General features: G+C 44.3%; 2 protein-coding genes across 4 annotated transcripts; both read right to left on the bottom strand.

Moving 5' to 3' along the window:
- Positions 1-62,424: 62,424 nt before the first annotated feature.
- Positions 62,425-109,297, bottom strand: LOC141100011 (uncharacterized). Of its 3 annotated transcripts, none has more exons than XM_073588187.1 (6): positions 109,162-109,297; positions 108,804-108,894; positions 91,648-91,688; positions 90,439-90,571; positions 88,648-88,818; positions 62,425-68,616 (listed from the first exon to the last, which is right to left on the bottom strand). In XM_073588187.1, exons 2-6 carry the CDS (start codon positions 108,870-108,872, stop codon positions 67,900-67,902), a joined length of 1,131 nt encoding a protein of 376 aa, XP_073444288.1. In that variant the 5' UTR covers positions 108,873-108,894; positions 109,162-109,297; the 3' UTR covers positions 62,425-67,899. The 3 variants fall into 3 exon arrangements, with proteins under 3 accessions (XP_073444288.1, XP_073444287.1, XP_073444289.1); XM_073588186.1 differs by having other exon boundaries at positions 109,196-109,296; XM_073588188.1 differs by having other exon boundaries at positions 91,648-91,685; positions 109,196-109,296.
- Positions 109,298-124,049: 14,752 nt separating this feature from the next.
- On the bottom strand, positions 124,050-142,186 carry LOC141100010 (uncharacterized). The gene is made up of 5 exons (XM_073588185.1): positions 141,966-142,186; positions 139,011-139,119; positions 133,819-134,000; positions 131,146-131,519; positions 124,050-129,755 (listed from the first exon to the last, which is right to left on the bottom strand). Exons 2-5 carry the CDS (start codon positions 139,076-139,078, stop codon positions 129,633-129,635), a joined length of 747 nt encoding a protein of 248 aa, XP_073444286.1. The 5' UTR covers positions 139,079-139,119; positions 141,966-142,186; the 3' UTR covers positions 124,050-129,632.
- Between the last annotated feature and the right edge of the window lie 1,993 nt (positions 142,187-144,179).

Below are 144,179 nucleotides of genomic sequence, written 5' to 3'. Positions count from 1 at the left end.
GTATAATACAGTGGGGCAAAAAAGTATTTAGTCAGTCAGCAATAGTGCAAGTTCCACCACTTAAAAAGATGAGAGGCGTCTGTAATTTACATCATAGGTAGACCTCAACTATGGGAGACAAACTGAGAAAAAAAAATCCAGAAAATCACATTGTCTGTTTTTTTTTCATTTTATTTGCATATTATGGTGGAAAATAAGTATTTGGTCAGAAACAAAATTTCATCTCAATACTTTGTGATATATCCTTTGTTGGCAATGACAGAGGTCAAACGTTTTCTGTAAGTCTTCACAAGGTTGCCACACACTGTTGTTGGTATGTTGGCCCATTCCTCCATGCAGATCTCCTCTAGAGCAGTGATGTTTTTGGCTTTTTCGCTTGGCAACACGGACTTTCAACTCCCTCCAAAGGTTTTCTATAGGGTTGAGATCTGGAGACTGGCTAGGCCACTCCAGGACCTTGAAATGCTTCTTACGAAGCCACTCCGTTGCCCTGGTGGTGTGCTTTGGATCATTGTCATGTTGAAAGACCCAGCCACGTTTCATCATCAATGCCCTTGCTGATGGAAGGAGGTTTGCACTCAAAATCTCACGATACATGGCCCCATTCATTCTTTCATGTACCCGGATCAGTCGTCCTGGCCCCTTTGCAGAGAAACAGCCCCAAAGCATGATGTTTCCACCACCATGCTTTACAGTAGGTATGGTGTTTGATGGATGCAACTCAGTATTCTTTTTCCTCCAAACACGACAAGTTGTGTTTCTACCAAACAGTTCCAGTTTGGTTTCATCAGACCATAGGACATTCTCCCAAAACTCCTCTGGATCATCCAAATGCTCTCTAGCAAACTTCAGACGGGCCCGGACATGTACAGGCTTAAGCAGTGGGACACGTCTGGCACTGCAGGATCTGAGTCCATGGTGGCGTAGTGTGTTACTTATGGTAGGCCTTGTTACATTGGTCCCAGCTCTCTGCAGTTCATTCACTAGGTCCCCCCGCGTGGTTCTGGGATTTTTGCTCACCGTTCTTGTGATCATTCTGACCCCACGGGGTGGGATTTTGCGTGGAGCACCAGATCGAGGGAGATTATCAGTGGTCTTGTATGTCTTCCATTTTCTAATTATTGCTCCCACAGTTGATTTCTTCACTCCAAGCTGGTTGGCTATTGCAGATTCAGTCTTCCCAGCCTGGTGCAGGGCTACAATTTTGTTTTTGGTGTCCTTTGACAGCTCTTTGGTCTTCACCATAGTGGAGTTTGGAGTCAGACTGTTTGAGTGTGTGCACAGGTGTCTTTTTATACTGATAACAAGTTTAAACAGGTGCCATTACTACAGGTAATGAGTGGGGGAAAGAGGAGACTCTTAAAGAAGAAGTTACAGGTCTGTGAGAGCCAGAAATCTTGATTGCTTGTTTCTGACCAAATACTTATTTTCCACCATAATATGCAAATAAAATGAAAAAAAAACAGACAATGTGATTTTCTGGATTTTTTTTTCTCAGTTTGTCTCCCATAGTTGAGGTCTACCTATGATGTAAATTACAGACGCCTCTCATCTTTTTAAGTGGTGGAACTTGCACTATTGCTGACTGACTAAATACTTTTTTGCCCCACTGTATATCCTGAAAATGGCGGTGTCCTCTAGTGGTCCTGACGATGGCGGCGGCGACTCCTAGGGATCATGATGCAGGTCTTGGGTCCAGAAGATGAAGCGATGAAGAGGGAAACGTCTTTTACCTCAGCGGTGAGTGTCCCAACAATATGGAGACTTGCAGCATTGCCCAAACACAGTTTACAATGGACAGCCCGGTTCGCTGTGTCGACACGACACACGCCTAAGTCCAGTTCACAGACCTTGCGTCTCACGGTCAGTGCTGTCAGCGGGGGCGGCTGTGGCAGAGTTCTCAGCTGTGTCAGCGGTCTCAATGAGGGCAGAGATGTCAGCGGAGACAGCAGTGTCTCAGCGATACTCAGTTGGTAGTCTCCTGTCGAAGCACTCTGCCGTCCCAGGCTCTGCTCTACTCTGCCCAGACGCCTCTCAGCTGATTTTACCTCACAGGTCTCTCACGCGCTCGAAGTTCCAGCCCAAGCTGTCTGGTCACTCGCACGCTGCAGCTCTGTCCGCTTAGCCATGCCCCTTTTCTCAAACACAGAGTACGGCGGTCTGGAGTCTCAAGCTTTCTACCCCGCAATATAGTATAGGCCAGACAGGATGGATTTTCCAACTCAGAAACAGGGCGGTCACACCCTTATATGCACAGAATGCACAATGAAACAAATGAGAAACTGGGTCTGAGCAGAAAAAGTAAATTAATGTGCATGCAAAATGTAATTGCATATGAACACATGACCTTTACACAGAGAAAACCAAAAGCAAAACACAAAACAAATATCCTGGAATAAAAAAGTAAAAAAATATATTGCAAAAATTGCATGAAGGTAGTAATAATAGTAATAATAAGGGTATTTAGTTAACATAATTTTGATCAAAATAATGTAGAAGCCATTCCGCCACGTCACGGCAACCCTTGTGGGACAGTCCTAACTCTTGTATTTAAAACCTTTCCACTTGTCAAGTGACGTAAATGTGAACAAGGACAGAGGGACTGAACCACCAGTAATAGTATAGGCCAGACAGGATGGATTTTCCAACTCAGAAACAGGGCGGTCACACCCTTATATGCACAGAATGCACAATGAAACAAATGAGAAACTGGGTCTGAGCAGAAAAAGTAAATTAATGTGCATGCAAAATGTAATTGCATATGAACACATGACCTTTACACAGAGAAAACCAAAAGCAAAGCACAAAACAAATATCCTGGAATAAAAAAGTAAAAAAATATATTGCAAAAATTGCATGAAGGTAGTAATAATAGTAATAATAGGGGTATTTAGTTAACATAATTTTGATCAAAATAATGTAGAAGCCATCCCGCCACGTCACGGCAACCCTTGTGGGACAGTCCTAACTCTTGTATTTAAAACCTTTCCACTTGTCAAGTGACGTAAATGTGAACAAGGACAGAGGGACTGAACCACCAGTAATAGTATAGGCCAGACTGGATGGATTTTCCAACTCAGAAACAGGGCGGTCACACCCTTATATGCACAGAATGCACAATGAAACAAATGAGAAACTGGGTCTGAGCAGAAAAAGTAAATTAATGTGCATGCAAAATGTAATTGCATATGAACACATGACCTTTACACAGAGAAAACCAAAAGCAAAACACAAAACAAATATCCTGGAATAAAAAAGTAAAAAAATATATTGCAAAAATTGCATGAAGGTAGTAATAATAGTAATAATAAGGGTATTTAGTTAACATAATTTTGATCAAAATAATGTAGAAGCCATCCCGCCACGTCACGGCAACCCTTGTGGGACAGTCCTAACTCTTGTATTTAAAACCTTTCCACTTGTCAAGTGACGTAAATGTGAACAAGGACAGAGGGACTGAACCACCAGTAATACCCCGCAATATAGGTGACAGCTTCGATGGTTCCGAACCCTTCACGGAGAAGACATGCCTAGTTAGTTCCTTCTCAGTGGCTCTACTAGTGGGTCATGGCACCCACAAACCATAACAGTAAAGTCTGCACTATAATATGGCGCTCCTTCCCTTCTGAGCTTTGCACTGTGCCTCAAAAGTAGTTCCTGATTACATGTAGGTTATTTTCGCAATCAGGTGAAACTGCTCAACAAACTGAGAGGTCCAGTTTTTCCTATTAGCCCTTATAAAAATTAGAAAATTAGGGCTAAAACATTTTAGCTGTACAAATGTAATTATTCTTTCTTCAACATTCTCACTGCACCCCAGATTAATTCATTGTGAGGTGTAGTTTGTAAAATGTCACTTGATTTGTACCAATGTGACATGGCACCCCCAAACCATTTCAGCAAAATCTGAGCTCTAATATGGAGCTTCTTCAATTCTGAGCTTTGCACTGTGCTTTAAAAGTCATTTTCGACCACATATAGGGCCCTTATCAGCGTACTCAGGGGAAATTGCACAAGAAATTGTATAGTGCATTGTCTGCTGTTACCCTTGTGAAAATATACACTCACTGGCCACTTTATTAGGTACACCTGTCCAACTGTGTGTTAAGACTTAATTTCTAATCAGCCAATCACATGGCGGCAACTCAGTGCATTTAGGCATGTAGACATGGTCAAGACAATCTCCTGCAGTTCAAACCGAGCATCAGTATGGGGAAGAAAGGTGATTTGAGTGCCTTTGAACGTGGCATGATTGTTGGTGCCAGAAGGGCTGGTCTGAGTATTTCAGAAACTGCTGATCTACTGGGATTTTCACGCACAACCATCTCTAGGGTTTACAGAGAATGGTCCGAAAAAGAAAAAAAAACCAGTGAGCGGCAGTTCTGTGGCCGGAAATGCCATGTTGATGCCAGAGGTCAGAGGAGAATGGGCAGACTGGTTCGAGCTGATAGAAAGGCAACAGTGACTCAAATTGCCACCCGTTACAACCAAGGTAGGCAGAAGAGCATCTCTGAACGCACAGAGCGTCGAACTTTGAGGCAGATGGGCTACAGCAGCAGAAGACCACACTGGGTACCACTCCTCTCAGCTAAGAACAGGAAATTGAGGCTACAATTTGCACAAGCTCATCGAAATTGGACAGTAGAAGATTGGAAAAACGTTGCCTGGTCTGATGAGTCTCGATTTCTGCTGCGACATTCGGATGGTAGGGTCAGAATTTGGCGTAAACAACATGAAAGCATGGATCCATCCTGCCTTGTATCAACGGTTCAGGCTGGTGGTGGTGGTGTCATGGTGTGGGGAATTTTTTCTGGGCACTCTTTGGGCCCCTTGGTACCAATTGAGCATCGTTGCAACGCCACAGCCTACCTGAGTATTGTTGCTGACCATGTCCATCCCTTTATGACCACAATGTACCCAACATCTGATGGCTACTTTCAGCAGGATAATGCGCCATGTCATAAAGCTCGAATCATCTCAGATTGGTTTCTTGAACATGACAATGAGTTTACTGTACTCAAATGGCCTCCTCAGTCACCAGATCTCAATCCAATAGAGCATCTTTGGGATGTGGTGGAACGGGAGATTCGCATCAGGGATGTGCAGCCGACAAATCTGCGCCAACTGTGTGATGCCATCATGTCAATATGGTCCAAAATCTCTGAGGAATGCTTCCAGCACCTTGTTGAATCTCTGCCACGAAGAATTGAGGCAGTTCTGAAGGCAAAAGGGGGTCCAACCCCTTACTAGCATGGTGTACCTAATAAAGTGGCCAGTGAGTGTATTTGGGGCTAAAAGAAAATTTTTGTGGGAAAATGGGAATCTTTATTTTCACAGCTCTATGTTATAAACTTCTGTGAAGTACCTGGAGGTCCAATATACAGATGTATATTACACTGCAGGTCTCCTCACAGTGGGAAATTCATCACTCCTCATATTACATATATAGAGCTCAAGCAGTGGGAGGTCTGCAGCATATATATCACATAGGGGACACCGAAACTGCTGTATATAAATCGGATAGGATGCACAGACTACTGTATACTGGGCATATATAACACAGGAAAGGCTGGGGGCATATACACCACAGGAGGTGTGGGAGAAAAATGGATGGCTATTTAACGGATCAGTTCTACATTGACTTCAGTGTTAAAAAAAACATCCAGTTGAAATCCGTTTTTTTAGCTGGACAAAAAAGTTGTGTCTGCATAACTTTTTTGTTAACATATTGCTGCTGGATCCATTCTAACTGATGATCACTAGACATGTGAACAGAGCCTTAGTCTTGTAATTTGGACCATTTTTAAAGTATTTTATGTGTTCGCTTCATTTTATGTTCGTGATTAGTGGTGGAGTTTAGGTTTAGATGATTTTGGCTGAATTATTATGTGCCACTTTTCTGAAAAGTTGCAATATTTGTCGCAAATGTACTCCAGTCTCCCTGTGTGTGTTCCAACTGTGTCTTGATTCTTGCCTTCTAAGCATTAGGCACTTAGGTGTCTACTTAGGGCTGTGTGCTGGCATGACTCTGACTACTTTGATTACTGGGGAGGTTGAGGGAGGCTTCCTTTGACAAGTGTGAAAGTTGAGGGGAACCTGCACCAACTGCAGATGAAATGTGGGGTGTTTACTTGAAACTTGGGGAACTTTATTAATGAGCTGTTCATTATAGCAGAATACCCAAGATTAGGATTAATATATAACCACTGTGCATATTGTCTATCAGCCCTGTAGATAAGACACCACTGTAGATAAAGGAATTTATATTTATAGCTGGGACACTGATCCTGTGACTCACTGTATCACTGGAGAAAGCCTCAGGGAGAAACGTACAGAGTCAGGTTACACTTATCCACAGTTCTACCACAATAATGTATATGCTTGTATATTTTTGCAGTGTTTGGATAATTGCAAAGTGATACAGTTCGTCAGTTAGAATCGAACAAGATCCATTGACCGATCAGTAATAAATCAGCTGTTTCAAATGAAACGCTTGTGTGAATGCTCCTGAAAAAATGTAAGATGAATTCTGGTGGCAATATTTTGTTAGTTTTTGATATATCAGGCCTAAAGTGTTTTCATTCCTTTTCAAGGTGTCTGCCTGCTGTGAGGGCATGGAAACAACTTGTTAATTCTGATACATTGTAACAAGTGAAGCATTGGTGTTAAGTAAACACTTCTCCTCCCATCAAAGTTTTCATCCTCTTAATACATTGCAATCATCATATTATGTAGCACTGTGTACTTACAATTGCTCATTTTGCCTTTCCACTCAGTTCATTCTTATCTTTTCCATTAGTTTAGAGCAGAGGAAAGAGAAGAATTAGCTTGGTAGAAAGACAAAAAGATCAATTGTAAGTGCACAGTGCTATATAATATGGTGATTGCAGTGTATTAAGAGGATGAAAACTTTGACTCATAGTTTTTTACTTCTTGAAGAAATTAATTACCCTTTGAAATGGGGCGTGGCTATGCCGTGAGAGAGGACGCTGGTAAGGAGAGCTCCTCATTTTCCTGGCAGATCCTGGACCCGGGACCCCCTTCCTGTGGCTTACCTACAGCTGGCTGGACCCTCTTGGATATCGGGGCCCCCCTGGGTACCCCGCGGCAGGTCGGTAGGCGGCTTATGAGAGCGGGCGGCGGGGGAGACAGGAGCGGGCGACCGGCTTCCCCACGAGGCGGCGGCCATCTTGGGCGCGCCGCTCAGCTACAGAGAGCTGCAGTGGCGGGCAGTGAAGAAACTCACAGGCAATCGGAGGAGACGCACGGTGAGTGCCCTGAAAAAGTGGGCCCTGCGCGGTACTCCTCTCCTATAACCTGCTCACTGCGCTGGCTGGCGCCATCACTAGAGGAGGCTCAGTACACCCTCCCCTACTGCAGCTGCTTTTGTGGGGCCCCCCTCTCCCTCCCCCGGCCATAAAGACTTGCACCATACTTAGTTGCCGTCCTCATAATCTCTGAGGCATCCTTCTGCAGCCTGATATATAATTGTTTCCAGCCCTGCTGCATTCTCCATCTCTGGTGGTGATACCTAGGCCACACATTTCAGCTGCTCCATCTGACCGCGCTGCAGATAATCATGATCCGACTAAAAGGGTCAGGAGCGGCAGCGAAGAAACTGAAGGAGTTTGCTAGACCGGACCCCGCTGAAAGTGCACGACATAATAGGAGCACTTCCTCTCAAGCACAGCGCAAAAATCGCCATTCTGGGGGTGAGGAGGAGATGGAACAGGAGGAACTGACCTTAAACAAGCATCTGAGCATTTGATGCAGGCTATCTCCTTGACCAGGACATCCCTGACGGAGAAATTTGAGGATGTTTATACGGAGGTGGGGAGACTTCGTCAGGACATGCAGGCCATGAGGGGACGCATTGCGGAGGTGGAGACGAGGGTGTCCAAGGTGGAGGATACCATTACACCCATGGAAGCTAAATTAACAAAGATGGCGGGCTCCATGAATGCTTGGAAGCAAAAGGCGGACGATTTGGAAAACAATGCGCCGGAATAATATCCGTATCATTGGTCTGCCTGAGCGCTCGGAGGGTCAGCATCCTGAGCAGCTTTTGGAGGATTGGTTTAAAACCTCTCCGGGGGATGAATTCTTCTCATTGTTCGCTGTTGAAAGAGCTCACAGGGTCCCTACAAGACCGCTGCCTTCGGGGGCCCCACCTCGACCTTTCCTGGCTTGCTTGCTTAATTGTAAGGACAGAGATACCATTCTGCGTCTGGCACGACTGAAAAGTCCTATTAAGTTCGACAATGCTGTCGTTTCCATCTCTCCGGATTTCTCCATGGAACTGCAGAAACAGCGGGCACAATTCACCGTGGTCAAGAAACGACTCAGGGACAGGAACATTGTATACTCGATGATGTATCCAGCTCGACTTCGGGTTGTTCATGAGGGTTCCTCCGTATTTTTTACAGATCCGGCAGAGGCGACTGAGTGGCTGCGGTCCCACAGGGGATCCCCTGCGAAAGAATCCTAATGTGGCGGCTGTTGCTTCAGATCCTCTTAATTAACAGTCTAATTGGAGCTCTCTCGGCGAGTTCCCAGAAACCAGCTATACCGGACGCTGTACCCAGTGATGGTATCCCCTTGTTTATCTTTTGATGGGGGCGTAAGACTGTACGCCTATGTTACTAGGTTCCTGTTTTGCTTTTTCTTTTTCAAAAGTTTTCACTTTTATAGTTGTTTAGATGGAGGCCGCAGCCGACGCCAAATTCTGCTGTGTGGGGTCTCTGCACCTGGATCGGGCACCATTATGCATCATATACAGATGCAGGGGAATGGGTTCTGAGCTGATTTGTATGACTTGGAATGTAAGAGGCATAAAAACCCCTCGAAAGAAAATTAAGGTGTTCTCACAAATTAGACATTATCGTCCTCACATTGTGGCTATGGTAGAGACGCACCTGACCAGAGATATGGTTCGATGGGTACAGAAACCGTGGGTGCAATGGTTTATACATGCTTTTCTCACCAGCTACTTAAGGGGGGTTGTTGATCCATAGGGATGTTCGGTGGGAGGCCCGGAAGGACCCCGAGGGATGATTTGTGTTCGTGCATGCGCTATTTAATTCTCAGAAATATGTCATTCTTTGTATTTATAATCCCCCTCCGGCCAATATATCAATTATTCAGAAGGCATCGAGCTTTGCTTTAAATTACCCAGACGCACATGTCATCTGCATGGGAGATTTTAATTTGGTCATGAATAGCCATCTTGATAAATTGAGACTGGGCGATGGAGTACAAGTTGGGGTCCCCCCTCCGGGCACATCCCAACTGTCACAATTCATGGCGGGTAGCGGGTGGCTGGATCTATGGAGAATGCGCCATCCAGAGACGAGGGAATACACTTGCCATTCCTCCACTAAACGCTCTCTGTCTCGCATAGACTACATTTTTGGGTCCAGCAGTCTGGCAGCATGGGTGGATGATATTAAACATGGAAGTAGAGGGATTTCGGATCATAGTCCAGTTATTCTCGAGCTTAAATATGGGCCATTGACTAATAGGATAACATAGAAGCTGAACCCTTTTTGGCTGAAGTTGATGATGTCCCTTGATAGAACGATAGATCAGTTACGTTGCTTCGTCTCGTCTCGTCCCACCCCGAACCCCGAAATATTAATGTATTTTGGGATGCTCTTAAAGCCTATTTACGGGGTTGTCTATCCTCTACGATTTCTCACATTAAGCGGGTGACATCGGAGGAGGATGGCGAGATGGAGCGACGTCTGAAAGACTCGGAGGCAGCCTATATATCGGATCAAACTAACAGTAATAGGGTAGAATGGCTGACCGCTCAAAGGTTATATGCTCAATACACTGACACCAAGACAAAATGTAAATTATTTTTTGCCCGGCAGTCTTATTTTGAAATGGGGAATCAGGCAAGTAGATTTCTGGCCTACTTAGTACGACAACATAGTGCAAATAACACAATTCTACAGATTTGTGATTCAGGTGGTACGTTGGTTTCCTCAACTGAGGAGATACTAAAATGCTTCTCTGACTATTATGGATCATTGTACAATTCTAAAACTAATGTGGATGGCCCAGAGTGTCTAAATTATTTGTCAGATATAGAGTTTCCTATGCTAAGTCCTTCCCAACAAGCCTTTATGGATGCAGAGTTTACTCTGGAGGAGGTAGAGGACGCCATAAAAGATATGGCCTCCGGGAAGGCCCCTGGGCCGGATGGATTTCCTGTGGCATTATATAGGAAATATCAAGATATACTGGCACCCCTTTTGCTGACGGTGTTTCGTTGGATTTGGGAGGGAGGATGCATGCCGGAGTCCTTTTATGAGGCCAATATAATAGTTCTTCAAAAGGAGGGGAAGGATCCTTTAGATTGTGGGTCTTACAGGCCTATCTCACTAGTAAATGTGGATTATAAAATTTTTACAAAAATCTTGTCCAAAAGAGTAAATTCAGTTATATTAGATTTTATACACCCTGATCAGACGGGTTTTATGCCGGGGAAGAGCACCTCCATAAATATCAGACGAGTCCAGTCAGTGGTTCAATATAGCGCTCTGGTACCAGATAATGAATGGGCACTGGCATCGCTGGATGCGGCTAAGGCCTTTGACTCGCTTGAATGGCCTTTCCTCCGTGCATATTTGCAGAGGTATGGATTTGGTGATAGATTCCAAAAATGGGTCAATGTTTTATACATGAAGCCCAAGGCCCAGGTCATCGTGAATAACTCCGTATCTGAATCATTTTCACTACATATGGGAACTCGTCAGGGGTGTCCCCTTTCCCCGGCCTTTTTTGCTCTTGCTTTTGAGGCGCTGGCAAAAGATCTCCTGATATTGCTAGTATAGAAATAGCAGGTTGGACGGATACCATAGGCCTATATGCTGACGATATGGTGATATTTATGGACAAAGCGGAGGAGACCCTGACAAGAGTGATCACTACCATAAATAAATTCAGTAGATACTCTGGCCTATACATAAACTGGGAGAAGTCTGCTTTGATGCCTCTTTCCCATGCTCCAATGCCGTGACTTGAGACTCTCTCCTTACTGCCCATTGTAACCAGTTTTAAATATCTGGGTGTTCATATTTCGCAGGGTAGTAAATTTGATCTGCAACTCAATATGCAACCATTGCTGGAGACGGTCAAAGGTAAATTCGCGATTTGGGGTAAGCTTCCACTGTCTGTAGCCGGACGTATTAATCTAATTAAAATTATATTACTCCCCAAGCTTAGCTACTTTCTTCAACATAGTGCGGTGGTGCCCAAATCCTTTTTTGCTAATCTGAATTCCCAAACCACATCCTTTAATTGGGGGAAAGCCAGGCATAAACTTTAACTACTTTACAGAGGCCCAAGGGGGGAGGAGGGGCAGCGTTACATGATTTCTTTCTATATTATATAGCTGAACAGGCCAAGGCCGTAAGTACTTAGATGCCTGCAGGTCATCTCCCGAATTCTGAGAGTCATCTACTTCATGCTACAGGGATTAGTTGCCCACTGGGTTTTTGGAAATGAGGAAAATAAATGTCCAGAAACTGCTACCTCTGCTTCGTCTGGCATGATCGATATGGAGACAGATTAAGGGGGTGGTTAGATTTGGGGATGTTATAGCTGAAATGCCCCTTTGGAATAATGACTACCTCCCGGTACTACTTGAACATCCATCCGCTGAGTTCTGGGTTCAGTATAGTGTCTCTACGATAGGTGACCTATATGATCATAGAACATTGGTATCCTTTGAGCAATTACAAGTTTATCGCAGTGTCCCGAGATCCCAGTTTTTCCGTTATTTACAGCTAAGATCAGCTTTTCAATCGCACATGAGATGTACGGGTATAGATAATGCCATTTCGTCTCTACCCCTGATAGGGATTCTCAAATCACAGGGCCCTCAGGGTCTCATCTCCTCTCTATATACAAATATGTTGTCAGTGGGGACAGAATGTGCTTTAGATTCCATTAAGAAGAAATGGGAGAGGCTCATCCCAGATACACAGGATGAAGAATGGGAAGAAATCCTGGAATCACCAATCTGGGTGTCTCTGTCGGCCAACAACAGGATGATACAATTGTATATTATTAATCAATCATATTTGACTCCAATCCGACTCTTTAAGATGGGCCGATATCCGTCATTGGAATGTTTGAGATGTCATTCAATAGATGCAGATTTTATCCATATGATCTGGTGCTGTCCTGTTGTTGCGCAATACTGGAGAGGGGTGATGTCATTATTAACATCCTTGGTACAAACCCCTGTTCCCCCTGAGCCACTGATTTGTTTGTTTGGAGTGTGGAATGAGGAAACATGGGGTCATTATGTTGGGACACTGTTCATGGCACGGAAGATACTAGCATTACGGTGGATGGGGAATTCACTCCCTTCTCTTGGGTCTTGGATCACTCTGGTAAATTCGATTATCCCATATGACCGTACACTGTATCAGAATACAGGATGCCCGGGCAAATTCAGGAAGATTTGGGAGAGGTGGAACTCCTCTCACCTCACTTTGCAGAGCGGAGGCGCCGCACAGTAAACTGCTCATTATATAGACGTTGGCTGCGGAATAGTTTGTTTTGGTAGATGTAGGTAGGGTTTAGAAGCTAGTCAGGTTTTATTACTGGTATAATAACATAACACAACATTACTGTGATTCAATTGATATTATGTCTGCTTTATTTACACACAACTGATGTATATATTATGCTTCACGTTTTCATGTTATCTGAGCATGTATATACTGTGTATCAAGCTTAACATCTAGTACTAAATGTGTGTTTTATATAACTGCTTACGGTTTAATAAATGAATTTAAAAAAAAAATTACCCTTTGAAATGCCTAGAAAAATAAAAGAAACCGTTATTTTCTCTAATCCTCTCCACGACAGCACACAAGAGGTTCCCTATCCTAATTAGGGAAAAGAAACAAGTGGTTTAAATAGACCTCCCCTTCCCTCAATCCCCCAGTGTTTTCCTGTCCCTAAGGGATGAAGAGATTTTACATGTTCCTGAGGGTGGGCCGGCGACACTCTCGGGGGTGTACCTTTAAGCCGGGCAGCCTGGGTCGATTTTCCTGGACCTTTCTCCCTCTGCTGCTCCCGCCGCTGGCGGGACCACACCATCCTCAGGGCGCTGCTGGCAAAGCCGGATGGTGAAGATGTGGCTGGGAGCCTTCCGTTGCCCCCCAGCCTCGTAGCTCTCCTCCTCGCGCCTGCATGTTGGTGGTGGCTTCCACACTCTCCAACAGTCCTTGGCATGCACAGGAAGTGACGTACACCGCCAGGAGAGAAGGCGTGATGTCACTTCCGCCCTGCGTTCCACGGTGGAACGCACCGCCACTTTGGCGGGAAATTTTGAAATTTTTCAAATTGGGAAGGCGTCAGAAGCAGGACCTATCACGGAGGGGGAGAGATCTCATCCTATTGGATGAGAAGAAGCGCTGGATCTCGGGTCCTGTATAAAAGGATCCTGATGGAAGACTTCATAAGGTAGGACTGAGGTTCTGAATGATGGATGTGCCTTCCCTTAGAGCTGCATCTGCAGAGCCCAGCGCAAACCCTGGCCCAGTGAGTATATCTTATAAGGGGTAACACCTTTGGTACAGGATCCATCCTTATGGGAATCTCCCTTCTCCTCTCCTAGGAAGACAAGGATCCTGCACCAAGATCAAGGAAAAAAGCTGAAAATTGCAAATGTGCCATCTGCAGTAAAAAAAACTCACTTCCAGCTATAAAATACCTTTATGTTAGCTATGCACTGAGAAAATTGTCTGGGAAGAACAACCATCCCTGATGGATGAAGTAAGAGGGATGGTGCGACAGGAAATACAGTCATCCCTGGCTATCTTCTCCCAGTCCTTTACAAGGGACCCACAGTTTCCAAAAATAGAAAATATGCCCCCGAGGATAACTCTGACTCAAACTGAATTGTCAGGCCCTGAAGAATGGATGGAGGAAGGTGAACTTACTCCGAGTCATACGGAGGATAATAAAAAATTATTTTTTTCCTCAGAAGATATGGAGGAGCTTCTACTAGCAGTCAGGAATACCCCCAGGTTGAAGAGAAGCCATCCCGCTCAATCCAAGATGAATTGTTCGGTGTGCTAAAGTCAAAAAGGAAGATGGACTTTCCTATCGATGACAACGTCCAAAATTTAATCCTAGATGAATGGGAATTCCCCGAAAGGAAACTGAACATTCCAGGTGAGATGAAGGATCGATTTCCCCTAGATGAGGATGTCTCGAAGTGCTGGACTGAAATCCCTAAAGTGGATATTTGAATACTCCTCTCAACTTAAAGATCCACTTGACCGCAAGATGGACCGCTTACTGAGGAAGTCCTGGGAAGCATCAGCAACCTCCTTAAAGACTAATGTCGCATCCGCCTGCGTCACTAGAACCCTGTTTCTCTGGTTGCAACAACTGGAAGACCATATTAGGAGTGGTACCCTGAGAGAAGACCTTCTGGCCTCTTTACCTCTCCTACAAAAAGCAGCTGGTTTCCTTGCAGATGCCTCTGTTGGGTCAGTTCACATTGCTGCAAGGACGTCATTACTTTCCAACACCACCCGAAGGGTACTGTGATTAAGGATATGGAGCGGTGACATCCTATCCAAATCTAAACAATGCTTTATTCCCTTCAAAGGTGAATACGTGTTTGGTCCTGCACTGGACGAATTACTGGAGAAAGTAACCAAGAAGAAGAAAAATCTTCCTGAGCCAAAAACACTCAAGAAGCCATTTCGTCCACCTGAAACTCGGACCCCTCAATACAGAGGGAAAGGTAAAACCGGACGATGGAGCTACCCAAAAGGAGGTAAAGGAAGAAATATCTTTCAGAACCCCCGTTCAGAGGGGAAATGAAGCCAAACAAGTAGGGAGCAGGATTTCGAGCTACTTCTCAAGCTGGCAAGAGATATCAGACCAAAAAATCCTGGACTCGGTCAGAAGGGGAGTAAAAATAGAATTTTCCTCCACAAATACTAGAGGTCAAGACTTCAGAAAATTCTGTATACAGAACTCCAGCAAATGCCATCCTCTGCATTAATATCTCTGGTTCTGGAAGCAGAACAAGGCCAAGGCTATTACTCCTGGGTATTTCTTATAAAAAAAGCCGAGTGGGGATTACCGGGTCATCATCAACCTGAAGCGGCTAAACCAGTACATCATGTATCGACGATTCAAAATGGAGTCGGTAAAAACTACAATACTATTGATCAAGAAGAACTTTGCCATGGCCACCATAGACCTCCAGGACGCATACTACCATGTACCCATCCATCCAGTCTACCATCGATATCTGAGATTTGCAGTCACTCTAGGCCAGGAAGTACGTCACTTCCAGTTCAGGGTACTTCCCTTCGGCATATCATCAGCACCCCAAACATCTATAAAGATAGCGGAAGTAGCAGCCATCTTCATGAAGCAAGATATCTGCATCGTCCTGTACCTGGACGACCTTCTCATTATGGCTCCTTCCAGTACTACTCTAAGAGGGCATCTCCGCTCAGTCCTACATACCTTAGCACCTTTAGGCTGGATAATAAATCAGGGGAAATCAGACCTGAACCCATCAACCAAGAAAGTCTTTTTAGGAATCCTCCTAGATTTCCAAAACCAGAAATCCTTTCTTCCGGTCACCAAGCAATTATGCGTAAGATCAAGGGTTCGAACCCTAAAAACCCAGAAGAGGGTGACCTTAAGATTCGCAATGTCAGTACTGGGATCGATGAAATCATGTATTCAGGCAGTTCCTTGGGCCCAAGCTCACTCAAGAATACTCCAAAAGTTTATACTCTCCCGCTGGAATGGAACCCCAGAGACACTCTGTACAAGAATCTCTCTTCTTTCTCACCATGTAAAACTATCCCTCAACTGTTCGCTTAGCCAAGAAAATCTGCCAAAGGGAATTCCTTTGATCCAATCTAGTGTCGTCAATTACAACAGACACCAGCAAACGTGGTTGGGGAGCAATGACATCTCAGGGAGTCTTTCAGGGAATCTGTCCCAAAAAGATGAACGACCAATCCTCCAGTTTTAGAGAATTGAGAGCAGTAGAGGAGGCCCTGAGAGCAGCAAAACCAATAATCCAGGGAACTCATGTCCTCGTTTACTCTGACAACATGACCACCGTAGCCCATCTACGTCATCAGGGCAGCACAAAATTCGAGAGTCGGCAGCATATCTCAGGAAGATTTTTTTGTTGGGCAGAATATCACCTCCTGTCTTTATCGGCTCTTGACCTAAATGGATCCGACAACATCAAAGCAGACTTTCTGAGCAACACAGATATAGACCCAGGGGAATGAAGCCTCAATGTGAGAGTATTCCAGGATGTAACCAAAAAATGGGGTCTCCCGGAGGTGGACTTATTCACAAACCGAGAAAATGACAAAACAGAACATTATTTCTCCATAGGTCCAAACGAAAACCAATGAAGGATGGATGCCTTCGCTCACCAGTGGAGCTTCAAGCTAGCCTGTGCATTTCCTCCAATTCCGCTGTTACCAAAGACTCTGCAAAAGGTAAGAACAGACATGGTTAAAACCATTCTGATCGCCCCTCTCTGGCCAAAGAGGAGCTGGTTTGGAGCTCTGAAGCTGATGAGCTCAGAAGAACCTGTGACCCTGCCACTGGACCACGACCTTCTACGTTAGGGTTCCATTTTTCACCCGGCTCCCCACAGCCTACACTTGGCAGCCTGGCTTCTGAAACCACAATCCTGAGAGCCAGAGGCCACTCAAATGCAGTCATATCCACTTTACAAAAAAGTAGAAAACAGATCACAAATGCTATCTATTCCAAAGTATGGAAGACCTTCTCAAGGTGGTGTGAATCCACTCCCATCGATCCTTTTCATCAGGACATAGCAAAAATCCTAGTCTTTCTACAAGACGGCTTATCCAAAGGACTAAAACCAAGTACCTTGAAGGTCATCTGTCAAACGTGAGCTCCTACTTCAATCAAAACCTGGCAGACCATCGATGGATAAGGAGGTTCATGTCGGCTGCCTCCAGAATCCGTCCAAGGAAATCCAACATAGTTCCATCTTTGGATTTGAATGTAGTACTGAAAGGTCTGACTATTCCACCATTTGAACCTATAGACCAGATCCAGGTAGACAAACTATCCTGGAAAGCGGCACTACTTGTAGCCATTACAACGGCAAGAAGGGTTGGTGAGATTCAGGCCCTATCCATCAGGGAGCCTTATTTAAAAATTCTGGACTACAGAATAATATTCCGCCTAGATCTGTCTTTTTTGCCAAAAGTGTCATCTGACTTCCACAGGTCCCAAGAAATAATTCTACCCTCCTTCTGTGACAATCCAAAGGACGAGAGAGAAGCAGGATTCCATTCTCTGGATGTTTGATGGTCTGTTCTCTTCTACTTGAATCAAACAAAACCTTGGAGGAAAGATCAGAATCTTTTTGTCCAGTATAGTGGACAAAACAAGGGGAAGAAAGCCTCCAAGAACTCTTTGGCGAATTGGATCAAAAAAGCAATCATGGACAGTTATAGAAATCAAGATCTATCTCCTCCTGAATCACTAAAAGCCGATTCCACAAGAGCTGTCGCTGTCTCCTGGGCGGAAAGGGCCAATGTGTCCATCAATCAGATTTGCAGAGCTGTTACCTGGTCCTCAGTCCATACCTTCACTAAACACTGCAGATTAGATCTAATGTCTACAAGAGATCTAGCTTTTGGCAGAAAAGTCCTGCAGGCTGTTGTCCCTACCTAACCACTAGTCTTTGGTATTTCTCCTGTGTACTGTCGTGGAGGGGATTATAGAATTACACTTACCGGTAATTGAATTTCTAAGACCCTCCATGACAGCACGGGTAATCCCCCTCCCCTAATAAGTTATGTTCGATTGATTCCTTGGTGTAAATAAAAAACTCAAGCACTCATTCTGTGTGGTCCTTGGAAAACACTGGGGATTGAAGGAAGGGGAGGGCTATTTATCTCTTGTTTCCTGTCTCTATTTAGGATGGGGAGACAACCTCCTGTGTGCTGTCATGGAGGGTCTTAGAAGTCCATTTACCAGTAAGTGTAATTCTATTTTTATAATACCTCAGGCGTTTGACGTTGCTTCACAATCCAGCAGTGCGGCTATGGACCACAAACTTTATATGTTGGAATCACTGAAACTTGGTGGGACAATACACATGATTGGAATACAAGACTAGAAGGATACAACTTATTTGCAAGAAACAGACTTGATAAACGAGGAGGGGGTGTCGCATTGTATGTTCGAAACGCGTATATCTGCACAGAGATTGAAGCTTCAGAGACTGGGAGTTCTGTGGAAACTGTTTGGGTAAGAATACAAGGACAGAACAATGGAAAGGACACCATTGTAGGCATTTACTACAGGCCGCCTGTGCAAGCCGAAGATATAGATGAACTCTTTATGCATCAGATGGCCAAGTTCTCCAAAAAATATGACATAGTTGTCATGGGAGATTTCAACTATCCAGACATTTGTTGGGAATCTCTCTCAGGCAAAACTAACAGGTCAAGGAAATTCTTATCCTCTCTTGCTGACAACTTTATCTTCCAAAAGGTAAGGGAGAAAACAAGGGGAACTGCTACCTTGGATCTAATCCTTATAAACAGGGAGGAAATGGTTGAGGAGGTAAAAGTGGCTGGGACCCTAGGAGGTAGCGACCATGCTATTTTAGAATTTTGGATTACTAGAGGTGGAAGACCTGTGAAGACTCAGACGTCAAGGTTAGATTTCAGAAAGGCAGATTTTAAGGGATTCAGAAAGAGAATTGGAGGGATCCAATGGCTGGATATCCTTAAAGACAAAAATGTCCAGGAAGGATGGGAAATCTTGAAAAATGAAATTCTCAAAGCACAGTTGTTAACAATTCCGAAAAGAAACAATTCCGAAAAGAGGGAAGAATAGGAAGCATTTAAGGAAACCAGAATGGATGAACACAGAACTTAAGCACATGCTAAAAAGGAAGAAAAAAAGTTTATAAAATGGAAAGAGGGAGGCATATCTAAAGAACAATATAATGCTGTCTGCAGAACCTGCAGGGCACAAATCAGATTAGCTAAAGCTGAAAATGAACTGAGGCTTGCAAGAGATGTCAAAAGCAATAATAAAGGATTTTGGGGATATGTCAAAAGTAAAAGAAAAGTCAAAGATGCTATAGGATTTTTACAGGATGAAAATGATGAAATGGTAAGACAGGATGTTGAGAAGGCTGAACTTTTAAATTCCTATTTTGCATCTGTTTTCTCTCAGAAAGGAAATGCAACATCAACTGTTATTCACTGTCCTATTAAGGGAATAGAAGAATCCAGGATATCTATAAACAGAAAGATAGTGAGGAAACACTTAGCTAACCTAAATGAATTCAAGTCTCCAGGTCCAGATGAATTACACCCCAGAGTACTGAAGGAGATAGCAGAAGAAATTTTTGAACCCCTCTCCATAATCTTTGAAAATTCTTGGAGAACAGGAGTAGTGCCAGAAGACTGGAGAAGAGCAAATGTTGTTCCTATCTTCAAAAAGGGGAAGAAGGTGGACCCAGGCAACTATAGGCCGGTGAGTCTGACTTCTATACCAGGAAAGATCTTTGAACAAATTATTAAACAACATGTATGTCAATACCTGGATAAGAATGAAGTGATTAAACAGAGTCAGCATGGGTTTCTAACTAATAAGTCATGTCAGACTAACTTAATTTCCTTCTATGACGGTATCACTGATTGGGTGGATCAAGGAAATGCTGTAGATATAGTATATCTTGACTTCAGCAAAGCATTTGACAAAGTCTCTCATACAATCCTTATTGAAAAAATGACTAAGTATGGAATGGACAAGGCAACTGTTAGGTGGATTCATAACTGGCTTAGTGATCGGACCCAAAGAGTGGTCGTAAATGGCTGCACATCCAGTTGGAAGAATGTCTCAAGTGGGGTACCACAGGGCTCTGTCCTAGGCCCTGTATTGTTCAACATCTTTATCAACGATTTAGATGAAGGAATTGAGGGTAAACTGATTAAATTTGCTGATGACACAAAGCTAGGAGGGATAGCTAATACTAGAGAAGAGAGAGAGAGGATTCAAAAAGATTTAAATAAACTGGAGAAGTGGGCAGCAACTAACAGAATGGTTTTTAACAGGGAGAAATGCAAAGTACTACATCTGGGCAATAAAAATGAAAAAAGCATATATAGAATGGGAGGAATAGGGCTAAGTGACAGCACATGTGAAAAAGACTTGGGTATACTAATAGATCACAGACTGAATATGAGTCAACAGTGTGATGCAGCAGCAAAAAAGGCAAATGCAATTCTAGGATGTATTAACAGAAGCATACAGTCTAGATCACGTGAAGTCATTATTTCCCTCTACTCCTCTTTGGTCAGACCTCATCTGGAATATTGTGTCCAGTTTTGGGCACCACATTTTAAAAAAGACATCAACAAACTGGAGCAAGTTCAGAAAAGAGCGACCAGAATGGTGACCGGTCTGCAAACCCTGTCTTATGAGGAAAGGTTGCAGGATTTGGGAATGTTTAGTTTGCAAAAGAGAAGACTGAGAGGAGACTTAATAGCTGTCTACAAATATCTAAAGGGCTGTCACATTGTAGAAGGATCAACTTTATTCTCATTTGCACAAGGAAAGACTAGAAGCAATGGGATGAAACTGAATGGGAAGAGACACAGATTAGATATTAGAAAAAACTTTTTGACAGTTAGAGTGATCAATGAGTGGAACAGGCTGCCACGAGAAGTGGTGAGTTCTCCTTCAATGGAAGTCTTCAAACAGAGGCTGGACAGACATCTGACTGGGATGATTTAGCGAATCCTGCTTTGAGCAGGGGGTTGGACCAGATGGCCCAGGAGGTCCCTTCCAACTCTACGATTCTATGATTCTATGATTCTATTTGCTTTTTTGGTGAAATCACCCATGTATCCACAGCAGCCATACAATCCTGGATCAGGTCAGCATATATCAGTATGATTTCTGCCACTTATCAACCAGATAAGACCCTATTCTTGTGCTATCTTTTCTCTAGCTTTTTTTGTATTTGCTTTCATAGAAACCAGAGGCGTATCTAGGCTTTCTGGCACCCGGGGCAAGAATTTGGTCCGACGCCCCCCTCCCCAAGTACATATGCGACTTGCACACTTAGCCATGTACTCTCCCTAATGCTCTCAATGTTCAGTAAAAAATTGAAAGCAGGAAGAGAAGCTCCTTGTGACAAGACCATAACTATGAAAATCGCATATGAGTGAAGTGTCCATGTGATGACTACTGGAACCTGCAGAGCTGAATCCTGACATTGCAGCTTCTGAATTCTCATAACTAATGCACTGCACACTTTCAGGATTCTCCCTTGCCGATGTACAGTCATGTCAGCACAAGTATGTGATTTGTATACTTCTGGCCACGTTCCGACTAGACGTGCCCAGCCTCGCTCTGTTCATTTTCATTGAATGAGGCCACACATGTCTAGTCAGCATGTGACCGTATGTATGTAAATTACCGGCATGAGAGAATCCTAACAGCGTTCAGTGAGCACTGTGAGAATTCAGAAGTCTGCAGTCACATAGAATGTCTGCAGACTCAGAACAAACTTGGACAACCCCTTTAATGTTCCTATCTAATATATAAAGCTCAATGTGGGTGTGTATGTATGTGTGTGTATGTCCAGGATTGGCATCCGCACCGTCGCATCTACAGCCATAAAATTTGGCACAGTCACACGTCTGGACCCCGAGAGCGTCATAGGCTATGTTGTGAGGCGAAATTTTAATCCCGCGCCTTCCAATTCACCAAACAATTTTGCCCCTATCTACATAATGGGGAAAAAGTGTGTGTGTCAAGCCCCGCCCCTCATTATGATGTCATAATGGTTGCCATGGCGACGCTGATGTCATCATAGGTTGCAAGCCCTGCCCCTCATTATGATGTCAATGGTTGCCATGGTGACGATGATGTCTTAATAGGTTGCAGTGGTGACGGTTATGTCATAACGGTTGCCATGATGTTGATGTCATAATGGGGATATGGGCACGGGACTATGGGATGGAGGATATGTGATGGGTATATGGGCACTGGACTATGGGATGGAGGATATGTATGATGGGTATATGGGCACGGGACTATGAGATGGCGGATATGTATGATGGGTATATGGGCACGGGACTATGGGATGGAGGATATGTATGATGGGTATATGGGCATGGGACTATGAGATGAAGGATGTGTGATGGGTATATGGGCACTCGACTATGGGATGGCGAATATGTATGATGGGTATATGGGCATGGGACTATGGGATGGAGAATATGTATGATGGGTATATGGGACTATGGGATGGAGGATGTGTGATGGGTATATGGGCACTTGACTATGGGATGGAGGATATGTATGATGGGTATATGGGCACGGGACTATGGGATGGAGGATAATTATAATTTGTTACAACTAACCACAGTTAGTTACTATGCCCGGGCAGCGCCGGGCTCTTCAGCTAGTCATAAATAAAAACAAGAGAATTAGTCAGTATCACAAATAATATTTACATCCAGGTACCTTATCATCTCTGAAGTCATTCTCCTTTTCTTCTTCTTGTCCAGACCACATGATGAGTTTTCTCATCCACAGCCGTCTCTGCAGACTTCCATCTTCTCCGGTCTTCTGCAGCAAATCTCCACACGATGCCCTTAAAGATAGAAGTGTCATTATAATGCTAAATAAAAATTTCTGCAATATACTGTCGCCTCACACTATTCCCCTCCCTCCTCATACTGTCTCCTCTAACATCCCTCTGTTCACCATACTGTCTCCTCATATATTTACCCCCTCACTCTCTATACTGTCTGCTCACACATACCCGACCCCCCAAACTGTGCACACATCCCATCACCCTCACTCCCCATACTGTGTCCACATACATTCACCCGTTCGCACCCCATACTGTCTGCACTCACCCCCCATCATTTTCCTCATACATACTCTTCATTTTGTGTCCTCAAATCTCCCCACACACATTAAATCCCCAATCCCCCACACACCTTAAGTACCCCCCATCCCCACTCCAAATCCCCCCACACATTAAGTATCCCCCATCCCCACTCAATAATCCCCCGTCCCTACTCCCAAATCCCCCCACGCATTAACCCCCATTCCCACTCATTAACCCCCCACAGATTAACCCCTATCCCCACTCATTAACCCCCATCCCCACTCATTAACACCCCCCATCTCCCATCTTCGGTATTTTCTTCAGCTCCACAGTGGAGCACACTTACCACCACCAGCGTTCGCTCTGGGCGCCAGGGAGTGACGTTAGCAGTGTGATCATATGACCTGATCACGCTGCTGACGTCGCTCTGACCCGGCGGTCAGAGCTTCAATTGTACTGGTGTCTGTATAGATGCCAGTACAATTGCTCCCTGGGAGCCGGCGCGCGCACCTTCTCTGCGCCAGCTGTCAGCTTGACAGCCGTCACAGAACAGCCGACTCTCAGGCCGGGGGGCGGCAGAACGCAGCAGCCAGGGGGAGACACTGCGGACCGCCACATTAGGCGGCCCGACTGCACCCCCCCTGCCGTCTGCGCCCGGGGCAGGAGGGCGAAGACAAGGACGAGGTTATATGGTCTTAAGTTGGGACAGGCAGCACAGGTTCAGGATAAGTAGCCAAGGTCAGGAGCGGCTTGGTCAGACAGGACCGGGATTTGAGTTTCGTCAACAGCGGGAGAAAAAAACACACATGAACTAACAGGACACTAGCAGACCAAATTGACTAGGAACCAATGTTTTGCGCCAAGAATGGTGGGAGGAGCTGGCTAATATAAAGTCTGCTTGCATGGGATAGTTGTGCAGTCATTTTTGCACCCAGGCATCATTTCACACAGCATTCTGAAGATATGTGGCATGGGTTTACTGTGACAGGAGCCAGAAGAACGCAGACTGATTTCTCCTACTCACGCACTGATTAGAAGCACTTCACCTTCATATTAAACCGTGTTAGCTTCTTTTAGCAGTGCAGGGGTTAATCTGCTCAGTTGAGAGTTACTGGAAGCTTTTCTGTGTTAAGGCTCAGCTGTACACTTCCATCTTCTATATAATTTGGGCCCTGGCTAGCACTTATCCTAGATATAGCTTTTGCTGCATGGCTGGAGGTTGTTGGTGGTTATTATTGGAGAAGGTGTTTGGTGGATTTATCTGTGACTGTTGCTAGGTTTTGAATTTGTGATAATTCCCTTTCTTCTCCTACTTTGGTTTAACCCCATCTTCCACTCCCCGTTGCATACCTCTGTTGTTTATGTGTGTATATTTGTATGATTAGTATTTTCCTTTATCCCTGTTCATATTACCTTGTTAGTCTGGTTGGTGTATTACCGTACACTATTAAGGCGCTAAGGCAAGGTATGTGGCCCTGGCGTCTTCACCATCAGAAATAATCTGAGGAACAGTCAAGCTAGGGCGCCCCTAGCATTAGGAACAGGGAAGGAGACCCTAGTCCTGGGACACCCAACTACAGAGTCGTGACAATAGGTCTAAGGAATAAAGCGCCTGGTGGTATGAGTTAGGTATGTGCTATGGCAGAGGGCCCCTATGGTCTTCATCCCGGTAACCAATGCATGAGTTTTCCTATTTTGGACTTAAATTGGATGAATCAAATAAAGCCTGGAAGTTTTTCGTAGATTTCTGGAGCTGAAGAAACTTTATTAAAAAGTTCGACAATATAACTCGGGTGTCATGGGGCCAATGTCAATGTTTTCTATAGTTTGCAACTAAGTCCATGTCCTGAGGATGAAGATACAGGTAAAAGTTGAACATGTTAGCAATTCCATGTGTTGGTGCCATTCTGATCCACAGACAATGGAGCCCCTACTGCCACAATTTTTATATCACTATATAATTGTCACGCTTCAGCACTCCAGGTAGATGCAGAGTAATGCAAACTCCACTAGATGGCAGCTGAGTGGAGATTGAGCTGAAATCCTGCTGACCAGCAGCACTGCAGCGAGGCTACCACCAGGTGGCAGCTGAATAGTCAGAGAGCCAGGTCGATACCAGAGAGTTGCGTAGTACAAAGGGGAATACCAAACTCCGAGTCAGAGGAGCGCCAAAAGGTCAGTGCCAGCCAGTAGCAGAGGTATTAGAAGGAAGAGACAGAATCAGGTTAGAGCCAAAACCGAGTTAAGTATCGGGGAATCAAAACATACTGGGACACACAGAGTTGGGACGGAAGGGAGAGGGTACACAGGCAAGGTCAGCTAAACACAGCAGGACAAATTAGTGGTTCATTAGAGCCAGCTACAAATGCCGTAGGCAGGAAATATAACTGGTAAACACACAAACCTCAGTGACATTATCTAGATGTCAGCAAAAATGTAAGGCTGTACAAACAGCCCCCCTAAGGCAAGAAGCCGCAAAGCACCCACTCCAAGAGCAATCTGTTCATGCAAGGAGAAAAATAGAGCAGACGGGTGAATGAAGTAAAAAAGTAGTCATCTTTATTAGTTAAGTACAGACAAGTATAATACCAAATAGTAATAGATAAAATCGTGAAAATAGCAACAACGCAGGATAAGAGAACAGAAACCCCCGGGCAAAAAGACAGCCACCATGCATGTCGTGGCGTACAAATATATGTAGTTCAAAAAACATTATTGTTTTTATTTTTATTTCTCCTTCTCTAGTTTTCTTCTGGACCTTTCTGTGCCCCGTTGTACACTCATTGCATGGGAGATGGATTTGTCGTGTGTTCGTTGTTCCCCATATACATTATTGTATTGACATCATATCTTGCACATGGATACAAGAATTGCAGTCTGGAGGACATCGTATTTCCCTATATATATGTATTCTGCATTTTTTGCATGATTATCTGTATTCGGCTATTTTACAGTTTTATATATATATGTATATGTGGAGTGGGGAATCATGCCCCGCATACAGACAGGGGATCCGGTTCTTTTTGTATCCTCTACCCATTATGCATTTTTCTATTGTATGATCTCTGATTTTTTTGTTGTTTATTATGTTAACTTTATTCAGTGCTATTCTTTTGATGATTCATGTGTGCTTATGGTTTTTGTATATAACTAGCTCATGCCCATCTCTGTGTACTTTCTAATTGATATTGCCTGTCACTTTTGGGCTCTGGTTGTGCGCATGCCCGCTGTGCCTGCTTCCGTTCGGCTGTGGGGCGAGCGTCTCTACGCGTCTCTCCTGGCCTCTGGGAATTTCCCTCTCCCCCTGGCCTTGGGCGATGTGTGACGCTTTGTCCCTGCATTGCCGGCGTTTGCTGTGCCCATCGCGCATGCGCCGCTCTATACCATTCCCATTGGCTTACCGGCGGTCATGTGATCCGGCCACATGGTGCATAAGAAGGTCCTTCACCCTTCCCCGCGATATTTCCCTTGAGAAAGCGTGTGTTTAAACACGCGAAACGCGCGTCGGGCCTGCCCCTAACCTGGCCCCGGACTCATTCAGCCTCTGCCTCCACCTGTGGTAAGATATCGCTCTTTACATTTGGCGCACTTAGCGCCTCTGATATACCTCCATACTCACATATTGCGGTGTAGCACTGTCCAGGTGGATGCTGTGTGGTGATACTTACCATTGAACTACATATATTTGTACACCACGACATGCATGGTGGCTGTCTTTTTGCCCGGGGGTTTCTGTTCTCTTATCCTGCGGTGTTGCTATTTTCACGATTTTATCTATTACTATTTGGTATTATACTTGTCTGTACTTAACTAATAAAGATGACTACTTTTTTACTTCATTCACCCGTCTGCTCTATTTTTCTCCTTGCATGAAAAGGAAATATAACTGGCACTGTCTGCAGGATGCAGCGCAGAGACATAGCAGACCCTGACACAGGAATGAGGCAGAGAAAGTTAACCCCTGACATGACCAGGCCGGGAAAGGAGAGACAAGACCAAAACCAGGTCTGGATCATGACCGTACCCTCCTCTCAAGGGAGTGCCACCAGACCCCCAGGTTTCCCAGGAAAGCGTGCATGAAAAGCCCGAACCAACCGATCAGCATGGACTGCTCGTGCTGGGACCCAAGATTGATCCTCAGGACCATAACCCCTCCAATGTACTGAATCGAACTGCGATCCATCCGAGAGTAGACAATACGTTCAACCTCATACTCAGTTTGTCCATCCACAGAAGCAGGAGGCGAAGGAGGTGGAGACTCAGCAGAGGACGGTACAAATGGTTTAAGAAGATACTTATGGGACACATTGGGGATATGAAGCGACGGAGGTAAGCATAAACTAAAGGCTACAGGGTTGACAACCTCAATGATCTTGTAAGGACCAATAAACTTGGGACCCAGCTTAACGGAAGGATGTTTCAAACGTATGTTCTTGGTAGACAACCACACTTTATCTCCCACCTGAAACTTAGGTCCTACAGACCGTCACTTATTAGCAAAATGTTTCTGTTTGCCCTGAGCCACCCCAATGTTATTCTGGACCTCACTCCAAACCTCCCCCAACAGTTGGACCGTCAAATCAGCCCCTGTGCACCCCGAATCCAACATGTAAAATTCAGCAAAATGGGAGTGAAAACTGTAGTTACAGAAAATCGGAGAGGTGACAGTGGACTGATTAACCCGATTATTAAATGTGAACTCATCCACGGGCAACGAGGAACACCAATCATCCCGCTGGGATGTGGCAAGACACCGCAAAATCTGTTCTAGTGACTGGTCATCTCCATGTGACCGTTGGTCTCGGGATAGTAGGCAGAGGAGAAGGGCAAGCTAATACCCAATCTTTTGCAAAACGCCCTCCAAAATTTGGACACAACTTGCACCCCTCTGTCAGACACCAAATTCAGAGGCACGCCATGCAACCACACAACGTGCTCAATAAACAACTTAGATAATGTTTCAGCTTTAGGTAGTCCAGCCAAAGGAACAAAATGTGCATGTTTGCTAAATCTGTCAACCACCACCCAGACCACTGTTTTGCCATTGTAAGGAGGGAGATCAGTGATAAAATCCAAGGACAAATGAGACCAAGGTCTATCCGGAATTGGCAATGGCACCAATTCCCCGGCCGGCCGGTTATGGGAGACTTTAGCACAAGCACACGTATCACAAGCAGACACAAACACGGCGATGTCAGAAGACATGGAGGACCACCAAAACAGTCTAGCAATAGCTCTTCTGGTGGCCAAGACTCCTGGATGCCAACTGAGAGCAGATTCGTGGAACTCCTGGAGCACCCTCAACCGATACTGAATTGGGACGAAGAGCTTGTTATCGGACAATGACGGAGTGGCAAGAGACTGAGCCTTACAAATTTCAAGTTCCAATTCGGAGAAGATCCCAGCCACAACCACCCCGTGTTGAAGAATGGAGTAAGGAGGTTCTGGAGGTGATATCGGATCCGAGCTGGGAAATAAGGCATCGGCCTTGACATTCTGTGAACTAGGCTGAAAAGTGATAGAAAAATGAAAACGTGAAAAAAAAACCGACCACCTTGCCTGTCTAGGAGTCAAACGTTTAACAGACTCAATGTAAGACAGGTTCTTGTGGTCCGTAATCACCGTGATCCGATGAACAGCCCCATCCAAAAAATGCCTCCATTCTTCAAAAGCCAACTTTATGACCAATAACTCTCGATTACCGACATCGTAATTTCTCTCCACGGAGAAAATTTATTGGAGAAAAAGGTACAAGGTCTTAAGTTAGTCAAAGTGAGGGGTCCCGAGACAGCACAGCCCCCCCCACACCTCCGATGCATCAACCTCTACAATGAATGATTCAGACGGCTCAGGCTGGACCAACACAGGAGCAGACATAAAACATTTTTTCAATGTAGAAAAGGCTTCAACTGCTGGAGATGACCAGTTTTTAAGATCAGCCTCCTTACGAGTGAGATCAGTGAGAGGCTTGACCATCTGAGAAAACCCCTTAACAAATTTCCGATAATAATTAGTGAAACCCAAAAAACGCTGAAGACCCTTGAGGTCTCTGGGTTGCACCCAATCAACAATGACCTGTACCTTTCCCGAGTCCATACGAAACCCATTGGCAGAAAGGGTGAAACCCAGAAAGGACAGCTTTTGGACAAAAATGAACACTTCTCAGGTTTAGAGAATAGAGAGTTCTCCCGTAACCTATGGAGAACTGCATGTAAATGACCCATGTGAGATTCTTTGTCAGATGAAAATACAAGAATGTCATGCAGATATACCACCATAAAGCGCCCAATGAAATCAGAAAAAAACATTAATGAAATTTTGAAAGACTGCAGGTATGTTCATGAGACCAAAGGCCATGACTAAATTTTCAAACACCCTCAGAGGTGAGAAATGCCATTTTCCACTCACCCCCCTCCCAAATACGAATAAGATTATACACTCCCCTGAGATCCAACTTGGAAAACCACTTAGCCCCAGTCGTTGTTAAGATCTGGAATAAGGGGGAAAGTGTAGGTATTTCTCATCGTAATTTTATTTAGTTCCCTAAAATTAAGGCAAGGGGCGTAAACCACCATCTTTCTTTTTGACAAAAAAGAATCCAGCAGCCAAAGGAGAGACAGAGGGATGGATATGACTTTTGCGTAACCTTTCTGAGAGAGAATTTTTCATAGCGATACGTTCCAGGCCAGAAAGTTTGTGCAAATGGGCCTTGGGCAATTTAACACCCGGAATAAGTTTAATAGTACATTCATGGGGGCAATGTGGTGGCAAGACCTCAGCCTTTTTTATATAGCCCCCCCCAGCATGGTATGATACAGCCCAGCATGGTATATAGCCCCCCCAGCATGGCCCCACAGTCCAGCATGGTATATAGCCCCCCCAGCATGGTATGATACAGCCCAGCATGGTATATAGCCCCCCAGCATGCAATATACCCCCCCAGCATGGTATATAGCCCCCCCCAGCATGGTATGATACAGCCCAGCATGGTATATAGCCCCTCCAGCATGGTATGATACAGCCCAGCATGGTATATAGCCCCCCCAGCATGGTATACATCCCCCCCCAGCATGGCCCCACAGTCCAGCAGGGTATATAGCCCCCCCAGCATGGTATGATACAGCCCAGCATGGTATATAGCCCCCCAGCATGGTATGATACAGCCCAGCATGGTATATAGCCCCCCCAGCATGGTATGATACAGCCCAGCATGGTATATAGCCCCCTGTAATATCCACACGTTATGAAGAATTCAAGGTATTAAACTTTAGATATGTTTTATTCTTCGTCCTCCAGCACACAGCATAACAGTTGCATTCCCATGCTACCCAGAAGTGAAACTGAAACTTCCCTTCTCATCCCTCTTGTCTCCACCCCCCAAGTCCCATAAGTCTGGCTTGCTTAAAGAGACAGATCTAATTATTATACATTACATCATCCTTTTTTTTTTTTTTTTACTATAAATAACCCATATTACTGATAAATGCAACAACATGAAAACGTCCAAAGAAATCATATGTCCGTTTTGTCTTATTTGTTCAATTTCAAAACCAGAGAAACAAACAAAAAAACAAAACAAAACTGTAATTACACTTCTTCAATAAGCCTCGATGGAGCTCTTCTCTCTCGTGTAGGATAACGTCTGGGCTCATTGAGAGGGTTCATTATTGATGGACCAGCTACCTCTTGTTGGTCCTCTCCACCATCGGATACCAAATCTTCCACCAAAGAGAGTTCATTGTCATCATTCTGCGGTATGACTTTAAAATATGAAGAATTTCGCGTTATGGAGTGTCCATCTCGTTCAGCTGTGATCATGCTGCCTTTCCTTTTAGTAACATAATATTTTGCAGGACCATATACAGGTGAGGTCTTGTTGGTTGGTCTTTGACGTACCACCACGACATCCCCTCTTTCGATGACACTTGACTGTGTCCTTCGCCTTCTGTCTGCATAACGTTTCATGGCTTGTTTGTTGGAGAAATCTGTGGATCTCACTGAGGAGTCACTCGGTCGGGGATGGCTGGTCACATCAGGGAGACGTATACGCAGGGTTCTGCTGAACATTAAATGAGCTGGAGCAGCATTAGTAGTGGAGTGTGGCGTATTGCGGTAATTACGCATGAATTTGTATAATGACTGTTTCAGTGGGATGTGCTCCAGACTCGCTGCCTTGATACGTTTCCCCAGAGTGCGCATAAAACATTCCACAATTCCATTGGCTTGCGGCCAGCAAGGTGTGATTTTCCTGTGATTGAATCCCAAGTATTCAGAAAATTGTGTAAACACATGTCCATTGAATGGAGGTCCATTGTCTGTTTTAACCACTCTTGGAATACCATATGCCGAGAAAATGTCGTCCAGCTCTGGTATGACATTATTAGCAGATGTTGAAGAGAGAAATGAAATGACAGGGTATCGAGAATATTCATCAATTGTTACGAGAATGTATTGGCCATTTGGCAATGGTCCATATATATCGACTGCCACTTCCTCCCAGACAGCAGTGGGTAACGGAGACATTTGTAATGGCTCTAAGTTTGATGATGGAGTGATTAATTGACAAGTAGAACAGCGTCTAATCTTTTCTTCCACCAAGTGATCCATATTTGGGAACCACACTTTTTCTCTGAGTAATTTCTTTGTGCCAACAATTCCTAAATGACCTTCATGTGCTATCTGTATGACTAAGTTACGCAAAGTCTTAGGTACAACTAGTTTGGTACCTCGAAGAATGAGGTGTTCTTCAGTGACTGATAATTCCTCACGTACGTTTGAGAATAGTTTTAACTCTTTCAGATCAATCTCAGAATCAGGAAATTTTTCCTTTTGAATTTCATGCCACCTTCGATTTTGGATGATTTGTATTAGGGCACAGAGTGTCTTGTCTTTTGTTGTTTCATTTATAAATTGATCAAGAGAAAGTGCTTTTGGCACGGCATGATCTGTAACAAAACGTAGGTATTCTTCAATGGAGGAATGCACAGGTATATCATCATTAGTAGGATGTCTTGAAAGATAATCAGCCGGATTGCTGTATTTTCCAGGTTTGTGAACAATGTTATAGTTGTAGTCCTGTAGACGTAGGCCCCATCGTTCAATTCGTGCAGGCATTTTAGCTCTGGGATTTCCAAAAATTGTAAGAAGTGCTTGATGATCTGTGACAATGGTGAAGGGAGCTCCATAGAGAAATAAGTGAAAGTGTTCACATCCCCAGACAACTGCCAAGCTTTCTTTTTCAGGTTGAGAATATTTTCTTTCAGTGTTTGTTAAGCTCTTACTTGCATAAGAAATGATGTGAGGATTTTGATTGTTATCCTTGTACTGCGCTAGAATAGCACCCAGTCCCACGGGACTGGCGTCCACAATCAGTTCAGTTCGAAGGGCTGGATCAAAATAAGCCATAGTGGTTGTCGAGCAGAGTTCATTTTTAATTGTTTCAAAAGAGGCCTGACAGTCTTGAGACCATTGAAAAATACAACTTTGTTTTGTAAGTTCCCGTAGTGGATTGCTGATTGTTGAAAAATTCGGAATATATCTAGCACAGTAACTTGACATTCCAAGGAAAGAACGCACTTCACTGGCATCCTGTGGAATTGAGGCTGTTCTGATAGCTTCCACTTTCTTGGGGTCTGGTTGTACTCCTTTTGCCGAGAAGATGTGACCATAGAATTCTAATGAACCCTTGTCAAACTCGCACTTCTCTTTGTTTAAAGTGAGTCCAGCAGAAAGCAGACATTCGAAGATAGCATATAGAGCACGATTATGCTCAGCTTGAGTTTTACCAAAAACCAATATGTCATCACTGTAATTAAAGGCATTTGGGATGTGTTGAATGACACTCCTTATTGCATCCTGAAAAATTCTGCTGCTGAGCAGACTCCAAAAGTCAATCTTTTGTATCTTCTGAGGCCCACATGGGTGGAAAATGTGGTCAAGTATCGGGACTCTGGACTCAGTTCTAATTGATGATATCCCTTATTGAGGTCGAGCTTTGAGAAGACGGTGGCTCCATTTAATAAATGAATAATGTCATCAATCGTAGGTGAGATATGTCTTTCCCTCTGGATAGCGGTGTTGGGCAGGCGCATGTCAACACACAGTCTCACTTGATCAGGAGTCTTTGGTTTTGGAACTACCACAAGTGGAGAGACCCACGGAGTGGGACCAGTAACAGTTTCAATAACGTCCTCATCCATGAGCAATTGGAGTTCCTTTTCTACCTTCTGTCTCAGGTGAAATGGAATACGCCTGTGAGGCTGGGCTACTGGACGAACATTGTCATCCACATGAAGGTGTACTTGAGAGTCCTTTAGTTTTCCCAAACCACTAAATAGGGAGGGAAAGCTGTTCACCATAGTTTGTACATCCATATCCGCAGGGTCAGTTATGGTATGAATAATCTGGATGAGCCCTAGCTCCAAGGCAGTGTGATAGCTGAGAAGACAGCCTCCCGATCCTTGTAATGTGTGGAAAGTGGTTTTCTGCCTGTTTTCTTTATATCTAATTTCAGCATCAAATAGTCCCATTATGGCTAGAGGTGTTTTAGATCCATAAGGAAAGATTTTACTCTGCACTTGTTGTAAGACTGGCCTTGTTTTCAATTGTTCATATGTAGTGCCATCTATGATATCCACTGAAGCTCCTGTATCTATTGTAAAGGTAATGTCAGTGTTGCAGATTGAGAGTGTAACACAGGGAGACTGTACTGAACCAGTGACAGAGGTAGTGAACACATACAGTCATATGTAAAAGTTTGGGCACCCCTATTAATGTTAACCTTTTTTCTTTATAACAATTTTGGTTTTTGCAACAGGTATTTCAGTTTCATATGTCTAATAACTGATGGACTCAGTTATATTTCTGGATTCAAATGAGGTTTATTGTACTAACAGAAAATGTGCAATCTGCATTTAAACAAAATTTGACCGGTGCAAAAGTATGGGCACCCTTATCATTTTCTTGATTTGAACACTCCTAACTACTTTTTACTGACTTTCTGAAGCACTAAATTGGTTTTGTAACCTCATTCAGCTTTGAACTTCATAGCCAGCTGTATCAAATCATGAGAAAAGGTATTTAAAGTGGCCACTTGCAAGTAGTTCTCCTATTTGATTCTCCTATGAAGAGTGGCATCATGGGCTCCTCAAAACAACTCTCAAATGATCTGAAAACAAAGATTATTCAACATAGCTTTTCAGGGGAAGGATACAAAAAGTTGTCTCAGAGATTTAACCTGTCAGTTTCCACTGTGAGGAACATAGTAAGGAAATGGAAGAACACAGGTACAGTTCTTGTTAAGCCCAGAAGTGGCAGGCCAAGAAAAATATCAGAAAGGCAGAGAAGAAGAATGGTGAGAACAGTCAAGGACAATCCACAGACCACCTCCAAAGACCTGCAGCATCATCTTGCTGCAGATGGTGTCACTGTGCATCGGTCAACAATACAGCGCATGCATAACGCCTTTTTGTATGACCAAACAACTCAATCTTTGTTTCATCAGTCCACAGGACCTTCTTCCAAAATGTAACTGGCTTGTCCAAATGTGCTTTTGCATACCTCAGGTGACTCTGTGGCGTGCTTGCAGAAACGGCTTCTTTCGCATCACTCTCCCATACAGCTTCTCCTTGTGCAAAGTGCGCTGTATTGTTGACCGATGCACAGTGACACCATCTGCAGCAAGATGATGCTGCAGGTCTTTGGAGGTGGTCTGTGGATTGTCCTTGACTGTTCTCACCATTCTTCTTCTCTGCCTTTCTGATATTTTTCTTGGCCTGCCACTTCTGGGCTTAATGAGAACTGTACCTGTGTCCTTCCATTTCCTTACTATGCTCCTCACAGTGGAAACTGACTGGTTAAATCTCTGAGACAACTTTTTGTATCCTTCCCCTGAAAAGCTATGTTGAATAATCTTTGTTTTCAGATCATTTGAGAGTTGTTTTGAGGAGCCCATGATGCCACTCTTCATAGGAGAATCAAATAGGAGAACTACTTGCAAGTGGCCACCTTAAATACCTTTTCTCATGATTTGATACACCTTGCTATGAAGTTCAAAGCTCAATGAGGTTACAAAACCAATTTAGTGCTTCAGGAAGTCAGTAAAAAGTAGTTAGGAGTGTTCAAATCAAGAAAATGATAAGGGTGCCCATACTTTTGCACCGGTCAAATTTTGTTTAAATGCAGATTGCACATTTTCTGTTAGTACAATAAACCTCATTTGAATTCAGAAATATAACTGAGTCCATCAGTTATTAGATATATGAAACTGAAATACCTGTTGCAAAAACCAAAATTGTTATAAAGAAAAAAGGTTAACATTAATAGGGGTGCCCAAACTTTTACATATGACTGTAGTTCTCAGTCGCAGACATTTCTTCTGTGTCCTGATTTATCACTTTTACATCTGCAGATTTTGTCATAGGCAGCGGAGGCTTGTAGTGCGCTGATTTGCAAACAGCTGCAAAATGATTCCCTTTTCCACATTTACTGCAGGTTTGTCCCATAGCTGGACATTTGTTCTGGTAGTGAGGGAAATCCTGTCCACATCTATAACATTTCTTCTGTTTCTGGGCTTGTTTGTCTGGTAAATTTTTCTGTTTGAGATTATGCACATGTAATTTATCCCCATTCTCCATTACGGTAGCCTGATGATCTGCTATTTCTATAGCACGGGCCATTTTGAGCAAATCATGTAGAGAGATATCCTGCTGCAGAGCCTTACGCCTTAGGTTATTAGACGAGCAGGTGACAATTATTTGAGTTAGGATTTCATCATCTACATCTGTAAAGGCACATCCATGTGCTAACTCTTTCAGCCGTGTGACATAAGTGTCTATGGACTCTTCTGGAAGCTGCTTGGCAATCCTGAATTTATATCTTTCATATCTGATGTTCTGTTTGGGGTTGAAGTAACCAGTGAGAGCTTTAGTGCAGTTGCTGTATGTGTCTGTTTCTGCTGCAGGTAACGTACTGTATATGTCATAGACTCCTGTGCCTGCACAATGCAGGAGCAAAGCTCTCTTTCTTTTCTCCTCCTTTATGTCCATGGCTTCTAGGAAATTCTCAAATCTGTTTAGCCATTTTCTCCAGTTATGGGAGAGATTAATGACATCAGTCATATCAAATTGTGGGAATGTGTACAAGTAGTCAGCCATGATAGAGTCTCTCAGTGGTGCTGGCGTGTGAAGCGGTAAAATATATTCCGTACTCACAGCAGTAGGTGATTATATCCCATCCTCGTCGCCAGTTGTAATATCCACACGTTATGAAGAATTCAAGGTATTAAACTTTAGATATGTTTTATTCTTCGTCCTCCAGCACACAGCATAACAGTTGCATTCCCATGCTACACAGAAGTGAAACTGAAACTTCCCTTCTCATCCCTCTTGTCTCCACCCCCCAAGTCCCATAAGTCTGGCTTGCTTAAAGAGACAGATCTAATTATTATACATTACACCCCCCACAGCATGGTATGATACAGCCCAGCATGGTATATAGCCCCCCTAGCATGGTATAATACAGCCCAGCATGGTATACAGCCCCCCCATCATAGTATAATACAGCCCAGCATGGTATATAGCACCCCCCAGTATGGTATAATACAGCCCAGCATGGTATATAGCCCTCCAGCATGGTATAATACAGCCCAGCATGGTATATAGCCCCCCCAGCATGGTATACAGCCCAGCATGGTATATAGCACCCCCCAGTATGGTATAATACAGCCCAGCATGGTATATAGCCCCCCAGCATGGTATAATACAGCCCAGCATGGTATATAGCCCCAGCATGGCCCCACAGTCCAGTACTCACTGAGAAAGTCGTGGCAAAACGTGCGTCGGGGGTGAGTGAGGTGTCTCCCTTCTTCTGTAATCCTATTATGGGTGAGTGATATTGGCATTATGGGCTCTGGCTATGATCCCATTATGACTTAGCCTATGTTTTGGAGCCGCATTTTACATCTAAATTCTGGTATCCTTTTGCATGTTGCACCTGGTGTACTATGTAAAGACACAGTCTTGGTATATTAATATAGCACACTTTGGTTACTTATGTGCATCGATATTATCTTTATTTGCGGTTCTTTGGCCTTTTGTCATTTTTATTACTTGCAGGGGTGATCTCTTGCTCTGTATACTGGAATGCTTTTTCCTTTTCACCTCATAGATACTTATAAATGTTTGATACTCTTTTAAATGTGAGACAATAAAGATTTGTTTTTATCTTTTCTATACCATTTGTCTTGTGGTTTATGGTTACTCTAATCTTTTTCTAAATTTGCATGTTGTTGAGAGTACTCCACTATTATTGGTTTGTCCTTACTACTGGTGGGGGAACTATTACTGGTGTTTAACTGGTTCCTGGCCACTTATGACAACTATGTTAGTTTTGAATTTTTTTCTAGGATTTAGCAGGATGTATAGGAACATCTTGCTGAATTACTCCTCTCTCCCTCAACCTCCGATCCATACGAATGGCCTGAGTCATGGCCTCCTCCAAGGAGCTGGGTGGCGGAAGAAGAGCCAGAGCGTCCTTAAGATGATCCAACAGTCCTCTCCTGAACTGTCATCTTAACACAGAGTCGTTCCAGGACACTTCGGTGGACTACCATCTAAATGCTGAACAATACCATTCGGCAGTGAGTTTACCCTGGGAGAGATCCATGATCGTGTCCTCTGCACCCTGACTCGGTCTGGTTCATCATAAATAAGTCCTAAAGCATCAAAGAACCTATCCACAGACACGTTCAGGGGCAGTTACAGATAAAGAAAAAGCCCAAGTTTGAGGACCGTGCCGGAGTAAAGAAATAATTATCCCCACCTGTTGACTCTCATCTCCTGAGGATCTAGGTCTGAGGGAGAAAAGCAGCTTACGTCTCTCTCTCAATGTACGGAACTTCTCCTTTTCTCCAGAGAAAGTATCAGGGAGCTTGACCGTAGGTTCAGGAAAGTGTAAAGAGACATCCCTGGGGTCTGAGTGCTTACGGGCAGATTATGTCATAGAACCCTGAAATGACATAACCGTCTCAGTAAGTTCCCTCTGGAGTTGATTATGGGAAGTGGTCAGGGCCCTATGTTCCACAGACAACTCCTGCATCATTTGAGTCAAATTCGAGAGGAAAATAGAAAAAAAACTGTCTTTATAATGTCACGCTGCAGCACTACAGGTGCAAGCTCCACTAGATGGCAGCCGAGTGGAGAGTGAGCTGAAATCCTGCTCAGAGCAGACCAGCAGCACTGCAGCGATGCTACCACCAGGTGGCAGCAGGCTAGTCAGAGAGCCAGGTCGATACCAGAGAGTTGCATAGTACAAAGGGGAATTCCAAACACAGAGTCAGAAGAGTGCCAAAAGGTCAGTGCCGGTCAGTAGCAGAGGTATCAGAATGAAGAGACAGAATCAGGTCAGAGTCAAAGCCGAGTTTAGTACCAGGGAATCAAAACACACAGGGACACACAGAGTCAGGATGGGAAGGAGAGGGTACACAGACAGGCAAGGTCAGCTAAACGCAGCAGGACAAATCAGGGATTCACCAGAGCCAGCTACACACGCCGTAGGCAGGAAATATAACTGACGCTGCTTGCAGGATGCAGCGCAGAGATATAGCAGACCCTGACACAGGAACAAGGCAGAGAAAGTTAACCACTGACATGACCAGACCGGGAAAGGAGAGAGAAGATCAAAACAATGTCTTGATCATGACAATAAGCCCCAGTTTCCCATAATACACAAAATTTATACAACACTTCCCTACACAGAGTATATGAGAGATACCAGTCCTTCAGGGTGCAGTTGGGGTTAGAGGCCGCCTCTTCATCCAGCAGTGAGGATTAGGCTTCCAGTGGCGGCTACTACATCTACATGAGCACTTTACCTTCACGTTGATTTGCAGTGTTAGAAAAGGGACAGTATTTATTTTAAGAATGCACATTTCAAAGATATGTCATCATGTTTTTTCTTTTACCTTGATTTGTTAACTGAAATTAAAATAACTTTACTTTTTATTTGAGGTAGCTGGGTAAGCATTATTTGGTCACGATTACATCATTTTGCCATGGATTAAAAGAGGCAGAGGAACATAAAGTGTGCAAAATATCACAGATGATGATTAGTCCTTGTTAAGCATTAGAGGAAACTAGCTGAACAGCCCGGCGCTGCCCGGGCATAGTAACTAACTGTAGCAAATTATAATTATCCTCCATCCCATAGTCCCGTTCCCATATACCCATCATACATATCAACGATCCTATAGGCCCGTGCTCATATACCCATCATACATATCCTCCATCCCATAGTCGAGTGCCCATATACCCATCACACATCCTTCATCCCATAGTCCCATGCCCATATACCCATCATACATATTCTCCATCCTCCATCTATCACCAGGTTTTTTGCAACTTCGAGAGCAGCGTGATGTAGGGGCAAAGACCCTGATTCCTGTAATGTATCTCTTGCTTGCCACAGTTTCGATAAAATCCCTATTTTAACTGTTGGAGATCTAGCAGTTCTTTAATGCTGAGCGCTGTATAACACCGCCCACATCACTAATTGGCCTGCTTACTGTGTACATAAGCAGAAAGCAGCCAATCAGTGGTGGGGGCGGGATTATACAGAGCTCTTGAATATAGAGAAATTCATGACAGCAGATTTTCTAGTCCAGTAGTGATAATCTCCTGCTGATAAAACAGTAATTTTCTAAGAACTACAGCAAGCAGCCAAGCGAAACCTCACTGGAATCAGGGTCTCTCTCTACATGCAATGCTACTCTTGAATTAGGTGGAAAAAAACAATTTGCTGCCAAAGGACGATCAGGAAATCAGTGATTCTGTTCAGTTGTCTTTAGCACCAGCACAGAATGGATTTATTACACAGCGCTTATTTATATCCAGGGATTGTCAGTTACTGCAGGGCATAACAGCTGTCCAGAGGCAAGAGCAAGACATGTTCTCTGTAACCGCACTGACCACGAGGATCTCGGATAAAGGACACCCCTATATTCCCTAGTTTTCTTCAAGAGATGATATCAAAATATTTTGTTGGTTTTTTTCAGCTGGAGAACCCCCATAATTCAGACCACAAATTCTCTCCCTTTGTCAGCAGACATGTATGTAATCCTCCCGTCTCACAGTCAGCAGAATTACCCTTTAAGGCTGCATTTGGAGAGTTTGTGACTCTGCAGATTTTCTGTATTTCATGCTTCAATTAGCTCGATTAGCTTACTTGTGGGATTTTTTTGGCTGCATTTTTGAGCATTTATTTTGTGTTTTTATTGCTTTTTTTATCATTGTCACTTTTGTTTCTTTTTGTATATCGTGTTTTAACCCCTTAACGACTGCCGATATGCCTTTCAACGGCGGTAGTTAAGGGTACTTATTCCTCAGCGCTGCTTTTTAACGGCGCTGAGAAATATGTGTATAGTGCCCCCCAACATCAGAAAATCTCCAGGGTCTCGGCTACCGGGGGTAGCTGAGACCCTGGAGAACATGATTCAGGTCTGCATTTTTACTGTTCCCAGTCACGTGATCGCCGTTATTCAGAGATCACAAAAAAGTCAGATTTTCCATTAATTTCTCTCTCCTCTGATATGATGTCTATCACAGTGATCAAAATGAAAAAAGTAAATCAAACCCCCCTTTGTCACCACCTTAGTTAGATAAAAATAATAAAATAACTTTTCTTTATTTTTTTCCATTCTTTGTAGTTAGGGTTGGGCTAGGGTTAGGGTTGGGGCTGGGGTTAGGGTTGTGTTTGGGTTAGGGCTGTATTGGGGTTGTGGTTAGGGTTGGGATTAGTGTTAGGGTGTAAGGCTGCCAGGGTGGTAGTCGTGGCAACGAGCTGTAGTGTTCCCACACCCTGGTGCCCCACAGATAAAAGTCCTTTCTGCTGCATGTGCAGCATGTGCCACAGCACACTTACAGGCTCTGTCAGATTCCCCTCAGCTGCTGTCATTGTCGGCTCCGCATCCATGAGCTTCATAAATCACTTCAGAGACGAGGTCTTTTTCCAACAACTTAACTTTACTAGAAGCAGTATATTTATCACACGGGCAGCACAATTCACACAGAGCCATGTATTCTGCACTTTCCTTCTGGGCAGACTCTATTCTTTCTGTAATCTTTCTTTGCTCCCGGTATTCGCTGCCGTACCTCTAGTCAAACTCTGTTCTGTCTGTGCTTTCCTTTTCCCTGCCATCCGGGCGGTCTCTTTGGACAGTTCGTGTCCCATCTGTGCCTTCCATGTCACCAACTCCCTGTCAGCCCCTCGTCCAGTTCCAATTGGGAAAGGTGCCAGGAACTTCCGCCCTGGTCTTTGACCTCGGATCCTTCTTGGGGATGGTCCTGTAGAGCTGGTGCCCGACTGCACTATTTTCCACCTGCGGCCCTTTACTGTGGTCACAGCTTTATCCCCACAGCCAGCAATCAGTCTGGACTCGCAACCTGCCCTGGTCAAGGCTGACCGGACTTCTGCCACTAATCAGAAAGTGCCCGTCCTATACCTCCTTGCTCTGTGCTGCTCTGCTCTATGACCTCTCCCATTTGCTTAACCCCTATGCAGCCTGTATCTAATCAACACTCCTGTATATTCTAGACTAGATATCTCTTATGTGCCCCCCTCTATTCTAATCCTTTTACAGTCCTATACTATCTAAGGTCCTAAAATTTGTTGGGAAATTTCTCCTGAGTACACCGATACCTCATATGTAGTCATAAACCACTGTTTGGGCTCACGGCGGGGCTCAGAAGGGAAGGAGCGCCATTTGACTTTTTGAATGGAAACTATGCTGGAATATTTAGAGGTTGCCATGTCGCGTTTGGCGTGCCCCTGTGTGCCTAAACATTGGAGCTGCCCTACAAGTGACCCCATTTTGGAAACTAGACCCCCCCAAGAAACTTATCTAGATGCATAGTGAGCACTTTGAACCCCCAGGTGCTTCACAAATTGATCCGTAAAAAAAAGTACTTGTTTTGACAAACATTTTCTTTTAGCCTCAGTTTTTTCATTTTCACATGGGCAACAGGATAAAATGGATCGTACAATTTGTTGGGCAATTTCTCCTGAGTACACCGATACCTCATATGTGGTTATAAACCACTGTTTGGGCGCTCGGCAGGGCCCGGAAGGGAAGGAGCACCATTTGACTTTTTGAATGGAAAATTACCTCCAATCGTTAGTTGACACCATGTCGCGTTTGGAGAGCCCCTGTGTGCCTAAACAGTAAAAAAAAACACAAGTGATACCATTTTGGAAAATAGACCCCTTAAGGAACTTATCTAGATGTGTGGTGAGCATATTGAATCCCCAAGTGCTTCACAGAAGTTTATAACGCAGAGCAGTGAAAATAAAAAATCTTTTTTTGTCCTCAAAAATTATTTTTTAGCCTGCTATTTTTTATTTTCACAAGGCTAACAGGAGAAATTGGACCCCAAAAGTTGTTGTCCAATTTGTCCTGAGTACGCTGGTATCCCATATGTGGGGGTGAACCACTGTTTGGGCACACGGCAGGGCTCAGAAGGGAAGGCGCACCATTTGACTTTCTGAATGAAAAATTAGCTCCAATCGTTAGCTGACACCATGTCGTGTTTGGAGAGCCCCTGTGTGCCTAAACTTTGGAGGTCCCCTACAAATGACCCCATTTTGGAAACTAGACCCCCATAAGGAACTTATCTAGATGCATAGTGAGCACTTTGAACCCCCAGGTGCTTCACAGAAGTTTATAACACAGAGCAGTGAAAATAAAACTTTTTTTTTCCTCACAAAATGATTTTTTAGCCCACAATTTTTTATTTTCACAAGGGGAGCAGGATAAATTGGACCCCAAAAGTTGTTGTCCAGTTTGTCCTGAGTACGTTGGTAACCCATATGTGGGGGGGACCACTGTTTGGGCACATGTCGGGGCTCGGAAGGGAAGTAGTGATGTTTTGAAATGCCGACTTGATGGAATGGTCTGCGGGCATCATGTTATGTTTGCAGAGCCCCTGATGCACCTAAACAGTAGAAACTCCCCACAAGTGACCCCATTTTGAAAACTAGATCCCCCAAAGAACTTATCTAGATGTCTGGTGAGCATATTGAACCCCCAAGTGCTTCACAGAAGTTTATAACGCAGAGCCATGAAAATAAAAAATCTTTTTTTTTCCACAAAAATATTTTAGCTCCCAATTTATTTTCCCAAGGGTAACAGGAGAAATTAGACCCCCAAAGATGTTGTCCAATTTTTCCTGAGTACGCTGATACCCCATATGTTGGGGTAAACCACTATTTGGGCACACGTCGGGGCTTGGAAGGGAGGGAGCACCGTTTGACTTTTTGAACGCAAAATTGGCTGGAATCAATGGTGGCACCATGTCGCGTTTGGAGACCCCTTGATGTGCCTAAACAGTGGAAACCCCTCAATTCTAACTCCAACCCTAACCCCAACACACCCCTAACCACAACCCTAAACCCAACACATCCCTAATCCTAATCCCAACAATAACCCTAACCAACACACCCCTAACCCTAATCCCAACCTTAACCATAACCCTAACCACAAGCCTAACCCTAATCACAACCCTAACCCCAACACACCCCTAACCATAATCTTAACCCTAATTCCAACCCTAACCCTAAATCCAACCCTAACCCTAATTCCAACACTAACCCTAATTCCAACCCTGACCCTAATTCCAACCCTAACCCTAATTCTAACACCAACCCTAATAGATAAATAAAAATATTTTATTTATTTTATTATTTGTCCCGACCTATGGGGGTGATAAGGGAGGGGTGATTTACAATTTTTTTTTACTTTGATCACTGTAATAGATCCTATCACAGTGCTCAAAATGAATGAATGGAATCTGCCGTTTGGCAGATTCGACGGGCGCACTGTGCATGCGCCCGCCATTTTGGAAGATGGCGGCGCCCATGATCCGGGACGGTGGGACACCGGGAGCCACAGCGGGACTCGGAGGGTACCGGGGGGTGAATGGAAGGCGGGAGGGAGCGGAGGGGGGGGAGAAGATGACGGCGGCGGCAGATAGCCCCCGTCACTCGGTGGCAGGGCAGAGGCCGATCGCCCCCATCAGTTGTGGGGGGGTCGGATCGGTGTCTCCAGCCATGCCCGATGCTATTTCAGCATCGGCCATGGCTGGATTGTAATATTTCATTAAATTTAATTGATGAAATATTACTATCGCTCTGATTGGCTGTTTCACTTTCAACAGACAATCAGAGCGATCATAGCCACGGGGGGCAAAGCCTCCTGTGTGTGAGGGTCCTGTGACCTTTCAGTGACCCCGGCCACCCGACCCGCAGGGGGGCTATCAATGAACACAAGTCATATTGAAGAAATTTTACCACTAACGTGAAGTACACTATGTTATGGAATAAAACAGTCTCAGAATCAGTGGGATCCATGGAAGCGTTCCAGAGTTATTACCTCATAAAGTGACAGTGGTCAGAATTGTAAAATTTGGCTTGGTCATTAACATCAAAATTGGCTTAGTCACTAAGGGGTTAAATAAAACTACTTTGTTTTGTAAACTTCCTGTCTGCTGAGCTTTGATAAAGCTTTAGTGATAATGTTGTGTGGAATACATCCATTTTTCTGCTGAAACGCAATAGAAACATACATGTATTTTATATTTGGGTGCGACACGGTGGCTGAGTAGTTAGCACTGCAGCCTTGGGGTCCATGGGTTGAAATCCCACAAAGGACAATATCTGCATGGAGTTTGTATGTTCGCCCCGGTTTCCTCCCACATTCCAAAGACATACTGATAGGGAGTATAGATTGTGAGCCCCATCGGGGACAGTGATGATGGTAAAGTGCTGTGGAATTAATGGCACTATATAAATGAGTAAAACAACATAAATAAATTTGCTGATTTTCTGCATCTCATTAAAGGGAACCTGTCACCCCATTTTCAGCCTATAAGCTGCGGCCACCGCCATCAGGGGCTTATCTACTATGAAAAAATGTGTCGTGTTTTATTTAATTAAATCCTTTATTCTTATGTGTGTGGGGTTTTTTTACCCTTTATTACTTAGATTCAGGGGCGTAACTACCACGGTCGCAGAAGTCGCCACTGCGTCTGGGCCTGGGGGGAGTCAGTGGCCCAGCAGGCATATCTCCCAATAGATTCTCGCGGGACAGTCTCATTTTTGACCCCCCCTCACCCGTGTCCCGCACTGCACTGAGCCGCCACGCCCGCCATGCACCCCATCCTCGCCCTCTCGCAGACACCCACGGCACTGACAGAAGCTAGGCTGTTTTCTCCAATGTGCGCACAGGACCTGTGATGAGGTCACAGGAGGGGGAGGAGTCAGGGGTCAAACGATCAGGGGCTTCGTGTCTGCAGGACTCTGCTGTGCTGGTTGTCATGGTGCTGGATGAGATAGTTTATGTGTGGGTTCAGGAGGGGTTTACAGTGTGGATGTAGCAGAGCCGTGTGTGTAGGAGTTGTATGGAGCAGAGCCATGTGTGTAGGAGGTGTACGGAGAGGAGCCGCATGTGTACGAGGTGTACGGAGCAGAGCCGTTGTGTACAAGGTTTACCGAGCAGAGTCGCATGTGTAGGAGGTGTACGGAGAGGAGCCGCGTGTGTACGAGGTGTACGGAGCAGAGCCGTTGTGTACAAGGTGTACGGAGCAGAGTCGCATGTGTAGGAGGTGGACGGAGTCTAGCCGCGTGTGTATAAGGTGTTCAGAGCGGAGCCGTGTGTAGGAGGTGTACAGAGTAGAGCTGTGTGTGTACAAGGTGTACGGAGCAGAGATGTGTACGGAGCAGAGCCACTTGTGTAGGAGGTGTACAAAGCGTAGCCACATGTGTACAAGGTGTACGGAGTGGAGACGCGTGTGTACGAGGTGTACTTAGCGGAGCCGTGTGTGTACAAGGTGTACGGAGTGGAGCCGCGTGTGTACGAGGTGTACTGAGCGGAGCCATGTGTGTACAAGGTGTACGGAGTGGAGCCGCGTGTGTACGAGGTGTACTTAGCAGAGCCGTGTGTACAAGGTGTAAGGAGAAGAGATGTGTACGGAGCGGAGCCGCATGTGTACGAGGTGTACTGAGCGGAGCTGTGTGTGTACAAGGTGTACAGAGCGGAGCTGTGTGTGTACAAGGTGTACGGAGCGGAGCCGCATGTGTACCAGGTGTACGGAGCGGAGCCGCGTGTGTACGAGGTGTACTGAGCGGAGCCATGTGTGTACAAGGTTTACGGAGTGGAGCCGCGTGTGTACGAGGTGTACTGAGTGGAGCCATGTGTGTACAAGGTGTACAGAGTGGAGCTGCGTGTGTACGAGGTGTACTGAGCGGAGCCATGTGTGTACAAGGTGTACGGAGACGAGATGTGTACGGAGCAGAGCCGCATGTGTACGAGGTGTACTGAGCGGAGCTGTGTGTGTACGAGGTGTACGGAGCGGAGCTGTGTGTGTACGAGGTGTACGGAGCGGAGCCGCATGTGTACGAGGTGTACTGAGCGGAGCCATGTGTGTACAAGGTGTACGGAGACGAGATGTGTACGGAGCAGAGCCGCATGTGTACGAGGTGTACTGAGCGGAGCTGTGTGTGTACAAGGTGTACGGAGCGGAGCCGCATGTGTACGAGGTGTGCAGAGCAGAGCCGCTTGTGTACGAGGTGTACGGAGCAGAGCCACGTGTGTACGAGGTGTACGGAGCGGAGATGTGCATGTATTTTGGCATGGGGGGGCCCCATTTGAAAGTTCACACCGGGGCCCATAACTTTGTAGTTACGCCACTGCTTAGATTAATAATGGTAGGCATCTTATTGACACCTCTCCGTTATTAACTGGGCTAAATGTCACCTTACAATAGCAAGGTGACATTAACCCCTTATTACCCCATATGCCATCGCTATATGGCAGTGGGAAGAGAGGGGCTAAGTGCCAGAATTGGTGCATCGTGCAGATGCGACACTTCTGGAGCGGTTGCATGCTGGTATTTGTAGCCAGGGGGGGGGGCAATATCCATGGCCCCTTCCTAGGCTATGAATATCATCCCACATGTCTGCATGCAATATCATGTCTGCAGACAATATCATGTCTGCATAGCCTTTCTGGCTATAAAATATAGGGGGACCCCATGTCATTTCTTTGGGGGGTCCCCCTATTTTAATAGCCAGTAAAGGCTATGCAGACAGCTGCGGGCTGATATTCATAGGCTGGGAAGATCCATGGGTATTATCTCCTTCCCAGGCTACAAATATTGGCCCCCGGCCGTCGGATTTCCCCCTCTGGCACAGAAAATTGCACGGGAGCCCACGCCATTTTCTTTCCCGTTTTTTTTTTTAAATTAAACAAATTGTTCATTAATAAACATCGGCCTTGCTTTTATTTATCTATCTATCTCTATCCATAGATATATCAAAAGATAGATATATCTATGGATGTATCTTTCTTTTGATATATCTATGGCTATATGTATAGATACAGTCATATGTAAAAGTTTGGGCACCTCTATTAATGTTAACCTTTTTTCTTTATAACAATTTTGGTTTTTGCAACAGGTATTTCAGTTTCATATATCTAATAACTGATGGACTCAGTTATATTTCTGGATTCAAATGAGGTTTATTGTACTAACAGAAAATGTGCAATCTGTATTTAAACAAAATTTGACAGTTGCAAAAGTATGGGCACCCTTATCATTTTCTTGATTTGAACACTCCTAACTACTTTTTACTGACTTCCTGAAGCACTAAATTGGTTTTGTAACCTCATTGAGCTTTGAACTTCATAGCCAGGTGTATCAAATCATGAGAAAAGGTATTTAAAGTGGCCACTTGCAAGTAGTTCTCCTATTTGATTCTCCTATGAAGAGTGGCATCATGGGCTCCTCAAAACAACTCTCAAATGATCTGAAAACAAAGATTATTCAACATAGCTTTTCAGGGGAAGGATACAAAAAGTTGTCTCAGAGATTTAACCAGTCAGTTTCCACTGTGAGGAACATAGTAAGGAAATGGAAGAACACAGGTACAGTTCTTGTTAAGCCCAGAAGTGGCAGGCCAAGAAAAATATGAGAAAGGCAGAGAAGAATGGTGAGAACAGTCAAGGACAATCCACAGACCACCTCCAAAGACCTGCAGCATCATCTTGCTGCAGATGGTGTCACTGTGCATCGGTCAACAATACAGCGCATGCATAACGCCTTTTTGTATGACCAAACAACTCAATCTTTGTTTCATCAGTCCACAGGACCTTCTTCCAAAATGTAACTGGCTTGTCCAAATGTGCTTTTGCATACCTCAGGCGACTCTGTTTGTGGCGTGCTTGCAGAAACGGCTTCTTTCGCATCACTCTCCCATACAGCTTCTCCTTGTGCAAAGTGCGCTGTATTGTTGACCGATGCACAGTGACACCATCTGCAGCAAGATTATGCTGCAGGTCTTTGGAGGTGGTCTGTGGATTGTCCTTGACTGTTCTCACTAGAGTTGAGCGAAACGGGTCGAAAAAATTCAAAAGTCGCCGACTTTTGGCAAAGTCGGGTTTCATGAAACGAAACCCGACCCTAGGATGAGGTCGGCCACGAGGTCGGCGACTTACGCGCCAAAGTCACGTTTCAAAAGTTTGTTTTGCGCTCTTTTTCAGCCAATCAGGATCCACGGACACTGTGGGCAACGTGATGACATAGGCACGGGTCACCACCATCTTTCAGAAGGGCATGCAAGTGATTGGCTTGCTTTGGTGGGCGTCACAGGGGGTATAAAAGGGCGTGCACGCCGACCGCCATCTTACTTCTGCCGATCTTAGTATAGGGAGAGGTTGCTGCTGATTCTGTAGGGAGAGCGTTAGGCAGGGAAGAAGACAAAAAAACTGCTTCTGCTGCTAGCGATTTGGCCTGCACAACACACCAGTCACTGTGTGTGCAGTGCAAGGGGAGGCTATATAGTGGTGTATCAGTGGTGTTGGTTGTTGGGCTGCCTTCTAAGGCTTCCTGACATTCCTGCATTGCTGTTTACCCACTGCTCCGCAAACTGCTTTTTTAAAAGCAATCCCAATTTTTTTTTTGTCCTGCTGAGAAGAAAAAAAAACTGCTTCTGCTGCTAGCAATTTGGCCTGCACAACACACCAGTCACTGTGTGTGCAGTGCAAGGGGAGGCTATATAGTGGTGTATCAGTGGTGTTGGTTGTTGGGCTGCCTTCTAAGGCTTCCTGACATTCCTGCATTGCTGTTTGCCCACTGCTCCGCAAACTGCTTTTTTTAAAAGCAATCCAATCTCCCTTATCCTCTAGTCACTTTTGTCACAGCTGTGCCATCGAGCCTGTCACATAGCGCTCAGATATTCATTGGGCCTCACACAATCCAAAAGTGTCCAGTGTCCAAAAGTGTGTGCAGAGATTCAAAATCTCCCTTATCCTCTAGTCACTTTGGTCACAGCTGTGCCATCGAGCCTGTCACATAGCGCTCAGATATCAGTGGGCCTCACACAATCCAAAAGTGTCCATCCAGTGTCCAAAAGTGTGTGCAGAGATTCAAAATCTTCCTTATCCTCTAGTCACTTTGGTCACAGCTGTGCCATCGAGCCTGTCACATAGCGCTCAGATATCAGTGGGCCTCACACAATCCAAAAGTGTCCAGTGTCCAAAAGTGTGTGCAGAGATTCAAAATCTCCCTTATCCTCTAGTCACTTTGGTCACAGCTGTGCCATCGAGCCTGTCACATAGCGCTCAGATATCAGTGGGCCTCACACAATCCAAAAGTGTCCAGTGTCCAAAAGTGTGTGCAGAGATTCAAAATCTCCCTTATCCTCTAGTCACTTTGGTCACAGCTGTGCCATCAAGCCTGTCACATAGCGCTCAGATATCAGTGGGCCTCACACAATCCAAAAGTGTCCATCCAGTGTCCAAAAGTGTGTGCAGAGATTCAAAATCTCCCTTATCCTCTAGTCACTTTGGTCACAGCTGTGCCATCGAGCCTGTCACATAGCGCTCAGATATCAGTGGGCCTCACACAATCCAAAAGTGTCCAGTGTCCAAAAGTGTGTGCAGAGATTCAAAATCTCCCTTATCCTCTAGTCACTTTGGTCACAGCTGTGCCATCGAGCCTGTCACATAGCGCTCAGATATCAGTGGGCCTCACACAATCCAAAAGTGTCCAGTGTCCAAAAGTGTGTGCAGAGATTCAAAATCTCCCTTATCCTCTAGTCACTTTGGTCACAGCTGTGCCATCGAGCCTGTCACATAGCACTCAGATATCAGTGGGCCTCACACAATCCAAAAGTGTCCATCCAGTGTCCAAAAGTGTGTGCAGAGATTCAAAATCTCCCTTATCCTCTAGTCACTTTGGTCACAGCTGTGCCATCGAGCCTGTCACATAGCGCTCAGATATCAGTGGGCCTCACACAATCCAAAAGTGTCCATCCAGTGTCCAAAAGTGTGTGCAGAGATTCAAAATCTCCCTTATCCTCTAGTCACTTTGGTCACAGCTGTGCCATCGAGCCTGTCACATAGCGCTCAGATATCAGTGGGCCTCACACAATCCAAAAGTGTCCATCCAGTGTCCAAAAGTGTGTGCAGAGATTCAAAATCTCCCTTATCCTCTAGTCACTTTGGTCACAGCTGTGCCATCGAGCCTGTCACATAGCGCTCAGATATCAGTGGGCCTCACACAATCCAAAAGTGTCCAGTGTCCAAAAGTGTGTGCAGAGATTCAAAATCTCCCTTATCCTCTAGTCACTTTGGTCACAGCTGTGCCATCGAGCCTGTCACATAGCGCTCAGATATCAGTGGGCCTCACACAATCCAAAAGTGTCCATCCAGTGTCCAAAAGTGTGTGCAGAGATTCAAAATCTCCCTTATCCTCTAGTCACTTTGGTCACAGCTGTGCCATCGAGCCTGTCACATAGCGCTCAGATATCAGTGGGCCTCACACAATCCAAAAGTGTCCAGTGTCCAAAAGTGTGTGCAGAGATTCAAAATCTCCCTTATCCTCTAGTCACTTTGGTCACAGCTGTGCCATCGAGCCTGTCACATAGCGCTCAGATATCAGTGGGCCTCACACAATCCAAAAGTGTCCAGTGTCCACAAGTGTCTGCAGAAATTCAAAATCTCCCCTGTCCTATAGACACCTTGTACCTTGTTTTACATTACTATATAGTTTGTTGGATTTTGTCTACATTTCTACCAAAAATGAGGAAGGCTGGTGGAAGAGGCCGTGGAATTGGGCGGGGGTTGGCAGCTGGTAATGATGGTGTTGGTGGTGGATCTGATGGTAGTGGCAAGAGCAAAATAGGACCGAATGCAGGAGGTGCTGACCCTGCATCATCGTCTGGCTACATAAGGCCTCGAACGCTTAGTTTTCTAGGAGTTGGCAAACCGCTTTTAAAGCCAGAGCATCAGGAAAAAGTTTTGTCTTACATTGCTGACTCAGCCTCCAGCTCTATCGCCTCCTCTTCTTCAGTTGTAAAAAGTAAAAGCACTGAGTCGTCATTGGAGGCTCATGTTCATGAACCACACCTTTCCTTGTGTCCTTCACCCCAACCAAGATTGAAGGATGACGCAGGCCATACTACTGATTACTCCATGGAGCTGTTTTCACATACCATGCCTGGATTATCAAGTGAAATGGTGAATTACCCAGGCCAAGATGAATCTGACATGGAGTGCACTGATGCACAGCCGCTGATGGATGATTCTGCTGGTACATTCACTCAGAGCACTACATTGTCCTCGCAGTGTACAGAGCCAGATTCTGACCCTGATGAGACTCAGGTGCCCCTTCCCGCACACTATACCACCATACACGGTGACACAGAGGAAGGTGCACATGACATAGAAGAGGAGGTGATGGATGACCCAGTTGTTGACCCAGATTGGCATCCATTGGGGGAAGAGGGTGCTGCATCCAATAGCTCAGATGAGGAGCATCCACAGCAGACATCGACATCGCAACAACTGTTATCTGGCAGGCCCGGAGCACTCCAAAGACAGGTTCCAAACATCAAAAGAGTTGCTGGACAGCTTGTCCAGAGGGTCAAAAGATCACAGCGTGCTAGGCCGCAAAATGTCTGCCAAAGTAGGAAGAGTGCAGTGTGGCACTTTTTTGACCAAAATCCTCATGATCAGGCCAAGGTTATCTGTAAGAAGTGCGCAAAGACCTTTAGCCGAGGGAAAAATCTGAAAAATTTGAATACCAGTTGCATGCTTAGACATTTAACCAGCATGCACTTGCAAGCGTGGACACAACACCAAACCTCAAGTGCCACATGTGCAACTGATCACAACGAAGGTAGTCAGCAACGCTACATTGTTTCCCCCACTGTAAGCCCACCGGTTAGCACAGCAGCAAATGTTGAGGTGTCGTTGCAAGACCACAGCAGTCAGGGAATCCCAGTTATATCAACGAAAGACTGATTCTAGGCCATCAGAAAGAACACCAACTCCATCACCATCATCAACCCTCTCTCAGTCCGCCCTGTCCACCGCTACTTCCACCATATGCAGCTCTCAAGTCCAGCTCACCCTCCCAGACACTATGAGTAGGTCAAGAAAGTACTCAGTCTCTCATCCGCGTACACTGGGTTTGAACGCCCACATTGCCAAACTAATCTCGTTTGAGATGATGCCCTTTCGGTTGGTGGAAAGCACAGCTTTCCGCGAACTCATGGCCTATGCAGTACCACGCTATGACCTACCCAGTCGCCACTTCTTCTCTCGCAAAGCCATCCCAGCCCTCCACCATCATGTGAAAGACCGCATTGTCCATGCACTCAAGCAGTCAGTGAGCGGAAAGGTGCACCTCACAACTGATGCATGGTCCAGTCGGCATGGCCAGGGCCGTTACGTGTCCATCACTGCGCACTGGGTTAATGTGGTGGATGCAGGGTCCACAGGGGACAGCGGTGGTGGGACAGTGCTGCCTAGCCCACGGTATAGGAAACAGTTGGCTGTAGGCGTTCGACCCTCCTCCTCCTCCTCCTCCAGAAGCGAAAGCTCGTCCACAGAGCGCAGTCGTACGAGCACTCCATCTGCAGCTGCCACTGTTGCACACGATGTGTCCCCCTATCGAGCAGCTAGTGGAAAGCGTCAGCAGGCTGTGTTGCAGATGATGTGTTTGGGCGACAGACACACCGCCGAGGTGCTGGCCGATTACTTGAAGCGACAAACTGAGTCATGGCTGGGCAGTGTACATCTTGAGGCAGGCAAGGTAGTTATTAGTGATAACGGCCGTAATTTTGTGGCAGCCATAGCCCTTTCAAAACTCAGCCACATACCTTGCTTGGCTCACACCTTGAACCTGGTGGTGCAGTGCTTCCTCAAAAATTATCCGGAGTTAACAGCCCTGCTCCAGAAGGTGCGAAGACTGTGCGCGCACATCCGCCGGTCGCCTGTACACTCCGTTCGTATGCAGAAGCTGCAGCGATTGCTCCACCTTCCCAACCACCGCCTCATTATCGACATTGCAACAAGGTGGAACTCCACCCTGCACATGGTGGAGTGGCTGTGCGAGCAGAGGCAGGCCATAATGCATTTGTGGGAGGATACACGGCCAGGCACTTTGAGAGCAGACATGGAGTTGACAGGTGTGCAGTGGTCGAAGCTGAAAGACCTTTGTAAAGTCCTTCAGTGTTTTGAGGAATGCACACGGCTGGTAAGCGCAGACGACGCCATCCTAAGCATGAGCATCCCACTTATGCGTCTGCTCATGCAAACTTTGACGCACCTTAAGGAGCAGGCGTCTGCAGCCAATGTTGATGAGGAGGAAGAGGAGGAGGGAATCCTTGATGACATTCAGCCATTGTCTGCTCAGGGACCTCTCCTGGACGAGGTGGAGGAAGAAGAGGAGGAGGAGGATGATGATGGGGATGATTACTTAGGGGAGGAGGATGCATCTCGTGGGGCAAGTGAAAATGTTGGCGTGGCAAGGTCTGGTACAGGGTTTGTGCGTGACTGGAGGGATGTGGATTTGCCAGAAAGTGCTCCTCCACCCAGCACTCGCAGTGCATCATTGACACCGGGAACATTGGCCCACCTGTCAGATTATGCCTTGCGGATCCTAAAAAGGGACCCCCGCATTGCCAAAATGATGAACGATGACGACTACCGGTTGGCCAGCATCCTGGATCCACGCTATAAAGGCAAATTACAAAACATCATGCCACAGGAGAACCTTGACCTAATATTGGCTAATAAACAAGCAACTCTGGTAAATCGGTTGCTTGAGGCATTCCCAGCACACAGCAGCGGTGATGGTTCTCACACGAGCCGTACGGGCCGGGGGCAGCTTGGCAGAGGTGTTCGTGGTGCACACAGCAGAAGTGGCGTTGGAGACAGGGGTTTCATGACAATGTTGTGGACTGATTTTTCAAATACCGCTCACACAACTGGTAATACTGCATCGATGGAAAGTGACAGGAGACAGCAGTTGTCAACTATGGTTACAAACTACTTTTCCTCCCATATCGATGTTCTCCCACACAGGTCATTCCCCTTTGACTATTGGGCCGCTAAACTGGACACCTGGCCTGAATTGGCCCAATATGCCTTACAGGAGCTCGCTTGCCCAGCTGCAAGTGTGCTATCGGAAAGAGTCTTCAGTGCAGCTGGATCAATCCTGACAGAAAAAAGGACCCGTCTGTCAACCCAAAATGTGGATGATCTAACCTTCATTAAAATGAACCACGCATGGGTTTCCAAGGATTTTGTCCCACCTTCCCCTGATGACACATAGGGTGACAGTAAAATGGCTTGCTTTAGTCCACCTCTTCCTGGTACTTCACCTATTTCGCCTTTTGCATCAGCTGAATGTCCAACATCAACATATGCCACTTTCTAAAACTCCCTAACTGTGCTGCCTCCCCCCCCATGGCCGGGGTCACCACCTAGCGCACGACACCGTGCGAGTGCCGTTGCCCTGGACAGGTGGGTAGGCCGACTCTTGGGCGCGGGCACTGGCACAGGGTCCCTCATAGTGCAATCAAGTGTCTCTGACGGTGGTGGTGCACACCCGCCGTCAGACACACCGCTGTACTATGAGGGGCCCAGTGCCAGTACCGACGCCCACGAGTGGGCCCCCTTGCTTGGGCGGGGCCCCAGCATTTGCAATCTTTACCTCTCCCTGCTCCTCCGCTGTGTAATCTGGGCCGTCAAATCCATACTGTGCCTGACACCGTCTGAGCCTGCCTCCTGATGTATAGACATATATTTTGAATGTGTACGCTATCCATACATGTTATCCGGGGATACGGTACCCTTTCTAACCTTTGTGCAATCACGTGCAATCCATACTGGGCCTAACACCGTCTGAGCCTGCCTCCTGAGACATATATTTTGAATGTGTACGCTATCCATACATGTTATCTGGGGATACGGTACCCTTTCTAACCTTTGTGCAATCACTTGCAATCCATACTGGGCCTAACACCGTCTGAGCCTGCCTCCTGAGACATATATTTTGAATGTGTACGCTATCCATACATGTTATCTGGGGATACGGTACCCTTTCTAACCTTTGTGCAATCACGTGCAATCCATACTGGGCCTAACACCGTCTGAGCCTGCCTCCTGATGTATAGACATATATTTTGAATGTGTACACTATCCATACATGTTATCTGGGGATACGGTACCCTTTCTCACCTTTGTGCAATCACGTGCAATCCATACTGGGCCTAACACCGTCTGAGAATGATAGATGGGGCCCACCATACACTGGAACATTCCAAAGGTGGACATCAGACACTGGAGCAGCATTTACAGGGCCCATTATACACTAGAGCATTAGAAATGGGGCCCATTATGTTTGGAGCATTATTTGGGCCCATAAGACAGTAGAGCTTCATCCATGGGTACCAACATATACTGTAGCATTATGTGGAGCTCATCATATACTGTTTCAAACATTATATGGGACCAATGATTCTGTATGGAGAAATAGATGGGCCTCGTCATGAGATGTAAAAAGTGAGGTATTTTTCATTGTACTATACCGCTATTTCTCTGCCGTATCGGAGCATGATGAGTTGTGGTATGTGTTAAAGGGGCGCTCTTTCGCCCAGGGCACATGAAAACCTGGAGCCAGCCCTCCCCCCCACAGTCTGTAGCCAAATAACCCCCATTTTTCAGTGCGTAACTTGTATTATGAAGTTAATTAAGGTTGACAAGCTTAAGTAAGAAGAATTGATGCTTTTGGCATTCAAATGGGCACTGTTGGTGTGTTTCCTGTCCTCCTCTCACTGCCGACTTTTATTCCCCATTGACTTACATTGGGTTTCGTGTTTCGGGAAGACCCCGACTTTTCCCTATAATCGGACGATCTTGCTCGACCCGACTTTTGGAAAAGTCGGGTTTCACGAAACGAAACGCGACCCTAAAAAACCAAAAGTCGCTCAACTCTAGTTCTCACCATTCTTCTTCTCTGCCTTTCTGATATTTTTCTTGGCCTGCCACTTCTGGGCTTAACAAGAACTGTACCTGTGTTCTTCCATTTCCTTACTATGTTCCTCACAGTGGAAACTGACTGGTTAAATCTCTGAGACAACTTTTTGTATCCTTCCCCTGAAAAGCTATGTTGAATAATCTTTGTTTTCAGATCATTTGAGAGTTGTTTTGAGGAGCCCATGATGCCACTCTTCATAGGAGAATCAAATAGGAGAACTACTTGCAAGTGGCCACTTTAAATACCTTTTCTCATGATTTGATACACCTGGCTATGAAGTTCAAAGCTCAATGAGGTTACAAAACCAATTTAGTGCTTCAGGAAGTCAGTAAAAAGTAGTTAGGAGTGTTCAAATCAAGAAAATGATAAGGGTGCCCATACTTTTGCACCAGTCAAATTTTGTTTAAATGCAGATTGCACATTTTCTGTTAGTACAATAAACCTCATTTGAATCCAGAAATATAACTGAGTCCATCAGTTATTAGATATATGAAACTGAAATACCTGTTGCAAAAACCAAAATTGTTATAAAGAAAAAAGGTTAACATTAATAGGGGTGCCCAAACTTTTACATATGACTGTATATCTATGGATCTATCTATGTATATATCCATATATCTACAGTACAGACCAAAAGTTTGGACACACATCCATAGATATTTCCATAGATATATCCATAGATACAGTACAGACCAAAAGTTTGGACACACCTTCTCATTCAAAGAGTTTTCCTTATTTTCATGACTATGAAAATTGTAGATTCATTCTGAAGGCATCAAAACTATGAATTAACACATGTGGAATTATATTCTAGGTTCTTCAAAGTAGCCACCTTTTGCGTTGATTACTGCTTTGCACACTCTTGGCATTCTCTTGATGAGCTTCAAGAGGTAGTCACCGGAAATGGTCTTCCAACAGTTGAAGTTGAAGGAGTTCCCAGAGATGCTTAGCACTTGTTGGCCCTTTTGCCTTCACGCTGCGTTCCAGCTCACCCCAAACCATCTTGATTGGGTTCAGGTCTGGTGACTGTGGAGGCCAGGTCATCTGGCGTAGCACCCCATCACTCTCCTCCTTGGTCAAATAGCCCTTACACAGCCAGGAGGTGTGTTTGGGGTCATTGTCCTGTTGAAAAATAAATGATGGTCCAACTAAACGCAAACCGGATGGAATAGCATGACGCTGCAAGATGCTGTGGTAGCCATGCTGGTTCACTATGCCTTCAATTTTGAATAAATCCCCAACAGTGTCACCAACAAAGCACCATCACACCTCCTCCTCCATGCTTCACGGTGGAAACCAGGCATGTAGAGTCCATTCATTCACCTTTTCTGCATTGCACAAAGACACGGTGGTTGGAACCAAAGATCTCAAATTTGGACTCATCAGACCAAAGCACAGATTTCCACTGGTCTAATGTCCATTCCTTGTGTTCTTTAGCCCAAACAAGTCTCTTCTGCTTGTTGCCTGTCCTTAGCAGTGGTTTCCTAGCAGCTATTTTACCATGAAGGCCTGCTGCACAAAGTCTCCTCTTAACAGTTGTTGTAGAGATGTGCTGCTGCTAGAACTCTGTGTGGCATTGACCTGGTCTCTAATCTGAGCTGCTGTTAACCTGCGATTTCTGAGGCTGGTGACTCAGATGAACTTATCCTCCGCAGCAGAGGTGGCTCTTGGTCTTCCTTTCCTGGGGTGGTCCTCTTGTGAACCAGTTTCTTTGAGGCACTTGATGGTTTTTGCTACTGCACTTGGGGACACTTTCAAAGTTTTCCCAATTTTTCAGACTGACTGACCTTCATTTCTTAAAGTAATGATGGCCACTCGTTTTTCTTTACTTAGCTGCTTTTTTCTTGCCATAATACAAATTCTAACAGTCTATTTAGTAGGACTATCAGCTGTGTATCCACCAGACTTCTGCACAACACAACTGATGGTCACAACCCCATTTACAAGGCAAGAAATCCCACTTACTAAACCTGAGAGGGCACACCTGTGAAGTGAAAACCATTTCCGGTGACTACCTCTTGAAGCTCATCAAGAGAATGCCAAGAGTGTGCAAAGCAGTAATCAAAGCAAAAGGTGGCTACTTTGAAGAACCTAGAATATAAGACATATTTTCAGTTGTTTCACACTTTTTTGTCAATTATATAATTACACATGTGTTAATTCATAGTTTTTATGCCTTCAGAGTGAATCTACAATTTTCATAGTCATGAAAATAAAGAAAACTCTTTGAATGAGAAGGTGTGTCCAAACTTTTGATCTGTACTGTATATGGATATATCTATGGATATATCTATCCATATATCTAAAGATATATCTATGTATCTATCTATCCCATATCTATCTATAGATAGATATGATAGATATCTGCGGATTTTGTAAAATCCGTGCTGAAAATTCCACAGCAGAATCCTCAGTGTGTGCACACACCCTAAGGCTGCGGATTGTCCTGCGGATTTATCCGCTCGGATTTGTCAAAAACCGCAGGTAAATTCGCAGCTCAAAGACCTGCGGTTTATCTGCAGTTTTTCTGCGGTTTAGCTTACGGGTGCCAAACCGCAGTGGAATCCGCACAAAAAATTGACATGCTGCGGTTTTGATACCGCAGCAAATCCGTGCGGAAAAATCTGCACTGTCTGCACAGTGGTTTTAATTTTGCATTGGTTTTAATGGTACTGTACACCGCAGCAGAAACTGCTGTGGATCCGCAGGACCAAAACCGCTGCGGATCCGCAGCAGAATCCGCAGCGTGTGCACACACCCTAAGGCTATGTGCCCATGTATGCAGAAAATTTCTGCTTCAAAAACGGACTCCTTCCCAGAAAACACGCATTTTATTTCCGCACGTTTTTTGCTCAAAAAAAGCGCGTTTTTGATGCATTTTTTTCCGCGCGTCTTCTGACTCATAGTAAATAGCTTAAAATGCCTACTTTTCCCCAAAATTAATGAGCATGCTGCGTTTTTATCCGCTAAGCGTTTCCTTCGCGGAAAAAAAGCGCATCAATTGGCACAAAAAGGGCAAAATGCATTAAAATGAATGGGATGCTTATTTTAAGCGTTTGTGAAGCATTTTGACCAGGAGAAACGCTTCAAAAACGCTTAAAAAATGCTTATGTGGGCACACATGGTCAAAACGTTTCACAAACACTTAAAATAAGCATCCCATTCATTATAATGCATTTTACCCTTTTTATGCCAATTGATGCGTTTTTTTTCCGCAAAGGAAATGCTTAGCGGCTAAAAACGCAGCATGCTCATTAATTTTGCGGAAAAGTACGCGTTTTTAGCTATTTCCTATGAGTCAGATGACACGCGGAAATAAAACGTGCGGAAATAAAAGGCGCGTTTTCTGGGAAGGAGTCCATTTTTGAAGCAGAAATTTTCTGCATACATGGGCACATAGCCTAAAGCTTCCGTCTCTGTAAACAGCAGCAAGCACCCAGACATGTGACACATCATTGGTCATTACTCCATGCTAATTCTCTTGGATCTCTCTGCAGCATTCGACACTGTGGATCATCAGCTCCTCCTCACTATGCTCGGCTCCATCGGCATCAAGGACACCGTTCTCTCCTGGTTCTCCTCCTATCTCTCTGACCGCACCTTTACTGTATCTTTTGCTAGTTCCTCCTCCTCTCATCTTCCCCTTACTGTTGGGGTTCCTCAAGGATCAGTCCTAGGCCCCCTCCTCTTCTCCTTGTATACTGCCCCTATTGGTCGAACAATCAGTAGACTTGGTTTCCAGCACCATCTCTATGCTGATGACACCCAATTATACGCTTCTTCTCCTGACATCACGCCAGCCTTTCTAGAAAACACCGGCGATTGTCTAAACGCTGTGTCTAACATCATGTCCTCACTATATCTGAAACTGAACCTGTCAAAGACTGAACTTCTTGTGCTTCCTCCCTCTACTAATATACCTATACCCGACATTGCTATTTCTGTGTGTGGTTCCACTATTACTCCCCAGCAACAGGCCCATTGTCTTGGGGTCATACTTGACTCCGAGCTCTCCTTTGCCCCCACATACGTTCACTGCCTCGCTCTTGTCATCTGCACCTCAAAAACATTTCTAGAATTTGATCTTTTCTTACTTTTGACTCCGCAAAAACTCTTACTGTTTCTCTTATTCATTCTCGTCTGGACTACTGTAACTCTCTAATTGGTCATCCTCTAAGCAAACTCCCCTCTCCAATCTGTCTTGAATGCTGCAGCCAGGATCCTATTCCTCGCCAATCGTTACACCGACGCCTCTACCTTGTGCAAGTCATTACACTAGCTACCCATCCACTCCAGAATCCAGTACAAACTTATTACCCTCACCCACAAAGCCCTCCATGGCTCAGCACCACCCTACATCTCCTCCCTTGTTTCAGTATACCATCCTACCCGCGCCCTCCGTTCTGCTGATGACCTGAGGTTAGCATCCTCAATAGTCAGAACCCCCCACTCCCGTCTCCAAGACTTTACACGTGCTGCGCCAATTCTTTGGAATGCACTTCCCAGGTCAATACGAGTAGTCCCCAATCCCCACAATTTTAAGTGTGCCCTGAAAACGCATTTATTCAGACTGGCCTACCGCCTCAACACATTAACCTAATCTATCCCTGTGTGGCACAGCCAAAAGTTTTACCATAACCAGGTTCCCCGCATCATGTTCCCACATGCTTTATGCATCCATTAGCCCTCTGTGTCTGTACTGTTACACACTTAACATTATGGCTGGTCCATACAATCAGGGCAATTGTTACCACCCACCTTTCGTGTCTACCTGTTTCCTCATAGACTGTAAGCTTGCGAGCAGGGCCCTCATTCCTCTTGGTATCTGTTATAATCTATGTGATTATTGTTATGCTGTAATGTCTATTGTCTGTACAAATCCCCTCTGAAATGTAAAGTGCTGTGGAATATGTCGGCGCTATAGAAATAAAATGTATTATTATTATCATTGTGTTCAGTGTTTTAACCCCTACCCCATGGTGTCCTCAGATCACATAGCAAAAGCCTGCTGACAGATTTCCTTAATGCTTACAGCTCTGCCACTTGCTGCAGGTAAGCAAATATGAAGTAGATGATAATTACCTTCATAGAGGAGTTACGATCATCCATAAGTTGCTTTCATAGGTTTGATCTCATGGATTAGGAGGGATTGGGGGTGTAAATATAATAAACAATGAGTAAAAAAGAAAAGCAAACAGAAAACGGGTCTGTGACCCAAACTGGTAGCTGAGACCGGCGAGCCCCACCTTATTTTATCCCCCCATCAGCACAGCACCTCACCTCATTTTATTCCCCTATTAGCTCAGCGCCCCACCTAATTTTATTCCTTTCCATCAGCACAGCCTCTCCACTCATATATTATTCCCCAATCACTACAGCCCCTTCCCTAATTTTTGACCCCCCCTGCACAGTAATATAAGGATTAAAAAAAAAAAAACGCTCATACTCACCAACCAGCCATCCACCGTCTGCTCTGTGCAGCAGTGAATGCTGGATGGCGTGCTGACGTAACTGCACTGCGCCATCCAATGTCCCCTGCGTGCGCCTTCTCCAACAAGGCGCAGGCAGGAAGTGGCCTGTATCTTGCTGGAGATCCCAGAGGAACAGGGGAGATGACAGCTCCACTACTCCTGTGCCGGGGGATCAAACAGCAGTTGCATTCCCGTCTGATAGTCATGAATACAGTTGATAGCAGGAAGGGAGCAACGTCCAGGGCGCAGGAAAAGAGAGGGGCGAGCCGTGCTAGTGACTGACATCTCTGACATCTGTGCCTGTGCCACCCTTGAGTAAGCAGGAGGTAGCGCCCTAGGCATGTGCCTCCCCCTCATCCCAAACCTGGGTGCCAGTAAAATATATTTAAAGAAATATTCCAGGTAAATGTCTACATTGTACTATGCTACGTGTAGAAGGGAATGAGGGTATTTCCTGTAATGGGGATTAAAAGATCACCTAACAGAGAATCTGTCATGAAAGCTTCTCTCTTAGGTTTTACGCTAGGCATTTTATCGCTGTCCATGGTGTGACCTTGTTACACAAATTTTGTTATGGTAGAAAAATTAAATTTGACAACTTGAATAAATACATGAAGCACAGAAAACAGTACAAGATACCTAAAATGCCTTTACGGTTTTATTTTATATTGTAGAAATACAGGATTTATTACAAAAGTGGAAAAATGAAACCCAGAAAAAAATCAATAGACTTGAGGTTACATTGTTTTAGATAGCTGTACGCAGCATAAAAATCTTCATTATAAAAAGTTGAATTTTAAAGATTGACTTTCATGGAAAGCATCTATAAAGGTCTATTCCCTTTATGGCACTTGTGATAAATGTCTGAAAGACACAGGTCCCACCTCTGATCCCTAAATGGGAGTTTCTCAACATTTCTAATGAGATAGTCATTGGCGGCAGTCCTATACCAGTGCATTCGCACAGCTTACTTTATTCATTTAATAATCAATATACACAAAAAAATTACCAGTGAACCTGAAAATAAAAGGTTGATCAGCTTGGACAGCAGTGTCCCCCATCAGCTCTTAACAACAGGAAAATCATATTGTCAAGTTGGTGCCACTTCATTGCAAGTTACATATTACCATCTACCCAAGAGGGGATCATCATCAGGAAGTCCCTTGTGTTATAAATAATGGCCATCCGAAGAGGGTCTGTCCAAAATCATACATCACCTTTTAGATTTAACCTCTATAGGAGAGGTCCTCAATTTATAGCTCAAGAGCCACATGTGGCTTGCGGTCCTGTGATGTGTGGCTTGCGGCTGTCCGCCAGCTTGGAGCTCTATAGTTTACTAATATTTTAGTGTTTGTTGCCTTTCGTGTGCATATTAAATGTGGTCTTCCTATCTACACAGGCTATTTAATGACTATCACCAAACAAGTAGTTACCAGTGGTTTAGTGCTACAAGTCAGGTGGTGTCTAGAGATTTGTACCATCCAACATTTAGGTTCTCCTTTGGCTTGCTAGAGATGAGCCTACACCATGAACGTATTGTTCCCTTTGTAGTCACAGTTTTTGGTCCGCTGTAATTATTTCTTTATTCTCGTCCAAAGGAAACAAAATATCAGGAGATCATAAATTGTTTTTTTTAATTAATGAACATTATTTAGCGTAATCATAATAATAATCTTTATTTATATAGCGCCAACATATTCCGCAGCGCTTTACAGTTTAACAGTTTCAAAACACAAGTCATAAGTAACAACGTTAACAATACAATAATTAAAGCAAAATAAGATGAAATAAGACGACCCTGCTCGTGAGAGCTTACAATCTACAATGAGGTGAGGGAGATACAAAGTACAGGTGTGTATTTACAATTGTATATTTACTATGAAGGTCCAGCCATCTTGAGGGAGTGAAGGATGGATGGAGATAGTGAATCGGCTATACACATAGAATGACTTTGATTAGTGAACGTGATAAGCCACTCTGAACAAATGTGTTTTGAGGGAGCTCCTAAAACTATGCAAATTGGGGTTAGTCCTAATTTCCTGGGGTAGAGCATTCCAGAGGATAGGAGCAGCACGGGAGAAGGTTTGGAGTCGGGAGTGGGAGGTACGGATTAGTGCAGAGGTTAGTCGTAAGTCGTTTGCAGAGCGCAGCGATCAGCTAGGCCGATAGACAGAAATGAGGGAGGAGATGTAGGGGGGTGCCGCACCGTGGAGAGCTTTGTGAGTGAGAACAAGTAATTTGAATTGGATCCTATAATGAATGGGCAGCCAGTGTAACGACTGGCGAAGAACAGACACGTCCGAGTACCGATTAGCCAGATGGACGATACCTATCACAAAACTCTCATGCACTTGTCATATTAGAAATGTATCAATAAGAGCAGGATCTTTGTAGTACTGTATTTACTGTATGTACAGAGATTTTCTCCAATACAAGCAATGTTTCCATGCAACACGCAAAAAATCATCATGAAATGGGGCCCTTGTTTATAATAAAAGACCCTTTGTATTAAAGGAAACTCTATAATTAATAAGTTTCTTGTTCTAAACACTGCTGGTGAACCAAATATGGTACTTTTAGTCACTGTGTGCAGAATTATTAGGCAAGTTGTATTTGAGAGGGTTCTTTTTATTATTGAACAACTATGTTCTCATAGGAGGATATCGGTTTGTGCAGGTAACTAGGCTGTGTGCACATGTATGCAGAAAATTTCTGCATGAAAACCGGACTCCTTCCCAGAAAACGCACGTTTTTGCAGCTATTTTTGTGCGTTTATGCCACGATTTTTTCCGGAGCGTCCCCAGACACATAGAAAATAGCCAGAAATGCGGAATTTACTGCGAAATTCATGAGCATGCTGCGTTTTTTACCGCAAAGCATTTTTTCATGGTAAAAACGCATCAATATGCACAAAAAGTGCAAAATGCATTAAAATGAATGGCAAGCTTCTTTTAGGGGTTTTTTGAGATGATTTTTTGGTAACTCTGCGGGAAAAAGGCGGGAAAAAAACGCAACGTGTGAACACAGCCTTACTGTGCAGATTTATTAGTCAACTTAATAAAAAACAAATATATACCCATCTCACTTGTTTATTTTCACCAGGTAAACCAATATAACAACACAAAATTTAGAAAGAAACATTTCTGACATTCAAAATCAAAAAAAAAATCAGTGACCAATATAGCCACCTTTCTTTATGATGACACTCAAAAGCCTTCCATCCATAGATTCTGTCTGTTGCTTGATCTGTTTACGATCAACATTGCGTGCAGCAGCCACCACAGTCTCACTGACACTGTTCCGAGAGGTGTACTGTTTTCACTCCCTGTAGATCTCACATTTTATGAGGGGCCACAGGTTCATTATGGGGTTAAGATCAGGTGAAAAGGGGGCCATGTCATTATTTTTTCTTCTTTTAGACCTTTACTGACCAGCCACACTGTGGAGTCTTTGGATGCATGTGATGGAGCATTGTCCTGCATGAAAATCATGTTTTTCTTGAACGATACCGACTTCTTCCTGTACCACTGCTTGAAAAAGGTGTCTTCCAGAAACTGGAAGAAGAGCTTCACTCCATCTTCAACCCAAAAAGGTCCCACAAGTTCATCTTTGATGATACCAGCCCATACCAGTACCCCACCTCCACCTTGCTGGCGTCTGAGTCAGAGTGGAGCTCTCTGGCCTTTACTGATCCAGCCTCGGGCCCATCCATCTGGCCCATCAAGAGTCACTCTCATTTCATCAGTCCATAAAACCTTACAAAAATCAGTCTTAACATATTTCTTGGCCCAGTCTTGACATTTTATCTTATGTTTCTTGTTCAAAGGTGGTCGTTTTCCAGCCTTCCTTACCTTGGTCATGTCCCTGAGTATGGCACACCTTATGCTTTTTGATGCTCCAGTAACGTTGCAGCTCTGAAATATGGCAAAACTGGTGGCAAATGGTATTTTGGCAGCTTAAGGCTTGATTTTCCTCAATTCATGGGCTGTTATTTTGTGCCTTTTTATCAACCGCTTCTTGCAACCCTGTTGGATATTTGCCATGAAATGCTTGATTGTTCGGTAATCACGCTTCAAAAGTTTGGCGATTTCAAGACTGCTGCATCCCTCTGCAAGACATCTCACAGTTTTTGACTTTTCAGAGTCCGTCAAATCTCTCTTCTGACCCATTTTGCCAAAGGAAAGGAAGTTGCCTAATAATTGAGCAAACCTTATGTAGGGGGTTGATGTCATTAGACCACACCCCTCCTCATTACAGAGATGCAAATCACCTGATTTTCATAATTGGCAGTTGGCTTTCAAGCCTATACAGCTTGCAGTAGGACAACATGTATAAAAAGGATGATGTGATCAAAATACTCATTTGCCTAATAATTCTGCAGGTATTCCGAGTATAAAATAATATCTCAGATATTAGACAACAGCTTTAAGATTTTTTTCTATGTTAGAATTACAAAATAAAAATGTAATTTTAATCATTTTTTAGATTTTAACTTGGATGAGGAACTGCCTGACAGCTACTAGTCCTTCATTCTAGTGTGAAATCTAAACAAAAATTGGAGAGTTTCTCCAATGTATAAGCTCATACAGTGAAAGTAATAATTGCCCAATGTTTCACAGCTAGGGCTATTCCACCATAATTTCTATACTGTGTATCCCGTAAGCAAGTCACATTTATTGCTATTGCCCACATTTCTATAAGTATAGGTTAAGACAACTTGCTGATAAAATGTCCTGACTCTTACATTAACCGTGTTGCAAGCTTTCATTAGTTACATGCAAAGAGGACACTTTGATATTTATGTATACAGTCTGCACGGTATACCTTTAGTTGGATCTAATGAGAGTGATTGGCAAATGGCCATAGTCAAACAGTTGTATACCCCAAGGGTATACGCTGAGTGGAATGATTCAACCAATCCTGCCAACATGCACCTGAGGTTATAGAAAACAGATCAGAGATTATAACGGGAGACATCTCACCATGTATGATCATTTTAACCGTGACTTTTATTAGTCAAGTCAAGTTGAATGATCCGTGAATAAAACAAACATCTCCCAATAATTGGATATCTTGAGTCTGTTATTGATCTCATTCTGGAGATAACATGGAGTACGAAAATTCATCTCAAGGATGTATAGATCATCTCAGGGAACCTGTCTAGAGAATCATGTTACCTGATCCACGGACAGGCTACCTCATCACAAGCAACCATGTTTTACTCCTAAATCCTGTGGCATTGCAAAGAAAACAATGGTTGGAATATGCGAGACCAATCAATCAATTTGAATTTGGCAGTGGTAAACCAGAGTGTTCAGCAATAGATTGTTCATCCTGTACCTGGACTCTGCTCCCTGTCTCTGCCTCGTTCTAAAAGCTATGTTTTATCTGAAAGGTCAGAACATTTCCCAGTAAAACAATTTTGTAATAAGGGAACCTGTCTGTATGTCATACTGCCCATAGTTTGGGCAGCAAAAAAGTTCCTTACAGGTTCAGTTTAACACCAGCATTAATTACATGGATTATCACAGGATAATTTAAAAAAATATTCATAATTTTTTGTATAAACTATCATAAATACAATCCAGAAAAAATAATTTGCACATTTTGCCAATTAAATATATAAATTGTTGAGAGTAAGTCTTCTGATTGGCAAGAGTAAGGCCTCATTTAGACATCCAAACTTTTGTTAAGAAAAAAACTCCAAAAACAGATATTCAACAATGTTTTGGGCGTGAGTTTCATCAGTGTTTGGTCATGGTGACATCAGTTTTTCATCAGTGATTTTCGTGCGTAAGAAAGAAAACCTATTACAAAGGTTCACTTACCAATGTCAATGTTACTTACAGACAGCACATGGACTACAAAGTGATGCCCTCCTTGCACTCTCTGTGATTTTCATGGACCCATAAACTTCTATGGGTAAATTTGATCCATGACTCCAAAAAAGGACATCTGTGTTTTGTTTTTAGCAGACACATGGTCCACAGAAAATCAATGATCGTGATGGGTAGATGTGCTATCTGTAAAAAACGCTTATATGATAAATAGATGTCTGAATGAGGCCTAATGGTTAGGTTATGTTGGTTAGAGAAGACACACTCTAGATGATACATCAAAGCGCGTAGGAAGGGATGAAGAACTTCCATTCTCCGGAGCCGAGCTTAAACCCCCGAGACGAAAGGAGGTTTTTGACTTCCTTTTTTTTTACATCCTCATATTTTTCTTTAAACTTACTCTGGATATCCTCCCAGTTCATCAGTGTCTCCCCATTTTCACCTATGATACATATTTTTTCCCTTACACTTATGTCACTTTGCAGCAGCCTACTGAACGATTCATTTTCAGCACAGTTTCCAAACAACCAGTCTTCCTTCCTGTTCTGTGCTTGGTATTTTGAGCTGGACTTTACAATATACATCTGGTTGCATTTTGTGCATGGATCGATTTCCTCGTATTCCCCTTTTTGGGTTTTTAACTTATAGGCATTACAGTGTACTTGATCTGGGAATGTTATAGGAAGACCTGTACCAGCACAGCACACTGCATACGAGATTGCCTTGTCCCACACATGCAGGGCTGATATAGCAATCATTATTTGCCTTTGGACCTTTCCTTTACAGGACATTGAGGATCCATAAGCTTTCTTAAGAACTTTTGCATCCCTAGAATCTTTAGAACAGCAATATGTAACTACCGAAGCTGTTAAGGTAAAGTCATTGGCAATGGGTTGGTTTCCTTCCTCGTCAGTAACCTTCCACAGGGACTCATTGAAAACCGCCAATTTTTTCAAGAATAAATTTGGATCTTCTGGTTTCAGACATTCAGTCATCTAGAAGAGAAATTTAAAAAAAAATGCAATTAATAGAAAAATCCATATTTACCGATTAGGAAAGGTGAGAGGGGACTTGCCTTAACCCCCTTCCTGCATTTTTCAAATGTGATCAATGTGACTTTATGTGGTTGTAACTCTTTAATTCTTAAATTTACGTCAATATGATTAGTGTTTTTTATGAAAATTTAAGAAATCTGACAAATTTAGAAAAAGTCTTAATTTTCTAACTTTGAATCTTTTTGCTTTTAACCTCATAGCCCGTCATGGCCAGGTGTCAGTTCCTACACCTGGACGGACTATGTCTGACTGACCTATCACAGCATGATCACGCAGGAGATGCTGAAATATCGGCACCTTCAGCCCGATCAGTGCAGAAGCTCAGCTCTGCCAGTGGTTGAGCTTCTGCACTAACTATCAGGAGCGATATCCGTGCCGCCCCTGGCCGTTAACCCCCTAAATGCTGCGATCGATTGCAGCGTTCAGGAGGGAGGCAGAGGGACGGGAGCTCCCTCTGCCTTCAGATCATTGTCCTCGGGAAGTCATCAAGGGGCTCAATCATTGCCATGGTGAGAAAAAAAAATGTAAAAAAAAAAAATAAATTATAAAATAATAATAAAAATCCACTAATAAATACACATTTTATGTAATAAATAAACAAAAAAGTACACGTTTGGTATCGCCACGTCCGGAACAATCCAATTTATAAAAGTGGCACACTAGTTAACCCCTTCAGTAAATGCTGTAAAAAAAAACACAAAATGTATCAAACAATGCTTTATCATCATACTGCTTGGAAAAAGTGGAATAAAACGCGATCAAAAAGATGAATGTAGGGGCATGGCTATGTAGTGGCAGAGAGAGGACGCGTTCAAGGAGAGCTCCTCACATCCTGACATCGATCCTGTTAGCGGACCCGTGGTACCATGGCAGACTTGCCGGTATCGGACCCCCTGACCTGTGGTGCACATCGGGACCCCCGCGGGAGGCCGAATTTCGGTGGGCTGATGACGGTGAAAGCCGGAGCAGCCGGCGGGGCCTGCATGAGGCGGCGGCCATTTTCAGAAGCGCGCGCTCTGGCTGTGAGAGATGCGGCGCTGACTCCCTCCTCGCAGCGCTGACAGGACGGTGAGCACATATCCTGTGGATTTCAAGGGGAGTAGCGGTGAGTGCTCTGGAAGATTGGGCCCCGCACTCCCCTATGCTAAATCGCCCAGCTAGTCGGTGTTATTTCTTCAGGGTCCTTTAGACTGGTCCCTGGCTGCTGTCTCTGCGGGCACTGCGGATCCCTCCCCAGCCATAGGGCCTCTCGGTTACTCCTGAGAGCCGAATTTCATTCTTCTGTGTGACCCTTCTGCTTTGTGCCGCCCTTGGGACGCTTATCATATTATAGTACTGCTGTGCATAACTTGGACCTGGGGGTCTCCTGGACACACCATTTCTGCTTCCCGGCTGTGTCATATTGCTATTGAGAATGAACCGCTACAAGGGGGCAGGAGCAGCTGAAAAATTGAAAGAATTTGCTAGACCTGACCACTCTGATACTACCTGGTCCCTCAGAAATAACCCCTCACAGACTCAGCGTAAAAACCGTCCTTCTGAGGGTGAAGAGGAGATTGAGCAGGAGGAATTAACCCTCAAGCAGGCATCTGAGCAACTGATGCAGGCCATCTCCTTAACTAGGACATCACTGACGGGGAAAATAGAGGGCGTGTATACCGAGGTGGGGCATCTTCGGCAAGATATGCAGGCCATGAGAGGGCGCATTACGGAGGTGGAGACAAGGGTGTCCAAGGTAGAGGACACCATTGCACCCATGGAAGCCAAGCTTATGAAAGTGGCGGGCTCGGTGAACGCATGGAGGCAAAAAGCAGATGACCTGGAGAATAGAATGCGTCGGAATAACATCCGAGTTATTGGTCTGCGGGAACACTCGGAAGGTCAACATCCGGAACAGTTTCTAGAAGATTGGCTCAAAACTTCTCTGGGAGATAAATTCTCCCCAACATTTGCTGTGGAAAGGGCTCATAGGGTTCCTACAAGACCTCTTCTTCCTGCAGCAACACCTAAACCTTTTTTGGCGCGTCTCCTCAACTGCGGGGACAGAGATGTGATCTGGCTCGACAGAAAAGTCCCATCAAGTTCAACAATGCCACGATCTCAATTTTTCTGGATTTTTCCATGGAACTCCAGAAACAACGAGCACAATTCATGGAAATCAAGAAGCGGCTCCAGGAGAGGAATGTTGTGTACTCAATAATCTATCCGGCCAGGCTTCGGGTGGTCCACGGGGGTACTTCTAAATTTTTTACGGATCCGGCGAAGGCGGCTGAGTGGTTGCGGTCCCACAAAGGGTCTGCTGCGAAGGAATCCTAATGTTTTTTACTGTTAATCAGAATCCTTTTTTTTTCTCGTAACTATTGACGGTCTGATTGGAGCTTTTTCCATGGGCGTCCGGATTACCAACAATACCGGACACTGAGCCCAGTGATGGTATCCCCGTGTTTATTTCATGATGGGAGAGCAGGACTTTGCTCCCATACTGTTTACTTTTCCACTTTGATGTTTTTTTGTAGTGGTTTTATTTGTTCTCTAGATATAATTCGCAGCCAAGAGCAATTTCAGTTTATGTGTGGTGTCTCTAAATTTTACTCGGATATTGATGTAGGCCGTGTCCAGTGGAGTAAATATGGGGTCTGAAATGATATTTATGACATGGAATGTGAGAGGTATAAAAAAAACCCCAGGAAAAAGATCAAAGTTTTCTCGCAGATTAGACATTACCGCCCTCATATTGTGGCCTTGGTGGAGACGCATCTGACCAGGGATACAGCCCGGTGCGTGCAGAAGCCTTGGGTACAATGGTCTGTTCATGCTGGTACACAGAGGTGGGGTTTCACTGCTGGTACACAGAGATGTTAGATGGGAAGCCAGGGAAACCCGGAGGGATCCTGAGGGTCAATTTGTCTTCGTATATGCATTGATAAATGCCAGGAAATATGTAATTTTATGTGTTTATAATCCGCCTCCGGCTAATATATCCATTCTTCAGAAGGCGATGAGTTTCGCCCTAAATTATCCGGAAGCGGATGTTATCTGTATGGGGGACTTTAATATGGTTATGAACAATTGTATTGATAAATTGAGATTGGATGATGGAGTAGCTGGGGGGGTTCCTTCGCCGACAACAACCCAAATGTCGTTGTGTATGGAGGGTAGCGGCACCCTGAGTTGAGAGAGTATACCTGCCACTCATCCACTAAGCGCTCCCTATCGCGCATAGATTACATATTTGGAACCAGCGGTCTGGCGATGTGGGTGGATAGTGTGGAGCATGGTAGTAGAGGGATCTCAGACCATAGCCCGGTCATCCTCAGACTCAAGTACGGGCAATTAAATAACAGGATGGCTTGGAAGTTGAACCCTTTCTGGCTGAAAATGATAGTAACTCCCGATAGAACAATTGCATTGTTTCATTTTGTCTCACCAGGAACCTCAGGATATTAATATATTTTGGGATGCCCTTAAGGCATATCGTAGGGGCTGCTTGTCCTCCACAATATCTTATATTAAGCGGGTAACCTCAAGAGAGGATGAGGTGGTGGAACGGCGATTGAAGGATTCAGAGGCTGCATACATATCTAACCAAACCAGTGGCAATAGGATTGAGTGGTTGGCTGCTCAGCGATTATACACCCAGCATATAGACACTAAGTCTAAGCACAAATTATTTTTTGCTCGCCAATCCTATTTTGAACTGGGAAACCAAGCAAGTAAACTTTTGGCCTATCTGGTGTGCCAACATAATACTTCTAATACAATATTGCAGATCCGTAAGTCGGAGATTCGTTGGTGTCTTCAACTGAGGAGATTCTTGGCTGCTTGTGTAATTATTATAAGTCATTATATAAATCTAAAAGTGGCTCTGAAAATCTGGAGTGTTTGGATTACTTGTCGGATGTAACATTCCCTACCTTAGATCCTGACCAGCGAGCCTTTATGGACGCTGAATTCACTGTGGAGGAGATAGAGAATGCCATAACAGACATGGCCTCTGGGAAGGTCCCTGGGCCGGACGGGTTCCCTATTGAATTGTATAGGAAGTACCGAGACATATTAACGCCACTTCTGAAACAGGTATTTCGAGGAATATGGGAGGGGGAATCTATGCCTGAATCCTTTTAGGAGGCCAATATCATAGTGCTTAGGAAGGAGGGGAAGGACCCTTTGGAATGTGGTTCCTATCGTCCCATATCGTTAGTAAATGTGGACTATAAAATCTTTACTAAGATTGTCGCCACCAGATTAAATTAGATTAAACTGAACCTTATACAACCTGACCAGACGGGCTTTATGCATGGTAAGAGCACTTCAATTAATATCAGAAGAGTCCAGTCAATAGTTCAATATAGTTCTCTAATGCCAGACAACAAATGGGCACTGGCATCGCTAGATGCCGCCAAGGCTTTTGACTCTCTTGAGTGGCCTTTTTCTCTCCACATGCCTACAGAGGTATGGCTTCGGTGATAAGTTTATAAAATGGGTTAAAACACTATATATGAAACCTAAAGCCCGTATTATTGTGAACAATTCCATATCTGAGTCCTTTTCTTTACACAGGGGGACCCGTCAGGGGTGCACCCTTTCCCCGGCCCTCTTCGCCCTTGCGATTGAGGCATTGGCAATACGTATAAGGTCTTCCCCTGGCATTAGGGGTATAGATATAGCGGGTCGGGTAGATACCATAGGTTTATATGCAGATGATATGGTGATATTTATGGACGAGGCAGAGGAAATTTTGCCTCAAGTGATTGCCACCATAGATAGATTCAGTAAATATTCGGGCTTATATATAAATTGGGAAAAGTCTGCCCTGCTACCCCTATCCCATGCCCCGATGCCCCGACTTGAGGCTCTTTCCTCGTTGTCTATTGTATCTAGTTTTAAATACTTGGGTGTTCATATATCCCATAAAAGCACGCTCGACTTACAACTTAATATCTACCCATTGCTGGAACTGGTTAGAGTTAAATTTGCAACCTGAAGCAAATTACCGCTGTCTGTGGCCGGACGCATCAACCTGATTAAAATGATATTACTTCCCAAACTTAGCTATTCCCTTCAGCACAGTGCTGTAATGACACCTAGGTCCTTTTTTGTTAATCTTAATTCCCAGGTCACATCTTTTATATGGGGGAAAACCAGACCCAAACTTAAATTGTCCACTCTACAGAGGCCTAAAAAGGGAGGTTTCTTTATATTCTGTATTATTTGACTGGACAGGCTAAAGCTCTCAGTAAATTGATGCCGGGTACTGAGCTCCCTAATTCTGAAAGTCACTTGCTTCACGCTGCAAGAACTGATTGCCCACTGGGTTTCCTGGAGTTGGAGAAGCCCAGTGTCCCTCGTTTACTGCCCCTGCTCCATCTGGCACGATTAGTATGGAGGTAAATTAAGAAAGAGATTGGATTTAAGGATATCATAGCTGAAATGCCCCCATGGAAAACACCTATTTTCCGATATTACTAAATCACCCGTCCACTGATTTTTGGATTCAACATAATTTCTCCCTGATAGGAGACTTGTATGATCATGGGACTTTAATGTCCTTCGAGCAGATACAGGCTAAACATGATGTCCCGAGATCACAATTTTTCCGCTGTTTACAACTAAGATCTGCTCTTCAGTCGCACATAAGGTGTGTAGGTGTGGGCCGTGCCATTTCATCCCTACCTTTGATAGGAATACTTAATTCACAGGGTCCCCAGGGCCTTATCTCCTCTTTATATACGTACATGCTGTCGGTGGGAGCACAGTCTGCCATAAGCTCAGTTAAAGGGAAGTGGGAAAGACACATCCCTAATACGCAGAGAGAGGAGTGGGAAGAGATCTTGGAGTCTCCGATCGGAGTATCACCATCTATTAATGATAGAATGATACAGCTGTATATAATAAACCAATCATATTTGACTGCGATACGACTTTTTAAGATGGGTCGATTCCAATCATCAGAATGCTTGCGTTGTCATGCACAAGATGCAGACTTTATCCACATGATATGGCAATGTCCCACTATCCTACAGTACTGGAAAGAGGTGACGCTATTCTTGTCATCACTGGTGCAAACTCCTGTCCCTCTTGATCCACTGGTCTGCTTGTTTGGGGTATGGGAGGAGGAGATTTGGGGTCACCATGTTGGGATCTTTCTATGTGAAACGCTGTTTATGGCACGGAAAGTATTGGAACTACAGTGGATGGGTAATTCATGTGCCTCTCTCAGAACCTGGATTGACCTAGTAAACACGATTGTTCCATACGAGCGCACATTATATCAGAACAGGGGATGCTCGGGTAAATTTGAAAAGATCTGGGAGAAGTGGAATTCTTCTCATCTTACATTGTAGAATGGAGACATTGCATGTGAGACACTATGGTGAAAGACAGTAGGCTGCGAATTGGTAAATAGTTGACGTAGTTTAGTTTAGGAATTTATAATCGATCTGCATTATCTAATTGACATGATAAAGGCCTGTGAGATATGAATGATGTACATGTTTATAATATATAGACCGTTGTTCTTTGTATATGCTTGGGGGATTACGCATGTACTATCCGTATATTAATAAGAGTGTTTATGCTCTGTACAATGTTCATAACCACAAGCAAATATGTATGCTTTACATTACATCCTTTTCTTCCTTTTAAACGAATTTAAAAAAAAAAAGATGAATGTAAATAAAAATATTCACTGAAAACGCCATCTTGACCCGCAAAAAACAAGCCGCCATACAGTTCCATCAGCAGAAAAATAAGTTATACCTCTCAGAATAAAGCAATGCAAAAGTAATTATTTTTTCTATGAAAGTTTTTATTGTGTAAAAGCGCCAAAACATTAAAAAAAAGCATAAATGTGGCATCGCTGTAATCGTTCTGACTCGAAGAATAAAACTGCCTTATCAATTTTACCACACACAGAATGGAGAAAAAAACAAAACAAAAAAACAATTCCTGAATTGCTGGTTTTTATTCATTCTGCCTCCAATAGAATAGAATAGAATCAAAAAATGTCATGTGCCCGTAAATGGAACCAATAAAAAAAGTCAGCTTGTCCTGCAAAAAAAACAAGCCCTCACATGGGCCAAAATATGGAAAAATTATAGCTCTCAAAATATGGCGATGCAAAAACTTCTAGCAAAAAAAAAACAACGTCTATTAGTGCGTGACAGAAGCCAAACATAAAAAAAAACAGATATACCCTATTTTTCGGATTAAGACAAACTTTTTCCCCCCAAATTTGGGGGAAAATGGGGGTGCGTCTTATAACGCGGATATACCTTATCGGCCACGGTGGAGCAGGGTCCCAGGGTCGCGGATGGAGGAGGAAAGAGTGGAGCGTTCCTGCAGGCCACAGGCTGGGATGAGGGAGTTTTTGGATGTTCAGCACTGCGGGTGTCCGGTGCTGCTGCGGGGGCTCTACCAACATTTTGTGAAAGGCTAGCGCCCCCTCAGTTCCATGGTTTCCTAAGCGGTGGACTACGGGAAAATGGCTGCCGGGGGCGGCGCATGCGCAGATGGAGATCTCAGCACCAAGATCTCGGGAGAAGAGATCTCGGGAGATGAGATCTCGGTGCTGAGATCTTATCCTGTGCTCTACAGTGAGCGATATACTGGGGTTTCCGTGTAAATCTTTGAAATACGAGATTCAGACAGAACTACCTGCGGAAGTTTCCCTATAATGAGGCAGACGGAGGCACTGTGAACGCCATAGGACCAGTGATCCGGCGGTGTCGATCTTTTTAGGCGTGCATAACAACGCGATCCACCATAGTTTTGTGCACCTCTGAAAGGAAGGACAACACTGCAGAGGCCAGACGGAGTCCAGAGTAACTCTGCTGCCTCATCATAGTGAATGGATCCATTGGGGGTTTAATCTGTCTTGTAGCACGGAGATTTAAATGGAAACCCGCCGAATAAACGTGATCCCAAACGTTATGTAAAATGTTCCCAATAAAGGCTTCAACTCAATCCACAAAAAAAGCAAGCCCGCACTCAGGTCTGTAATCTGTTAACAGAAATATAGGAGGCTTCCACGTTACTGGTAGCACAAAGGCTCTGGAAAAGCAAAATGACTCATTGCCACCAAAAAGAAATTCAGCGAATTCTGCGCTCTCAAATCCAAATGCCCCCCTCCTTTCTGAGCATTGTGTGTGCATAAACCATCTTTAGCGTTCACATTTGGCAGGGATATAATTTCCAAAATGGGGTCACTTGGGGGGAATTCTGATCTCTAGCACTTAGGGGGCTCTGTATATGGAGTCCGTAAACTATTCTAGGAAAATCTGCACTCCAGGAGGCAAATAGCGCTCCATCGCTACCAAGACTCTCTGTTTGGCTAAGCAGTACTGTACAGCCACATATGGTATATTTCTATATTCAGCAGAAATTATGGGACAAATTCTGGTGCCAATTTTACCCACTTCTTGTGTGAAAATGTTAAATCTGGGGCGAAAACAAAATTTTTGTGGTAAAAATGTAATTATTTTTTCTTCATTGCCCAATGGTATAAAATTTTGTGACACATCCTTGTGGAAATTGCACAGCAATTTCCGGGGTCCATTTTCTCCTGTTATCCTTGAGAAAATAAAAAATTTGGGACTAAAAGAAAAATTTTGCGGGAAAAATGTGTTGATTTTTTAAAAAATTTTCTTAGCTCTGTTATAAATATCTGTGAAGCACCTGTGGGTTCAGGATGCTCACAACACATCTAGATAATTTCCTTGAGGGGTCTAGTTTGCAAAATAGTATCACTGTTTAGGCACATCAGGGGCTCTCCAAACGCGACATGACGTCCGCTCTCGATTCCAGCTAATTTGCGTTCAAAACATGAATCGGTGCTCCTTCCCTTCCGAGCTCTGCCGTGCGCCCAAACAGTGGTCTTCCTCCACACATGGGGTATCGGCGTACTCAGGAGAAATTGCACAACAATTTTTAGGATCCATTTTCTCCTGCTATGTTTGTTAAAATAAAAAAAATTGTGTAAAATTTTTGTGAAGAAAAAAGTTAAATGTTCATTTTTTCCTTCCACGTTGCTTAAATTCTTGTGAAGCACCAGAAGGGTTAATAAACTTCTTAACTATGGTCTTGAACACCTTGAGGGTTGGAGGTTTTAGAAAGGTGTCACTTTTGGGTATTTTCTGTCATATAGGCCCCCAAAGTCACTTCAAATAGGTGGTCCCTAAAAAGAAATGGTTTTGTGAATGTTGGAAAAATTAGAAATTGCTGGTCAACTTTTAACTCTTATAACTTCCTAACAAAAAAATATGTTTAAAAAATTGTGCTGATGTAAAGTACACATGTGGGAAATGTTATTTATTAACTATTTTGTGTGACATAACGCTCTGATTTAGGGGAGTAAAAATTAAAAGTTTGAAAATGTGCAAATTTTGGCAGGAACAAATTGCAGATGCCATGTCACATTTGAAAAGCCCCTAAGGTGCCAAAACAGCATACACTCCAACAGGTGACCCCATTTTAGAAACTACACTCCTCAAGGAATTAATTTAGATTGCAATCACCATTTTGGACTCACAGATGCTTCACAAAAGCTTCTAAATTGGAATGCAAAAAATTTATATTTTCATTAATTCCATGAAAATTTAGTCTGAGGCTATGTGCCCACGTTGCGGAATTGCCGCAGAAATTTCCGCGGGAATTCCGTAACTCCCTGCCGCGGGAAATACGCTAAGTACTGTAAAGCCCTGTATAGGAGTTAAGTGACATATCTAATAAGGAGAGGAGCTCTCCCTGGGGACGAGTTAAGGCATAAGACTTTTTTGAACGTTAGCCTGTGAGGCAACATTGTGAGGCAACACTGTGAGGCAACATTGGAAGGCAACACTCAGGCAACATTGCAAAGATGGATCAAATTGATCGCGCTGCTGCACGTAGAGAAGCGTATCGCATACGGATGCGTAACCTGCGTCTTAATGAATCAGAAGACGAAATTGTGGAAGAACTGCTGATGCAGCCTGACAGAGGGCGGCCAGAGCAAGAGAAACGAATGAAGTAACTGAATCATGTAGAACATCTAATGCTGCACAACAACAAGCAACACGCAATGCACAAAGCAAAGTGATACACAAATTTCACAAAGACGAGAACAAGATAGAAGATGTGTCCAAAATGCAAGAGCCACTCGACGACGGCAAGTTACATTTGCCGCTAGAGGGCTTCTTAATCAAATTGATGAGACACGTATTGAAGAGCACTATGCTGGCGAACTATCATTTTGATGTCAGTTCTGCCAATCTAAAAATTTCAAAGACGAAATGGCGCAGGACAAAACATTCCCTTCCTGCTACAAGAGAGTGCACATCCAAATACGTCCCATTCGTATGGATGATCAATTAGTCAAGTTGATGAAAGGAGAGCATCAGCACTCCAATAACTTTATGGCTAATATAAGGCAATACAATAGCTCTCTTGCTTTGGCATCAATGGGTGCACAAGTAGCGCCACCTCCTGGGCATGGTCCATACTGTTTTTTGAATTCATGGACAAATATACCACAGAACTGCCCCATTGCATCCCGCTGTGGGTAGTACTCCCAGTAGCCACTGATGAGATCCAGCGTTGAGAAGAACTTGGCCTTCCCGAACGCAGACAAAGACTCCTCAATCCGGGGCAGAGGGTAGGAATCACGTACAGAATAGGCGTTAAGTTTACGGTAATCTACGCAGAACCTCAGGGTCCCGTTCTTCTTCTGCACCTGCACAATAGGGGCCACCCACGGACTCTGGCTTTGCCTAATGAGACCTACCTGTAGCATTTGACCAAGCATTTCTCTCACTTCTTGGTATAACTGAGGGGGAATCTGCCGGTAACGCTCTAGAATGGGTGCTGTATGCCCCGTGGGAATTTCGTGAGTAACTGCCGTGGTGCAGCCGAAGTCATCTTCGTGGTTCAAAAAAATGGACTGGTATCGCCCCAGTAACGTTTCCACTTGATGCACTTCAGTGGGCATGAATTCAGACAGTTCAGCACACATCTGTTCTAAGAAGCGCCGACCCTCTTGGATGTATTGAGGTTTGGCGGTCGGAGAAGTAGTGACTTTCACCGACCATGGGTCTTCTGGACTCACCGCTAGCTTTACATCCTGAGGCAGTATGACTTCTTCAGGCATGCCCACTATCTGAGCTATTTCACCTCTGCATGGGACGACAATCTCCTGATCAGTGAGGTTCACGCAGCGTACCAGCACCGTTCCCTCTAGTACCACGGCCAGCGTCCGGGCCACCAAGAGTCCTGCAAGGCAGTTGTACAATCGGGGGTTACAATTGGACTTCCACCTCCTCCAGCAGAGCATGTGCTCGGACGGCTAGAGTTAATACAGTCTGTCCTGGTGGTAGGATGAGTTGAGCGGATGCCGGCACCATCACTTTTCCTAGCGTTTCCCCTTGACTGGAGACTTCCCGCACCTGAGCTATACGAATCAACTGTTGAAACACCCGCCACTAGGGTGTGTGCGAACTCCACTGATTTAAAGACAAGTGAGATGGCTCATCACTCAGCAGTTTCCCAAACTCTTTCAGAATATTCATCCCTAATGTCACAGTGTGACTGTGGCCAGCCTCTCCTTTGGTCAATACGATACCCTTCCACCCAAGATCCTTCCCACACAGGGAGACATGCATCCATACCACCCCTGCGACCGGGATGGGCAGGTGATTCCCCGCCGTGAACTTTACTACCGGGCCCCACTCGGGCCTGAGGGTTTCTGGGAAATGTCGGGAAAAATACGCTTCTGGCATAGTGGTCACTTGCGATCCAGTATCCACGAGGCAACGCACGGCCCGACCATCAAATTCAGCCCATACTAACGGACATGTAGACACCAGATTCGTGGGACTTTCACTACTCCCTCCTTTCCATTCTGGCTCGACGTTCCCCAAGCTCAGAGCCCTTTAGTTTAACGGGCGGCGTGGACGGGGCCTAGCCCGTCGCGGACACTCCCTAGCCAAATGTCCTATTTCTCCACAGTTATAACATGCGAAAGACCTTGGCCGACGGACCCTTTGGCCCTTGGTTTCACCTTGACTTCTGGCAGTACACTGGCCGGTCTCAACTTTCTCTTTCATTTGGACCAGTTCCCCTTGAATATTCACAGTTTCTCTTCGCATCTCTTCAACCCATTGGGGTTCAGCTGTTGACTGCACTGCTGCTTCACCACTCTGGACCTTCCCTACCGGGACTGTCACCCACTGCTCCTGTTCATGTGAGCGGGCCTCTCTCCCTATGTCTGCAAAAGTAATATGAGGGTCTACCCATACCCTCTCTCTCAGGGCCTGTTTGGTCAGGGCGTCCCACAGGCCAGTCACCAACAAGTCATGCATCGGGTGCATTCTCATCACACCCCTCATACGTTCCATCCAACTGCACAACATACTATTAGACCCCGCAAACTTCGGCATGTTGCTCAGCATGGCCCCCAAAGAGATACTGGTTCTGGGCCCAGCCGCCTATTCTGCTGTCTCCACGCTACCAGACTGCTTCCTGCTGACTACGTCAAAATGTAAGGGACAAACAGTTTGTGGGTTGCAGTGAGTAAGTGGAGACAGAGAAGGGGTTAACCAGGATTTACTAAACAATCAATAACAAGTATTACTCTGCGCAGGGAGGTAAAGACAATCAGAGAAAGAATATACAAAGAAAACGGGACAACTTATCGGTTGCAGTTCTGGCAAGGGGAAGGCTGGAAAATCTCCCGGCGGTGTCTCAAATGATGCGCAAAGTCTTTGGCTCTGCAATGGAGAAACGAGTAACACTGCTGCCCGACAATGCTGATGGATTCTGTCCTGCTTGACTTGGGTGCGCTGAAATGTGGGAACAGTTCTTTACGTGGATTCCTCAGAAATGGCGCCAGACACAGGTCGTGAGCACGTGTACAAGCTGCAACAGCCCTTGGTCTTTTTGAGTAGTCTCTAAGCAGTTTGTCCTGTATCTTGGGTAAAACAGGTATCCAACTGTGCGGGTACAGATGGTAACTTAATAGCATCATGAGAAGTCTCTAGGTCAGCACACGGAGGTCTGGGAAAAGTGGAGTTGTCAGTGTCAGCAGCGGAGAGGGAGTTAACTGTCTCAAGTCGTCTTCCCGCCAAGTCTGACCCGTTCCCGCACTCAGGTCACCTTATACAAGGGTTAATGCTGCCCCATAAGATGCTCTGTTATGAAAGAGTCACCGTAGGAGGCAGACACAAAAATAGAAGCTACGTCCAGAAAACCAGAGAAGTTGGCCACTATCAGATTGCAGACCCCTGAACCTATCAACACAACTAGCAGTACCCGTGGGGGGTTCCTACGGTGCCCTAGACCCCTCGATCACAGCCGGAGAGCTAAATAGCCTAAAGACAGAAAAGGAAATCTAAACTGCCCCAGAGCAGACCCCAAAGTAAAAGGCAGCCCCCAACATATAATGACGGTGAAGCAAGATGAAAAAACACTCACACAGACAGAAAGATAGGCTGAGCAAACGATGTGGCCCAAGCTAACTAAACAGGACAGGAAAGGAAGGTTGCTGTCTGCAATCTGTCAAAACCCTATCAAAGACATAAGCCAACAAGCTGATATGGAAAAAGACCCTGAAGCAGCTAGGCTTCAAAAGCTATATCAGCACTCAGGTACTTTCTGAAGACAGAGCTAAAGGAATTCAGCTCACCCCAGCAGGGAATGGCAGAAATCAAGAAAAACAAAGCAAAACAAAGTCAAAGCAAAAATGCAAAAGGCAGAGCAGAAAACTTAGCTTTAGAAGAGCAGGAATTCAGACTGGTCTCCAAGGATCCCACAGAGAAATCACCCGCAGGGCAGAAGGGCGTCGGCGGCCTTATATCCAGTCAGTAACTCCACTCAGCCAGTCATCATCATTAGGCACAGGTGCATGATAATCAGGCTCACTACCTTTCTTTACCAGAAGAGGGAGTTCATCGGGCCTCAGTAGTGAAGGGGAAAATGAACTCACAACAGTACCTCCCCCTTGAGGAGGGGTCACCGAACCCTCAACCACGCCACCAGGGTGATCAGGGTGAGCCCGATGAAAGGCACGCACCAATCTTTTGGCATGAATATCAGAGGCAGAGACCCAGGAATTATCCTCCTGACCATAACCCTTCCACTTAACCAAATACTGGAGTCTCCATCTAGCCAGACGGGAATCCAGTATTTTCTCTACCTCATATTCCATGTTACCTTCGACCAATACAGGGTCTGGAGGTGCCACCCCCGGAACAACAGGTTCAACAAACCTCTTCAACAAAGACTTATGGAACACATTATGGATTTTAAAAGTGACAGGAAGAGCCAAACGAAGAGAGACCGGATTAATAATCTCCAAAATCTTGTAAGGTCCAATAAATCTAGGCTTAAACTTAGGAGAAGCCACCTTCATAGCAATATTTTTTGATGGTAACCACACCATATCACCAACCTTAAACTGGGGACCGATGGTCGTATGTCGGTTGGAAAACCTCTGGGCCTTTTCCTGGGAGAGAGATAACTTATCCACCACTTGGTCCCAGATCTGGTGCATTCTCTCCACCACAGTGTCAACACCTGGGCAGGCAGAAGGCTCCACCTGCCCTGAAGAAAATCGAGGATGAAACCCAAAGTTACAAAAAAAAGGTGACATCAAAGTGGCAGAACTAGCTCTATTATTTAAAGCAAATTCGGCCAAGGGCAAAAATGAAACCCAATCATCCTGATCAGCGGAAATAAAACATCTCAAATATGACTCCAAGGTCTGGTTTGTTCTCTCTGTCTGCCCATTGGTGTGAGGGTGAAAAGCAGAGGAGAAGGACAACTGAATTCCCAGCTTGGAACAGAAAGTTCTCCAAAATCTAGACACAAACTGAACTCCTCTGTCAGATACAATGTTCTCAGGAATCCAGTGCAAGCGAACCACCTGTTGCAAAAACAGGGGCACCAACTCAGAGGAAGACGGCAACTTAGGGAGTTGTACAAGATGAACCATCTTAGAGAACCTATCACAAATCACCCAAATAACAGTCATCCTTTGAGAGACAGGCATATCGGAGATGAAATCCATTGAAATATGGGTCCATGGCCTCTTGGGGACAGGCAAAGGCATCAACAACCCACTAGAGCGAGAACACGATTTAGACCGGGAGCAAGTCCCACAGGACTGCACAAAATTCCTGACATCACGAGACAAGGAGGGCCACCAAAAAGACAGACTCACCAGATCTCTAGTTCCAAAAATACCTGGATGACCAGCCAAAGCAGAGCAATGAACTTCAGACATCACTCTCTTCTTCCACTGGTCAGGAATATACAACTTTCCACTGGGACAACGCTCAGGTTTGTCCTCCTGGAACTCCTCCAGAGCACGTCTCAGATCGGGCGAGAAGGCAGAAAGAACTACCCCTTCGCCTAAGATGGTAGCAGGCTTGGTCACCACGGGAGAATCAGCAAAGAAGCTCCTAGAGAGGGCGTCTGCCTTGACATTCTTAGTTCCAGGAAGAAAAGAAACCACAAAATCAAAACGTGTAAAAAACAAGGCCCACCTAGCCTGTCTAGGGTTCAAGCGCTTAGCCGACTCTAGGTAAATCAAATTCTTGTGGTCAGTGAGGACCACGACTTGATGTTTAGCTCCCTCCAACCAATGTCTCCACTCCTCAAATGCCCATTTCATGGCCAACAGTTCCCGATTCCCCACATCATAGTTACGTTCAGATGGAGAGAACTTTCGGGAAAAGAAGGCACAGGGATTCATTTTAGATGTTACAGGATCCTTTTGGGACAAAACAGCTCCTGCACCAATCTCAGAAGCATCCACCTCTACCTGGAATGGAAGTGAGACATCAGGTTGCCGCAAAACTGGGGCGGTGGTGAATCTTCGCTTCAGCTCCTGAAAGGAAGAAACAGCCTCCGGAGACCAATTTAACACATCAGCACCCTTCTTAGTCAAATCAGTCAATGGCTTGGCAATACTAGAAAATTTTGCTATAAATTTCCGATAAAAATTAGCAAAACCCAAAAACTTCTGGAGGGCCTTCAAAGAAGTGGGCTGAACCCAATCGTAAATGGCCTGTACCTTGGCCGGGTCCATTTCAATAGTTGACGGAGACAAAATAAATCCCAAAAAAGAAATCCTCTGTACTCCAAAAAGGCATTTAGATCCTTTGACATACAGGGAATTCTCCCTCAAGATTCGGAACACAGTCCGAATATGTTCCACATGAGAATCCCAATCCTTGGAGAAGATCAAAATATCATCCAGATAGATAATCAAAAATTTATCGACAAAATCTCAGAAAATATCGTTCATGAAGCACTGGAAGACAGAAGGGGCATTAGTGAGCCCAAAAGGCATCACCAGGCACTCAAAATGTCCCTCCGGAGTATTAAACGCCGTCTTCCATTCATCCCCATGCTTAATGCGAATAAGATTATATGCCCCCCTGAGGTCAAGCTTGGTAAACCAGCAAGCACCTTTAACTCTAGAAAATAGATCCGAAATCAGGGGTAACGGATACTGATATTTAACAGTAATTTTGTTGAGGGCACGATAATCAATACAAGGTCTTAATGATCCATCCTTTTTGGCTACAAAAAAAACCCGGCACCTAAGGGTGACGAGGATGGTCTAATGTGACCCTTCTCCAACGCCTCCTTAATATAGGATCGCATAGCCTCGTGCTCGGGTACAGATAAATTGAAGAGCCGACCCTTGGGAAATTTACACCCCGGGCTCAGTTCAATTGCACAGTCATAACTCCTATGAGGAGGCAGAGACGCAGACTCATTCTCACTAAATACATCATAAAAGTCCGCCAAATAATCAGGAACATCATGCGACTGAGGAGAGGTGGAAAACACCGGAGCCTCACTAAAGGCACACCGACAACCCCAACTCACCACAGACACAGATTTCCAATCCAAAACTGGATTATGAATTTGTAACCAGGGAAACCCCAGAACAATGGTATCATGCAGATTATGCAACACCAAAAATCTGCAATTTTCTTGATGGTCTGGGGCGACCCGCATTACCACCTGGGTCCAAAACTGAGGTTTGTTTTTCGCCAAAGGAGTAGCATCAATCCCCCTCAAAGGGATAGGCGTCTGCAGAGGTGTCATCGGAAATCCACAACGTTTAGCAAAATCCAAGTCCATTAGGTTTAGGGCTGCTCCCGAATCCACAAAAGCCTTGGCGGAAAATGTGGACAGGGAGCAGATCAGAGTAATAGCCAGAAGAAACTTAAGTTGAACACCACCAACAGAAAATGTGTGTGCAAAGCGTTTCTCTCGTTTAGGACAGGCAGAAATAATATGCAAGGCAACTCCACAGAAAAAACACAACTTATTACGCCTTCTGAACTCCTGACGCTGCTCTCTGGACAAAACTCTATCACATTGCATAGGTTCAGACATTTGTTGAACAGGTGGCAACACCTCTCGTGCAGTTTTGCGTTCACTCAAACGCCGATCAACCTGAATGGCTAATGACATAGAATCGTCAAGACCAGAGGGAACAGGAAATCCCACCATAGTATCTTTTACGGCTTCTGACAAACCCTTCCGAAAGAGAGCAGCCAAGGCATTATCATTCCCGGTAGTAAGTACTGCCCACTTTCGGAATTTTTGACAGTACAATTCTGCAGAATCTCGACCCTGGTTCAATGCCAGCAGGGTCTTTTCAGCCTGATCAATGGCATTAGGTTCGTTATACAACAACCCTAAGGCTTGAAAAAATGCATTCACATTAGTCAGAATAGGATCATCTGGTTTCAAAGAAAAAGCCCAATCCTGGGGATCGCCACGCAGCAAAGAGATGACAATTTTAACCTGCTGCGCGGAGCTCCCTGACGAGTTAGGCTTCAAGGCAAAAAATAATTTACAATTATTTTTGAAATTCAAAAATTTAGACCGATCCCCAAAAAATACATCAGGTGTAGGAATCTTCGGTTCAGCAACATGTGAATGAGCAAGGTAGGCAGAAATTCCCCACACTTCCACAGCGAGCTGCTCCACACGATCAGACAATTGCTTTATCTCCATTGAGAGAAAAAAAAAATTCCCCCTACGGCCTCAGAGATATAGAGGAAAAAATATACACACTTTTTTTTTTTTACAATTCTTTCCTGCTACTGAGTACCCTAGGATCTGCGGTATGGCGGGTGATTCTGTTATGAAAGAGTCACCGTAGGAGGCAGACACAAAAATAGAAGCTACGTCCAGAAAACCAGAGAAGTTGGCATCAGATTGCAGACCCCTGAACCTATCAACACAACTAGCAGTAGCCGTGGGGCGTTCCTACGGTGCCCTAGACCCCTCGATCACAGCCGGAGAGCTAAATAGCCTAAAGACAGAAAAGGAAATCTAAACTGCCCCAGAGCAGACCCCAAAGTAAAAGGCAGCCCCCAACATATAATGATGGTGAAGCAAGATGAAAAAACACTCACACAGACAGAAAGATAGGCTGAGCAAACGATGGGGCCCAAGCTAACTAGACAGGACAGGAAAGGAAGGTTGCTGTCTGCAATCTGCCAAAACCCTATCAAAGACATAAGCCAACAAGCTGATATGGAAAAAGACCCTGAAGCAGCTAGGCTTCAAAAGCTATATCAGCACTCAGGTACTTTCTGAAGACAGAGCTAAAGGAATTCAGCTCACCCCAGCAGGGAATGGCAGAAATCCAGAAAAACAAAGCAAAACAAAGTCAAAGCAAAAATGCAAAAGGCAGAGCAGAAAACTTAGCTTTAGAAGAGCAGGAATTCAGACTGGTCTCCAAGGATCCCACAGAGAAATCACCCGCAGGGCAGAAGGGCGTCGGCGGCCTTATATCCAGTCAGTAACTCCACTCAGCCAGTCATCATCATTAGGCTCAGGTGCTTGATAATCAGGCTCACTACCTTTCTTTACCAGAAGAGGGAGTTCATCGGGCCTCAGTAGTAAAGGGGAAAATGAACTCACAACAATGCTCCATAAATACCCCCATATGCTGCTGCACAAGGGTTAATGCTGGCCTAAGAAGATGCTCCATAAATACCCCCCATATGCTGCTGCACAAGGGTTAATGCTGCCCCATAAGATGCTCCATAAATACCCCCCATTATGCTGCTGCACAAAGGTTAATGCTGCCCCATAAGATGCTCCATAAATACCCCCCATATGCTGCTGCCGCTGCTGCTGCAATAGAAAAAAAAATTACATACTCACATCTCCGTTGCTGGAGGCCAGGTGCCGGTGTCCTGAGCCTCCGGCACTGGCGATATTTACCGGTCCCTGTTCCATCGCCGTCCACCGCTCTGTCTCCCGGATCTCTGCAGTCAGTGACAGCAGAGAGCGCACACTGAGTACGTCATCGCGCCCTCTGCCGTCACAGCAGGAGGACCCGGAGACACAGCGGTGCACGGCTTGGAACGGGGACAGGTGAATATTACTCTGCCCCCCGTCATACTCACCCCTCCTGGCGCAAGGTCTCCCTCTGTCATCTGCTTCCTGCATTTAGCTGGTCACGTGGTACCGCTCATTAAACTTATAAATATGCGCACATTCATGAGTTTAATGAGCGGTACCACGTGACCGCTGAATGCAGGAAGCAGACGGCAGAGGGAGAAGCAGGGGCTGCAGAGATGTGCCAGGAGTTGTGAGTATGGTCTCTGACTCCCCCGCCCACCCCCCAGTATATGACTCGCGTATAAGCCGAGAGGGGGACTTTCAGCCCCAAAAAATGGGCTGAAAATCTCGGCTTAAAAGGTTGAAAACGCTGATGCAGTCTTGTATAGCAAGCTCAAGATTTGACTATTATACTCTGCCAACCTGTCTGATTTGACCTGATTTCTATGTACCAGCACTTCTGCTTGTTATATGAGTAATATTCCCCCTGTCCAGTAGTAGTATTAATAATAATAATAGTAATAATAATTTTATTTCTATAGCACCAACATATTCTGCAGCATCATTATATAATAATAGGAAATAAGTATGTAGTAGTATTGAAAAGAGAACACTTACATATTCCAGGAAAATGGAGTACGGAGTGTAATGCGGGAGGTGGGTGTTGTACTCCTTGAAAGCTTTTGGTACAATTTTTGTAAATTGGTCAATCTTCTCATCAGGAAGGAATTCATTAGGTGTGATTGGTGGGATGTTAATATGTCCAAAAAAGAAGATGGAATGTAGGAACTGGTGGGAGAAATGGATAAATAAGTGGAACAGCATGTGTGCATTGTATGACTTCACACAGTCTCTTACTGTTCATGAACATGCATAGCTTTTAATAAAATACACTTAAAGTAGAAAGTATTGCCAGTACCAACCAATCAAATCACATATTTCACCAAAAGTTGGAATCTTATCGGTTGTTATAGATGACACTTCTACTTTTACCAGCCGTATTTTATTATACTGATTATACATGATTATATTAAGACTAGATGGAGGCCCAATGCTATCGCATCTGGAGGACGGTAATGTCATGTGCTCACCCACCTATCCACTCTCTCTTTCCCCATGTGCTGACTTATCCCGATTGTGGTCTGTTCTTTGACCTGTCTACCCCATTTGCTAAATATGGCAGTTGCATTTTTTGAGCAAATAGGGGTTATATGGAACAACCCATGAATTATCAATTGTCTTTGAATGCTGGTCGTATGTTCTCCCAATGTTCCTGCGGTAACTTGGATAGCCGTCCTTTTCTTTGATGGTATATTCTTGGTATTTTTCTGGGAAACTTTTGGAACACTTCCCATTATCCATACAGGGTGAGTTAGGATTGGCTTCTCCACAGGGACCATGAATCTCGTTCTTAATAGTGAAGTTGTTTGTGGCGCTGTTGTTGCCTAATGGCATCCTGTGATAATCTAATGACTTTTGCATCAGGGGACTCATGTGATTGACGCCTACGCTTATATGCATTGTTTTTGTCCCAGCGATGCTGTTGCTCTTCAAGAGTCTCATTTGCCCGTTGTCATCTTCGATGTTGTGCCTTTGCTGCTTTCCGGTCATTGTCATTGACGTACTTTTTAGGAGGAACCATGTTGGCGTTGATATTTGCTTTGTAAAGGGGTTTTCCCCCTAACGAAAGTTCATTTTAAAAATTGTCTGTGTCTGACCGTGTACAGAACATACCACAGCTCCTGGGCAGGGGAGGAAGCAAAAGATAATATTGAAATTACAGCAGATTGCAGAGGATACATTTTGTGAGGGAAAATATTGTTTAAAAACAGTCAGTGAAATATTTTACCTCACAAAATGAATCCTCTGTGATCCCCTGCTGTAATGTCAGTATTGTCTTTTGCTTCCTCCCCTGCCCAGGAGATGTGGTATGCTCCGTACCCGGTCAGACACAGACAATTTTTAAAATGAACTTTCGTTCGTGGGAAATTCCTCTGCCTGTAGATGCCTGTAGACACATCGAGCATCTGCCGCCGGATTCAGCCGAATGATTCATTGCCCCTGCGCGGAATTCACGCAGGCTCAGTAAATCGAAAGGGGCTGCTTACGACGTACACAGTGTGTGTGTGTGTTTGTGTGGTGCGTATGGCATATACAGAGTGTATGTGTGTGTGTGGTGCATACGGCACAAGAGGCTGGTACCACCAGGAGTTTTCATATTGAGACGCCCACCACTTGGGTGTCCCAATATGGCGGCCGGTGAACTTCCGCCGCTTGGAATTTTGGGATCCAGACACATCTGGACGGAACTGGATGTGAAGACATTACAAGGTAAGTATATATTAGATGAGGTTTAGTATTTTTGTAACCATTAATATTTCCCCAAATTCCTAATATTTTTACACGTACCCGTTCAAAGTAGTGATACGTGACTTCCTTACTGGCCTTCTCCTTCTGCAGCCGCTTCATAAAGGTGATAATGAAGAGGTTTCCGCTTGTCACTAAGCTTTCTCTTTGTTTTTCTCTATTCACTTTCCGTTTTCTGGAGGAGACAAGCCATATTGTAAATTACACTGACTTGATCCCTACTTTGCAGTGTCACAAATGGTGAACCCCTCCTTAAAGAGGTTGTTCCCTTTCAAAAAACTTTTGTGTATAAGCCTCAACAGATTAAAAAAACAAGCAAAAAACTAACTGAGTATTACTTATCTTCCCCCCTGGTTCAGCGCCCTGTCCATCACTGACCAGGATTCTTGTTGTTTGTCTGCTGCACTGACGTCACTTTAACAGCGCTGCAGCCAATGAATGAGCTCAGTAGCTTGTGCCATTACACAGAGTTCTGCAGACAAACAGAGACTAGGGCAGTGACAGACGGGGTCCTGAACCCAAGGCGGGTTTTTGTTTTTACAACTACCAAAGCTTAGACCCAAAATTTTCTGAATAAGGGCAACCTCTTTAATAGCTTTAACTAGGTTTTCTAGTTTCAGTGAATAAAGCCTATTCATTGGAAAGGGGAAAGCCACTCAGCCTCACACACATCAAACTGCAATGCTGTGTGTCTTGACACCATTTAATCACATGCAAAATAAGCAATTGTAAGTACACAGTGCAATATAATATGGTGATTGCAATATATTAAGAGGAGAAAAACTTTGATAGGAGGAGTGCTTCTTTAATGATTGCTTGGGTTTGACTGCTGGGACCCGCACTGATTAGCAAAATGGGGAATATATAGCCTCAATGGGGCACTTTTATGTCTGATTGCCAGAGTGCAGTGTTCATTCCCTATGGGGATGTTTGGAAAAATATCCTAGAGAATGAATGGAGCAGCGGTTGAGCATGCACACTGTCACATCATTCTAACAAGGATAAAAATATGTGATCATTTGTTTTTACCGGACAACCCTTTTAACCTTTACAAAATGAGCTAGCCTACACTTCCCATGTGTCCCAAGTGTCTCAGTAAGCCTTGGACACCGACAACCCAGTCGCCAGTTCATGGTGTGTTCTTTCTTACTAAGTACTGCATATCGTTAAAGTTGACCCAATTTAACCCTTGTTTGCTCTGATCCTTACGTTTGCCCCCTAGTCATAATTTTATTTACAAAGAAAACTTACTTTTTCTTTTCCATCTTCTCATTGTCCAAACCGCTATTCTGCTTTGAAGGAGAACACAAGAAGGACAGTCACATAAAGAACAAATGGGCTTGGTTTTACTATATCTAACATAAATTCACGTACATATTTGATCTGGAAAAATTAGCAGTAAGAGTATGGGCAATACATGGAGTTTCACTGCCTATCAAAGTGGGACCCTTCTCTATGATGTGAATATGCCATAGGATTTTATGTAAACTAAAATTGTAGTATCATACAATCTACGGTAGTTCAAAGGTTGCCATCCAATTTTGTTGTATTTGCTCACTACCCAGTGTGCTAGGCAACATGACCCTTGTGGCACTAGTGGCAGATATTGCTGATCCATGATCTAGATGCTATATGTGATCCAAAGAAGCAGGAGGATGAGGAAGCAAGATGTACATAAAAAAAGTGCTTTGCCCACAGAGAACACTCCAGTATTCGATCAGGAGCCTCTTTAAGGGAGAAAATGCACTATTGTGAAGAAGAAAAGGAAAATGGTGGTCATGGAGGATTCCCTATTGAGAGGAACAAAAGCCGTTATCTGCCGACCAGACATCACCTCATGAGAAGTGTGCTGTCTTGCAGGTGCACAAATAAAAGATGTGTCTGATAGGTTATCAAGACTCTTCAGTGCAACAGACAACAACCCATGTCTACTAATACATGTAGGAAATAATTACACAGCCAAAAAGGACTTAGAAACTATAATGCAGAGACTTTGAAGACCAAGGCTGGAAAGTGTAGAAACTGGAAGAGCAGGTTGTCTTCTCACACATCCTCCTAATGAATGGACATGGAAACAAGGAGATTGAACAGGATTCCACAGGTGAACAACTGGCTACGTCATTGTAACACCCACCCGGTCCCACGATACTTACCTGGGCTCCCGCTGTATCACTGGACGGGGTCTGCCCATACGCAGAGGGTCCCGGTGGCTCACTCTTTCTGCTCGGCATTCTGGGGGAGGGTCGTGACCCAGAAGCTCTGCCCTGTCATGACAGCCTCCACTGGGTATATCAGACTGCCTTCTGTCCAGGGTAAGCACCTGAGTATCGCCTGTGTATCCTGGTGGTACCTTTCGGTATCGCTGCTGACATTCCTGCACTCTGGTCTCCTCTGTCCGTCCTCTGTCCTGTACGCTTCCCGGCATGCGCTCTGCCCTGACTTTAGCCCTGTATGCTTCCCAGTGTGCACTCTGCCTTGACCTCAGTCCTGTACGCTTCCCAGCATGTCCTCTGCCCTGTCCTCAGCCCTGTATGCTTCCCAGCGTGCACTCTGCCCGAACCTCAGCCCTGTACGCATCCCAGCGTGTCCTCTGCCCAGTGCTCGGCCCTGTACGCTTCCCAGCATGCACTCTGCCCTGTCCTCAGCCCAGTGCATCTCCCGATGTGCACTCTGTCCTGCCCTGATCTCGGAACACCTTCAGACTACGCTCTGCCCAGTCTTGGTCGTGTTCCCGGAGATCCTAGTTCTGTTCCTGCCCCGTGTCCTCGGCTTTCCTGGTCTTGCTCTCCCGCTCTTGCTACCAGTCCCTTACATGCTCCCAGTCCTCTCTGTCTCCTACGAGCTGACCCTCCGGTACTAGCTCTTGCGGTACTTCCCCCAGGCCTGCCCCTAACGCTCCCTGTATAGGGGTCGGTTCCACCTGGCCAGCTCGCCAGGGGTCAGTTGGTTCCGCAAGCCAGTGGGTCCACTCTAGTAATCGTGATAGTCATTGGTGCCATCAGAAACATTTTAGGCTTCTTGACAATGGAATGCGTTACCTGTGTGATGGATTCCTTGCTAGACATGAGTAGCATCTAACGAAAACAGGAAAACACATATTTGGTAGACGCCTTGCTACACTCATTAGGAGAACTTTAAACTAGAGCAATATGGGGATGGTAAATATACAGCCAGGAAAATTTTATGAAACTAATGGTTTTTTTTTAACCCTGCCATTAGAAGTGGAAATATATAAAAAAACACAATAAATTCTGAATGAAAATAGAGGAGCAAGAGAAACTGACTATAAACTAAAATGTTTCTATACAAAAGCACAGAGCATGGGAGACAAACAAGGAGAATTTGAGCTGCTGACACAGGAATAGGATGTCATAGGCATCACTGCAACTTGGTGGGATGATACACATGATTGAAATACAAACCTTGAAGACTACAACTTATTTGCAAGAAACAGGATTTACAAGAGGGGAGGAGGAGAAGTACTGTATGTTAGGAAAGCGTATTTCTTCACATAGATCCAAGCTTCAGCGAATGGTAGCTCTGTATAAATTGCTTGGGTACGAAAACAAGAAGAAAAGAACAGAAAGGACACTATTGTAGGTGTTTACTGTCATGGTTTGGACAGGGTTCTTTGCCCTGCACTTACAGGGTTAAGTGTATATGGCCTCTTTCTGGATCTGGAAGGGGTATTTATACTCACTCTTTACCAGGCTTCTCTGTCAGCTATACTTTTGCCCTTGGCTTAGTTTAAGTGATCCCTGTGCGTTTTTGCCTCGTGCTGTGTGCTTGCTTCTGTGTTTGATATCTTGGCTTCTAACCCAGTCTGTCCCCATTGTGTGCTTGTCTGCTGATTCGGTACTGTGTGTCTATTCTCCTGATTTCTGACTTCAGCTACGTCTCTGGTTATTCTCCTGTCTACGCCCCTGGTACTTCTGCTGTCCGTATGGTTGTGACCCTTAGCCTGTCTCTGACATCCCTCCGGTCTAGCGCTCATCGGCACTTCTGTTTGTGCTATACCTGCTGTTAGAGTCTTTATTCTCGGGCCCGCATCTCTCTCTGCTCCTGCTCCCTCAGGGAGACCTGCGGCCGGCTCCACCCCTTGGTAGTCACGTGGTGCAGGTCCTGCTAGTGCTCAGCCTCACAGGGATGAGCTCCTCTCCCTAGGAACCCCGGTAAGCCCCTGCAGCAGCACGGATTTCACAGGGTCCAGACACTGAGTGATGTCAGTTCTGGATATCCTGACATTTACTATAGGCCGCCTGAACAGTCTGAAGATACTCTATGGTTGAACTCTTTTTACAACAAATGTATTTGTTCTCAAAACAGTATGAAATAGTGATCATGGAAGATTTTAACTATCCAGTTATTTGCTGGGAATCTCTCTTAGGCAAAATTAATGGGTCCAGAAAATTCTTATCTTCTCTTGCTGACAAATTTATCTTTCAAAAGGTAGAAGAGAGAACAAGAGGATCTGCCATCTTAGACCTAATTCTTACCAACAGGGAGGAAATGGTTGAGCAAGTAAAGGTGGCTGAGAGTTTAAGAGGCAGCGATCGTGCTATCTTCGAATTTTGGATTACAAGTAGACAAAGTCCTGCAAAAACTCAGACTTTAAGGTTGGGTTTAAGAAAGGTAGATTTTAATGGCCTCAGAAAGAGGGTAGGAAAGGTCCAATGGCTGACAGAAATGTCCAAGAAGGATGGGATATTTTGATAAATTAAATTCTCACTGCACAATCAGTAACAATACCGAAAAGAAAGAAGAATTGGAAACATTTAACCCCTTACCTACAATGGACGTAATATTCCGTCCATGTGACCCTGGACCTAATTACCATGGACGGAATATTACGTCCCAGCGATCAGCGGCGCCCACGTGGTGAGCGCCGCTGATCGTGGCCGGGTGTCAGCTGATTATCACAGCTGACACCCGGCACAATGTGTCAGGGGCGGTCACGGACCGCCCCCGACACGTTAACCCCTTGTACACCGCGATCAAACGCGATCGCGGTGTACCGGGGGTTAAAGGGAAGCATCGGCAGGGAGGGGGCTCCCTCCTTGCTTCCCTGAGCCCCCCACAGCAGCGCAATGTGCAGCGCTGCTGCGGGGGTCTCTTTCCCTACAGGCCCCCGGATCCAAGATGGCGACGGGGGCCTTCGGGGGCCTGTAGGGAGCTGACTTCCTCACTGCCTGCAAAGCGCAGGCATGAGGAAGTCTGCAGAACTGCCTGTGACAGATTCCTGATCTGTCACAGTGATCTGTGATGTGACAGATCAGTGATCTGTCACAGGACAGTGATGTCCCACCTGGGACAAGGTAATAAAGTAAAAAAAAAAAAAAAAAAAGTGTTAAAAATAATTTAAAAAAAAATCGCTAAATAAATTAGTAAAAAAAAAAAAAATATATTCCCCAATAAATCCATTTTTTCAAAATAAAAAAAATAAAATAAAAGTACACATATTTGGTATCGCCGCGTCCGTAGCGACCCGCCCTATAAAACTGTCCCATTAGTTAACCCCTTTAGCGAACCCCTTAAAAAATAAAAATAAAAAAACGAAGCAAAAAATAATGATTTCTTATCATACCACCGAACAAAAAGTGTAATAACGCGCGATCAAAAAGACGCATATAAATATCCATGGTACCGCTGAAAACGTCATACAGCATCATCCACAAAAAAATAAAAAAGTTATAGCTCGCAGAATAAAGCGATACAAAAATAATTATTTTTTATAGAAAATTGTTTTCATTGCAAAAAACCGACAAAACATAAAAAAAGACCTAAATGAGGTATCGCTGTAACCATACTGACCCAAAGAATAAAACCGCTTTATCAATTTTACCGCACGCGGAACGGTGTAAACGCACCCCCCAAAAGAAATTCATGAAAAGCTGGTTTTTGTTCATTCTGCGTCCCAAAAATCGGAATAAAAAGCGATCAAAAAATGTTACGTGCCCGAAAATGGTACCAATGAAAACGTCAACTCGTCCCGCAAAAAATAAGACCTCACATGACTCGGTGGGTCAAAATACGGAAAAATTATAGCTCTCAATATGTGGTGATGCAAAAACTATTTTTACAATAAAAAGCGTCTTTTAGCGTCTGACAGCCGCCAAACATAAAAACCGCCATAAATTGTAAATCAAACCCCCCGTTATCACCCCCTTAGTTAGGGAAAAATAATAAAACTAAAAGAAAATGTATTTATTTCCATTTTCCCATTAGGGTTAGGGCTAGGGTTAGGGCTAGGGTTAGGGCTCAGATTAGGGTTAGGGGTGTGTTGGGGTTAGGGTTGGAGTTATAATTGGGGGGTTTCCACTGTTTGGGCACATCAGGTGCTCTCCAAAGGCAACATGGCGTCTGATCTCAATTCCAGCCAATTCTGCGTCGAAAAAGTCAAATGGTGCGCCTTCCCTTCCAAGCTCTGTCATGCGCCCAAACAGTGGTTTACCCCCACATATGGGGTATCAGCCTACTCAAGACAAATTACAAAACAACTTTTGGGGTCCAATTTCTCCTGTTACCCTTAGGAAAATAAAAAATTGGGGGCAAAAATATCATTTTTGCCGAAAAAAATGATTTTTTTATTTTCACGCCCAGGCGTTATAAACTTCTGTGAAGCACTTGGGGGTTCAAAGTGCTCACCACACATCTAGATAAGTTCCGTGGGGGGGTCTAGTTTCCAAAATGGGGTCACTTGTGGGGAGTTTCAATAGTTTAGGTACATCAGGGGCTCTCCAAACGCACATGACACCCGCAGACCATGCCATCAAAGTCGGCATTCCAAAACGTCAATACTTCCCTTCCGAGCCCCGACGTGTGCCCATACAGCAGTTTTCTCCCACATATCAGGTATCAGCGTACTCAGGACAAATTGGACAACAACTTTTGGTGTCCAATTTCTCCTGTTACCCTTGGGAAAATAAAAAAATTGGAGACTAATTGATCATGTTTGTGGAAAAAATACGATTTTTTTATTTTCATGCCTGGGCATTATAAACTTCTGTGAAGCCCTTGGGGGTTCAAAATGCTCACCACACATCTAGATAAGTTCCTCAGGGGGTCTAATTTCCAAAATGGGGTCATTTGTGGGGGGTTTCCACTGTTTAGGTACATTAGGGGCTCTCCAAAGGCAACATGACACCCGCAGACCATTCCATCAAAGTCTGCATTCCAAAACGTCACTACTTCCCTTCCGAGCCTCGACGTGTCCCCATACAGTAGTTTTCTCCCACATATGGGGTGTCAGCGTACTCAGGACAAATTGGACAACATTTGGGGTCAAATTTCTCCTGTTACCCTTGGGAAAATAAAAAAATGGGGACTAAAAGATGATGTTTGTGGAAAAAATACGATTTTTTTATTTTCACGCCCGGGCGTTATAAACTTCTGTGAAGCACTGGGGGGTTCAAAGTGCTCACCACACATCTAGATAAGATCCTTGGGGGGTCTAGTTTCCAAAATGGTGTCATTTGTGGGGGGTTTCTACTGTTTTGGTACATCAGGGGCTTTGCAAACGCGACATGGTGTCCGATCTCAATTCCAGCCAAAAACGTCAAATGGTGCTGCTTCCCTTCCGAGCTCTGCCATGCGCCCAAATAGTGGTTTACCCCCACATGTGGGGTATCAGCGCACTCAGGATAAATTGCACAATATCTTTTAGGGTCCTGTTACTCTTGGAAAAATAAGAATTGAGGGTGAAAAGATCATTTTTGTGGAAAAAATATGATTTTTTAATTGTACGGCTGTATGTTATAAACTTCTGTGAAGCCCTTGGGGGTTCAAAGTTCTCACCACACATCTAGATAAGTTCCTTGTGGGGTCTAGTTTCCAAAATGGCAAAATGGTGTCATTTGTGGGGGTTTCCACTGTTTAGGTACATCAGGGACGTCCGATCTGAATTCCAGCCAATTTTGCATTGAAAAAGTCAAACGGCGCTCCTTCCCTACTGAGGTCTGCCATGCGCCGAAACAGTGGTTCCCCCCCACATATCAGGTATCAGCGTACTCAGGACAAATTGCACAATAACTTTTGCAGTCCAATTTCTCCTGTTACCCTTGGTAAAATAAAGAAAATTGAACCTGAAGTATTTTTTTTATGAAAAAAAGTTAAATGTTCATTTTTTTTTTTAAATATTCAAAAAATTCCTGTGACACACCTAAAGGGTTAATAAACTTCTTGAATGTGGTTTTAAGCACCTTAAGGGGTGCAGTTTTTAGAATGGTGTCACTTTTGGGTATTTTCTATCATATAGACCCCTCAAAGTGGCTTCAAATGTGAAGTGGTCCCAAAAAATAAAATGGTGCTGCAAAAATGAGAAATCGCTGGTCAATTTTTAACCCTTATAACTTCCTAACAAAAAAAAATTTGGTTCCAAAATTGTGCTGATGTAAAGTAAACATGTGGGAAATGTTATTTATTAAGTTTTTTGTGTGCCGTATCGCTGTGATTTAAGGGCATAAAAATTCAAAGTTGGAAAATTGCGAAATTTTCAAACTTTTTGCCAAATTTCCATTTTTTTCCACAAATAAACGCAAGTTATTTGAATGCAATTTTACCACTAACATGAAGTACAATATGTCATGAGAAAACAGTGTCAGAATCACCGGGATCCATGGAAGCGTTTCAGAGTTATGACCTCATAAAGGGACAGTGGTCAGAATTGTAAAAATTGGCCCGGGAGTTAACGTGCAAACCACCCTTGGTAGTGAAGGGGTTAAAGAGACCAGGATGAATGACCACATAACTTAAACACTTGTTAAAAAGGAAAAAAAAAATGTATTAAATGGAGGGGGGCATATTTAAAGAAGAATATAATGCTGTCTGCAGGGAATGCAGGGCAAGTGTTAGAAGAGCTAAAGCCAATAATGATGTGAGGCTTGCAAGGGAGACCAAAAGCAATAAAAAGGATTTTGGGGGGTATGTCAAAAGCAAAAGAGAAGTCAAAGATGCTATAGGATTTTTACAGGATGAAAAGAGTGAAGTGATCAAAAATAATGTTGAGAAGGCCGAACTTTCAAATTTCTATTTTGCATCTGTATTCTCTAAGAAAGCAAATGCAACATAAACTAATCTTCACTGTGCTATCAAAGGAATAAAAGAATCCACATCTGTAAATCAAGAGATGGTGAGGGAATACTTAGCTACTTTAAATGAATTTAAATCTCCTGTTACAGATAAATTACCTCCTAGGGTACTGAAAGAGTTAGCAGAGGAAATTTCAGAACCACTAGCCAGAATCTTTGAAAATTCCTGGAGAACAGACGTCCCAGAAGATTGGAGAAGGGCAAATGTCCCCATCTTCAAAAAAAGAAAAGAAAATGGAGCCAGGAAATTAAAGGCCAGAGAACCTTACTTCTTTACAAGGAAAGAGCTTTGAACAAATTATTAAACGGCATGAATGCAAGTACAGGGATAAGAAAACAGTAATTAACTAGAGCCAGCAAACAAGTCATGCCAGACTAATCTAATTTCCTTCTATGATGGAATCACTGACTGGGTAGATGAGGGAAATGCGGTTCTCAACTTCAGCAAACTGTTTTGACAAAGTATCTCTTACTATCCTTACTGAACGAATTACCAAGTATGGAATTGACAAAGCTATGATTTGTTGGATTCATAACTGGCTCAGTGATCGTACTCAAAGAGGTAATAAATGGTTGCACGTCCAATTGGAAGAGTATTTCAAGTAGGGTACTACAAAGGCTCTGTCTTGACCCCAATGTTGCAAACTATGTCCTACGAGAAACGGTTAAAGGATCTGGGAATGTTTAGCTTGCAAAAAAGAAGGCTAAGAGGAGATTTAATAGCTTTCTATGAATATTTGAAGGGATGTCACAGTGTAGAGGGATCATCCTGGCTCTCAGTTGCAGATGGAAACACGAGAAGCAATGATATGAAACTGAATGAGAGAAAATACAGATTAGATATTAGAAAAAAAAAACTTTTGACAATGAGGGTTATCAATGAGTTGAACAGGCTGCCATAAGAGGTGGTGAGTTCTCCTTTAATGGAAGTCTACAAACAGAGGCTGGACAGAGATATGTCTGAGATGGTTAAGTGAATCCTGCATTGAGCAGGGGGATGGACACGATGACCCTGGAGGTCACTTCCAACTGTAACATTCTATGATTCTATATGCCACTTTGTATTTGGACGCTATATGGCACTAATTGGCAATATTTATTACATGCTTGTCTTGGTCAGTTTAGAGATAACATGACCCAAACTGCCGTGTTCATTATCAACCACTATGTAAAAAGGATTAGCAGGAACATTAGTTGGAGCTACATAGTAATGATTTATAGTTCCAAATCTTCTGCTTCCTTCCCCTGGAATAGAATTGAAGAAGTTTCCAGGATTACCTAAGCCTCTGCAAAGATGCTTAAAACAGCAAAATTACAAATATGGCATATACTTTGTAAAGGCGTCTTCAATCAACGGACTGATGGGGATGCTGGAATTCAGACCCTACTAATCTGGTTTTGCTATCATGTCCTAAGGACAGGAAATCAATATGAAGTTCCTGGAAAACCTTTTTAAGAATTCCATGAGCACTGCAGCCCATCACACGTATGTTACTGTTGTGCCCTCTGAGTAGCCACCAACTTCTCTGATGTGCCTTACATTGCTGGGGTTAGCAAGGAGTTGGATTAGACAGTAGCTGAAAGGTAATACCCTTTTTTAGTGTTAAAGGGGTGGTGCAATGTCAAACTAAATTTAATTCTATATCCCTATTTAGTGCTCTAATCTAAGCTATTTTCGAATATACTTGTATTAAAAATTCCTTACCTTTCCCTAACTACACTTTCTAACTGCTATTTTCTTTCCCTGTTTCATGTGTGATGATGCTTCATTTGAGAATCCCAGTGCATCCTTGGTTAAGCAAACGAAGCGTCATCAAAGCAAAGGGCAGAGGCTGAGGTCATAGCTCCTGACTCCTCCCTGAAATGAAGCGTCATCAGTGATGCTCGTTTCAGCCAGGGGCTGTGCTCGTCCCTGCTGTGTTCCTCCCTACGAGCCATGCACTTGTGCGGTCAGCACAGTGACAGCGTCCGCTCTGTTGTCAGCTCAGGTCAGTAATAATCAGCCAAGAACAGGGAGGCGTCAGAATACCCAGCATGTAGGATACTAGTGACGTCACTAGCTGGGGGGCAGCGCCAGTCTCCTGCACGCTTGGTAATCTGACACCTCTCTGTTAGACGATTATTACTTATCTGAACCGACAATATAGTGGACACTGTCACCGTGCACAGCTCACGGGGAGAGATGAGCACAGTCCTTGAAATTAGCATCACTAATTTGTTTTAAGGTGGAGTCAGGGGCTGTGACAGTGACTGCAGCCGCTGCCCCCTGCTCTGATGATGCTTCGTTTGAATATCCCAAGATGCACTGGGATTTTCAAACGTAGCGTCATCAAACAGGAAATAGGGAAAAATACAATAGCAGTTACATAGTGTAGTTAGGGAATCGCAAGGAATTTTTAATACAAATATATTAGAAAATAGCTTGGATTGGGGGGGCGTGGCTATGGCAGCGACGGAGTAGGACGCACGCGGTGGAAGCTCCTGCCATCCTGATAGAATCCGGTCGGCAGTCTCTTAACCCCGCGGCACACTCACCCCTTTTCTGACCCTTCTGAACTCGGGGTCGCTCCTGGACCCCTGCGGGAGAGCGGGACTGGACTCTTGGGAGCCGGCGGCTCTGGAAACCTGGGGGACTGGCGGGTCCTGCAGGGAGCGGCGGCCATCTTGGAGGCGCGCGCTCTGCTGAAGAGAGACGTGGCGCTGAGTGTCATCGCTGCAGCGCTGAGGGAGCAGGACGGTGAGCTACAATTTAACTATTTGTGAGGGACAAGCGGTGTGAGCCCTGGAAAATTGGGCCCCGCGTCCCCCTCCTTACCATATTGCCTGCCCTGCGCCATAACTATTGGGGCCTGGATCCCTCCCTGGCTATAGCCCCTGTGAGAGTCGCTCCCTGGGCTGTGGGGGCCCTTGCTTGCCGCCTGGGGCTGAACTTTGCCCCCCTTGTGAGACGCTGCGGGTCTGTGCTGTGCCTGGGTCCCTGCAATCACCCTATGTGCACAATACCCTGTCTGCCACATTAATTTGGGGACCCCAAAGTGCACGATCTCTGCCATCCGGCTGTGCCCTATTGCCTTTACAATGAGTCGTTCCAAAGGGTCCGGAGCGGCTAAAGAAAAGCTAAAGGAATATGCCAGGGTAGACCGTGCTGAGGGCTCTAGATCTACAAAAAATAACCCCCCACAGGTTCAGCATAAGAGCTGCCCCTCTGAAGGTGGGGAAGAGTGTGAGCAGGGGGAATTAACCCTTAAGCAGGCGTCTGAACAACTCATGCAGGCCATCTCCTTGACCAGGACGTCTCTGACTGGGAAGATAGAGGACGTATATAATGAAGTGGGACGCCTCCGGCAAGATATGCAAGCCATGAAGGGCCGCATTACGGAGGTGGAGACACGGGTATCCCAGGCGGAGGACACTATCACACCCATGGAGGCTAAACTAACGAAAGTGGCGGGTTCCATGAATGCGTGGAGGCAAAAAGCAGATGACCTGGAAAATAGGATGCGTCGAAATAACATCCAAATTATTGGCCTGCCGGAGCGATCGGAGGGACAACATCCGGAGCAATTCCTAGAAGATTGGCTTAAAACCACTTTGGGCGATGAATTCTCCTCGATTTTTGCGGTGGAGAGGGCCCACAGAGTCCCTACTAGGCCTCTCCCTCCAGGAGCCCCGCCTAGACCCTTTCTGGCGCGCATTCTCAACTGCAGGGATAGAGACGTGGTTTTACGACTGGCAAGGCAAAAGAGCCCTATCAACTTCAACAATGCCACGATCTCGATCTTCCCGGATTTCTCTGCGGAACTCCAGAAACAACGGGCGCAGTTTACGGAGGTCAAAAGACATCTGCGGGAGAGGAACATTATGTACTCGATGATTTACCCGGCCCGGCTCCGGGTGGTCCACGGGGGTTCTACTTCACTTTTTACAGATCCGGCGGAGGCGCGGGGTGGCTGCGATCCCATGGAGGGTCTGCCGAAAAGGAATCCTAATGCATCTTTTGTCAGTTGGTATTTTTCTATTAACCGACTGATTGGAGCTACACTCGGAAGCATCCAAGATACCAACAATACCGGACACTGGGCTCAGTGATGGTATCCCCTTGTTTGTTCCGTGATGGGAGTACAGGACTCTACTCCCATGTTGTTCGTTGTTTATTTACTTTGTTTTTTTTCCGTAGAGGTTTTTGGTATTTTTTCTTAGGTTGTAACCGCAGTCGACAACAATTTCAGTCTTCAGGTGATGTCTCTAAATTTTGCCCGGGTAATACCATGCACCATGTTCAGAGTAGCAAAGTATGGGGTCGGAGTTAATATGTATGACATGGAACGTGAGGGGAATAAAAACACCTCGAAAAAAGATCAAGGTCTTTTCACAGGTCAGACATTATCGCCCTCACATTGTGGCCTTGGTGGAGACGCACCTGACTAGGGATACGGTACGGTGCGTGCAGAAGCCCTGGGTACAATGGTCTGCCCATACATTCCACACCAGCTATTCCAGAGGGGTCTCTCTGTTGGTACATAAAGACGTCAGATGGGAGGCGGGGAAACTCGAAGGGACCCTGAGGGTCGTTTTGTTTTTGTCCACGCAGTGGTGAACACCAGGAAATATGTAGTCCTATGTATTTATAACCCCCCCTCCGGCTCGTATATCCATCTTGCAGAAAGCAATGAGCTTTGCCCTTAACTACCCAGACGCAGATGTTGTTTGTATGGGCGATTTTAATATGGTTATGAACAACCGCCTGGATAAATTGAGGCTGGATGATGTAGCGACCGGGGGGTCCTCCCCAGCGTCTACAACCCCGTTGTCATCATTTATGGAGGGTGGCGGGTGGCTGGATTTGTGGAGGATGCGTCACCCTGAGTTAAGGGAGTACACTTGTCACTCATCCACCAAACGCTCTCTATCACGCCTAGACTATATGTTCGGTTCTAGCGGTTTGGCAATGTGGGTGGCTGATATAGAACAAGGCAGTAGAGGGATCTCAGACCATAGCCCGGTCGTCCTTAAACTCAAATATGGGCAAGTAAACAGTGGGATAGCTTGGAAGTTAAATCCATTCTGGTTAAAACTGATGGGATCTCCGGACAGAACGATTGATCAGTTGAATTGCTTCATCGCGTCCCACCCGGAGCCCCAGGATATTAATTTATTCTGGGATGCCCTTAAGGCATACCTGAGGGGCTGTTTGTCCTCCACGATCTCTTATATTAAGCGGGTTACCGCAGGGAAAGATGACGAGGTGGAGCAACAACTGAAAGATGCGGAGGCAGCATATATATCTAGCCAGACCAGCGGGAACAGGAGTGAGTGGCTGGCTGCCCAGAGGTTATATACTCAGCACGTGGACACTAAATCTAAGTGTAAATTGTTTTTTACCCGTCAATCCTATTTTGAATTGGGGAACCAAACGGGCAAATTTTTGGCCTACCTGGTGCGCCAACATAACACCTCTAATATGATTTTGCAAATTCGCAAGGTAGACGGTACACTGGTGTCTTCGACCGAGGATATTCTCGGCTGTTTTCAAGATTACTACAGGTCACTATATAAATCTAAAAGTGACTTTGATACTTTAGGGTGCTTAGACTATTTGTCAGATATATCATTTCCCACATTAGATCCTAAGCAGCGGGCCCTTATGGACGCTGAGTTTACTCCAGAGGAGATAGATAACGCTATGACAGATATGGCTTCTGGGAAGGCCCCTGGACCTGATGGGTTGCCTATTGAATTATATAGGAAGTACCGGGATATATTGACGCCACTCCTAGTAAAGGTCTATCAGGGAATATGGGAGGGGAATTCTATGCCTGAGTCCTTTTACGGGGCTAATATCATGGTGCTTTGGAAGGAGGGGAAGGACCCTTTAGAATGTGGATCCTATCGTCCCATTTCATTAGTGAATGTGGACTATAAAATTTTTACCAAGATTCTAGCTACTAGGTTGAATTCCATTATATTGAATCTCATACATCCGGATCAAACGGGCTTAATGCCGGGCAAAAGCATTTCCATTAACATCAGAAGAGTCCAGTCAATAGTCCAATATAGCTCCTTGGTACCAGACAACAGATGGGCATTGGCATCGTTAGATGCTGCCAAGGCTTTTGACTCTCTTGAATGGCCTTTCCTTTCCGCATGTTTGCAGAGGTATGGCTTTGGCAATCAATTTATTACATGGATCAAAATATTATACATGAAACCTAAGGCCCGTATTATAATAAATAATTCTATATCTGAGTCTTTTGCATTGCATAGGGGTACCCGCCAGGGTTGCCCTCTTTCCCCGGCTCTATTCGCTCTTGCGATTGAGGCACTAGCAATACGTATAAGGTCCTTCCAAAATATCCGAGGTATAGATATAGCAGGTCGGGTAGACACCATTGGCCTATATGCCGATGACATGGTGATATTCTTGAATAATGTGGAAGACACTTTGCCACAGGTGATATCCCTTATAGATAAATTTAGTAAATATTCAGGTTTACATATAAATTGAGAAAAATCTGCCCTGTTACCCCTTTCCCATGCTCCGATTCCCCAGCTAGAGGATCTCTCCCCGTTGCCTATTGTATCTAGTTTTAAATATTTGGGCATCTACATCTCTAATAATAGTACACTTGATCTACAACTTAATGTCCACCCGTTGCTGGACCTGGTTAAAGCTAAATTTGCGTCTTGGAGTAGGCTCCCATTATCTGTGGCTGGACGCATTAATCTGATTAAAATGATATTACTCCCTAAATTTAGCTACTTGCTCCAACACAGTGCGGTAGCGGTGCCTAAGTCCTTTTTTGTTAATCTTAATTCTCTGGTCACGTCCTTTATTTGGGGGAAAACTAGGCCCAAACTTAAATTGTCCACTTTACAAAGACCAAAGAAGGGAGGTGGGGCGGCGCTGCCAGATTTTTTCCTGTACTACTTAGCTGGGCAGGTTAAAGCTTTAAATAAATGGATGCCAGGTAACTGCCTCCCTAATTCTGAAAGCCACCTGCTTCACGCTGCACAAGCGGATTGCCCATTGGGTTTCCTTGAGTTGGAAAAAACTAATGCTCCACGTCTGCTGCCCCTGCTCCGGCTAGCACGATTAATATGGAGACAAATCAAGAAGGTAATAGGGTTTAGGGGTGTTGTGGCTGAAATGCCCCTGTGGAGTAATAACTATTTTTCGGAGCTACTGAATCACCCATCCGCCGTTTTTTGGGCTCAGCATGGCGTTTCTTCAGTGGGAGACTTGTATGACCAGGGGACCTTAAAGTCTTTTGAACAGTTACAAGCCGCGCATGATATTCCAAGGTCTCAATTTTTTCGCTATCTGTAGCTGAGATCGGCTCTGCAGTCACATATGAGGGATGGGGGTGAGGACCGTACTATTTCATCTTTACCTCTGATAGGAATTCTTAACTCGCAGGGTCCCCAGGGTCTTATATCCTCCTTGTACACATATATGCTGTCAGTGGGGGAAGAATCGGCCATGAGCTCTACAAGGATGAAGTGGGAACGTCTCATCCCTGATGTGCAAAGAGAGGAATGGGAGGAGATTCTGGAGTCTCCGATTGGAGTATCACCATCTATCACTAACAGAATGATACAAATGTATATAATAAATCAATCATATTTGACTCCGTTGCGACTTTTTAGGATGGGTCGGCTTCAATCATCATAATGTATGCGATGTCACTCGCCAGATGCTGATTTTATACATATGGTGTGGCAATGTCCCATTATCCTACATTACTGGAAAGAGGTCACCACACTACTGACGTCCTTGATGCAGGCCCCTGTCCCTCTAGAGCCATTGATTTGCTTGTTTGGGGTATGGGAGGAGGAGATCTGGGATCAATATGCTGGAGTCTTCTTGCGCGAGACGCTGTTTATGGCGCGGAAAGTGCTGGCACTGAGGTGGATGGGGGCTCAGATCCTTCCCTTAGATTTTGGATCAAGTTGGTGAATTCGGTTGTTCCATATGAGCGCACGTTATATCACAATAGGGGATGCCCGGGGAAGTTTGAGAAGATCTGGGAGAGGTGGAATTCCTCTCACCTTACTCTACAAAACTGAGACATCACGCATGACACAACGTGATCTAGGAACCAAGCTGCGGAAATAGTAGATGTTAGTTGAGATAGTGGTAGATGTAGTTTAGGAGTTCTAGTTAGCTCTTACTGTTACATGACAAGGTTTGTGAAATTTAAATTAAAGTGATATATGTATGGGGAAACACAAACAGTTATCCTTTAAATATGTTCGGATGGAAATGTACACATTACCTTGTTTATTTGTGAGAGTGTGCAATTTCTTTGTATTCTGTTATCACAACTCATTATGTATGATGTGCATTCTCTGTACTCTGGTGTTTAATAAACGAATTTAAAAAAAAGAAAATAGCTTGGATTATGTCACTAATAGACAGGGATTTAGGAAGAAATTTAGTTTGACTTTGGCCCACCCTTTTAAGTACCGTAAATTGCTATGATTGTTATATTATGGTTAAGGTCTGTTCTGCCACTGTAATCCTGAAAAAGTCATTAAAATCGTAAGGTTTGTGCAGCCGCCACAAGGGGGGAGATAGAAATGGTATGAATATTGATAGAACTATGAATGAGAGTAATCGAAACACAACTAATAATCATAATAGTCATTCTGATATGTTATAACAAAGTGAGACTCTGTTCATGGATGCACTGACAGCTGCGTTATTAGTCTTTGTCGCAGATTCTGTCATTTTTACCAGGACAAATATCAAAACATGCCAGGTAAAATAGCATGTAACATGACGGAAACCCAATGAAATCCATTATAGACAACGGGGTCCATCGGGTATTGCTGGTGTGAACACGGCCTGATCCCCGTTCAAAAAGACAAACCACACCTGAACAATGACTATATCCCTAAGTAAGACAAACCATAATTACTAAACTAAATGTGTGCATAGGCCCATGAAATGTAAGCTCTGTCGGAGAACGAACCGGATGTATAACATTCCAGGGGGTATCTCGTATGGGCAAAAAAAAAGCTTATTCATTGCATAATAAAATGTAGTACAGTTTTATCACTTCTTACTGTTCTTCAAAACCTCTGCTTACTGCCAGATGAAATAAATATTTCCAAGAGTTCATTATACATGGGGGTATTGTAGATATATAAAGTCTTGGGAATATTATAATATACACTGTATGGGCAAAAGTATGTCAAACACCTTCCTTCACAACTGATAGGCTTGTTGTATCGATTTTTTTCCAATCTTATATATTTATTCTACATTCTATAACTTCAGGCATTGCCTAATATTTATGTCCCAAAGGCTTTACTTACATTGTCCTGTATGTTCTGATTCGACTCTTCCACGTCCATGGGTTCTGGCTCGGAATCACAGCAGTTCATAGTTGTCAATTACGGGTTATACCTGATGAAGAATATGAGGAGCATATTCAGGATAATGTATCTTTATATAAAATTCCAGCCCTTTTATTCCCAATACAAACAAAATCCAATTTTGCTGAAAGCGCAATCCCATTTAAAAGTGGCCAAACTTATCAATGTGCACATTAATAATCAATGGATATCTCTAAGTGTGATTCTTTTAATGCACTCCCACCAAAAAATTTGTTTGTCAAGTTTATCCCAAAAAAATTTGGGGAAGTCATGGAAGACTTTGCCTGTATTATCTAACCTGATGTTCAAAGTCGAGGGTCTGCGAGTCTCACCTTCTCTGTAGTCTGCGGATCTTCGTTTGCCGGTATTCCTTACAAGTCAGGAAGTGAATGGACTTAACGTGAAATTGAAACTGATCTTCTAGGAGGAGGGAATTATTGCAGCGTACCAGAAGTTAGACCAGGCTGAAACAGGAAGAGCATGTTGTATTTACTCACTGAGCCTTCCAACCAGTATGTCACAGGGCTGATACATACCACTGATTTGTGTAGGGGATTTACGCTTTTAGAATGTAATAGAACAATTCTAGACTATCCCATCCTGATATTTATGGCTACTGATAGTATTACAGTTAGGTAACCTAGCAGGGGATCTCAGACGGGCATAAGGGTCAAAAGGTACATTTTTATATGCTTCTCCAGACAAAGGGGCATCCAAAAATGGCTGTTTGTGATCACTAGATCATCAGTATCAGATTGTTGTGGGTTCATTTCCAGGCACCCCCCCACTGATTAGCTGTTATAATGTCACAGTGTAAACAGTGTACGAAGCAGAACACCACTGCTACACTCATCAATATCCCAGTAGAAGGCAACCCCTTTAATTTATTTTGTCCTAAATTTTGTATAGAAAGTTGTTGAAGGGGTTATCCACTACTCAGACAACCCCTTCTCAATCACTATGTTTTCCTCAAGTAAAATAATGACACCTGTACTCGCCTCTCGTGCCGGTGCCATTGGAACAATGCCGACACTGGCTCTACGGGGCTCATGTGCCATTGTTATGCTATGTGACCCCTGCAGCTAATCATTTCTCCCCTCCTTCGGACAAATCAGACAACTGAAGGAAGTAGAGGCCCGTTACATTTAGCGTTGCACCAGTGATCCCGACAACGATACGACCTGGTCAGGATCGCTGGTGCATCGCTAAATGGTCGCTAGTGAGCTGCCAAACAGGCAGATCTCACCAGCGGTCGTTACTTACCTGTCACATGCAGCTCTGATGACGTCTTCCACCCGCGTCCATGGAGTCGCTCGTCGGCGCCAGCAGGAAGCCGGCGATGAGAAATGGACCAGGACGATCTCGCGCGATCAGCGATATCCAGCGGGGGCTGGGTCACAGGTATGTGTCACATGTAGCGAGATCGCTAGCGATATCGCTGTTGCGTCACAAAATCGGTGACGCTTTAGCGATATCGCTAGCGATCTCGCTATGTGTGAAGGGGGCTTAAGAGAGCAACAACAGCTCTCACTTTTTATGGATGTCAAATACAGTGAAGCTACTGCTGATCGGTTACAGAGATAGCTTGACATATGTCACGTCAGCCCCGGGAGAGCCAGTGCCGAAACCATTGGAATGATTATATATGTTATTATTATACTTGGGAGAAACCCCTTTAAACTGAGTTTGCATAAAAGAATTTTGTATTATCAGACAAATACTGAAAAAATACCCCATCTGTGTTCTATTTTGGGAGCAGCACTTTTGAAAATAGGAGCAATTACAATAAGTGGAATTTTTCATTACATGTATAAATTAAGTTGAAGGAAATAGCAGCAAAGTAGTCAAATAAACTCGTTTAGGCTAAGTGCACACGTGGATTTTCCTCCTGCGGATTTCTCCTTGCAGATTTGAAGAAATCTGCAGATCAAATGACTTGCATTTTTCCTGCGGATTTCTTCTTTTTTTTGTGCGGTTTTCTTGCGGTTTTCGTGCGGTTTTCCACTGCGGATTTGGAGAAAGGTGGAAAACCGCACAAAAGAAGTGACATGCTGCATTTTTTGTACCGCACAAAAACCGCGCAGAAAAAACCGCAGCGTCTGCACAGCGTTTTTTTTTTTTTTAATTGATTTACATTATTGTACTGTATATCACTTTGTGGATCCGCAGCGTTTCTGTGCAGTAAAATCCGCTGCGGATCCGCAGGAAAAATGCATCATGTGCACATGGCCTTAGAAATATGCTGGCTGCTGCCTTTCACCGAAGTATGGGAGGATTCATGAGCTGACTACACTGAATGTGGCAGCAGATACTTTCATTTCCATGAAAATGAAACTTAGCTCAGCGCTGCACAAACCAGCCAGTAGAGGGAGCTGTGTACAACTTCTGGTGGATAGTAACTTGAGGCAATGAATCTGATGCAGGATGGGCACCCTTCAATGTACATCAATAATTAAACTTTCTTCCTCAGCAGCAAGCTGAAACTTTGCTACCTTCTAAAATGGGGGTGCTTTTGGAAATCCTGTATAAATTAGTGGCCCTAAGCAATTGGAAATACAAAAGTTATTGGGCAGACATGAATCTGCATTTATAGGACTGACCTGTGTGTTCTGGACAGCGTGTGTGCTCGGCACATGAGCTCTGCTGTATGCATTGCAATCTTACGCTGGTTGATCACTATTTGTGTACAGCATGGTATCTCAACCTTTTATTTTTCATTGTATTTTCATCCCATTTTTTATGCATTTTTCACTCCAGTTCTACTGTGCAATATATCTATACACATAGTAGCGTAGCTACTGGGTGGGTGGAAGGCAGAGGGCGCCCTGAGGTGCCCACCCAGAACTATTCTACTTTTAACTGTTTCAGCGTGCACAATGTCGATACAGTTAAACTCTGTGGCAGATCAGAAAGACATGATTTCCCTGCACTGCCGTTCTCCGTCCTGTAGGCAGTAGCTTGTTGTAGTTCTGCTGCCTACAGAACGGCAGGTCCATGGCGGAGTGACGCTGTGATGTCATCACGCCGCAAAATGCGTAGGGCATGAGTGGCGGCGTGATGACGCATTCGTCTGCTGCTGGACTCACTGGGGTAAGATGAGTTTCTGTTTATTTTTTCTTGCAAAATTGTGTTGTCCCCCCATTTCCTTGTAGATTGTAAGCTTGCGAGCAGGGACCTCACTCCTAATGTCACTGTTTGAATTGTCTTAACTTGTATTGAATTTATTGTCTGTACATGTCCCCGCTTAATTGTAAAGTGCTGCGGAATATGTTGGCGCTATATAAATAAAAATTATTATTATTATTATTATTATATGTGTGGGGGCCCTACAAAAATAGTGGAGGCTACTATTGGGGTCTCTATGCATAATGGGGGCTACAAGGGAGGACCCCATAAATAGTAGAGGCTACTAATTGAGTCAACATAAATAGTGGGGGCTACTAAGTGGAAGTCATCATATATAGTGGGGGTTACCAGAACGTTGGGACTACTAAAAGGAGCCATGACACAATGTGGGTGCTACTAAAAGGGCCATGACACAGTGAGGGGGCTACGAAGGATGTCATGACACAGTGAGGGGGCTACGAAGGATGTCATGACACAGTGAGGGGGCTACGAAGGATGTCATGACACAGTGTGGGGGCTACGAAGGATGTCATGACACAGTGTGGGGGCTACAAACGTGGCAATGATACAGTATAGAAGCTACTAAGGGGGTCATGATACAGAGTGGGGGTTACTTAGGGGGCCACAATACAGAGTAATCGCTACTAAGGGGCCATCATACAGTTTAGAGGACACTGCAGGGACCATGATACAGTATGAGGGCTACTAAAGGGCTATGATACAAAGTGGGGACTGCTAAAGGAGCCATGATACACAGTGGGGGTTGCTTAGGGACCATGAAACAGTGTAGGGGCTACTGACGGGGCTATCATACAGTGTGGGGACTACTGTCAGAGACATCATACAATGAGGGGGCTTCATTCAGTTTTAGGGCCATAAAACAGTTTGTGGGCTACTATACAGTGTGGAGACATAATATTCTGTGTAGGGGGGCATCACACTGTGTAGAGTTGTATAAGGTGAGACTCTGGACATTATTAAATGTTAAGTGGGTGCTTATTGTTATAGGGACACTCAGGTTATTGTGGCTGTCAAAGGGGCAAACAGTGGGCATTATTATTCTAGAGGGCAAAATGTGAGTACTGTTTTCTAGGGCACTTGCAAAGGGTATTAATATAATCTAAAGGTTTGCTTTACCATCTAGAGGACACACAGTACCACACAGTAGGTGCAGTAATAGGGACACATACGGTATCAGCGGTTCAACATTGAGATGTCAATATGATGAAAAGTTTGTGCAGGTTGGAAATAGATGTGGACGCTGTTGGAAATGTGAGAAGTCAGATATGTCTTTGATGTAATCTCTGCCATGTCGGTCTGGGGCAGATGGAAAAGACAGGAAAAGTGAACGACTCTACCATAAGGAACGTCAGCTGTAATTCACCATCAATAACTGTACTGTGATCACTTATATGTTCTGCAGGACTGCTCTACCACTATATGGCAGAGGCATATATAGGGGGACGTTGGGGGGATATCTGCCTAACTTCAGGAGCTGACGTGCTCCTATCCATATAGGATTTTGGCCTACACACAGGAGCTGACATGTGTTAATCGGGGCTTTAAGATTGATTAACAAAATATAAAAGTTATTGAAATCTTAGTCTTGCCAAGCTCAGCTACTATTTTAGCTCTGGATTTCACAGTTACTTTATTCCTCGCAATGTTCTCTCCTTACAATGCGCTCTATAGGTGGCTCGTCAATACTCATTAGACCTGGTGAGGGAGTGCACTGTCACTGTGTATTGCAAGTAACATCACACAGTAACAAGGGAGCTCCTACTGAGCATAGTTGGGAATTGACAACTGAAACATGCTCAATAGAGCAGGAACGAGCCCAGGGACTGAAACAGACGTCATTGATGAGACTTAATAATAATAATAATAATAATAATAATAATAATAATAATAATCTTTATATACGGCTAAGGCTAGTTTCACACTAGCGTTTATGAGCGCAGCGACGGCCTGCGCACGGCCGCCGCTAAGCTCCGCCCCTGCCGTGCCCCCGCCGGTAGCTCCGCCCACCGGCGCATGACGCTGCATGCGCCCTGCGTCCCCTATCTTTATCACAGGGGGCGCAGGCCGTGCGCAGTATGCGTTTGGCGGCACATGCGCCTTTTTGACGGTGCGCCGACGCAACCAAACTGCAGCAGGTTGCGTTTGGTGCAGGTCGGCGCACCGTCAAAAGGACGCATGCGCCGCCAAACGCATACTGCGCACGGCCTTCGCCCCCTGTGATAAAGATAGGGGACGCAGGGCGCATGCAGCGTCATGCGCCGGTGGGCAGAGCTACCGGCGGGGGCGCGGAAGGGGGCGGGGCTTAGCGGCGGCCGTGCGCAGGCCGTCGCTGCGCTCATAAACGCTAGTGTGAAACTAGCCTAACACATTCTGCAGCTCTTTGGGGGTTTTTTTTGCACACATTATAATTGCTGTCCCGATGGGGCTCACAATCTAAACTCCTTATCAGTATGTCTTTGGAATGTGGGAGGAAACCAGAGAACCCGGAGGAACCCCACGCAAACACAGAAGAACATATAAACTCCTTGCAGATGTTGTCATTGGTGGGATTTGAACCCAGGACTCCAGCGCTGCAAGGATGCAGTGCTAACCACTGAGCCACCATGCTGCCCTGACTTCATTTCAGAGTGGGAAAAACAGCTGCGGCAGTGACCACAGCCCCTTCCCCCTGATCACGTCCCATTTGAGTATCCCAGCAGCCACTGGACATTCTCAAACAAATTGTCAAGAAATCAGGAAGTTTAAAAAAAAAAAAAAACAACAGATAGGGCAGAGAGGAAATAGTGAGGACTTTTTAATTAAAAGTTATTACAAAAGAGATTTGATTATTACATAGATATTTAGGATTTAAATTGCTATGTTTTAATGCTAAGCTTTGCATTTGCCTATATGAGACAGGTAGTAGTAGCTGGGCATATATCAGCACAAAAAGGTGTTATATTCTAAGCAGGCTCACCTTTTATGAGTTGTGTTATCACAAAAGGGGGTTATATACTCCTCATCTACTTTTACCAATTTGTCCTATGAGCACTTATTTCCCCTTATTTGCTTACTCCAGTTAGTTTCTACATTTATAAACTGTGACCTTTTTTATAACACAACCATAAAAAAAAAAAGTTTCTCTACTTTGCACAGACCCTGGGGTAGAAAGAGTGTTGAAATGTTAGCAAGTGTGACAAAATTAACAATACTGACATATGCTGGAATCCTGGGTTCAAATCCAACCAAGAACAAGATCTGCAAGGAGTTTGTACTGTATGTTCTCCCCCGTGCTTGTGGGAGTATCCTCTCGAACTCCGGTTTCCTTCCTCGCTCCAAAGACCTAATGATTGGGAATCTAGATTGTGAGCCCCAATGGGGACAGAGCCGATAATGTCTGTGGTGCAGAGAGAAAGTTGAGACTAGTCAGTAAAAAGCATAGCATAGGACTTTAAATAATGATGCTAGGCCCATGGTGGGGAAATAAATAAACCCCTTTCTGCCATATGACGTACTATCCCGTCCATGTGCCCTGGGACTTAATTATAATGGATGGGATAGTACATCATCATCGATCAGCCACGCTCACAGGGGGGAGCAAGTTTGATTATCACAGCTGACACCCGGCACTAAGTGCCAGGAGCAGTCACGGACCACTCCCGGCACTTTAACCCCCGGCACACTGTGATCAAACATCATCGCAGCATTCCGGTGGCATAGGGAAGCAGGGAGAGGTGTTGTGAATTCCCTTGCTCGGACTTCTGAGCTGGAGCTCCCTCTGTTGGTTACTGGGAGTAGTGGAGCTGGCCAGTTTGATGGAAGTTTGCCACCGGACGATGATGATTGGGAATCTGGGATTACTGGCTGGGAGCATATAAGTGAGCAGGCTTCCCTTGGTGTTTGCTGGTGATTTCCTCCTTGTGTATTTTGAGCTCTTCAGTCTCCTGCCTGATCTGCATGATTCAGTTAAGTGATTCTTTTCCTAATCCTTTGCATCTAATCTGGTTGTGCCTTTTTTTTGCTTTCTGCTTTGTTGCGAGGGTTCAGCGTACTCCCTGCTGGGGGCTGCGCTGGGCCCCGCTCCATATGTTACAGCTTGGGTTAGTTTGTTCAGTCCCGTTATAGTCATATCTTTTGCTTTGATTCCAGTTCACACCAGAGTGCTGATCTAGCAGGGGTGAGGTCGTGTGGCCTCAGGTTTTTTGTATATCAGATGTGTTGGATTTTTTAGGGTTTTTGCGTGATTGCAGACAGTATCTTTTCTGTCCTGTCCTATCTAGACAGTTTGGGCCCCATCATTTGCTCAGTCTATTTTCTGCCTGTTTGTGTCTCATCTTGTCTCACCGACAATATATGTTTGGGGGCTGTCTATTCCTTTGGGGATCTGCTCCGGGGCAGTTTATATTTCACCTTTCTGGCTTTAGACTTAGTTAGTTCTCTGGCTGTGCCGAGGCGTCTAGGGCATCGTAGGAACGCTCCACAGCTACTGCTAGTTGTGTTGTTAGGATCAGGGGTCTGCAATCCGCTGAGTTACCAACCCCTCTGGTTTCTTGGAGCCTTAACCTGTTCCTGCCATCCTCCTCGGTGACCCATTCATAACAGGACGGGTTCCCCATTGAACTGTACAGGAAATAATGGGACATATTGGCACCACTCCTTTTAAGAGTATTTTAGGAGATCTGGAGGGGGGAGGATCTTTGCCCGAATCCTTTTACAAGGCGAATATTATTGTGTTTAGGAAAGAGGGAAAAGATCCTCTGGAGTGTGGATCTTACCATCCCATATCGCTAGTAAATGTAGGCTATAACATTTTTACTAAGGTCCTGCCTGGCCACCAGATTGAACTCGATCATACTGGACCTCATACATCTCATACATCCGGACCAGACTGGTTTTATGCCTGGTAAAAGTACCTCTATTAACATCAGGTGAGTTCCAATATAGTTCTTTGATATCAATTGGGCATTGGCGTTGCTGGACGCAGCCAAGGCCTTTGACTCTCTTGAGTGGCCTTTCCTGTCTGCATATTTGCAGAGATATGGTTTTTGTGATAAATTTCTGAAATGGATTGGCGTACTTTATATGAAACCCAAAGCTTGCATAATTGTAAATAACTATATCTGAATCTTTTTCATTATTCAGGGGAACACGTCAGGGGTGCCCCCTTTCCCCGGCCCTCTTTGATCTTGTGATCGAGGCTGTCACGGTCATGTGTGTCTGGACGCAGCAAGTACCGCAAGGCGAACCCATGACACGCGTGACCCTGGATACACCGCCTCCAGTAGGGCGAATTTAAGTAATAAAAGATGTGCAGCTGGATACACCGCCTCCAACTGGCGAATTTAGGTATTACACGTATTTATACAATAGTCTGGAAACCCCGCCTCCAGTAAGGCGAATTTAAATAATAAAGGGGAACCTGGGTAACATTAACAATGGTGGGCCCTGCGATAGGGAATAGGGACGTGGAGACCTCCTGTACTCTCCTGAGCCAGAGTCCCGGCACTCCTAACGTTCCCTATGCTGGTTCCGCACCGGGCGGCGCATAGGAGACCTTTTAACCCTAGCTCGCCCTGACCTAAACCCTCACTAGGGAATTGGTAGGTGCGGAAACTAATCCCACCACTGCACTAAACACACACAAGGAAAGATGACAATACAGGGGAAACACCACTTAGCTTTGCTCTGTTGCGTACGCTCCTAGCAACAGAGCCCACCACCTGCGTGCATCTTCTCCTCCACCCGGATCCATCACATAGTGCAGCCTTGGAGCAGAGTCCACCACCAGTTGCAGCTGCCCAGTAAACAGAGTCCCAAAGATGAGTCCAGCTTCTGCCAAAAAGTCCAGCATGCTTGAGTCCAGTTTTCAGCAACCAAGTCCAGCATGCTGAGTGCAACTCTCACCATCGTCGCCACTCCACCAAGCCATGCAAGCACCTCCTGCTGACACCATAAACTGCGACTCCACCACACCATGCCAGCCCTTCTTGCAGACCACATAGCTGCCACTCGTCCCGTCTGGCTAGGCTCCACAGGACTCATGTTCAGCTCCTTCATCACCCAGGCTTCTTTCCCAAATGACGAACTCACAATATCACCAACAGTGATTGAACAACCCTGAGACTAATTTATATAGCCTCACACCTGATTTATAATTACGTGCACATTAAACCAAAGAACTAAAGTGCACCACTGCTCACCACCACCGGGGCAACTTAGAATGCACACCACGTGTAATAATTCTAATGGCCACCGGGGGCAATCAACCCACTTTGGCACCAAGCCAAAGGAAAAAAAAGTTCATTATGTACATTTAACCTGTCAGATACACTCTGGATCATGACAGAGGCATTGGCGATACACAAAAGATCCTCCCCTAATATCAAAGGTATAGCAGATCGTGTTGACACCATTGGTTTATATGCCGATGACATGGTGATATTTATGGATAGGGCAGAGACACTGACACAAGTTATTCCTACTATAAATTTAGCAAATGCTTGGGCCTATATATAAACTGGGAAAAGTCTGCTCTGCAACCTCTCCCACTGCACGACGCCCCACCTTGAGACCCTTTCCTTGCTGCCTATTGTTTCCAATTTCAAATATCTAGGATTATATCCAAACGCAGTACACTTGACCTACAATTTAATGTCTACCCATTGTTAGAGCTAACCAAGTCTAAATATGCAGCTTGGAGTAAACTTCCGTTATCTGTAGCTGGTCGTATAAATCTGATCATCTGATCAAGATGATTTTGCTTCCTAAACTGTTACTCCCTTCAACACAGTGCTGTGCTGGTACCTAAATCCTTTTTTGCAAATTTAAATTCTCATCTCACATCTTTTATATAGGGGAAAACTAGGCTCAAACTCAAGTTATCTACCCTGCAGAGACCTAAACGGGGTGGGGCGGCATTACCGTATTTTTTTCTGTATTATCTAGCTGGGCAGGTTAAAGCACTGATTAAATGGATGCCTGACAACTACCTAATTCTGAAAGTCATTTGATTCATGCTGCACGGATTGACTGCCCACTGGGTTTCCTGGAATCAGATAAAACTAGTGTCCCTCGTTTATTACCCCTACTTCGATTATAGCACGATGAGTTTGGAGACAAATTAAAAAATATATTAAATTTGACATCATAGCTGAAATGCCCCTATGGAACAATTATTTTCCGATGCTGCTAAAACACCAGTCTACTGACTTCTGGATTCTATATGACATTTCCTCGGTGGGCGATTTGTACGACTATGGTACCCTAATGTCCTTTGAGCAAATTCAGGCTAAATATAGTATCCCGAGATCCCAATTTTTTCATTACCTCCAGCTAAGATCAGCTTTCCAGTCACATGTGCGCTATATGGGTGTAGGCCCACAGGGTCTTCAGGGCATTATATCCTTATATACATACATGCTATCAGTGAGAGCTGACTCTGCTATGAGATGAATTAGGGGAAAGTGGGAGAGACTCATCCCATATGTGCAAGAGTAGGAATGGGAAGAGATTCTAGAATCTCAGATCGGGGTGTTCCCATCTATTAATAATAGAATGATCCAGTTATTATATATCAATCATATTTAACTCCGATACAACTCTTCAAGATGGGTCGATTCCAGACATCAGAATATTTACGATGCCACTTATCAGATGCAGACTTTATACATATGATATGGAGATGCCCTGTTATCCTTCTCTATTGGAAAGAAGTGACATATTTGTCGACATCCCCAGGCCAAACTCCTGTTCCTCTTGATCCGCTGGTCTGTTTGGGGTGTTGGATGAGGAAACTTGGGGACATTATGTAAGGCTTCCTGCGGAAGTTGTTCATGGCCAGGAAGATATTGGCGCTACGGTGGATGGGAGGGTCAAGCCCCTCTCTTACAGTCTGGATTGAATTGGTGAACTCTGTTATTCCATATTGAGCGTACACTATATCAGAATAGAGGGTGACCAGGAAAATTTGATAACATTTGGGATAGGTGGAACTCTTCTCATCTTACTCTACTAATGCGTAGTGACTTGACACCAAGGTAAAATGTTAAGTTTTATATGTTGGGACATCACATGGGGAATTCTACAGTGCAAAGTGTTAGGCGGCGAGATAGTGATAGTTATAGTGTAGGGAACTCTTATGAGCTATATTCTGTTGAACACGTGTAAGAATGAATGACTCAATGTTGCTTCTTTAATTGTTTATTGGTTTAATGCTCATAATAACGTAAAACAGGTATAATCTTAGTTTATTGTGCAACATTTATTGTCCTTTTTCAAATGCTCTGAAAGATATACAAATGTGTACATTTTGCAGTATGTTTAATATGTATGTACATTTTATTCTGTTTAATAAACGAATTAAAAAAAGGCTGGAAGAAAGCATATTGACCAGGGAACGGCCCTTTCTAGCAACATACCAACAACCACCTTTAAAAACTTCTTTGAGTGTTATCTTGATTGGCAACAGTAAGGATTTTGAAATTATTTTTTAATGTCATGCTGCAAACTGAATGTCAAAACAGCAATGTGATATTTCACTGTGAAATCTGGGATTGATTTTATAGAAATCGTAGAATGTTACATTTGGAAGGGACCTCCAGGGTCATTTGGTCCAACCCCCCGATCAATGCAGGATTCACTAAACCATCTCAGGCTGTGTGCCCACGATGCGATTTTTAAGCGTTTTTGCCACGATTTTCGGCGCGAAAACGTTTAAAAGTCTTGTACATGACGCACCCCATGCATTCCTATGGCATTCCGCACATGCTGTGCTAATGCTGCGCTTTTGTCCGCGGCGGAATCGCATCGCGGAAAAAAAAAATCGCAGCATGATCATTCTTTTGTGCGGAATCGCAAATTGCCGCGATTCCGCACCCATAGGAATGCATGAGAATCGCTTACTTCCCGCATGTGGCTATGCCCACCATGCGGGAAGTTAAGCGTCTCATGTGCGGCTGGTACCCACGGTGTGGAGGAGAGGAGACTGTCCTCCAGGCCCTGGGTACCATACCCCTGTAAAAAAAAAATAAAAAAAAAAAATCGGGGTATATTTACCTTTCGACGTCCCGCGCTGCATTCCCGGGCCTCAGCGTTCCCAGTAATGCCTTGCGGCAAGGTCCTGTGATGACGTGGTCTCGCGAGATTGCTATAGTAACGCAAAACCAACGTCATCACAGGTCTCGCAAGGCATCGCTGGGAACGCTGAGGCCTGGGATGCTTCAAATCGCTTGGAAAGTGCTTGAGAAAATCCGGGCAAAATAGCGGTAAAATCGCAGTGAAATCGCGCGGAAAAAAACGCGCGATTTCTGGGGAGTCCGGTTTTCATTGTGCGTTTTAAAAAGCTACGTGGGCCCATAGCCTTAGACAGATGTCTATCCAGCCTCTGTTTGAAGACTTTTTTTTACATGTGGTGTTCCTCCCATTCTCTATATGCTTTGATATGGATTTTTTCCAAAGCTGCATTGATAAGAGGTTAACTACTCTGTACTGTTTTGCAGCCTTTGGAGAACACATCTGTATGTGACCAGATGAATTAAGCCAGCACTTAATCTCTATAAGGAATAGATCTTGTGATATGGCATGGTTAACAACTGGAAGCTAATAGTATACCCTAAAATATCTTTTCTGTATAATGATGTATGCACTTTACTGAAATTGCTATCTGCCTGTAAAAAAAAAAAAAATCTAAAAATGGAACAGAAGTCCTAGGGGGGGCTGTAAATAAACCGTAAGCAATAACGGTTATTGTTCATATAGGAAACAAATTCAGGTAAGGCTGATCGGTCTACGACCCATACAATGAGCAGATGGTCCACACCAAACGAGATTGTAAAAAATGGATTGTTAGAAAGAATTTCTCCTCCCACTATGCCATAAATAAAACCGCAAGCGATGGTGAGAATTTTGAGCCCATTGGGGCTCCTACCTGCAAAACAAAATTCCAAATTAAACAAAAAAATAACTGTGACCAAGCGAATATTGTGATGCAGTTATTCTAAAATTATTTACATGCAAAAGTGTAAGAACTATATTGGTCTAGGTGATGTTGAACAGCCTGGATGGCAAGATGGTGAGGAATAAAGGCGTATATACAGTATTTGTAACATCACATGCAAGTCCCTACTCCAAGAAAATTTATCTAAAGTTTGCAGATCTGTGGAACTATCGTTTAGGTAATCTGGAAATCTTCAGACCAATGGTTGCAAGTGTTCATCCAACAAGTTTTTTATTGACAGAACCAATCTCAGAGACGATGGGACGTAATGGAGGAAATGTATTTTTATGGGATTTAGGCAAACCATGAACTATAGGGAGAATTGGTTGATCTGGTAGCAAATACGGTAATTTTTAGCTTTAATTGTATTTAAAGTGACACCCCCACCACGACATGTTTTTTTAAAAAATTATGCAAAGTAGGGTCGAGTAGTAGTTATTTTTATCATATATAAAAAAATAAAGTGCTTGTTTTAAATATAGAGTTGCGTCCAGAAGTATAACACAACCAGCTTTGTCCGATTATCGTACTACAACATTCTGATTATGTAAGTATTTCACAGCATCAAATTCATCAGTGAAGAGATATTTTCGAAAAGAATGAATTCTAACTATCATAGAGGGATTTAAGATCACATTCAACTAAAGATTGGAAAAGATCAAGAGCCAGAACTCTACAATTTGGGTTTTGTTTTTTTTTAGCATGACATCAATGTGACAAGAATGTCTATGCGTGGACAGATTCCCCACAATCTTCAAGGCATATCTTTTTTTCTTACACCAAAGAGGTCTGATATGATGAATTTCTTCACTAGTCTGTAGCTGTTGCTAATTTCTTGACATACAGCTTTTGGAAGTCGACAGTTTTAAGATACTCCTACTATGTTCTTTTAACAGGTGATTCATTTACGTTATCAATATATTTTTCCTTAAAGGGAATCTGTCACCCATTTTTTGAGACATCATGTAAAGATATAATTGAATTATGTGTTACCTAAGTATTCTAGTCGTACTTTTGATCCCCCCTGTCCCCGCACCTTTGATGGATAAATACCTTTTTTAATCACTGTTCCAAAGTATGGAAATCGCTGCGGTCCGATCCGATGGGCGTGGCTTATCCCCCCCACCGTCTTGCTCTGCGTATTTAGTTACTGTTAGTCTTGCGTTTACGTAGTATGTCAGCGCCTGCGCATTGAAAAGACCGTTCGCGCTTGCGCAGTATGCTTTGCCCAACTGAGGGCAAAGCATATAATCGCTACTGCGCATGCGCCGGTATTTTTCCCTGCTTTGCCCAACTGTGTGGTTCGGCCCTCCACACAGTTGGGCAAAGCATACTGCCCAAGCGCGAGCGGCCTTATCAATGTTCAGGAGCGAATAAACAACGGCATCTGTGATATTCACAGAAGAAATTACGCCCAGCAAGCCAAAGTGTGGGGGAAGAGAATAAGCCACGCCCATCGGACCGGGGCAATTTCCATACATCGGAAGAGTGATAAAATAGGTATTTATGCATCAAAGGTGCGGGGACAGGGGGGATCAAAAGTACGACTAGAATACTTAGGTAACACACAATTCAATGATATCTTTACATTATATCTAAAAAAAATGGGTGACAGATTCCCTTTAAAGTAGATTTTGAACTTCAGTAAAGCCATTAATACCGACCTGCTGTCATTCCAATAGTTAGATCTTGGAAATATCTTCCAGGCAGATATTTTGTTTGCACCATTTCCCATCACACATTTTTCAAGATCTGCAAGAGGAAGACACTCCATTTTTTAGAATTTTTTTGTATATTAATTCACTGCTGCCAACTAAGCTTCTTGAAGCAGCACAAAAAAAAAAAAAAAAAAAAAAAAGATGTAAATGTCTACAATCCTAAGACAAGTCACATCTGGAGTTGAATGTTAAAACAATTGAGACAGCAGTTTCATATTCTCATTTTAGAACATATGAAAATTCACCGAATATGTTGTGAAGTATTGTGTTGTACACATTTCTGACTTATAGCACATTTGAAAAAGTTTATGTATGGGAATGAAAAAGAAAAATAAAAAAAAAACAAAACCTGGTTTAATTGTTTATTAAGCAATTCTTTAAAAGTTTGTAAAAATATAAAAAATAATATATGTATGTGCATCAACACCATTTTAGAAAACTAACATGATCATTAAGAAATACCCTCCATTACAAACAGCTCAAGAGGAAAAACCTACAGCACTTGTAAAGGGCAAGATGCCATCTGCAATAGACCCTTCTTATACTCTCACATACTGTATAGTTCTGTGCGCATGAATCAAGGCTATAGTTATCATATATAACAATGAAAGACAGAAAATACCACACAAGCTAATACATTACAATAATCCAAAACTGATTAGAGTACAAGTGATTTCCTGATCATATTATTTGCAACATTTATGTATCAGATGGTTAACAGAGTAACAATCCTGCTCTTCACGTCACACAATGGTATTTTGCAGCACTGTCTGCATGGTACACTACTATAAATGGATATAGATATGGACACTGTATACATATCAGTGGAGGAATTGACAGCATGTACAGTTGTCATCTGACCGATCTACAATCTTTGCACATATTAAAATATTGAAAAAAAGTCTGGTGTAGCCATTATTGGCCATGCATCTTCCACAGTCCAAAATTCTGATGACAGTTTTTATATACTCTGCCCCTGCACTTCGCAAATCGTCTAATATTAATGGATGTGCACACGTCCTGTTATAGGAATATGGGATGACTTAACAGATCCAAGCAGATTACAGGTATTTGCTAGTGAGAGAAGCCAGCTAAACTGCATAAGTACATTACAAAATAGGACCGGAAGCCCAACAAGCACTTTTAATATTATCTATCATCCCTATTCTCCGAGATTGTAAACTCTTGTGAGCAGGATCATGATTTCACTTGTTTCAATTGTTCAATATTTTGTTACTCTGAGTTTAATTTTGCAGGCATCATCTGAACTATAAAGTGCTGCAGACTATGTAGGCGATATATAATATAACTGAATGTAAACTTATGTGTTATCCACTTAACATTAAGATACAGTGATCTGGATCTAGTAAACATCTACAGTTACACCTCATTTGTGTTCGTATTTGGGAAATCAGCCTTTAAAAGCGTTTGTCCGGTGAAAACAAGTCCAAACGATGGGTTTTACCATTTTGGTCAATGGGGTCTGACCAATTGGAAACGATCGGCTGAACAGAGAATTTTTTTAATACTCTATGGGAAAATGTTATTTCTGCTAGAATGAAGCAGCAGGGATCTTACCCTACCTGCACTCCATACAACCCCTACGGAGAATGAACAGAGTAGCAGTCAGGCCGATCTACTGCTCTATTTTGCAAAAGGAAAAAAGTTCCCTGTCGTGAATAAAAAAAAAAAAAACCTCTCCTTTTGCACTAATAAAGCAATTCTAGTGATGCCATCAGACGGCCATATAAATTGGAGCAAGATCAGAACTCAGTGCACTGACTGGCCAGCGGCTTTCCTGACCTGTGCTTGACATCTGAATAGAAACACATGAAGCGGTCACGCTCAGGTCAGGAGATCATGCATTACCATCTCATTCCGATTTTTATGGCTGTCTGACTGTACCCTTACTTGAACTGCTATAAACACTGCACCATGAGCAGGTGAACGGTAGGCAACATGTCTGGAAGCTGAAGTAAAAAAAAATAAATAAAAAGATGACAAACTACTCTGGATACAGTTTAGTGGCACTCAGTGATTGTCACCCCATCTCTACATGAGTGATATAGAAGGGTTAATTTTTTTTACCTTTTATTGCTAGAATTTGTTCTTATAATGTTGTAGTCTTATAGTCTCCGTTCAAGGATTTTATACTTATCTCATATGCAATGTCTTCAAGAGTCAGGAAGAACATGTTTTGGGTACATGGTAAATAAAGGGCAGCATGACCTGGGTAACAGGTGGGCTACATGAGTTACATTGTTGTAAATGGTATAAAATACTGCCTCTTGTTTCAATAAACCAGAAAAGTGACTTGCTCACAACCAGTGTGCATTCTTTTCTCCGAGCATTTATTATCTGGGGGCGAAATCTCAATTCGGCCTCACTGGTGATCAGGCATATCTGACTTTGGGTCAGAACGAAAACAGCTACAAGAGTAAACTAGAATGTCTGAATAAGGCAGGAGTCGCATTAGTGTATCACATCCAATGCAAAAGCATCGGATACCATATGCTAATGAACTTTGGCTCCGAGTGCCAGTGATCCGGATCCCATCGCACGAGAAGATCGGAGCACAGCTGCGGAGGATATGGAGAAATTTCTCCATCTCCTCTGCTGCCGGTGTCAGTGTTGATATCCGAGTGCAGAGCGATGTTTCACACGCACCCATAGACTTAAGGGGGTTTTACACTAAGCAATATCGCTAGCAATATCGCTAAAACGTCACTGGTTTTGTGACATTATAGCGATATTGCTAGCGATATCGCTATGTGTGATACTTACCAGCGACCGGCTCCCCCGCTGTCCATCGCTGATCGCGCGAGAATGTCCGGCTCCATTTCTCGTCGGGCGCTTCCTGCTGAGGCTTCCTGCTGTGACGTCCAGCGACACGTGGAGGCGGGCGGGAGGACGCAGGATCGCTGTGTGTGAAAGGTGAGTATCGTGCGCTGCGTCGCTGCTGCATCGCTGTGAGATCTTTCTGTATGAAAGCTCACTAGCGATCATTTAGCGATGCACCAGCGATCCTGACCGGGTCGGATCGCTGGTTGGATCGCTGGTGCATCGCTAAATGTAAAAGGGCCTTTATACGAAGCAAGGAACAAAAAAAACACCATTGAGAACAGAAGCATTCAATTAAATTGGTATGCACGAAATCTGATTTTTTATCGGATTGCATTCATCCAACTTAATTGCAAGTGGCAGGCGAGCCCTAAAGCTGCATGTACAACGCAAGTTAATCATGAACAAACGGTACTAAAAAGACTCATTTTGCAATTGACTTGTAGTGTACACTGGCTGCCAATCAATTGATGTAGGGGCAAACAGCTGGTTTATCTTTTGCATGAATAATGAAAAACACCAAACACATTCTCTTTCTCTTGTATAAACATAATTTGCACTGGCAAGAACCACGGCAGTCTATGCGCACGGAGCGATTACAGATCGCTTAGTGCGCATTGTTTGCCGGTCTAAACAGGTATTTAAAGGGAATTTGTCCTCAGGTTTTTGCTATTTAAAGGGAGTCTGTCACCCCATTTTTAGAGTATCAGATGCCGGCACCTCCATCAGGGGCTTATATACAGCATTCTGTAATGCTGTAGATAATCCCCCGATGTAACCTGAAAGATAAGAAAAAAAAAAGTTAGATTATACTCACCCTAGCGTTCGGTCCGGTCCGATGGGTATCGCTGTCCCGTCCGGCCCCTCTCATCTTCTAGCGATGACGTCCTCCTCCTTGTTTCTCCCTCGGCTCCTGCGCAGGTATACTTTATCTGCCCTGTTGAGGGCAGAGCAGAGTCCTGCACTGCACAGGTGCCATGAGAGGTCCGGCGCCTGTGCACTGCAGTATTCTGCTCTGCCCTCAATAGGGCAGAGCAGTGCACCCGCGCAGGCGCCAAGACAGGCAGGAAAGAGGACGTCACCGTTAGAAGATGGGAGGCGCCGGACCGCAACACCCATCGGACCAAGACTTGACCGCACCCCGGTGCGTATAATCTAACTAATTTTTCTTATCTTTCAGGTTACATCGGGAGGGTTGACTTATCTACAGCATTACAGAATACTGTAGATAAGCACCTGATGGCGGTGCCGGCACCTGATACTCGAAAAATGGGGTGACAGATTCCCTTTAAGCAGAAGACAGCATGCTGTAGGGGGTTAAAACACAGATTTCAGAAATGCCTCTTATCAAGCTCTGTGGTTTTGTTTGCTTGCAATAGCACCAGGAGCTTATCATTGCTAGGGCACAGCAACTGCATGCATGCTAGTCTGACACACCTCCTCCTGTGACCAGCACCTCACTGTCTATGGACACTGTATATACAGAGCCTGGTGTGGGTGGGATTAACTTCCTCAGCTCTGATGTATGCAAAAATCTAAAAACTTTGTCAGAACAGCTGCACCCTGTAATCTAATTAACACATCATTGGATTCAGATTCTCTGTCATCATCAGGCTGCTCTAAGAGGAGGTAGCAAAAACCTGTTGACAGATTCCCTTTAAACGACCGCCGTTCAGGAAGTTTACATATCAGCGGTCCCACAGTTTCACCAGTCAGTCCATGTAAAGAGACCCAAAAATCTGTGTTACTCATATTGTACACATTTGGGACCGCCCCTCCCCCAGAATGAAATCTCAGTTGCAATTTCTGCGAAAAATCTCGGGTGCCTAGGTATGATCCTTCCCAGGAATCCTTCTCTGGTTAGTTCTTCTCCTCAAAAGGAACATTTCTGTTTAGCTGTAAACAAATTATATATGGTAGCACATTAGTACAGCAATAGTCTCACAGTGGCACGAGAAAGCATCTCTGACTCTTTGCTCAAATAGATCTGCTTCTTACACTGGTGACATCTCCGGAAGGCGTATATCTGTCTTGTTATAGTGGTTCTTCTATTCTGTAACAGGATAGATATACACCATCAGGAGCTGACACATGCTTAGCGAATATTGACGGAATCCAATTTCTGCTGACCATCTAATGTGCAAAAGTGCCTCCTGAATGTCCTTTCAGAGATTAAATTCCAACGTCACCAATATAATCTCCAATTCCTTTTGTTCAGAGGGAAGATAAACTGAAAGATAATTCTGGCATAGAGAACACAGAAAAGCTGATGGACAGCCAAGTGATCTTCTGTATGGGAGATACAGCTGCCCGCCTACAGCCATTTAATGTGTATGGCTAACTTTAGCATTATTGCTACATTAAAGGGACATAAATTTCTAATAGCAGAAATTTTTTTGCTCTTAAAATCTCTGGCATCTCCTTGTGATACATACTTGGCCGCTGTACTGATTACTGAGGGAGGCAAATTATCAGGACGCTAAAGTGGCCACAGAAATACGTTACCTGTAAGCAGACTAAAAGTTAAATGTCTCAAAAATGGTTAGTTCTTCAAATAAAAAAAAAAAAAAGCATAAACCAATAATATTTGAGATGTTACCATCTAATCAGCATCCATCTCCATGCTGGTTTTTCTTCAGCCGATTTAAAACTTAGATTATTTTCCGGATCTGTGGAAGTAGCCTTACACTTGCTGGGAGGTGCAGTTCCCAGGTGTTCTGAGTTGGGCCTGTTCCCTGCACAACATAGCAAGGTTAGTATTGCACCCACACTAGTTTTCATATCCTTCCAGTCAATATTGCACTAGTGAGCACCCTTTATTTGTCATACTTGTTTTCATAAACTATCAGAAAATGCCAGAAAGTTTAAAAGAAAGTAATCTGCAGGGCTTTCTATTTAATGTTGAATGAGCTAGGCACACAAAAAAGGCATTCATTTTATGTTCTACAGCAAGGTTTACAGTGAGGTTTAGTTCATGAATGGAAATGTGGCAACACCATAATGGTCATGTTCACCCAGACTACATTTGTCTCAATGAGCAGGACATAACTTCAGCCTTTACTGCAGAACACAGGTTCTTCTGATTTATTGCTACTGCTCTGAGGACAGAAAACTCAGGAAATCGTCAAACTCATTTGCACTTTTGTTTACAAAATCCTTTGTTCTTTGTCTGATTTTCAGGATTTCTTCATCTTGGTGCACAGGTTCACCTTCCTGCAATATAATAAAGGAAACAATTTAACAAAACCCTTAAAGGAGTTGTCCACTTCTCAGACAATCCCTTTTCAATCCAGATGTTCCACCAAAGAAAAACACATACTCACCTCTGGAGCTGTCCTAGCAGTGTTGCCATTGGCTTTCCCAGGGCTCACATAACATTATGCTATGTGAGCCCTGCAGCAGTTTCACTGTCTCCTCCTTCAAACAAATCTGACATATGGAGGAAGTGATAGCAGCTGCAGCTCTGACTCTCTGGATGACAGTTAACTCTGGAGGAAAGGGGGGGTGGAGTGCAGTGGCCACTGATTAGCTGCAAGACTCCGCATGGCATAAAGTCAAGTGAGCCCCGGCAAAGTCTACATGGACACTGCAAGAATGACGCTGGCCCGGAGTATAGCTGCAATTATACTTGTAGGGAATATAGTGATTGAAAAGGGATTGGTTGAGCAGTGGACAACTCCTTTAAATACAGAAGATCTTATACACATCTATGAAAAATAGGAAATTGGCAGCGGGATAATGCCGAGTAAGACTGCACCATTGGGTATTAAATTCTGGCAATTTAGCTCAGTAAGTCCAGTAACTGAAGCTCCTGAGTGAAGCCAAAATAATTTGAGGTCCATAGAGATTTATAGCTCCATTGTACTAAAACAAGCACAGAATGTACCAATATTTATATAATAGTCATATAGTCACACTAAAGGGCTTGTAGCATAAACACCTATCCACAGTAGAGGTAATCAATGTATGATGGCTGGGGATGACAGATTCAAACCCCCACCAATTACAAAGTCTCCTTTTTAAAGCGTTAGTGAGCATGTGGGGAGGCACAGTGGCTGGTACTGGGGTCCTGGGTTCAAATCCCAACAAGGACAACATCTGCAAGGAGTTTGTATGTTCTCCCCGTGTTTGTGTGGGTTTCCTCCGGGTTCTTCGGTTTCCTCCAACACTCCAAAGACATACTGATGGGGAATCTAGATTGTGAGCCCCATCGGGGACAGTGATGATAATGTCTGTAAAGCGCTGTGGATTTAATGGCGCTATATAAATGAGTAAAATAAATAAGTGTGCAATCATTGCTCCATGAACTGTACAGTAATTTTAAATAGCAATGGAGAACACACTTGCTCACTAAAGATACCCCCAATTCTTTGGGTGTGTCGAGGTCTCAGCAATCATACATTTATGGTTTATACGGTGGATAAGCAATATATGTGTTAATGGTACAACCAATTATAATAATGGTTTTGGAAATTAATACATTTAATCCGGTACCAAGCTTAGGGCTGATCTCAGACTTGAAGAGCCAAAATGCAATTTGGGGGAAGATGAGGATTAGAAATATAGACAAATGTAGACAAGAAATATCAGAATGACATCTTACCTCATCGCTGGCATCAGAATCCACAAATGTTGAATAAATTTTAGACATGCCATTTTCTACAAATTCTTTTAAGCTTTTTGCAATTAAATGTAGCTCTTCTTCCCCATAAGCATATATACATCCATCCTCTCCCACAAGTATGATCCACTGCACACTAGGAAGCATGACTTGAATGTTTTCCAATGTGCCAAAGACCTGCATTTTGGTTGGTTTCTTGAGATAACACTCTTCCCAGCTTTCTTGCATAAACTTCTGCCCCATGTAAATAGTGCCACTAAGATCACATAACCGCAGGCAATAGTCGCTGTTTTCCCATTTTACTGACGTGTCCTTATGGCTTTGCACAAATCTTGAGACGGCTTCAAGGTACTTTGCTGTTAAACAGATTTTACAATCAGATTTATAAAAATATCGTTATTACAGTGAATAACAACATAATGCTGAAAAAGGGAAATCAGATAATTAGGCCAAGTCTACGCTTACATCAGAGGCTGTTGGTCATAACATAACAATGCCATAAGCATGAACAAAGACCTAAAGGGCTGTCTGGTTAAAACAAAAAAGTCACTTCTCTGCTATAAGAGACTACTTGATCAGTGGGATCCAGCTACAGGGACCTTCAACGACCAAAAGGGTAACGTTTATTCCATTAAAATGGGGCATCAGCGTGCATGTGCAACCTTGTACTCCATCCTTTCCATACGTCACTGCGTTCTGCTTTTCCTGGCAACCTCATGCAGAATGAATGAAGTGGTAGTCAGTAGTGATTAACACAAGTGCTCGTCATTCGAGCTTGCCTAGGGTGCTTGGGTATGCACAGAGTATCGTGGGTGCTCTAGTGACACGTTCCATCTCCCCGCGCCTGCCTGTTACGCAGCTCAAAAAACAGCCACAAAACATGCGGGGATTGCCTGACATACATGAACAATCCCGGCATGTTTTGTGGCTGTCTTATGAGCTGAAAAAAAAAAGGGAACTTGAACATGTCACTTGAGCACCCACAATATTCAGTGCATACTCAAACATGCTAGACAAAAGTAAGTAACAAACACTTGCGCTCATCACTAGTAGTCAGCTATAAGACATGCCACTCCATTATGTGGAGAAAATAAAAGTTCCCATTTTGCTAATGGGTGCTAGTCCCTGCACAGGACACCCAATAATTTCCAAGCCACCATAAAAATACAGTCCAGTCTGAAGGCATCATGTTATAGAGCAATGGGAGCTGACTAGACAAACAGTTTGGTGACAAAAGATTCCGTTTAACTGTTTTAGTCATTTAATAACTTAATCCTCTACGTTTTGAGATTTTTGTCCAGTGGGCGGTCCCATCTGTGACTGACATTTTTCTCTATATGAATAATTTTATAAAGAAAACGAAGTCACTGATGGCTTTCTGACGAACACCCACTGGACCAAAAATCCCAGAGAACAAAAGTTTCAATGAATAGAACAAGTGTTACCAATTCTTTGCTCACAAATTTATATATCAATCTACTCTGCTGCCACTTCTGTATAACATGGTGCCTGCAAATTGAAATTGCATTTTCATGGTAAGAGGTTCCCTTTAAATGCCTCTGTCTATCTGGGAGCGACATTTCAATAGGATGTGTGCCAATACCTGTGAGCCAATGAGTTTCTATGACGGCCATGGGTCTGCTGAAGACCATCGTTGATGTCATCCTAGTCCTCCTGTGAAGTTCAGCTGTTAGTTGCACTCCATAGGAGACCAAGATTTTCACTGTATACAGCAATACTGTGCTACTGCTGCATGTAGTACAAGTGATCAAACGATCGAAGTTTCAAGTGCCGTAAGGGGGCTAACCAAAAGTGTAAAAAAAAAAGTTCTAAAAAAATATAAGCTTATGTCACCCCTTTTACGCCGTTAAAGGAAGAATAAAAAAACATTTAGTATTGCAGTGTTCATAAAAGTCCAATTAAAACATGAAATTAATCCGATCGGTATAAGCAAATGAAGAAGAGAAAATACAAAAAAAACAAAACAAATCAGAAATCCAGAATTGCTTTTTTTGCTCACTTCCCTAAATAAAATAAAATGTAATAAGCAATCAAAGCATATGTAGATACCTGGTAACACTAAAAATCAGCTCTCCATGCAAAAAACAAGCCCTCGGTCCAATTCACAGAGAAATAAAAATGTTACGGTTCTCGAAATATGGTGCCGAAATAAAAAAGCTATGCACATGGAAAAAACAACTTGGTTTTCCCGTATGTGTAGAAATCTCCATCTGCAGTTTTAGTCACCCCCTCCCTCACTAATCACCCGATTGGCATCCATTTGACAGATCTGTTGACCTCCCAGAACATCCTGTGTATCATTGGCTCTGTAGTGCTCTTGGTAATAAATCTATAAGGACAGAAGACTCCCAGCATTCTGTCGCAGAGCGGCTCACCGTGTAGCACCTCTGATTGCCAAGAATGAGGAAGGGGTAGGGCACAAGGCTTTCCATTTCGCAAAAAAGGCTCATGTACAGCTCCGTGCATCTGCTCTCATAGCCTGTTCGGACATCAGCTTCATGGGTTGATGTACGGGTGAAACGGATTTTAAAAAGTAAAAGTGCATTTACAAGCGTCACAGATACCTATAAAGGCATTACTATGACCCCTGCTTGTCTGAAAGAGGCTAGCACTTGCATCATTCGCAATACTTACGATCTTTTTCCAGAATCTGAATGAGTTCTTTTCCATTTAAGTGAAACTGGTTGAATTCTTTTTCTATCCTGTCTGGAGAAGATAACTCCTGGATAGATGAACGATCTTCAGAATTAGAGAGTGCTCTTCTTGTTTTATTTCCATTGGTTGGTTTGTAAGACAACTTGTGAAATCCATTTTTTCTATGGAAAGTAACATGCATATATCAGTCAACACATACATACATAGATGTACAAATATATTTAATTTAATTTTCAACCAAAGCAGCAATCACAGTTCTGTTTGCTTTGATGATATACATTTAGGAAAATTTAATTTTTTACTAAAGAGGAGCATAGAGAGTCACAATAGCCTGGACCAGCAGCCAACTCAGTATCCAGCGGCCACTGGATGGGAGGCCTGTGAACTTCTTCTGATATGCAGGGCTGGCACGTCATGTCGTCATTGCTGGGGTGTGACAAGCAGGGCATCATGCAGGGCCTACTAATCAGAAGAGGCACCTGGGATTCCAGCAGATAGAATGCAGATTGCAGGCAGGCAATGAATACCAACGTGGCCTCTAGACCTCTGCCCTGCAAATTGACTCACTTATCTGTAATCTTTACATTATGCAGTAATCTGGTAGGGAAAACTACATGGTCTCATTTACCTGACCATAGATAAGCTACAAGTTTGATCTGCGGTCATTTATAGCCTGTAATAAGGCCGCTTATAAAGGCTAACTGCGATTACAATGTGCACAGAACTATCAATAATAGATCGTTCTGTGTAGAAAGGATGATATTGATTTTGGCAATGCTGATCCTGCTTACATCAGATGTCGCGCTGCCGAGAACAATTTTTAAGTAAGCTTTAAAATTATTTTAGCAGACAACTGAGAGTTCTGCTTCTACGGCTGGTGATTGGAAGCCTCTTTACACCAGCCACTTACAGGAAGCAAGCACTTTTAGGACCGCTCCTTCATGATAATTGGACAATGTAAAGGCACCCTGAAGCTCATTCAGACGTTATAGTGACTTTTCTTGTATGCAAGATCAATTATCAGTCTCAGTTTATTCTAATAACTTCTTCAGTTTTATCCATAAGGAGGAAAAGAAAATAATGGAGTTTTCCCATGCGTCTATAAAACAGACAGTGAAGGTAAAAAAACAGCGCCCAGATTGCTTCTGAGTGCTGTCTTTTTTTTTCAAAAGACTTGCAAAGCATTGATCCATGACTTGGATCAAAAAGAGTAAATGTCTGTGTGTTATCTTGCGGACCACTTTTGTCTGCAAAAAAGCAGGGGCATATGGGCAGTCCCAAAGACTATATACGGGGTACAATCTCTTCCAGAGAAAATCACGGACAAAACATGAAAACAAGTAAATGAAAAATGTATGTCTTAGTGAGCCCCTTCAGGGGTTGTCCAGGTCATACATACATAATATTTATCATTTTAATAATAATAATCTTTATTTATATAGCGCCAACATATTCCGCAGCGCTTTACAGTTTAACAGTTTCAAAACACAAGTCATAAGTAACAACGCTAACAATGCAATAATTAAAGCAAAATAAGACGAAATAAGACGACCCTGCTCGTGAGAGCGTACAATCTACAATGAGGTGAGGGAGATACAGAGTACAGGTGTGTATTTACAATGGTGTATTTACAATGAAGGTCCAGCCATCTTGCAGGAGTGAAGGATGGATGGAGATAGTGAATGGGCTACGCACGCACACTTACACAGAGAATGACTTTGATTAGTGAATGTGATAGGCCGCTCTGAACAGGTGTGTTTTGAGGGAGCGCCTAAAACTATGCAAATTGTGGATAGTCCTGATTTCTTGGGGTAGAGCATTCCAGAGGATAGGAGCTGCACGGGAGAAGTCTTGGAGTCGGGAGTGGGAGGTATGGATTAGTGCAGAGGTTAGTCGAAAGTCGTTTGCAGAGCGCAGCGATCGGCTAGGCCGATAGATAGAAATGAGAGAAGAGATGTAAGGGGGTGCCGCACTGTGGAGAGCTTTGTGGGTGAGAACAAGTACTTTGAATTGGATCCTATAATGAATGGGCAGCCAATGTAAGGACTGGCGAAGAGCGGACGCGTCCGAGTACCGATTACCCAGATGGACGATCCTGGCTGCTGCATTGAGTATGGACTGGAGAGGGGATAGTCGAGTGACGGGGAGGCCAATTAATAGAGCGTTGCAGTAATCCAGGCGAGAGTGGATCAATGCAACAGTGAGGGTTTTTGTTGTTTCCATAGTGAGAAAAGGGCGGATTCTAGAGATGTTCTTTAGGTGTAAGCGGCAAGAGCGGGCAAGGGATTGTATATGGGATGTAAAGGAGAGATTGGTGTCAAACATAACACCCAGACAGCGCACCTGCTGCCGGGGTGTTATTGTGGTACCACCCACGGAGAAGGAAATGTCAGATTTAGGGAGGTTAGTAGACGGCGGGAGCAGAAGAAGTTCAGTTTTGGAGAGGTTGAGTTTCAGATAGAGAGCGGACATGATATTGGAGACTGCGGACAGACAGTCACTGGCGTTCTGTAGTACAGCGGGGGTAAGGTCGGGGGAAGACGTGTATAGTTGTGTGTCATCAGCATAAAGATGGTACTGAAAGCCAAATCTGCTGATGGTCTGTCCAATTGGGGCCGTGTAGAGAGAGAAAAGAAGGGGGCCAAGGACTGAGCCCTGAGGTACCCCGACAGCAAGAGGAAGAGATGACGTGGAGCCAGAGAACAAAACACTGAAGGAGCGGTCAGAGAAATAGGAAGAGAACCAGGAGAGTGCAGTGTCCTTAATGCCTAGTGACTGGAGCCTAGAGAGTAGGAGATGGTGGTCAACAGTATCGAAAGCTACAGATAGGTCAAGAAGAATGAGCAGAGAGTGGTCACCGTTACGTTTTGCTGTCAGAAGGTCATTGGTCACTTTGATGAGTGCAGTTTCAGTCGAACGTAGGGGGCGGAAGCCGGACTGTGAAGGGTCTAGAAGGGAGTGAATGGAGAGGTAACGGGTAAGGCGGGAGTAAACTAGGCGTTCCAAAAGTTTAGAGATGAAGGGGAGATTGGAGACTGGTCTGTAGTTGTTTGTGCAAGATGGGTCGAGAGCAGGTTTCTTTAGTAGTGGAGTAACGATGGCGTGTTTGAAGGAGGATGGGAAAATGCCCGAGGAGAGGGAGAGATTAAAGATTGTAGTTAGGTGGGTTGTGACGACTGGAGAGAGAGACTGGAGATGTGAGGGAATGGGGTCGGTAGTGCATGTAGTCGGACGAGAAGAAGAGAGGAGTCTGGAGACTTCTTCTGTTATGGGATCAAATGTGGAGAGTGAGCCAGGGGAGATGTAGGAAGGGATGGGAGTCACAGCACTTGGTGGTTGGGAGCAGATTTCTTGACGGATATTATCTATTTTTTCTGTAAAGTGGGAGGCCAGGTCATCAGCACAAATGTCTGTGATAGGGGCTTGTGCTTTTGGCCTGAGGAGGGAGTGAAAAGTGTCAAAAAGTTTCTTGGGGTTGTTGGCTAGTGAGGAGATCAGGGTGGTGAAGTAGGTCTGTTTGGCAAGGTGAAGGGCAGCGTTATAGGTTCTTAACATAAATTTGAAGTGGATGAAGTCTTCTGGTGTGCGGGTTTTTCTCCATAGGCGTTCAGCACTCCTGGAGCATCGCTGGAGAAGTTGAGTTTGCGATGTGAGCCAGGGCTCTTTTACTCTGTGTTTGGAGGTTCTGAGGGTGAGGGGAGCTACTTGGTCAAGGGTGCTTCTAAGAGTGTCATTGTAGTGATGAACAGCCAGATTAGGACAGGAAAGAGAGGAGATTGGGGACAGAGATGGACTATAAATACAGCCATGTAGTTGCCAACAGAAGCAACTACCTACCAGTTCTACTCTGTACTGGCTCAGAGCTGTCATTTACTGCTCCTGCCGTCGATTCAGTTGCTCCACGTCAACAGAACAGGCCAACTGCGGGGAGCGGTTGTCAATCAAAATGACATCAGCAGTCATGACAAGTCAACAAAGCAGAAGAAAAGATGCTGCTCTGTCAACGTGACAACAAGAGAAGCCGCTGAATGTGGAGTCGGAGACTATTTTGGTGGAGTCGGAGTTATAGTCACTGAAATTGAGGATTCGGAGGTTTGGCTTACCAAGCCAGGCTGAAGTTTGCCAAACACCATAAGGATTGGACCATAGAGGACTGGTTAGACAGAGACCTGGAGAGGCGTACAAGCCACAGTGTCTTGCACCGACTGTGAAATTTGGTGGAGGATCAGTGATGATCTGAGGATGCTTCAGCAAGGCTGGAATTGGGCAGGTTATTCTTTGTGAAGGACGTATGAATCAAGCTACATACAAGGTTATCCTGAAAAAACAGTTGATTCTTTCTGCTCAGGCAATGTTCCCCAACTCTGAGGACTGGTTTTTCCAGCAGGACAATGCACCATGTCACACAGCTAGGTCAAATCAATGTGTGAATGAAGGACCACCACATCAAATCCCTGTCACGGCCAGCCCAATCTCCAGACCTGAACCCCATTGAAAACCTCTGGAATGTAATAAAGAGGATGAAGGATAGTCACAAGCCATCAAACAAAGAAGAACTGCTTACATTTTTGCGTCAGAAGCAGTGTGAAAGACTGGTGGAAAGCATGCCAAGACGCATGAAAGCTGTGATTAACAATCATGGTTATTCCACAAAATATTGATTTCTGAACTCTTCCTGAGATAAAACATTAGTATTGTTGTTTCTAAATGATTATTAACTTGTTTTCTTAGTATTATTATTTGAGGTCTGAAAGCACTGGGGTTTTTTTTTTTTTTTTTTTTTTTTAATTTTGACCAGTTTTCTTTATCAGAAAAAAAAACAAAAAACTAAATTTATTGCTTGGAAATTCAGAGACATGCTGTCAGAAGTTTATAGACTAAAAGAACAATTTACATTTTACTCAAAAAGATACATATAAAGAGAAAAATCAGACAAACTGAACATTTGAAAGTGGTCTCTTAATTTTTGACAGAGCTGCATTTGTATTGTATTCTGAAGTGGATTAGCAGAGCAGTATCTTGCACCACAAACCTGTCATGTCTGAACATGACCACACAGTGACTATTCTTGAAAGCACCTGTATAAAGTGCATGCAATACTGCTCTCCATATGCAATCACAGGACTTCTAAAGCAAACTATCCATGTATGAAGCAGTTATAATGCACTTACTCGTCTGTATCTTTGGAATTCTGATCGGATGAAGAGGAGTGCTCTATGTGGTCAATGCAGAGTAACATTTCGTATTTATCCCCAGTAAAGCAATGCAGTCAGTCCAATTCTGTTTAAAAAAAACAACAATAAATTATTCATATTTCTACTGTTATTCTGATGAAGGGAGGCAGATTAGAAGCTACATATGTTAGGGAAACAGAAAACCAGACCAGCAACATTCAAACCTACCCCATCCTGGTTTATCAGCAGGAGACTAAGTCTTTATAAGTGTTGCAGGACACCGACAGCATTTGGCAGATTTTCAAATATGTTCTAAGTAGTAGTAGACGTTGCTTTCATGGAGCTTACACCTTTGACTATTGGACAGTGACCTTGCTCTTGTCCCCACAAAAATGTGTGCGTGGGTCAGTCTAAGGCCTAGTTCACATTGCGTTAGGGACATCCGTTTAACGGATCCGTTAAACGAATGCGCTAACACTGATGTCATTTTTGACATCTTTTGTACCCTAGCGCTAACGGTATGCGTTAACGCATGGTAGTATTTCACTACCATGCGTTAGCCATACAGGTCTATGCACAGCGAACGCGTCCGTTTGCTGTGCGCTAGACCCGACGCACCCGAAAACGCTGCAGACCACGTTCAAGGGTGCGTCATAAAGTAACGCATCATCGCTAACGTATGACAATTTCGGCATGCGTTAGGAGGTGTTACTATTATTGCGGCCAATGGGTGTGTTAACGCATCCATTTCATAGCGTTAGTGCCGCTGTGTAACGGATGCGTTAAACGCAGGGCGCTAACGCAATGTGAACCACCCCATATATAGGAAGACAAGCCCTGCCACAAAAGCCTACCCCCAAGGGGAGCAACAAATCAATCTAACAAAACCAGTTTTGCAGATTTGAATGCAAACTATTGCTAGAATCCATTCCAGAAGACCTGATCAATGTTAAGGGCCTGTCACACAAAGGCTGCTTTCACACATCCGGTGTGTTTGCTCCGGTGGCGTGCGGCGCAAAGCCGTACCGCCGGATCAGGCCTGCAGCGATGACACCGGATGCAGATGCGGCACCTGATCCGGTTGTAAAGCATTTAAAGGAGCCACACCGGGGACGAGAGAGGCAGCGGTATGGGGGGGGTTTGGGGAGATACACGCGCGCTCGCCAGGCACTTGTGGGTTAAACCTCACAGTGTCCGCGCATGCGCTGTTGAAAAAGCCGTTCCGGCGCTGCAAAAAACGTTGCAGGCAACGCTTTTTACTGACGCCGGACGGCGCAGGTTTTCCGCTTTCGGCTAAAAACGGGAGGCGCCGCATGTCCATCCGGCACGATGCGGCGATCATTAAATTCTATGTGCCAAAACCGGATCCAGTTTTCACACTTTTCGCCGCATCGTGCCGGATTCAAAAAGCCGGATGTGTGAAAGCAGCCTAAGCGATATCGCTAGCAATATCGCTATAACGTCACTGGTTTTTGTGACGCTATAGTGATATTGCTAGCGATATCGCTATGTCTGATACTTACCTCCGACCGCTCCCCCGCTGGTTATCGCTGATCGCGCGAGAACGTCCTGGGCCGTTTCTCGTCGTCAGCTTCCTGTGGCGCCGACGAGCGACGGGAGGACGTCAGGATCGCCTCGTGTGACAGGTAAGTAACGACCCCCGACCGCTGCTATGTCGCTGGTGAGATCTGCCTGTGTGGCAGCTCAATAGCGACCTCTTAGCGATGTACCAGCGATCCTGACAGCGTCATATCGCTGGTGCATCGCTAAGTGTGACAGTACCTTTAAGCTATGGTCCTGTTCAGTAATCATCCAATAGAAGGGATCCAGCAGCAATCTGTCATCAAAAAGATTTGTGCAGTCAACTTTTTGTCAGTTAAAAAAAATGATTTCAGCTGGATCCTTTTTTTTTTTTTTTTATCTTTGAAGTCTATGGAAAACGGATCCTTTAATCTCCCATTTGAAAGGGATACGAAAAATAAATATTTAACATATACTTCTGACATATAAGTGGTCAAGTAAGCATCTGCCGTATTTGAAACTGATCCAGGAAGCAAAATATGTACTATGAGCAAAGAAGCAGATCTACTTAGGAACAAGTGGCAATCCTACAGGTTGAAGGTTTATCTCTCAGTTATTTTCTATGAGGGTTTATTTTCGGTTTAACAAGCTGGAGTTTCTGTTGGTCAATAAGTCGTACGTGTCCCATATACCATTTTATCTATTTCCTTTTTTTTTTTAAAGCAGTACAAACAAGAACTTCTGCCATTATTTTTGGTGTGGAATTTACTGTGTGAGATAGAGTATACATCGGTGGCGTGCAATGTGGTAATAATGGAAAGAAACAATAGGATTGCACTCGGGCCGATGACATTCAGCGAGGTCCTGCAGATCTGTGGATTTTTTCTCAGCTGTATTCAGCGTGAGAAAAAAAAATAAAGTAAAACATGCCATAGACATTTGATTATTACAGATACATTTCAATTCTGTAAAATGGGAAGCTATCAATTATTAATAGCTGCCGACAACAGAAAAACAACAAAAGCAGATGACACGTGAGAAAAAAAAAAATCATCCCATATTATAGATATCACGAGACAAATCACTTTAAGAGGGATAATAAAACTTCTGACGTATCAAAAGTGCAGCCCAAAAATAGGCAATAGCTCTGAAGAGATGTTGGGGTTGTATCTGGTAGTTTTCCCATGAATGTGCCTCCCATTAGGCGCAAACAGTCCCAAGTACAGGCCATTGCCCCCGGACACGGCTCGATTCCCGGTTTGTCCACTAGGGGGCGACACGCGTTCTCCAACCTGAGCCCCCTGATAGCCCCTAGATCACCCCAGTATGAGGAAGAGGACCCCGGCGATGGCTGCCTCTATCCGCCTCAGTATCAGACGCCGCCGACGCCTTGTTAATAACCGAAACACTGAAACTGAAAGCGTTGCTCACCTGACCAGGAGGGCTCCTAGCGGGGGGCTTCAGTTATAGTCTGCGGAAGGCAGTGTATACATAAAGGATATACCTGGAAGAACCAGCCAGATATATCACAATATGTATACACGACCTCCGCCGCTGCTGTAACCTCTTCCTCAGCTTCGCAATATCTGACTTGTCCCAAAATGGCGGCTGGAGGGCAGCGCTCCTTGTCACGTGACACGCCCCAGCCTCTCAGCCAGCGCGACTGACCGAGCGTTCTAAGTTTCGTTTACTTGAGGAAGTGCGGCCAGGCTCGGTGCGTCATGTGTGACGGCGCCATTACTCTCTGTACTCCGTGTCCCAGTGACTAAACCCAGCAGGCATACAGCTGAGCACTGTGTTATACCTCACAGTACGCCATTATTACCCTTGTGTCTGTGAGATGTGGGGTACATATGGTTTATTATAAAGTTATGTTACCTCAGGTATTTTCCCGCACAGTCCGCCAACTGCAGCATAACGAAGAGTTATCATCTTATAAGGGTGTGTACCACGCCTAAACCCGCTGCAAAACCGAATTTGGTCGCATGCGCCTACGTCAGGGTTTCCCAACTCCAGTCCTCAAGGCACACCAACAGATCATGTTTTCAGGATTTCCTTTGTATTGCACAGGTGAAGCAATTATCACCTGAGCAATACTAAGGAAATCCTGAAAACATGATCTATTGGTGGGCCTTGAGGACTGGAGTTGGGAAACCCTGGCCTACGTGGCCATAGCCTAGAATGGTGCCGGCAGAGTGCGTACCTCCAACTTTTGAAGATGAAAGGGACAAAGGCTGCAGCGGGGCGCAGCGCATCGTGGCAAATTGTAGGCCACTCTCCCAACCACACCCATTTCACATCTAGTCATGTCCCAACCGCACCCATTTAGCACTGCTGATCACACTGACCGGTACTGAGGGCACAGTGGCTGGCATTATGGGCACAGTGGCAGGTACTGTTGGCACATTGTTCTTTTTTTTCCTCAGTACTAGTCAGAGAAAGAGAAAAAAGAAAACAAAGAAAAACGGGGAAAGAGCAGAGAAAGAGGGGAAAGAAAAGAAGAACAGAGAAAGAAAAAGATTAGAGAAAGAGGAAAGAAAGAACAAATAGAAAGAAAGAGGGGAAATAAAAAACAGAAAGAGGGGACAGAAAAAAAAGAGGGGGGAAAGAAAGAACAGAGCGAAAGAAATAAAAAGAACAGAAAGGGTACAGAAAAAAGTAGAGAGACAAAAAAAGGGGAAAGAATGAACAGAGAGAGAGAAAGAAAGAGGGGAAAGAAAGAAAGAACAAAGAAAGAAAGGGGAAAGAAAGGGGAAAGAAAGAACAGAGAGAAAAAAAGAAAGAGGAAAGAAAGAACAGAGAGAGAAAAAACAGAGAAAGGAAGAACAGAGAGAGAGGAAGAGGTGAAAGAAAGAACAGAGAGAGAAAGGAAGAACAGAAAGAAACAGAGTGAAAGATGGGAAAGAAAGAACAGAGAGAAAGAAAGAACAGAAAGGGGAAAGAAAGAACACGGGAAAGAAAGAAAGAAATAAAGATTCTATAAAGATACTATAGCAGCGTGGCTCATATTGTAGTACCCACCTGAGCCTCCTGGTGCAGGACATATCATGATCCGCTCACATGACCAACATCCCCGAGTCCAAGGCGATCCTGCTGTCTGCGCTGTCGGAGGAGGATGAATCTGAAGCATTCCCTGAAGTGCCTCCATGGTTCCGTCACAATCTCCTCCCGAAATTACCTAATTTCCGGTCAGCTTCCAGCACGTCACTTCCGGTGGAATGTCACGTGCAAATTTTAAAGTGCTCCTCAGGGCTCCACCGTGTACTCCTGTGTCCGCGGGAAAAGTAACCTCCCGGCCGGGGCAGTGGGCAGACTCAAAATCGGGACTGTCCTGCTGGCACTGGGGTGGTTGTGAGGTATGAATGTTCCCCACCATACACCTTGTACACACACGGCTCCGCACACCTCATACACAGTTCAGCTTTGTATGCCGTGTACACACAAGGCTTTGCTCCGCACACCTCGTGCACACATGGCTCCACTCCGTAAACCTCGTACACATGCTGCTCTGCTCCGTACACCTTGTACACACGCGGCCACGCTCTGTACACATACATACATGGCTTTGTTCCATACACCTCAAAAGTGTGGATCAGAAACGCAATTACATTGGCATATTCGGCAAAAAAGGAGAAAGCCCACCAC

Source organism: Dendrobates tinctorius, unplaced genomic scaffold, assembly GCF_039654945.1.
Source record: "Dendrobates tinctorius isolate UK_male_01 unplaced genomic scaffold, ASM3965494v1 ptg000103l, whole genome shotgun sequence".
Classification (NCBI taxonomy): domain Eukaryota; kingdom Metazoa; phylum Chordata; class Amphibia; order Anura; family Dendrobatidae; genus Dendrobates; species Dendrobates tinctorius.
The sequence above is the reverse complement of the archived record's forward strand: the minus strand, read 5'-3'. Positions and strand labels throughout refer to the sequence as shown.

Excerpts from the sequence above, each read along its gene's own strand:
- LOC141100011 (XM_073588187.1), bottom strand. The coding sequence starts at position 108,872 with ATGAACTGCTGTGATTCCGAGCCAGAACCCATGGACGTGGAAGAGTCG. Across the intron at positions 91,689-108,803 it reads ATCAGAACATACAGGACAAT|CAGAATAGCGGTTTGGACAA; the intron begins GTAAGTAAAGCC and ends TCTCCTTCAAAG. Across the intron at positions 88,819-90,438 it reads CGTATCACTACTTTGAACGG|TTCCTACATTCCATCTTCTT; the intron begins GTACGTGTAAAA and ends TTCTCCCACCAG.
- LOC141100010 (XM_073588185.1), bottom strand. The coding sequence starts at position 139,078 with ATGTTACTCTGCATTGACCACATAGAGCACTCCTCTTCATCCGATCAG. Across the intron at positions 131,520-133,818 it reads TCAGATTCTGGAAAAAGATC|CAAAGTACCTTGAAGCCGTC; the intron begins GTAAGTATTGCG and ends TCTGTTTAACAG. Across the intron at positions 129,756-131,145 it reads ATTCTGATGCCAGCGATGAG|GAAGGTGAACCTGTGCACCA; the intron begins GTAAGATGTCAT and ends ATTATATTGCAG.